We start from the raw sequence: 126,988 nt of genomic DNA on the forward strand, positions 1-126,988 counted from the left end.
CCACGGAGGCAGAAAGATGTGGCAAAGGTGCAGAGATGCAAAATGAAGAGCTTAAGATGTCTTGGGGCTAAAGTCACATATGGCTGGAGAAAGCCAACCACCATTTCGTGGCCATTAAGGTGGCCCAGAAAAGCTAGACTTGCGCTGCCCGGTACGTCACCTGCTCAGCACAAGTGGCTATCGGGCACTTGAAACGCGGTGAGAGCGGAGAAGAGCCACAGGCACGCAGTGCGCACCGGGTTGCAAAGACAAGATGTAAGGCATCTCATTAGTCATTTTTTATATTGATTACACGTCCAAATGATATTATTTTGAATATATTGGGGTAAATAAAATATATTATTAAAATGAATTTTACCTGTTTTTTTTTTTATGTTACTAATGCGGCTATTGGAAAAAACTTAATTGCCTATGCAGTTCCCATCATATTCCTATTGGACCACACTGAGCTAAAGGATCACCTGGAAGCTGTACGATGTTCACTCTGGGGGTGCCTGGGTGGCTCTGTCCGTGGAGCATCCGACTTCCACTCAGGTCATGATCTCGCAGATCGTGAGTTCGAGCCTCGCGTCCGGTTCTGTGCTTATAGCTCAGAGCCTGAAGCCTGCTTTGGATTCTGTGTCTCCCTCTCTCTCTGCCCCCCCTCCCCCGCTCATACTCTCTCTCTCTCTCTCTCTCTCTCTCTCTCTCTCAAAAATAAGTAAACATTTAAAAAAATTAAGATGTTCACTCTGGAGGGGCGCCTGGGTGGCTCAGTCAGTTAAGCATCCGACTTCAGATCAGGTCATGATTTCACAGTTCATGTGTTCAAGCCCCATGACAGGCTCTGTGCTGACAGCACAGAGCCCACTTCAGATCCTCTGTCTCCCTCTCTCTCTACCCCTCCCTGGCGCACACATGCACACTCTCTCTCTCTCTCCCAAAAATAAATAAAAACATTAAAAAAATTAGATGTTCACTCTGGAGGCACCTCTGAGGGTAGGTTAGAAAGGGGAAGCTCATCAGGAAATGGATGCAAATTGTCCAGACCAAAGTTCTGTTTTAGAGGAAGGACTCAGATTTTTTTTTTTTTTTTTTTTTTTTTTTTTTTTTTTTTTTTGTCCCAAGGCACAATCCAATAGGGATGCGATTTCTCTTCTTCCTAAACTAGGGTTCCAGATAAACCTACCATCCTGATAGGTAAAAGTTGTCAGGCACTTCATAAGCACCTTTAAATGCCTCCCCCAGTGCAATTTTCATCAAAGTTTTTGTTACATTCATTAAAAGGTCATAAGATAATTTTTGTTATCATTCCCATTTTACAGATTGGTAAACCAAGGTTTGGAAAGTTACATCACTGGCTCGGGAGCACTTGGCTTACAAGTGACAGAGGGGCGATTTGAACCCTTGACTTTGACTCGAGAAGGCTGCCATCTCTTCAGCCCAGATATATATACTCTCCCAATGCGGGCCCCTGCTTCTGCACCCAAACAGAACCTGCTGGTGCTTCACCGACAGGGACCTCGGAGGCTCTCCTGCACGGCGCTGCAGCCCTAGCCTGGTTGTAAACAGTCTGCATCATGAGGGTAAGTGAAGAAAAAGTCCCCTCCGGCCACCATCGAGGGCCCGCAGGAATTCACAGGGCCATGCCAGTGGAAGAATAGTTTGCAAGACAAACATGCTTTGCAATGGTTACGAGAGTAAACTCTGAGGCCAAAACACCTGGTGCCCAATCCTAGCTCTGCTACTCTATCCCTCCAAGCCTTGGTTTCATTAACTGTTAAATGGGGGTAATAACGTATCGCAGTCGTCAGAATTATGAGATACTAGACCAAAAGACTAAGTCTGTGCCTGGCCAACTGGCCAAGAACAATTGCCTAGCAAACATTGCTTATTACAGTTTCCTTACTTAATCCACATAATTACCCTATGGGACCCAGAGAGCCAGTTAAGACAAATAGGAAGAATGATATTCCCAGTTTACAAATGCAGAAATTGAGGCACAAAGACATTAATTTGTCTAAGTCCCTCGATTTCTAAGTATTGGAAGGAGGAATCAGACCTAGGATGGCTGGTTCCCAGGTCTGTAGTCTTAACACCATGACATCTAGCTCATGATTTTGGACAATCTGTGAAGTCTTTTTTTTTTTTTCTTGTTCTTTTTTAATTTTTTTTTTCAACGTTTATTTATTTTTGGGACAGAGAGAGACAGAGCATGAACGGGGGAGGGGCAGAGAGAGAGGGAGACACAGAATCGGAAACAGGCTCCAGGCTCCGAGCCATCAGCCCAGAGCCCGACGCGGGGCTCGAACTCACGGACCGCGAGATCGTGACCTGGCTGAAGTCGGACGCTTAACCGACTGCGCCACCCAGGCGCCCCTTCTTGTTCTTTTTTAAATGACACTATCTCAGCTTCTTGAGGTGTGAAAGGGACCTGCTCAACCTGCCCAGTGCTTTGACGGCAGCCAGTGGGACAGTCAACAGCTCGGTGTGAGTGCAGAGAGGCAGCTGCCTCTGGATGCCACAGAGCTCGGCTGATGGGTTGCCCATCAGCCCTAGGGCTCCACAGGTGCCACAGGTATCCAGTGACAATCTGCCTTTGTCAAGAAGCCATAACACAGATCCTGCGGCATCTCTCGCCCTTGTGACTGCTCAGGGACGAGGGGTGTCTGGGGAGATGGAACTAGGCACTGGATACTGATGTCACTACCAGTCCCAGAGCACAGAGCTGCCTCCCAAGGTACATCTTGGCCAGGCTGGGATCTACTGTTCTTCTGACCTGGGAGATGCTGACATCTGCTGGGGATGAGCTGGTACTCAGCCTTGACCTCCCCTGAGCCTGATTCCCAGCACTGGCTTCTGGGCCCTGCCTTGGGGGCAGAGATCCTGCAGGGTGAGTCCCCCAGGGGTTCAGGTAAGCCAGACCTCTCCTTCCTCTGGGCTCCCGTGGCATCTGGAATTGCCAACCCCAGAATCTTCCAGCTGTGGGGCTATGCTAAGAATCCTTAGAACAGGGGACTTACCCACAGTCCAATCAGCTGATGATTCTGAGGCTGAACAGATCTGAGAACCCAGCCTGGGTACCCAGTCTCCTGAAAAATCAAGCACTAGGTCCCTACACCCTGCTCAGTGTTTTGAGCTACATGTTATCTCCTGAAATGTGGTTACATTGCGCTGATATTATCCAATATCACATTATGACACTCACGTAGGAAAAGAAATGTTCTTGTCATTTTCACTTAGGGTGAAAACCAGAGACATTGAATCATCCTCAATGTTATTCATCACACTTCCTCAAGCATGTCACTCTGTAAAGACATATAAAGGGGGAAAATGTAACTCCTTTATTAAAGAAAATTATGGACTAGAAAAAGACTAAGGAAACTTTTTAAAATAAACTGACAACCGATTTAAAAAGAAAAAAAAGTTGGTCGTCGCGTCCCTGGAGGCAAGAATCTTATTTCTGAGCACCTAGCGCCACCTTGTGGTCCCACGCATAACAACGATCGCAGCCTCCCCCACGGTCACTGCCTACGTGGATCCTGAGAAACTTAACAGAAGGACATGGGGGAAGGGAAGGGGGAAAAATAGTTACAAACAGGGAGGGAGGGAGGCAAACCACAAGAGACTGTTAAATGCAGAGAACAAACGGAGGGTGGATGGGGGCGGAGAGGGGAAAATGGGTGATGAGCACCAAGGAGGGCGCTTGTTGGGATGAGCGCTGGGTGTTGTATGTAAACAAATTTGACACGAAGTCATATTCATAAAAAATTTAAAAAGTAAGTGAATAAACTGTGATACATGCAGGGGAAAAAAAGACTGAGAGTTTCTTATCTGAACCTTTTATCTCAATGAACTTTGTACTGAAATCTCTCTCGCTACACCCACAAAGTTTAGCATGGAAAACAGGTGGACCCACAGTTGAGTGGGCCCTAACAAGAAGTGTGAATACACAAACAGTCTTCATTCGTAACCCCTCCAAGCTATTGCAGTCTTAGCCCTGGGGCCCTACAGGTTACATAGAAATTTAACTCATTTTTTTTTTTTTTTTCCCTAATGTGTGTGTGCTTTTTCTCTTTTCCTCTTTCTCTTCCTGGAAATATTTTCCTGTGTCTCAGGCAGCAAATGCTCTAGGACAGGTGAACTTGGGTGCAGAGAGGAGGAATGAGCCAATCAGTGGCCGCTCCGGGCTCCTGTGACTCCCCCATGTAACGAATGAGTGTTTCGTTTCTCCTCTGTGGGGCACCTGTGCTAGGCTAGATGGTGAGCCCAAATACTACCTAGGCCTCTACCCTCAAAAAACAGAGACTAGCAGGGAAGCCCAACATCTGCTAACTAATGACAAAGAAAAAAATAAAAAATAAAAAGTTAAGCTCCAGCAGTGGAAAGCAAGGAATGCGAGTTACATCTACAGCCAGAGTTTTAAAGTCTGACTCTTAGAGGTTCTCCACAATCAATTCAAAATTTAAAGAAACAAACAATCAAAAAGGCAAGTGTAATGAAATCCCCAAAAAGTCTTGTCTTTCCCACGATGATTCCTTTGATACTATTTTTTTGAAAAATCAAACAGCATGCCAAAAACATTAGAAATGACTCGGTTTCACTAAAACCTGAAATGCAAAATACATACTTAGTCTGCCTATTGAAGAATCCAGAACTGAATACATACGTAACAGGGGTTTGACCGAGTCAGGAAAAACAAGAAATATTCTCCTGAGAAAATGATCACGGTGCTGACAGCTTCAAGATGAGAAGGCAGGTAGAAGAAAAGGATGACAAACCATTACAGCAAACATGGGGCAGCGCATATGCAAAGGTCCTGAGGCAGCCTAGAGCTTGGGAGAACGAAAGTAAGTAGGTGCAGACACTGGAGACTGAGTCCCAAGAGGAGGCTAAGGGCCGGGCCACATGGGGCTTTGTAGACCACCTTGAGGAGTTTGCCCTTATCCGCCCAGCAATGGAGAACTGTACAAAGGTTTTAATTAGCAGGGCATAGTGACAAGATCCATCTGGCATTACAGACTATGACTGTGTGTAGAGACTATGTGTGGAGAAGGAAGAAGGACAAGAGTTCATTCAGGAGACATTTGTTCTCACAAGAGACGATAGAAGCTTTGATTAAGAGTGTGGTGGTCAAAATGGAGAGAAGTGAAGAGATTTCAGAGATATTTTCGATTGGATATAGGGATAAGGAAAAGGGAGACATCAGGGTGTCTCTTATGCGTCTCACTTGCTGGAGCTAAATGAATGGGGTGTCATTCATGGAAACAGGGTGTGGCAGAAAGTGGTAAGTGAACCCCAGGATCTACTTTCTCCTTCTCTGTTGAGGGATTATACTGGAGTCTTCTCACAGGCCACTTCAGATCTTCTCAGGCTCCCCTGCCCTTGTCCCAGCTCTGCAAGGACTTCTCTTATTTCATAAAATAAGAGCACACAAGCCTCCTGCTTCAGATTCTGTCCCGGAGGGAACCCAGTCTAGACAATAAGATAACCCCCCTCCCATGTATTAACTGGGGTCACGGCTATGTGACTAGAGACTGGCATGTTCAGCCTCCCTCACGACACCTTACTCTCTAATTGTCCACAGGGTATGGAGAGAAGTGATAGGTAGTTTACCTGGGTCACATCCTTCAAAAAGGATACTGCTTCCCCTTCACTTCCTGGAACAGGGGCATGGGGTTAGTGAGTCAACGGTGACCATGTAGATGAAGACAACAGGTGGAGGAATGATAGAACAGCTGGACACCTCGTGGAGGAGAGCTGAGCCACACCTCTGCCTGTAGCTCACAGCATCGCTGTACCATAACCAACTCATAGGAAATCATGGGGAAAGGCCAGGTTTGGGGAAAACCCACGAGTCCAATTCTGAACGCTTTGTATTTGAGCAGCCTTTGAGACATCCAAGAGAAATGGTGATTGAGATGTGAGCCTAGAAGTCATAGAGGAGCCTTGGTCTGAAAACATGAGCTTATGAATCGCCTTCCTCTTCTGCATGGCTGGTAATTAATGTCTAAAAGTGTCTGAGGGGGTCTAGGGAGAAGGTGGAGTGTGAGAAGAGAAGGGAGCCTGAGGGAGGGAACATCTAAGATGGCCCCAGTCATCCTCACCTTCTGTATTTATGTCCTTGTGCAACCCCTTGGAATGTGGGCTGGACCTAGTGACTCACTTCTAAAAAGTAGAATTTGGTAAAAGTGATGGCATGTCACTTCCAGATTAAGTCACAAAAAGTCTGGCTTCCATCTTGGATGCCCTCTCTTTCAATTACTTGCTCTGAGGGAAGTCGACCACCATAAGCTTCCCTATGGATAGATCCACATGACAAGGACCTGAAGGAGGCCTCTGGCCAACAGCCAGTGAGGGACTGAGGCCCTTAATCCAACATCCTGTGAAAAAATGAATCCTGACAATAGCCATATGAGGGAGATTGAAAGCAGATTCTACAGTCCTGGTCGAGCTTTCAGAGAACTAATCAGCCCTGGCCAACACCTGAACTGCAGCTTTGGGAGATTTTACTCCAGAGACACCTGGGTAAGCCACAGACAGATTCCTGACCCAGAGAAACCATGGGATAATAAATGTTTGTTATTTAAGCTGTGAGATTTGGGGGTAATCGCTTCTGAGAAATTGGTAACTAAGACAGAACTCGTGCCAGAGCCTTAAGGATCTCTATTCCTTTAACAGCTGGCAACAGAGACCAAGCCTATAAAGGAGGCCAAGAGCAAGCAGTCATGGACATAGGAGGCAATCCAGGTGGGTGCCAAGTCACAGAACCTAGAAGAAGGTAAGGAGGGAATAGTCAGCAGTGTTGGGATGCTGCTGATAGATTAAATAAGATGAGAGACAAGTACTTGATGGACGTCAAGATGTGGAGGCACCATTGACCTTGGGCTATAAGCAGCTCTCTCAGGACCCATGGGCCTGGAAAGTCTGTTTGGAATGATTGAGGAGAAGGCTGGAAAGGAGGAAATATAGAACTTTTACTAGAACTTTGACAGTGAAACCAAAAAGAAATAGAGCAGGACAAAAAGAAGTTAGAGCAGGACAGAATTTTTTTAATGGCAAAGATTTGAGCTTCTGCAGAAGCCAGTGGAGGCCTCTGGGATGGCAGGGTGAGGAGTGCCACAGACCCACTCCCCAGGAAAGAACCATCACTGGTGACAATGATTACACTCAACCACTTAAAGTCTCTAGAAATTGTCGTAAGGGAGTATAGCACACGAATAAAGATTTATTTCAGAACTAAATCTCAGTAGGTACAGTGAGAGTTTGTGAAACTTGGGTCTCCTTCACCCACTCTTCATCTCAACAAGACAATGGAAGCTCCAATTTGGGCAGGTTGTCTGAATAAAATGGGCCTCCCTCTCCCCTAAGTTCCCAGTCAAGGGATAGAGTATTTCATGGGTAAAGGCAGACCACTAGCATTTCTCATTTCCTCAAACTCTAAGGTGCAGAGGCTAACCTCCTGGCAAAGGTGGTCAAACTATCAGGGGCTCACTCCCTCCACTTAGTCCTCACTCATAGATCAGGGGCTTAACCTCAGGCATAGCAGACTGAGAATATGGAGGCTCTGATTGCCCTTACCCCAGTTTAGTCGTAGGGTGGAGGTTCCATACAAGGAGAAGCAAGCCAAGAAAACTACAGGCTACCATCATCATTCAGTGCTCTGCTCGTTGTCACTCCTAAAGTAACACTGTACCAGCCCTCATCTCTGAAGAAATGGTTCAAAGATTTTGTCCAGGAGGGGAAGCAGTTAATACAAATGGAAACCTCCAAAGTTCTTCCCCAGAGAGACTGAATATATTTGAAATGGAATGTGGGGAATTTCAAACCTAAGAGTGTTCACAAAAACAATGAGGATTTTGGTGGTAAGTAATTAAGAAGCTAGTAGATCCATTAAAGCAACAAGCTAAACCATAGGCCAACTAGCTTACCAGAAAGAATCAGGGTAAGAGACAGCCAAGAAAGGCTCTCCTGGGTCAGAACAAACCTCAAAGGCTTGCCTTTAAACCTACCTCTGCAAAGATGCCCAAACCTAATTGGATCAGACTGGAGAGCAATGTATGCCCCAAGGCATTGTCAGCAACAATAGAGCAATCAGAAGAAAATGAGTGGAGGCTAAGAGTGGGATGTGATAATAACAGAGGCAAGCAGCTTAATAGAGATACCAGAGAAAGAGACCAGAGATGAGAATCCTGCTAAAACCAGTCATCCTAGGGCAACTATGTGCACGCCCAAAGCGATACTCTGTGAAGAGCAACATAAGAAGCTTCATGTTAAGGGTGAAATATAATTTGCTAAAATAGTTCAACCATGTCACCAAACAAACACATGAACAACAACAGAAATAAACCAGGGAGGGAGAGGGTTTCAGTCTCCAGAGTTTCTACAATATATTACCTAAAATGTCCAGATTTCAAGAAAAAATTACAAGACATGCAAAGTAACTAAAAAGTGTAGTCCATGCAATGGGGGAAGGGAAAGAAGCAGCAACAGAAACCATCTGTGAGACAGCCCAGATGTCAGATGTAACAGACTCCAAAGCAGCCATTATAAATATGTTCAAGGAAGTAAAAAGAATCGTGCTTAAAGAAGTAAAAGAGATATGATGGCAATGTTCTATCAAAAAGAGACTATCAACGGGTGCCTGGGTGGCTCAGTTGGTTAAGTGTCCGACTTCAGCTCAGGTCATGATCTCACAGTCCGTGAGTTTGAGCCCTGTGTCGGGCCTTGTGCTGACAGCTCAGAGCCTGGAGCCTGCTTCGGATTCTGTGTCTCCCTCTCTCTTGGCCTCTCCTGAGCTCGCATTCTGTCCCTCTCTTTCTCAAAAATAAATAAACATTTTTAAAAATTTTAATATTGCATAATGGAATTACTAGAAGAGGATATAAAGAAGAAAAAATGCAAGGACATAATGCCTGAAAACTTCCCAAATTTGATGAAAACCCTCCAAGAATCTCAACAAACTCCAAGTAAGGTAAATGCAAGGAGTTCTACACCCAGACACATCATAATAAAAATGTTGAAAGCCAGAGGTAAAGAGAAAAAATGAAAAACAGCAAAAGAAAAACAAATAATACTAATTCTCCATAGAAATTTCAAAAAAAAAAAAAAAAAAGAAAGAAAGAAAGAAAAGAAGAAGAAGAAAAAAGACAGTCCCAACTCTATGAGGTCATTATTACTCTGATACCAAAACCAAACAAAAATATTACAAGAAAAGAAAACTACAAGCCAGTATCTCTTACAAATACAGACAACAAAACCCTCGCAAAAAAAACAGCAAACAAAATACAACAACATACAAACATTAGCCAAAACTGGGATTTATCCCAGGAATGCAAGGTCAGTTTAGCTTCAATTAATGTAATGCACTATTTCAATAGAGTGAAGAAGCAATACTACACAATCATTCCAATATATGCAGAGAGACCATCAGACAAAATTCAACACCTCAGCATGATCAAAACATTTCAAAAACTAGTAATAGAAGGGAACTTCCTTAACCTGAACAAGCATCTACAAAATAAAATCCACAGTTAACATCATATTTAATGGTAAGACTGAATGTTTTTCCCCTAAGATCAGGAACAAGACAAAGATGTCCAGTTTTGCTATTTCTACTCCAAATTACACTATAGACTCTATACAGAGCAATTAGTCAAGAAAATGAAATTTTAAAAGAAAGAAAATGAAATAAAAAGCACCTATATTGTAAAGGTAGAATAAAACTATCCTTGTTTGCAGATGGCATGATCTTTTATTCAAAAAATCCAGTGGCTCAATCGGTTAAGCCTCTGACTTCAGCTCAGGTCATGATCTCACTGGGTTTGTGAGTTCGAGCCCCGCGTCGGGCCCTGTGCTAACAGCTCGAGCCTGGAACCTCCTTCAGATTCTGTGTCTCCTCCTCTCTCTGCCCCTTCCATGCTCATGCTCTGTCTCTCTCTGTCTCTCAATAATAAATAAACATTAAAAAAATAAATTAATTAAATAAAAAATCCTAAGGAATCCATTTTAAAACTATTAGTCCTAACAAAAGACTTTAGCAAAGTTGTGGGATACAAGATCAATATACAAAAATCAATTATATTTTCCAAATGCTAACAATTAACAATCTGAAAATAAAATTAAGAAAACCATTTACAATAGCATCAAAAGGAATAAACACTTGGGAACAAATTTAACAAAGACATACAAAACTTACACTCTGAAAATGATAACACATTGTTGAAAGAAATTAAAGAATATCTAAATAAATGGAAAAGCATCCCATGTTCATGAATTGGAAGACTTCATATTGTTAACACAGCACTACTCTCCAAACTGATCTACAGATTCACTACAATCATAATCAAAATTCCAGTTGGCTTCTTTTCAGTAATTGGCAAGATGATCCCAAAATTCTTATGGAAATTCCAGAATTATCAAAACAATCTTGAAAAAAAATAACAAAGTTGAACAACTCACACTTCTTGATTTCAAAACTTACTACCAAACCACAGTAATAAAGACTGCATGGTACTAACATAAAGACAGGATGGATATACATCTCAGTGGATTAGAATAGAGTCTTTAAAAATAAACCCTCACATTTATGGCTAATTGGTTTTTGGCAAGAGTGCTAAGACAATTCAATGGGGGAAGAAAAATCTTTTCAACAAATGCAAAGACAACTGAATATCCATATGCAAAGGAATGATGTTGAATCCCTACCTCATACCATAGAGAAAAATTAACTCACAGTGGACAAAGCTTAAATGTAAGAGCTAAAACTATGAAACTGTTCAAAGAAAACATAGGTATAAGTCTTCATGACCTTGGATTAAGCAATAGTTTCCTGAGTATGACACCAAAAACCACAAGCAGCAACAACAAAAAATAGATCATTTGGACTTCATTAAAATTGAAAACTGTGCTGCAAAGAACACCATCAAAAAAGTAAGAATACAACCCATAGAACAGGAGAAAATGTTTGCAACCATATACCTGATAAGATATTTTATCTAGAATATATAAAGATTATAACTTAATAATAAAAAGACAACCCAATTAAAAATTGGCAAAGGATCTTAATGGACATTTTTCCGAAGAAGATATACAAACGGCCAATAAGCTTGTGAAAAGATGATGATCATTAGCCATCAGGGAAATGCAAAGCAAAATCACAGTGAGATACCATTTCACACCCACAAGGAGGCCTGTAATAAAAAAGCCGATAACAAGTGTTGGTGAGGATGTGGAGAAATCAGAAAACTCACACACTGCTGGTGGGATGTAAAATGGTGCAGCCACCTTGGAAAACAGTCTGGCAATTCCTCAAAAGATTAAACATAGAATTACCATATAACCAGGCAATTCCACTGCTAGGTATATACCCAACAGAAATGGAGATGTGCCCATACAAAACACTTGCACACGAATGTTCATATAAACATTATTCCTAATAGCCAAAAAGTGGAAACAACCCAAAGTCTATCAAGTAAAATGACGTGTCGCCAGAATATTATTTGGCAATAAAAAAGAATGAAGTGCTGATATATGCTACAATCCGGATGATTCTTGAAAACACGATGCTAAATGAAAACAGTAACAAAGAATCACACATTGTATGATTCCACTTAGTTTAAACATGTAGTATAGGAAAATCCATAGAGATAGAAAGTGTATTAGGGCTGGGAGGGGAGGTGGGAAGGGGTACAATTATTGAGCAGGGGGAGTTGGTCAGAGAGTTTTAACTATGTTCTAAAATTGGGAGCACCCGGGTGGCTCAGTCCGTTGAGCGTCTGACTCTTGATTTCAGCTCAGGTCATAATCTCACAGTTCATGGGATCAAGCCCCAAGTCAGGCTCTGTGCTGACAGCAGGGAGCCTGCTTGGGATTCTCTCTCTCTCCTCGCTCTCTGCCCCTCCCCCCGCTCATGTGCACATGCTCTCTAGCTCCCTCTCAAAATAAATAAACATTTAAAGACTCTGAAAATAAGCATTTAAAAGACACAAATATATATTATGTTTTAAAACTGATTGTAGTGATGACTGCATAACTCTGGATACATTCAGAACCATTAAATTGCACACTTACGTAGGTAGGTGAATTGTATGTGTGGGATGGGATGTACATCTCAATAGAGCTGTTATTCAAAAAATAGAAGCCAACAGAAAGGATCCTGTTGAAAGAAGGAGTGAAACAGATGAAGGCAGAAAGGGATAAATGACAATGTAGGGCAAGGGAGGGATCCTAAGCAGAGGTGGGAGGACTCACTTTCTGCAGCAGGACAGCAGCCCTGTCTCCCTGGGGGGTTTGGGGTCAGTACCGGTGTTGGAAGGTCTGAAGACCTGGGTTTGGGAAGATGTATCTTCTCATCTGATGGACAAACAGGAAGACAGAGGGGAGCAGGTCGGGGGTTTGAAGGGAATGGAGAAGGTACGAAGCAGTTGCGGTGGAGAGCGAGGGTGAAGGCTGTTGGAAATGCCACAGCCCTGATGTCGCCTCACAGTCTTGCCCCTAGCTCCCCTGTTTCCTGCTTCTCCCTTTGGTCCTGCACCCAATTCATGGAGGACTTCTCAAGCATAAGCATTTATGGGGGATGGGAGGGAAATGGTCGTCAAGCCAATGAGAAATGGACGGCCTTGCACAACAGAGAAGAGAAAGGCCGAGTGAAAGGCAGAAGAGAGGGGAGCTCAAGCCAGCCGGGACTTGATGGAACCAGAGGTCACCTATATGCAGGGCCAGCTTCACGAGTGTGCAACTGGTACAGTGGCCCAGTGCCTACACTTAAAAATTCTCCACGCGTGGTTTTCTGCTTTGCTGTCACTGTCTTGAAATTCTTAATCATTTCCAAACAAGGGGCCCCACATTTTCATTTGGCACTGGGTCCCACAAATGAGGTAACCTGTCCCACCCTACAAGGAACTATCCAGAACATGGCTACGAATGGCTACACAAGCAAAAGTGGTTTCTGTACTGCTGGGGTTGGGGGCAGGATTGCAAAGCTCAGACTTAGATTAACCCAAGAATGTCTCCCCAGACCATCTCTCTCCCTACTGTCTATCTCCCCGGTCTGCTGCGTCTTACTTTACACAGAATTTCAGTAAGACACTGTGGTAGTTCTATCGTTCGAATAAATTTACTGGGAAGGGGGAATTATGCTGCCCCACCCCACTGACATCTGGCTTGGCCGTGTGATTTGCTTTAGCCAGGAAATGTGTCACTTCTAAGCAGAAGCTGTGAGTCCCAGCATGTACTTTACCAGGGTTTTTTTTTTCCCCCTCTGTTCCAAAAGCAGTCATGCCCCAGATATAGGCTGCCCTATGAGCCAGATCCTGGGGCGAAGATACCACGGGGTCATGCTACAGCCGAGCTGGGGTGGGACTGCAGTGTGAGCAACAGACAGATCTCCATTGCTTTAAGCCCCTGGAATCCGGGGCTGTTTGTGACTGCAACGTAACCTAACCTATGCCGACTAATCAGAGTGGCCTCTGCTTTCCACGACCACGTCAACTTAAAATCAGCAACTTAGGAGATCTCCCAGGGCTTTTCTCTCACCTCTAGAACTCACTTGACACATGATATGTATTTGTCGAATTCATAGTAGGGAACCCCTGTGTCCTCTGAGTGATATCCAAACTCCTCTGTGTTCAGAACTCCCCACAACCAAACTTTACTGCTTCATCTCCCACTGCCCCCCCCCCCCCCCCCCAGATAACATCTGTTTGCTCATCTTCACACACGTTTCATCTACTCATTCATTCATTCCGTTATCGCATATATACTGGTACCCACTCTGTGTTAGGTGCAGAAGTGTTTATTTACCAGACCCGGTCTCCCTGCCCCGGTGGGTCCCCAGGCCTTGGTCATGCTGTTTCTCTCTGCCAGGAGCCTCAGTCTGACCCCTCTCTACCTACTGAAGCTGCTAACCATCCTTCCAGACACAACTGAAACCCCACCTCCTTCTGCTCCACCTGCCCGTCACCCCATTCACTGGGGAAGAGCCTCTCCCTCTTCTCAAATCCTGCACTAATCGTTTTCTGATAAATAACTTGGCAATCAGTTATATCCTGCCTGACGGATATAACTGTTGTGCTTTGAAGGCCTCCCTCTCTCCTGTTGTGCTTTGAAGGGCTATTTAAATCTCATTAGGAAAACATTTATACCTTCCCCCCCCCCCCAGGTCCTTAAATAGGCGCACAGAAACAGCACATTGCTTAACGCAGACTTAATTAACTGAAGTCGAGGGAAATGGCCTTATTTATTTCGCGAGTCTTGCTTACATTCGGCCAACTTGTGACCTAGAAAAATGGCCATTTCCTCTTGTCCAAGCTGACAGTTCCAGGGAAAGTAACCTGTTATCTTTGGAGGACTTTCCTTCGCTTGGGTTCCAGGGAAGAACACGCATGGCGGGTCCTCGAAAGAGGCTTCCTCGCTGCCTCTTCGGCTCTCCTAAACCTCAAAGGCCCCAGCACCCCTGAACTCTACACCACTCAGAAGAGTCCTGGTAGGTATTAGGGGAGAGAGCTGTTTCGGGAGCATCAGCTCCTTCCAACCTCCCGACCAAGTCCTTCCCTCTCCTCCCAAACTAGGAATGTCTCCAAAGATCCAGCAGAAAGAAGAGAGAAAGCCAAAAACAGGAAAGTGCTATTTGCTCAGTGCCTGCTGTGCGCCGGGCACTTGGACGAAGCACTGTTGCACAGTGCTCATTCCGTCCTCCCGGACGACCTTCAGAGGTGGGTGGTCTCCACCTTCCAGAGAAGGAAACCGGCTTACGGACATGAAGTGCCATGCCCCAGGCCACTCAGCAGCAGGTGCCAGTGTCCCTGTCATCCACGCAGCCTGTCTGCTCTAGTTCCTTGGGAGTATTTTCCGGTTTGCAAAGCCTCTTGTTGACTCCTCGCAACCGTCTTGCTCAGGGAGTATGGTCTCCATCCCACAGATGCGGAACCAGGCCCCCCCAGAGACCTTGAACCTCATCCCTCCCATCACGCAGAGGCAGAGAGCGCCTCAACGGGGCACACTGGAGTCATCCTGCTCAGCCTGGCCAACTTGTCACGGCCGAGCTGGCAACAAGATGCTCATGCCGGGCCGCTGAATGATCAGAAGCAGCGCGGCCTGGGCTTTCCCGCTATCGTTTTAAAGATTATTATTCAGTTATTTCAGCTAATTAAGCCTTGAGTGCCAGCCAGCTGGGCTTCCAGCTCAGAGAGGAAATGCAGGAGCTTGGGCTGCGCTTCCGCCTCCAGCTTCCCCCCCCTCCCCGCCCCCTCTCTTTCTCTCTCTGGCCGGGGCAGCTCAGGGCCTGGAAAGGTGAGAGGTAAGGAGATCCAGGAAGGGTGTTCAGCCTCCCCTGCCACCACCCACCAGGGACATGGGAGGTCTGGTCTCTGTTGCAGAAAAATCCTCTGACCCTTTCTCAGGGAGGGGCAGTCTGTTCTCTACAGGACCAGCAGGGAAGAGCCAGGACTGGCTTGAAGCCTGGGTTCAAGGCCAGGAGCAGTGCATTGCAACATGGCTCAGTAGCTGTGGGGGTCTGGAGAATCCCCTGTTTACTCACTTGCATGCCACCCGAAATGTAGCGTTAGCACCTCATTCAGGAAGCAGTATAGCCTAGTGCTGCGTCCGTCTAATACGAGAGCCCGGAGCCACGTGCAGCTATCGAAATTCTCGTTTTAATTAGTTGAAAGTTCATTAGATTACAAATTCAGTTCCTCTGTCACACTAGCCACATGTAAGGGTTCTAGGGCTCTAGGTATCGGATAGGCAGCTGTGGAACATCTCCGTCACCGCAGAAGGTTCTACTGGACAGCACTGCCCTGTGGTTAAGGGGTGGGAGCACCCACGTTCGACGCACGGAGGCAAATCCCAGTTTACGGGTAGTCTTAAGCGAATTACTGAATGTCCTTCTCCTCGGTTCTCCCATCTATAAAACGGGGAATTATAGGGCCAAGTTCACAGACTTCTTCAAAGACTAAATGCGAAATATACACCAGACACGCAGAAGAATGCCAGATAATGGTAGAGCCCCAAACACTGGCTCTTATCATGTTGGCATGAGGCTTCAGTCTTACCAAGCGATTTCACACCTGCTACTTTATTTGCATTTCACCATGAGTATGAGACAGGCGGGGACATGAGTCAGCTGAGCCATTTTATAGAGAGGCAAATTGAGACCCAGACAGGACGTGACTTCTCCCGGGGTGACAGAGCCAGGACTCGAGCTGAGTGACTAAGTCAACAACTAACACTTGTGGATTCTCTCATGTCCAACATCTTGAAACATCTCGGGACGTCCTATTTCAGCCTTAGCCTAATCTCAAGAGGCCAGGAATGTTCCTCTCATTTTAAGAGTGAGGTTCTAAGAAGGGAGTAATCCCAGTGCTCTCTAGCCCTTAGTCTGTGCCCAGCACTGCGCTAAATATTCATTTAATCTTAACAACAACCCAGTGGGGTAGATATGCTTATTATTCCCATTTCAGTGATGAGAAAGATGAAGCACAGAGAGGGTCAGCAGCTTTCCCAAAGTCACACAGCCAGGAAGTAGTGGAGTCAGGACACGAGAACCCAGGACGTCTGACTCCAGCCCACTTCAAGAGATGCCCCACTTTACTGACGCACGCCCCAGCACAGGTGAACGAAGCAGGAGCAGGACAAAGCCCCTTTGTTCCCCAGGCCTCTGTCTCTCTCTCTCTCCTGCTCTATCACTGTGTCCCAGGGGAGGAGCGTGCCGGCTCCTCTCCCAGCCTCAGGTGGAAGGTGGGAGGTGAAGCATTTAGGAGGTGGCCGCTAGGTGCGCGGCCGTGACCCGTGGGCCCAGCTGCCTTTCTGTGCCTCTCCCTCCGCCTCCGTCTCAGTCTGCTCAGACAGCCGTGACAAACGGCTCAAACAACAGACGTTTCTTTTCTCAGCCTTGAAGGCTAGGAGTCGGTGGAAATCAAGGCGTCGGTTGGCTCGGCTCTTTCTGGGGCCTTTGTCCTTGGCTTGTACGCGCCTGTACGTGTCTGTGTCCCAATCCCTTCTGCTCATGAGGACAGACATCCTGGGTTAGAGCCCACCCTAGTGACCTCGTTTCAAGTTAATTACCTCTTGCAGGCCCCTGTCTCCTCACATGCAGAGGTCCGGGGCGATATGGATTTGGAAGTGAGGAGACACAGTGCAGCCTGTAACACACCCTGCCTGACCCATTTCTTGGTCCCCAAAGGGCCCCTGGGCGCAAGGGCCCCCGGGGGCAGAGCTGCAGACAGCTGGTGAATGGGGAGAAGGGCCCCCAGAAGGAAAGTAAAAACTCTGGGAACCCAAAGACCGCCTAAACCAACCTCCACCACGGTGATCTGGTCGGGCCTGAGCGGGAGGAGGACACTGGTGATCGTCCCTGTTTGGTGACAGCCTTCCCTCTGCCGGGCCCTTTAAACACTTCTCCTCAGTGAGCCCCCGCAACAAGCCTGAAAAGCGGGTGTTGTTATCCTGTGTCACAGATGAGAAAAGTGGTACTCAGCTTGATTTAAAAACCACCTGGCATGAAGGGACGCCTGGGTGGTTCAGTCGGTTAAGCGTCCGACTTCGGCCCAGGTCATGATCTCATGGTTGGCGAGTTCAAGCCCCGCATCCGGCTCTTTGCTGACAGCTTGGAGCCTGCTTCAGATTGTGTGTGTCTCTCTCTCTGCCCCTCCCCCACTTGTTCTCTCTCTCTCTCTCTCTCTCTCTCTCCCTCTCAAAAATAAATATTAAATACATTTTTAAATAAATTTAAAAAATAATAATAATAATAAAAAACTACCTGGCATGAGAAAGCCGTTGGAGTTAAGAACCACGGGTCTTAACTTCCCAGTTACACAGCCCAACAATCTGTCGTGTTTGGTTGGTGGCCTCGCCCCTTTCCCACCACAGACCTTCGCATATGTTCTTCCCTCCTGCCAAGGATGCCTCCCCCGCCCCACTTGTCCCCCTTAATTCCTGCTCCTCCTTCCTCTTCGGAGAAGCCTCCCCTACACCCCAAAGTCAAGTCTGGTTTCTTGGTTATTTGTTCTAACAGCTCCATGATCCTGCACGGTACCCACAGGTTATTCTGAGAAGTCAGGTGCCCCTGCTGTCACCAGACTGTCGGCTCTTTGAGGTCAGGCACCGTGTCCTTACATCCCCAGTGCCTGGCAGAGTATATGGCACACAGCAGATAGCCTATAAATGCCTGTTGAACAGAATGAATATTACCTCTTCTCAACAGCCTTACTTAACACGCCTCTCCCGCCAGGAGTCAGGTTTCCTTTCTCCTCTTAGTTCCCCCGACAGCACATCTTGCACTGAACCATTCTAGCTACATTTGTCACCCTCTCCTGACTATGACTCTCTGGAGATGAGGCCCAAGTCCTATTCATGTGTCAATCCCAAGAGCCCAGCTCACAAGCAGGTGCAGAGTAAGCAGTCCACTGTGAACTGAGAGTGAGAGTGGAGAGCGGAAATGCACCCTGGTGGTGAGACCCCCCCCCCCCAACATCTGACAGTGTTCAGACAGCCAGAGATGCTTTTTGGAGAACCACTGTAACAATCACGACTCTCAAATAACTGAAAAGTTCCATCAGCCTTCAGGCATGACCGGATCCGGGGGCTCACACACAATGGCATCAGGATACAGCACTTTGCTTTGCTATATTAGCCTTAGGCAGATTTTCTCCCTGGCCTGAGTAGCTTCCAAAAGGTCCAGGCCCATATCCTTCCCCACTGTGAGTCCAGTGAAAAGAGACAGTCTACTCCTCAAGAGTTCAAAAGAAAGTTCACAAATGGAATCCCACTGGACAAGTTTGGTCACATGCCCACCCCTGAACCAATCACAGCAGCCTGGAAGAATTAATATGGAGTGGGTGGTCAGGCCTAGACCACTTGCCCTGCCCTGGAGCTGGACAGGGGGGGGCGGCCCCGCTGAACCCAGGGATTTAGAGCTGGCTCCGTAACCAGAAGACAGGAAAATGGATGCTGAGCAGACAAGACCCACCATGTCCGCTGTGACCAGCCTTTCCAATACAACTCATTTCACCCGTGCTCCTACGAGGCTGCCAGAAATATGGTTGCAGACTCACGGTACTTATCCCCACCCCCTGTGGCTCTGAGATTGAACTTCAGTAAAGCACCGCCTGGTTTCCCACCACCCTGCTCTCCTGCTCACCCAGGCCTGTGGACTGCAAGCCCGAGAGCCCTGGACCAGAATTCCCCAGGGACAGAGATTCCACCACCCTCCCCACCAAGCTCCTCACACAGCAGGGAGCCAGTCCCAAGGACAGGCACTTCGCCTTGATGTAGTTTCCTGTTGCTGCCCTTCCTACCAAGATGTCACTGGCCTTGGCTCCCTTCCTGACTTTGCTATTTTTTTTCAACAAAAAAAGGAGGCAGCGGGACTAGAAAAGGGTTTCCCCAATAACCCCAGCATTTCAGGCTCTATTGTGCCGTTGGTTAGAGACTCCTTGACAGATTCAGAGAATGATGTATTTTTTTTTAATTTTTTAGTTTGTTGGAGGGACAGAACGCAGGGTGATGAATCACTTCTAGGTGCCCGCAGGACTCCCTATGTCCTTGTCTCCTACTTTTCACCATCTTAGGCTCCAGATTACTCTAAGAACAGAAAAAACACTTGTCTTTGCCCTGCAATCAGCTTCCCAGTGGTTCCTTGGCATAACAGTGACTGAGATTTACCATAGCTAATTTTTATCAGGCACTTACCCTAATTCAGGCACTGAGCTAAGCACTCACTCAATCTTCACAGCAGCCCCACGGCTGGTCTGGGTGCTGCTATTGTCTGCAATTTATAGTTAAGAAAACCACGCCTCAGTAGTAATTTGCCCAAAACACACAGCCAGTCAATGGCAGAGCCAGAACTCAAAGGCTGTGACCCTAACCGCTATGTTAGGAACCTCAACTCCATCCACACCAATGTTCTCCTTCTCCCATACACGGTATATCTTTACTCATGCTGCTCTCCCAGAATAGGGTCCTTCCTCCTCCTCTCTGTGTAGACCCATAGCAGGAAATATATTGGTGGGGGCACTGCTAGGCTACAATTAACCCCCAAATCTCAGTGGCTTTATTACAACAAGGATTCATTTCTTGTTCATGTCATGTGGGTCAAATGGCCTTCCTCTGCCTTATAGATGGCCTCCAGCAGGGGACAGGAGACACAAAAGGGGAACACTGGCTCTTAACCATCTCTTCCTAGGGGAAAACACACACACACACACACACACACACACACACACACGTCATTTCTGCCTACATTTCACTACCCCAACCAAGAGTATGTGGACATTTGGTGAACATATCCTGTCTCTGCCACAAATTGACCACACAGCTCCTGCCAAGGGACAAGCAAAAGGTAAAGAGAGCCAGCCAATACAGATGGGAGTGGGGGTGAGGGCAAAAGGGCCAAGATCCAGGCTGGGGCTTGGGAAGTGGGGACGGGTGGGTAGGATTTGGGGACTGACCAAGTACCACCAACTCCAGACTCCAGCTCGGGGTGGGCGGTGCCATATTTCTATCATCTTGAGGATTGCCCAGAAGAATTCAGCCACCACTGAACTTGGCTAAGACTCGGAACTCTCCTTATCTAGGTCTGAGGCTGCTAATTACAGGATTTGACCTGAATCAAGGGAACAATGAAATAAGAATAACAATCCCTGACTTTCTAAGCCTTAGAGTTTACAAATCATACTCATAGCCAAAATCTCATTTGACCTTCACAATAACCCTGTGACGTGGGTATTTCATCTCCATTGTCTGGTAAGGAAACACAGAGAAAAGATGATGTAATGAACCTAAGTCACACAAAGCCTGTGCGTGCTAGAGTACTTCTCACTGCCAGCTTTCTGAGCCCACGCTCAGGGCTCTTTCTTCTGCAGCTCAACTGCCTCCCATGCAAATTTCCAAGGGAACTGACCACATGGAAGTGAACATTAACAGAATTTGGACTCAAGAGCTCAGGTGCTCCGGGCGTAGAGAAATACAGGTGCTGGAGGCAGACAGCCTGGGTGTGAATCCCAGCTCTGTCACCTGCTAGCGCTGGGCTCACTGTCCTCGCCTGGAAAATGAGGATGAATGGTACCTAACCCATAAGGTTGTGGTGGAGATTTAATGAAATAAGGAATATCAAATGCTCAGCACAATGCCTCACTCAACATTAGAGCTTAATAAACATTGAATGATGCCGTCGTCCTTCTTAGAGATGAAAGGATGCCAGTATCCTTTCCTTCCTCCCTGGGGCATGATCGTGTGTCACTACATTACACTCTTGGCTTCAGCCAGAGAACAATCTGACCCCCTAACCCAGCTTCACATGTAGCTTCCTACAAAAAGAGAATATTCCTTTTAAAACAAAAAACAAAACAAAAAAACCAAACTATTTAGATATGATTGGCATACAAAATGCTGTACATATTCAAGGTATACAATGCGATGAGTGTGGGGATAAGTATATACCCATGAGACCATCGCTCCAACCTGTGTAAGCCATAAACACATCCATCACATCCAAAAGCTTTCTCCTGCCCTCGTTTTGTGTGTGTGTGTGTGTGTGTGTGTGTGTGTGTGTCCCCATGTAATGAGGACACTTAACACAAGATCTACCCTCTTAGCAAGTTTTAAGGATACAATAGTGTTACTAACTAGAGGCACTCTGACATACAATAGATCTCTAGTACCTACTAATCTCGTATCATCTTAACTCTGTACCCCTTAATTAACACTTCCCCATTTTCCCTTCTCTCCAGCCCCTGACACACACCATTCCACTCTCCACCTCCATGTGTCTGACTACTTCGGATTCCTCTTATAAGGGATATCATGTAGCATTGCCCTTCTGTGTCTAACTTGACTCACTTAGCATAATGTCTTCCAGGTTCATCCCTGCTGTTGCAAATGGCAGGATCTCCTTCTTTTGTAAGGCTGAATATTCCATTTTACATATATGCCATATTTTCCTTATCCATTCATCTATGAGTGGACATTTAAGTTGATTGCATGTCTTGGCTATGATGACTAAGGCTGCAGTGAACATAGGAGTTCTGATATCTCTTTGAGATCCTGATGTCCAGCCCTTTGGTTGCAAGCCCAGATGTAGGATTGCTGAATCAAGAAAAAGTTCTCTTTTTAACTTTTTGAGGAACCTCCATGCTGTTTTCTTTGTCTGGGGACCAGCACTGGCCATCGCCACCAACCCCCTGGGTCTTCATCTCAGTTTTGCTGCCACCCAGGGGCCATTTCACGCCATGCCAGGGCTACCGTCCAAGCGTCCCTTTTAGGACAGTGGTTCTTGAAAAGGAAGTGGGGGTGGAAGAAAGAGGAAAGCACATCTGATTCTCGGGGAGCCAGGAGACTGTAAGGGTTGCAAAAGTCCCACAGGTGATTCTGACATTTCCCTCCATGCTGTGCCGTTAGAGACCCATGGACCGAGGCAAAGCTCTAGAAACAAGAAATGAGGGGAAAAGAGAATCGGGATGATCCCATTTTCACCAACACCAGGAATGCATGTAAGCTGTTGCTTCCAAGGATTTTCTGCTCTGCCTTGTGGGTGAGCTAATATTTCGCTTCTGGAGCAATTCTGTAGCCAGTAAACAGGGAAGCTAAGAAATGACCTTTCCTAAAGATTCTTAAAAGTAAACCATGATAAGGGAATCGAATCAATTGAATCAAGAATATATAAAGAACTCTGACAATTCAAAATAAAAGACAAACCCGAAAAGGGTCTAAAGAGACATTCCTCCAAAGAGGATATTCAGGAGACCAATGTGCAAATAAAAAGATGTTCGGGGCACCTGGGTGACTCAGTTAAGCGTCCGACTTCGGCTCAGGTCATGGTCTCACAGTTCATGAGTTTGAGCCCCGCGTCGGGCTCTGGGCTGACAGCTCAGAGCCTGGAGCCTGCTTCGGATTCTGTGTCTCCCTCTTTCTCTGCCCCTCCTCCTCTCTCTTTCTCTCTCTCTCTCTCTCTCTCTCTCGCTCGCTCAAAAATAAATAAACACTAAAAAAACAAAAAAGGTGTTCAACATGGGGTGCCTGGGTGGCTCGGTCGGTTAACGCATTGACTCTTGATCTTGGCTCAGGTCCTGAACCATGACATCAAGCCCTGCATTGGGCTTTGAGCTGACAGTGTGGAGCCTGCTTGGGATTCTCTCTCTGCCTCTCTCTCTGCCTCTCTCTCTCTCAAAATAAATACACTTAAAAAAAAAAAAAAAAAAGATGTTCAACATCATTAGCCATCAGGGAAATGCCAAGGAAAACCGCAAAGATATATACCATTGCAAACCTACTAGGATGGCTAGAATCAAGAAAACAGGTGTTGGTGAGGATGCAAAGAAATCAAAACCCTCACGACACCACTGGAAAAGGGTGCGACTGCCCAGAAAACAATCTGGAAGTTTCCCAAAAGATTAAACATCGAGTCAACATATGACCCAACAATTCCATTCTTTGACATAAACACAGCAGAAATGAAACCTATGTCCACACAAAAACATCCACACGTGTTCATATAAGCATTATGGGTAAGAACCAAAAAGTGAAGGCAGTCCACGTGTCTATCTAATAAAATGTAGTAAAGCCACACAAAGAGTATTATTTGACAATAAAAAGGAATGGAGTACTGGCATATGCTATAACTTGGATGAATCTTGGAAAGATTATGCTGAGCAAAAGAAGTCAATTTCTTGGTTTGTCTTTCTCTTTTTTTTCCTTTGCTCATTTGTTTTGATTCTTAAAGTCCACATATGAGTGAAATCACATGGTATTTGTCTTTCTCTGACTGACTTATTTCACCTAGCATGATACTCTCTAGCTCCATCCATGTCATTGCAAATGGCAAGATTTCATTCTTTTTTATGGCTGGGGAATATTCCATTTCCACATAGACATATACATCTTCATTCGTTCATCTGTTAGTGAGCACCTGGGCTGCCTCCATGATTTGACTATTGTAAAAATTACTGTTATACACAGAGGATTGCATGTACCCCCTTGATTTAGTATTTTTGTATTCTTTGGGCAAATACCCAGTAGTGCAATGGTTGGATCATAGGGTAGTTCTAACTTTTTGAGAAACCCCCATACTGTTTTCCACCGTGGCTGCACCAGTTTGCATTCCCACCAACTATGCCCGAGGGTTCCTTTGTCTCCACATCCTCGGCAACATTTGTTGTTTCTTGTGTTTTTTATTTTAGCCATTCTGACGGGTGTGAGGTGGTGTATCATTGTCGTCGTGATTTGCATTTCCCTGATGACGAATGATTCTGAGTATCTTTTCACGTGTCTGTTGACCATCGGGATGTCTTCTTTGGAGAAATGTCTGTTCATGTCTCCTGCCTATTGTTTAATTGGATTATTTGTTTATGGGGTGTTGAGTTGTATCAGTTCTTTATGTATTTTGGATACTAACCTTTGATCAGATCTGTCATTTGCAAATACCGTCTCCCATGGTATAGGTTGCCTTGTAGTTTTTTGATTGTTTCCTTCACTGCGCAGAAACCCTTTATTTTGATGTCTTAATACTTTCTTTTTGCTTTTCTTTCCCTTGCCTCAGCAGACATATCTAGAAAAATGTTGCTATGGCTTATGTCAAAGAAATTCCTGCCTGTGATTTCTTCTAGGATTTTTATGGTTTCAGGTCTCACCTTTAGGTCTTTCATCATTTTTGTGGATGGTGTAAGAAAGTGGTCCAGTTTCATTCTTTTGCATGTGACTGTCCAGTTTCCCCAACACCATCGGTTGCAGAGACTGAGTGACAGCGTTTTGTTACGAACATCTCTTGAGTGTGCTGGGGGCCAGGCTATACATTTTTCTTGCACATACGAGAGACTGTACTTGAAGATAGTCCATGTGCTTCCCTCTTCGGGAGGCTCTGATAGGGAGGCAAAGATGTGTGGGAGGAATCACACCCTTACAGGAGATGCCTTTTGTTTTGGGGGCGATGCGGAAGCAGAGAATTAATTAGTTGACAACTGGCCTAAAACAGATCAGAGCAGGTCTAAAGAAAGGAGCAAGGATGAGGTCACGGCAGGGCCGAGGGGACAGCAGTGGGCTCAGGAAAGGAGATTCTCTTGCCATTTCCCAACCAGTGAGAAGGCTTAACTCTGCCTTCCCAGGTCCAGGCACTTCTCACTAGTTATTATCAGGGTAACAAACGATCCCCAAACTTAGCAGCTTGCAACAGTCATTTTATTATGCACCTGTACTCCATGGGTCAGGGATTTGGACAGGGCGCAGAGTGCACAGGTGACCCGAGGGATGACTTGTCTCTGTCCCATGATGTCGGGGCTTCAACTGGGTAGATCTGGAGGTCAGGCGTGATTGGACAGCTGGAGGCTGGAATCTTCTAGGAACCATTCCCTTGCACGTCAGGTGCCCTGCCTGGGTAGGCTCAGGATGGACTAACAACAGAGTGCCTACGTGTAGTCTCCCCACGCGGCTTGGCTTCCTCAGAACATGGCAGCCTCAGGGTAGGAAGCAGTCTTCTGAGGTGGCCCAATGCCCCAAGCCCCAGTGCTCCAGCACAGGAAGTAGAAGCAACACCACCATTTGTGTCTCAGCCTAGGAAGTCCCAAGTAGCCTCCTCGCATGCTCTATTGATCAATACAGCCACAAACCCACCCAGATTAAAGGGCACGGATGTCCTGATGGGAGGAATATCAAGGAATTTGGGCATCACGTTTTAGGGAAAAGGCAAGTTCAGGGGCATATGTGGAACAGACTCTCTGAGGAGAATCTTCCCTGTTTCCTGAAGGATCCTCTCACCCCGTGAGGTCCTCTCCTCTCCTCCTGTGGGAGAACCTCTCAGGTGTTGTTAACAGTGAGCAAAAGAAGCAAGACACGAAAGAGTGCATACTGGGACCTGAATGGACATTTCTCCAAAGAAGATATCCAGATGGCCAACAGACACATAAAAAGATGCTCAACATCACTCATCATCAGGGAAATGCAAATCAAAACCACAATGAGATATCACCTCACACCTGTCAGAAGGGCTAAAATTAACAACTCAGGCAACAACAGATGTTGGCAAGGATGCAGAGAAAGTGGAACCCTTTTGCACTGTTGGTAGGAATGCAAACTGGTGCAGCCACTCTGGAAAACAGCATGGAGATTCCTCAAAAAATAAAATCAAAAATAGAATTACCATATGATCAGTAATTCCACTTCTGGGGATTTACCTGAAGAAAACGAGAATACTAATTTGAAAAGATAACGTACCCCCTATATTTATAGCAGCATTATTTATAATAGCCAAGCTATGGAAGCAACCCAAGTGCCCATTCCTAGATGAATGGAGAAAAAGGATTTGGCGTAAGGATACCTGGCTGGCTCAGTCCGTAGAGCATGTGACTCTTGAGCTCAGGGTTGTGAGTTCAAAACCCCATGTTGGGCGTGAAACTTCCTTTTAAAAAAAGATGTGGTGTATATGTGCAAAATGGAATACTACCCACACAAAAAAAGAATGAAACCTTGCCATTCACAACATGGATGGATCTACAGGGTATTATACTAAGTGAAATAAATCCAACAGAGAAAGACAAATACCATATGATTTCACCTATAGGTGGAATCTGAAAAAACAAATGAACAAAACAACAACCAAATAGAAACTGACTCATAAGTATTGAGAACAAACAGGTGGTTACCAGAGGGGAGGGAGGGTGGGTGGAATAGGTGAAGGGGGGAGGGTCAAGAGGTACAGGCTTCCAGTTACGAAATAAATAAGTCACAGGGATGAAAAACATAGCACGAGAAATATAGTTAACAATATTGTAATACCTTTGCATGGTGACAGGTGGTTAAGTACAGTTCTCATGGGGAGCATTTCATAATGTGTATAATTGTTGAATCACTATGTTGTACCCCTGAAACTAATATAATAAGTCATACTTCAATTTAACATTTTTTTAATAAGCGCACACGGTGTGATTCTATGTACGTGACAGTCAAGGACAAAACTAATTGAGGGTCAGAATAGCGGTTGCCTGGAACTGGGGTGCGAAGGGATACAGGAAGGGAGCCTTCTGAGCTCTGGTATGTTCTATATCTTGATGTGACGGGTGGTTTCACAAATGTATTCCTACCTAAAACACCATCAAGCTACACACTTCGAATTCATGCCCCAGACACACGAGGTCCATAAAGGATTTTAAAAAGAATTATCCAGCAGGAGCAGCCTCCTCCATCGCGCCCCAGCCAGCTTTACACGCCCTAGAAAAGTAGATTCCCAGGCCTCCCCATCCAGGCTGGTGGGTGGAGCGAGGAGGCTCTCCCCAGGGGCCAGTCTGTTCCACCCCAGGCCCCAGACCTTCTGCCCCCTCTTCCTTCTCAGTTTCAGGATCCCCAAGTCAGTGCTGGAAGGGCCAGACCCTTAGGGAGTTTATTCCCCGGTATTTTATGGAGGAGGAAAGCAGGAAGCAGAAGGGTGGTGGGGCTTGCATGTGCACCCGGAGAGGCATCTAGGCCACAGACCTCTTGGACTCCAGCCGAGGGCGGCCACACAGGGAAAGGCCAGATAACAGAACTCTGCTTCCTTCCCTCCCAGTGTGGAGGGTGGGGGGTGGGGGGAGGGGTATGGTGCTGAGCTCTCCGTGGCCCATCAGACTCGGATTAGTGGGGTCTTTGTACAACCACGCCCACCCACATGGGAGTTTCTGGAAAGCAGGAAGGTTTACTACTTACTAGATATGATGCTGGAACCCACCCGGCTGGGCGGGGCTCCCACGGGGCGGGGCAGAGAGCCCCTCCTGGCCCCTCCTTGGGGCGTGGCCCCAGTGACCAGCCCTGAGGGAAGCGGGCCTGTGCAATCTCACCAATCCCAGCATTTCCTTAGGGGACAGGAAGAGGAGATGCTTTCGCTTTCCAGCTGGCCTCCGAGGCCAGAGCAGGTGCGGGCATCTTCAAGTTCTGACCTGTGAAGCCCAACCCTGACGGTCGAGGCCTTTCTTGATCTGACTCCGCCCACCCCCACCTCCCCTGCCACCCAGGCCCATTTCTCCGCGTTCCACCGCCAACTCCTGTTACCGGCTGAATTGCATTCCGCTCCAAAATTCATTTGTCCAAGTCCTAACCTCAATACCTCAAATTCAACTACCCGTGTTTGGAGACAGGGTCTCTAAAGAGGTGATTCAGATAAAATGAGGCCATATGGTGGGCCCTCACCCAGTGAGACTGCTGTCTTCATAAAGAAGAGTCAAGGACACACAGACTCTCACAGAGAGATCACGCGAAGACACCAGGAGATGGCGGCCATGTGCAAGCCAAGGCGAAAAGGCCTCAGCGGAAACCAACCAGCCAGCGCCTTGACCTCAGACCTCTAGTCTCCAGAACGGTGAGAAGTTGTTTAAGCCACCAGCGTGTTGTAATGGCGGCCTGAGCAGACGAAGACAGTGCCCATCAGCAAGACTGTCACATAATCACACGTGGCCTTTCGCCCACGCTGGCCCCCCGACCCTGCCTGGGGTGCCGTTCCTTCCCTCTTCCTCCCACGCTCGGACGGACTCCACCTTCCAGACCTCCGTAGACGGTCAGTGCATTTCATTTCCCTTCCAGAGCCCACATGTCAGCAAACTGCTCTCCGCAGCCTAGCTCTGTGCATATGTCATCATCATAATCTCTCTGACACCATATTTTGGGTTCTCCTCTGTAGTCATTGCCTTTGCCAGACTTTTACCCCGAGACAGGGCCTGTACCTGACTCATCTCCACCTGCCCAGGGTGAGTAACAGATGGCTCCATAAAATGCCTGTTGGATTGAACTGAATCAGGGAGTTTGCTGAATGTCTTAGCACAGCTCTGGCAGGGTCTCCGGCAGTCAGACCCCATGGCCTCCCCTTCAGGGCCTCTGCCCTGCTCCCTGCACAAACTCTAAGAAAGGCTTTAAGGTCAGAAGAATTAACACTTCCTTAGAGATCAGAAGACAAAAACCCCAGGCGGAGGCCGGGGGGCAATGCTTAACCCCCAGATATGGGTTGTTAGTGATGACAATACAGGCTGCCAGAGGCTGAAAATTGGAGACTTTCAGGAAGGGAAGTCCTTTGCCACCTTCCCAGCACCCCAAAACTTGAGTCTATGGCTCCTTCTCATGCTGGGTGAGACCAGCCCTAACCTGTATGTGAATCTGAAGGAGGGTGTGTGTGTGTGTGTGTGTGTGTGTGTGTGTGAGAGAGAGAGAGAGAGAGAGAGAGAGAAGAGATGGGGAACGGGGATGGTTATGTATGGATCTTGGGGTGGAAAAGTTCCCAAACCCACCTGTGCTGTGAAGCAGGGATACAGGCTTCTGGTCCTCTGAAGAGAACACAGCATTTGAAGTCCAGACAGGCCCGAGGCTCGAAGTCTAGCTCCTTTGCTGCCGGCTGATGCGGTGAGCCAAACCTTGAGATGAGAGGACCCAGCATAGCCGCTGGCTTTTGGTAGGTGCCCTTCATCCACGGGGTGCCACCCTCCTCCTGACATCCGCCTGGACCTAGTGCCGAGCCCGGAGCGCATCCTGCGTGGGGCCAGACTAGCAGGGGTTAACAAGAGAAAGGCGGGTTGCTTCTTGAACACAAAGGGCTGGGTCAATAGATCTGCAGCAGCAGCCACTGAGCTGATCGATGAGGGCAAAGGCTCCGTGGGTTCTGCCAGCCAGAGTCTCTGAAACATCTAAAACAGAGCAATTCAGGAAAGCCAGGCCGAGGCGGGAAAGGCCCTGCGGCATATCTGTCCTGGGGCCAACAGCCTCAGAGCCCAGCCCTCTCCCCACCCACCGGACCCCACGGGGGATCACACTCACACTTGTGAGAGCTGGAAGGAACCCCAGGCATCCTCCAACTCCGTTCTTAATCTGGGGTCCGTGTTAACAATTCAGCCATCTGCGAACTTGGACTGAAGGAAAAAAATGTTCACACATCTATAACTGAAATTTAGCGTTTTTTCCCTATCTTGAACGCAGGCATCAAACCACAGTAGAATGCAGAGTACCTAAGGCTTTGTCACTAAAAATGATGACAGGTTTTCTCATCGCTCATTAGTCATCGCAGCACTAATCTAGTGTGTGATGTGTGTGTGTGTGTGTGTGTGTGTGTGAACACTAGCACATCAAAATTGTAGTAGATCTTGTTTTATGTGTTACTAAATAAACACATATACCACAAATTTGTTTTAATATTTTGATAGCTTTATTTCAGTATAGTTTCCTTTGTGATCCTATGTTTTGTCTTGTTTTACCAGTTTGCCAGAAGGGTCCATAGTGGTTCAACACCCACTATAGATGGGAAACTGGGGCCCAGAGCAGGCAGGGTTTTTCCAGGATGGATGGATGGATGGATGGGTGGGCAAATGAAAAAAATACCACAGTAATAGCGATAATAATAGCCCTCACTGACTGCCTACCCTGGGCCATGCTTTTTTTTTTTTTTTTTTTTAAGTAATCTAAGCCTCACAATAGTCCCATCTGGAAGATGTTGTTGTCCCCACTGAACAGATAAGAAAACTGAGGCACGAAGAGACTTACCCAAGGCCACACAGCTAGTAAATGGAAGAGCTATGATTGAAACTCCTGAGCCTGCACCCGGAACCCCCCTTCTCTGTGACTGCCCGTAACCAGCTGTGCATGGTTTAGTGCTGAGTCCTGAGGTCACAGACCAAGGTCTGAATTCCAGCTGTGCCATTTGCAAGCCGTGTGACCCCAGGCAGCTTGCTTCACTTCCGCACGTCAGAGTTTTCTCATCCATAACATGAAGACAGTAACATCATCCCTGTCACGGGGTCATCTGCGGATTAATAAGGCGTGGAATGCATTTAGCACCGGGACTGGCACATAGGAAGTACTCAACAGTTTGGTTTTCATTGATGAAACTAAGGCACAGACACGTGCAAAATGGTCATACGTGCCTACGTCTAAGATTTCCAGAAATTACGAAAATAAAAGTGTCAAGGCTAGAACCCAGATTCCAGCTTCTGACAAGACCGATAGGGGTCAGGAATTCACAAGTGCCCGTTGGGATTTTGCTTTCATGTCGTGGGAGAGGGGAAAGGCTGAGACTGGAAGGCCATCTGTGAAAATGCCAGAGCTAGGGTCTTCCTTCCAAATACAGTATGGAAAGGGGATTGAGTAACTTTACAGCAGAGACTAACACTGCCTCAGCCAACGGACAAGGATAAAATGAACAAACACTAGGTCATGATGAGAGCGTGTATCTTCAAAAGGATGAGAATGATACTTTACCTCAACGTCCCCAAAACCTTAATCCCTGTCGAATCACAGGAAAAACATCAGACCCTCTCAAAACGAAGGACACGCTACAAAATACCAGACCAGGACTCCTTGACACCATCAAGGTCACAAAAACAAGGAAAGTCTGAGAAACTGACAGTCTAGAGGAGTCTAAGGAGACATGACAACTAAATGTAAGGTGGTGTCCTAGGTGGGATCCCGGAACAGAAAGGGGGACATTAGGCAAAAACAAAGGAATGTGAATAAAGTGTGGCTTTTCATAAACAATAATGTATACTATTGCTTTCATTGTTGGTAACAAATAGACCATACAAATGTAAACTATTAAAATTAGGATAAACTGGATGTGGATTTAGAGGAACTCTCTGTACCATTTTTGCAACTTGTCTGTAAATACAAATCTAAAATAAAAAGTATTCTTTTTAAAAAATGTCAGCAGTATATCTGGGTGGTGACATTCTAGGAAAATTTCTGAATTTTACATCTCTGTGTTTTCTAGGTGATCTACCATGAATGTTTTGCTTTTTTCCCTCAGAAGAAGATTCAATAAACTTTGTTTAAAAAAAAAAAATGAGTGGGGGCCACTTGGGTGGTTCAGTCAGTTGAGTGTCCGACTTCGGCTCAGGTCACGATCTCATAGTTCATGAGTTTGAGCCCCATATCGGGCTCTGTGCTGACAGCAGGGAGCCTGCTTCAGATCCTCTGTCTCCTCTCCCTCTGCTTCTCCCCAGCTTGCACACTCTCTCTCTCAAAAATAAATAAACATTAAAAATAAATAAATAAACGAATGGGGAGCCCTCTTGCACTACTGGTGGGAATGCAAACTGGTGTAGCCACTCTGGAAAATGGTATGAAGCCTCCTCAAAAAGTTAAAAATAGAACTACCCTATGATCCAATTGTACTACTAGGTATTTACCCAAAGGATACAAAAATACAGATTCGTGCCCTGATAGTACAAAGATAGCCAAACTATGGAAAGAAACCAAATGTCCATCAACTGATGAAGGGATAAAGATGTAGCGTGTATACACACACTGGAATATTACTCAGCCATCAGAAAGAATGAAATCCTGCCATTTGCAATGACATGGATGGAGCTAGAGTGTATTATGCTAAGCAAGTCAGTCAGAGAAAGACAAATATCATATGATTTCACTCATATGCGGAATTTAAGAAATAAAACAGATGAACATATGGGAGGGTGAGATAAGGGGGGGGGAACTAACCATAAGAGACTCTTAACGATAGAGAACTGAGTGTTGATGGAGGGAGGTGGGCAGGGAATGGGCTAGATGGGTGATGGGTACTTGTTATGATGAGCACTGGGTGTTTTAAGTGATGAATCACTGAATTCTACTCCTGAAACCAATATTGCACTGTATGTTAACCGACTAGAATTTAAATAAAAATTTGAAAAGAAAAAAAAAATGCACTACCCTAGGGTCGAGAAGTAACAACACCCCAGTGACCAGCACAGCTAGCACCCAGACCTTGGTTTCTAATACCCTTCACCAATACAAAGAACCAAGACTACTTAGAAAATGGTTGATTCTTTAACTGGAGCTGGAAATACACAGGAGGAGCCTGGAGCGTTTTACAGTGCCAACAAGTAAGGAAGTACTCAAAAAAAAACCATGATGATGAGAGCACATCAAAGAAACACAGGGGCCAGGGCGCCCGGGTTGCTCAGTCAGCTAAGCATCCAACTCTTGGCTTCAGCTCAGGTCATGTTCTCATGGTTCATGAGATGGAGCTCCACATCCGACTCTGTGCAGATAGCACAGAGCCTGCTGGGAATTCTCTCTCTCTTCCTTTCTTTCTGCCCTTCCCCTGCTCACACTCTTTCTCTTTCTCTCTCTCTCAAAATAAATAAACATTTAAAAAAAAAAATTTTTAAGGGCCGACTAAAACATCTCCCAATGGCCGAAGCTAGGATATTTGCACAATAAAATAAATACGTTGAATTATAAGCCAAAGTATAAAATAAATATCCATGAAGAGGTGGAAAATAACTCCCTACCACTGAAGTGTGGGCTGCTCATAGGGAAAAAGAGTAACTTTACATGGGAGAAACCCAACAAACACTACCAGGTGATCAAGACTAACTTCAACAGGAATGTCAGGCTGATAATATGCACATATTCTTGGCATAATGAGAATGGCACTTCACCTCTGTAGCCTTCTCAAAAAACCATAACCTCAATCTAATCATGAGAAAAACTTCACACACATCCTGACTGACATCCCACAGGACAGCTAACCAATATTCTTCAAAATGCCCCAAGTCCTCAAAAAGAAGGAAAGTCTGAGAAACTGTTACTGCTGAAGGAGCATAAGGAGAGCTAACAACTCATTGCAGTGTGGTATCTTGATGGAGTCCTGGAACAGAAAGAAAGAGTATTAGGCAGGGGCGCCTGAGTGGCTTAGTCAGTTAAGTGTCTAACTCTTGATTTGGGCTCAGGTCATGATCTCAGTTTGTAGGTTCATGGTCGCGTCGGGCTCTGCACTGGTAGTTCAGAGCCTGCTTGGGATTCTCTCTCGCTCTCTCTCTGCCCCTCCTCTGTTCTCACTCTCTCTCACAACAACAACAAAAAAAAAAACCTTAAAGAAAAAAATAGAGGACTCTCATTTTTCAACGTTTATTTATTTTTGGGACAGAGAGAGACAGAGCATGAACGGGGGAGGGGCAGAGAGAGAGGGAGACACAGAATCGGAAACAGGCTCCAGGCTCTGAGCCATCAGCCCAGAGCCCGACGCGGGGCTCGAACTCCCGGACCGCGAGATCGTGACCTGGCTGAAGTTGGACGCTTAACCGACTGCGCCACCCAGGCGCCCCTAGAGGACTCTCATTTTAAGAAAAGAAAGAAAAAGGGGCACCTGGGTGGCTCAGTCGGTTAAGCATCTGACTTTGACTTGGGTCATGATCTCAGTTTGTGAGTTCGAGCCCCGCATTGGGCTCTGTATTGACAGCTCAGAGCCTGGAGCCTGCTTCGGATTCTGTGTCTCCCTCTCTCTCTCTGCCCCTCCCCCGCTCATACTCTGTCTCTCTCTCTCAAAAATAAACACTACAAATAATAAAAGAAAAAAAGGAAGAACATTAGACAAAAACTAAGAAAATATGAATAAAGTATGGAGTCAGTCCAGAGTGTCTAATGTCTAAATAGGAGTATTCCATAAAGAGAAAAGCGGGAAAATAAAAGGGAAGATATTATCAATAATTCAACAAAATTTCCCAGAAATGAAGGGCATGAATTCCCAAAACGAAAGTGGTCAGGGCATGAATTCCCAAAACGAAAGTGGTCTCCAAAGTCCTGGCACAGTGAATGAAAATAGACTCGTACTTTAATTAATAATAATAATGTAGGGGCGCCTGGGTGGCGCAGTCGGTTAAGCGTCCGACTTCAGCCAGGTCACGATCTCCCGGTCCGGGAGTTCGAGCCCCGCGTCGGGCTCTGGGCTGATGGCTCGGAGCCTGGAGCCTGTTTCCGATTCTGTGTCTCCCTCTCTCTCTGCCCCTCCCCCGTTCATGCTCTGTCTCTCTCTGTGCCAAAAATAAATAAACGTTGAAAAAAACATAAAAAAAAATAATAATAATAATGTATCAATATTGATTCAGTCTTTGTGATGAATGCACCATATACTGTAAGATCTTACTATTAGAAGAAGCTGGGTGTGGGGGTATACATGGGAACTCCCCGTACTATCTTGACAACTTTTCTGTAAGCCTAAAACTACTCTAAAATAAAAAGTTCACTGCAAAGTTCTTAAAAACTAAAATAAAACAAAGTTTTAAAATAAATAAATAAAAAGGAATGAATGGGTGTTTGGCCCTTTGGAGGCAGAGTGCGATATAAATAAAAGTATAATTAGAGCCGTTTCTTGGGCAGCGATTAAGACCCACTTTATCACTCTGCGCCCAGGAGGCTCTAGCCGCAAGGGCCTGGCGCTCTCCCCAGGGCAGGGTGTTGTGCCTCTGAAACCTGCCAGCACTCTTCCTGTCTGTGATCAATCAGCACTTTCTGGCAGAGGAAGGGAGGGAGCCAGAGCGGCTGCTGCAGAGGCCAAAGGGCTTGTCCCAGGTGAACCGATGCTTCTGGGCGAATCAGCCCCCAGGAAGTCCTGTCCACCAGCTTCAGCCTTCTCTGAGCCATCGGCGAGGGAGTTACTGCTCCATCAGAACTGGCCTGTCTCCAACCCTCTCAGGACAGGCAGTGACCTCGGCAGAGGGCTGGACCACATTTGGAAGGAGGAAGAGCTAAGTGGGCAGCAAAACCCTTCAGAAGACCACCGCCCAATACCCACCGCTATCACCCAGATCCCAAGGACACTATGGGCAAAGGCCAGCTTGTTCTCAGGCTCAGTCCCATCCCAAACGCCAATTCCAGCTTCTGGATCATAGGGAAATGTGGGACACCTCCCTGGGCTCGGCTCCTGTTCAGTTTCCAAAGGCTTCCCCCTGTCATCTGGTATCCAATTCCATCCATCCATCTGGATGGGCTCTTGGTGAGGGTCCCGGAACCAAGGAAGAGGGGAGAGACGGTATTGAGACATTTCTACTTGTAATGGGATTGAGACAAGGTTCTCTGAGAAGAGACACCTCAGCTTTCTATTATGTAGGAATAGGGTTGAAAAAGGTTTGAGTCCTTGGTAAACACATTGAGCTGTTGCCTTCAGCCTGAAAGGCTGTACACAGATTCTAGTAACTCTTCCAGAGCTTATTCAACTCTTCAGAAAATGCCTTCAGAGCCACCTTTGATCAAAATTGATCAGCTCTCTTGATTGCCCAAAGTATTCCCCAATCCAAGCCTCCAAGTGACTTTCAGCTGTTTCCAAAAGCCAAACCCAGGTTCAAAGACCTGTCCCCCTGAGGCCACTCCCAAAGAACCCCAGGCACAGTCTGGAAACTGGCAGCAGGTCAAGAATGTTACTGCCCCTGTTGTGGTGTTTATCAGACACCTGCCTTTACGGTCAAAGCTTGCGTGGGCTGCCCTCTCTCCTGGCCTCCCAACAAAGGCCCTGAACTGTCCCCTGGACAGAGAGAGGGTGTGGGACACCCGCACCCACACACCAGATCTGGCTTGGCTTCCCTGGGAGCGGGCCCATCTCTTCTCCCGCCCAGCAGAGCCCGGGCACTGGGACAGCCCAGGCTCCATTTGTCCCACTAATGAGTCTTAAGTGTTTGGCTTGGGCTCCTGCCAGTCCTACTCCTACAGGGAAAAGAGAATAGGAGAGAACAGGACAAAGCTCATGCCAGCTCGGCTCTGCTGGGCCCTGGGAAGGCTGGCACAGGGGTTGTCCGGCATAGACCCACCCGGGGGTGCAGCCGGGCACCAACGTGAGGCCCCCTGCCTTTCTTTTCTTGTCTACTTCAGGGGTTTCTCGAAATGCAGATTCCTGGGCACAACCACTGGATTGGCAGCCTGGAGGTGGGCCCAGGAATGTGCATTTTAATAAGCACCCCAAGGAGATTGCGATGTGTGTCTCAAGGTTAAGAACCACTGCTCTGGGAGGTCTACAATGGGAATTCCGGGCTGGTGTGTGAAACTGTGTACCCAGGCATTTTTCTAGACAGTCCACAGCTTTGGTCAAATTCTCAAATTGGGTCAACAGCCCCCAGACACCTTAAAATAAAATAAAATAAAAAACTAAGGCGGTGAGTGGGATGATTTCTAAATTCAGGTGTAGCTCTGACCTCAGTGACTCAGTCCAGGCCCCATCAAGGCAAGCCTCTCCTCTCACCAAGCCAAAGAGAAAGAGGCTGGCAAGTCTGGGGAACCCAGGATGACAGAGAACTAGGCCGAGGGACAGTAGGATGCCGGTGGCCAGGGCCCAGTGGACATTCCAGAATGCATGGCCTGAAAGGGCCCTTAGGGATCACAGAAGTCAAAGCCCTGGCAAGAAGGCCGAATCTTCACCAACGTCCAGTCCTCTCTGGCCACACAGCTGAACTACACTTCCCAGTATCCCCTGCAGTTAGCGGAGGCCGTGAGCTGAATTCTGGCCATTGGTCCTGTGGTCCTGTGGGAAGGGTCTCCCACAAGACCCTCCCCGCTCCACTGTGTGCCTCAGGGAACACCGAGCCCCTATAGATAGCTGAGCCACAACAGCGAAGAAGCCTGGGCTCTAAATGACTATGGTGGCCCCCCGACCACCAGCCCACCCCAGACTGTGCCATGAATGGAAAAGAACCCTTTGAGGGTTGAGTTACTGAGATTTGGGGGTTGCCTGAATCAGCAGTCAGCCTATTGAAAGCAACCCGCCCTCCTCAGGGACACTGAGCCTACGAGCCAAGGGAAGCAAGCACCAGTATCATGGTGAGCTCCCGGTACAGGGCCGGGACCAGAACTTCCCAACTATGGCCTTGGATGGGGGACAGGGCACCATAACCACACACCACAACCTGGGCAGCACCAATTCCCAAAAAACTTTATTGTTTCAAGTGGCAAAATGTTATTGGTCTCTGGGGGGCACCTGGCAGGACGGAGGGAGACCTGGGGTGGGGCTGGGGCAGGGCTCTGCCCATTACAAAAATCAAAGGCTTTTATAAAAAATGCTATAAATTGGTATCAAAAGAAAACCCAAGGGAGGCTGGAGGAGGAAGCAGAGAGGGAGGTGTGAAGAGAGCAAGGCGGGAAGGGGGGACCAAAACCTTCAACCACTAATGCCTGAATCTGGTCAGTTGGGGAGGGGGGGTGGTGTCAGGAAGGGGATACAAAGTGCATAAATGTGCCTCCCCAGACGCTCCTCAGAGGTGGAGGGGGACAGAGGCTGCAGCCTGGGGCATGGTGGGGCTCCAGTCATCTCCTCGCCGGGGACCCCACAGGAATGGGCACTGCCTGAGACTGCCAGATGGGAAGGACCTGCAAAGGGGGAGGGGGGAGAGATCAGAGCGGGAGGGACGCAAGTGGCGGGCAGAGGGGCCTCTTCAGCCTTGGCTTCCTCTCCCCGCATCCATCCTGGCTCTCCCAGCCAATAGGCCCAGTTGTGAGGAGGGTCCCAGCTGGGGACTTTGAGCCTGGTGAGTGCCCCCAGGAGTCCCAGACCAGAAGGGCTGGCTGACCCCACTCAGGCCAGCCGCTGGGAGGAGGAAAGACTGTCCTTGGGCCCAGGGAGGAAGGCAGGATGGGCGCCCTCCTCCCAGTCCCTCCCAGGCCAGACAACACGCTGCTCTGTGGGCAAGATCTAGGGGAAGCCAAGAGGCCCACCAGGTCCTGGAGCTTGGCTCCAGCTGCCTGCTGCCAGCCTCACAGAGAAAGCCCTAGAACAAGGTACAGGGCCTCCTGAGCCATTCAGGGCAAGCCCTACTCACCCCCAGGTCCCACACAGGCCCCAAGCCTAGGAACCCGCCCTCACCTCGAGGACTTCTCAGACCTTCTTCTTCTTCAGCTTCAGGGCTTGTAACCAGTTGGGCGATGATCCTTCGGACCTAGATGGTACAGGGCAAAGGTCACAGGCAAACCTCAGGAAAGGTGAGCAGAGGGAGGAGTGGTAGGGAGAGCAATCCTCCGGAAGAGGTGGGCTGAGGCCTCACCGAGGAACCGGAACTCTCGTGCCAACTTAACAGTGAATTTAGGGCTTATCGACCCCTTCTAGAGCCTCAGCTTTCCTCTTCCATAAAGCGGGGTTTCCCTTTTCAAGCCAACCCAGTGAGGCCAGTCGAGGTCACCTACCCTGAGGATTTCTCTGGCTTGGGAGGTAACGCAAGGGGCTTCCCCAGCCCTGGGACCTTGCAGGACTTGGATCGCTGCACTGCGGACTCCTTCTGGCTCGGCTTGCTCTCCGCAGGCTCCCCCTCTTCAGCTGAGCGGTTCCGGGGGCGCAGCTTGGCCTATGAGATGAGCCCGAATGCAGAGACATCAGAGGAACAAGCAGGGGGATTCATGGAGGACAAGGCCTGCTCCCAAGCGGACGCAGTCCCCAGAAACGGGCATGGACCCCTCTGCACTGCTTTCACCCAGATCGATGGGAAATCGTTTAAAGACAAGTTTCCAAGAAGGGAGCTGTGCCTTGCGCCGAGTAGGTCCTCAAGAAGATACTGCTATACTCAATTCAGACTCACCGGGCTGGACAAAGCCAGTGGTGACTTCTCACCCCTGTGCCTTTGCTCATTCTGTTCCCTCTGCCTAGAACACCTCCCCATCACCCCACCCTCCACAACCAGCTCCTATACATGCCTTAAAGCTCAAATACTTATGTGAGGCCTTCCCCAACATACCCTCTCATCCCACACAGTGTGGCCACATGAAGTAACTCCTCTGTCTCTGAACAGGCCCAGCCCCTTATCTGTGCCTCCCCAGTCACACGTCTCCCTCTCCCTCTCCCTTCACCAGAGCTAATCAGGGCCAAGGCTTGTGTCTCCCACACCCCGGGAAGTTCTGGAACACGAATGCCCTGTGCTTCCTTCCACCACACTCAGCCCGCAGCACAGGGGCCAGCAGGGAGAGGAGGATGGCAGGAGGAACAGGAAGAAGGGGCCAGGGGAGGGATGGACGGACGGATGAAGACAGATGAAGACAGAAGACAGGCTGGACGCAAGGTGGCTAGCTGGCTGGACGTGCCGGCTGAATGATCAGATGGTACCTTCAGGGCTGACGGACTCAGGCCAGGAAAGAGGTTGACTTTCAGCCCCTTGGTGCCCAAGGACATCCGTGTCCGGCGGTTCTGTGGCTCCTCTGCCACCTCCTCGTCTGAAGATGGCACCCGAGAAGCTCGTGGCTCTGCGAGGGCCCAGAGGGGGGACTCAGCACAGACAACAAGCCCACAACACCCCTCCCTCGCACGGCTCCCGGACGGCGACACGGGCATCAGGAAACAAGACAGGGACCTACCCGTGGAGTCCTGGAACAGGCGTGCCTCCGAGTCTGCCGCCTCTGACAGGCCCAGGGTGCCCCCAGGCCGGATGGCCGGGGCCCGGTGCCCACGCTTGCGCCCCAGGTTGGCACGGCTCCGGTACATGGCGCTGTCCAGGACCTCGGTGTCCTGCTCGGGACAAGGGCAACACCACTGGCACCGCTGTCCCGTCCCCAAGACACCTCAGCAACAGCTGCCTATGAGCTGCTCCCCCCGCAGCGGCCTAGAGCCCCTGTTCACTTGATTCACCTGCTGCCCCCTTCCTGCCTCCCAGGCTGACAGCGCTCAGGGCTCTGCACGGCTCAGGCTCCAGGGACGAGGCTCCGGCTGCATCACCCACCTGCCCCCCAACAGCCCAACCACTGCCCTGGGCTCAGCCTACACTGACCTCAATGAAGGAGAAGTCCTGACTGGGAGAACGGGGAGGAGGGCCTGGGGGGGGCCGCCGAGGGGGCCGCGTCGGGCCCTGCTCGCCCTGCCCGACCCCTGAAGGGCTCCAGGTGCCGTCCACCTCTTCTGTCTGGCTGGCTTCACCGTCAGGCTGCGGCCTCCAGGAGGGCAGAGGGTCCCCACCAGGCTCCAGGGGCTCCCCTTGGTCAACACCTGCTGTGGCTCCTTCCTCCTCCAACGGGCCCCTGGGGCCCGAGGCTGCCGACTCCCTACGGGCTGCTGCCCTGGAGCTGCTGGCAGTCAGCATCCCCTCCAGCAGGCCCTGGGAGCCAGAGGGTGGGGAGCGGGCCGGGCACCTGCCAGGACTGCAAAGGAGACAGACCAGAGGACAAGGTCACCCATGAGGTCACACCTCTCTCCCCCAAAGCTCACTTCACAGTATCTGTGCCCCCTACCCGCACCTCTCTTTCTCCCTCCTTTCCACGCTTTCCCAGCCTCCTCCCAGAAGGACACGGTCAGAGCCTTGTACAGCACAGCACAGAGGGGACAAGCTGGGCAGCCTGGCAGGTTCAAATCCCGGGTCTGCCACTTACTAAGGTTTTCTTTCTTTCTTTCTTTTCACCATTTTATTTTTTGAGAGTCGGAAAGAATCAGAGCATGTGCAGGGGAGGGGCAGAGAGAGAGGGAGACACAGGATCCGAAGCAGGCTCCAGGCTCTGAGCCGTCAGCACAGAGCCCGACGCGGGGCCCGAACCCAGGAACACAAGCCAAAGTTCACGAGCCGAAGCCCGAATGAGCCACCCAGGTGCCCCACTGAGATTTCAGATGAGTCCCTCCACCCACAAAAGTCTCGGGGTCCTCTACCTCTGTAGTCGCTGGGGCGTGAAATGGGAACCACAGCACAAAGTGCAGCACCTGGCACCCAGCGTGCACCCATCAAACAAAGCCAGCCGAGGGGCGCCTGGGTGGCGCAGTCGGTTAAGCGTCCGACTTCAGCCAGGTCACAATCTCGCGGTCCGTGAGTTCGAGCCCCGCGTCGGGCTCTGGGCTGATGGCTCAGAGCCTGGAGCCTGTTTCCGATTCTGTGTCTCCCTCTCTCTCTGCCCCTCGCCCATTCATGCTCTGTCTCTCTCTGTCCCAAAAATAAATAAACGTTGAAAAAAAAAATTAAAAAAAAAAAAAAAACAAAGCCAGCCGTCGTTACTGCTGCCGCAGCTACTGTTCATGCTGTCAACGTGCTGCTCCTGGGGGCACCTGCCTGGGCAGCCAACTCTCCCTGGGATGAGCCAGGCACTGGCTGGTCTGGCTGTGCAACATCTTCAGCCCTCAGCCCCCACTTGCTCCCTTCCTGTGCCCCAGTCTCAAGGAACAGCCAGGGACTCCCAGAACACGCCGGGCCTTCCTGGACCACTGTGTGTGTGCGTGGACAAGCCGTTCCTCTGCCCGGAGAGCTCCCCCACTGCCTCTCCACTCCGTATCCCTGCAGTTCCTCTTCTGAAGCTGGCTCGCTCCCCTCCCCCACGCCTCGACCCTTCTTCAGCCCTGTGAGTCCCCCAAGCTCCCACCAGGTCTGTGACCAACTAGAGGACAAGAAGGGCCCCTCGTGGGCCCGGGCCTGGCCAGGAGGAGCAGGACAAGGCAGATGTTTGCCCAGTGATGAAGAGGCTGGGCCACCTTGCCTCTCAACTCGGCCTGTGCATCTTCCGCCTGCCGCTCCTTCAAAACACAGCAGCACCAACACACGGGCACATCACACACGCTCACCGACTCGAGGAGCTGGTGTGTGGGCCAGCCGCCACCCCCTAAAATATGGACACACCCCACGCACACAACGCCCCTCCCTCAAGGTACATCTAGGGCCCAGCCCCCATAAGCACAGCCAAGCCACACCCCAACATACACACACACACACACACACACACACACACACACACACACACTGACACCACACACACACAGGGCGGGGGGCGGGCGTGGGAAAGGCTGGCAGGGGCAGTGCCTGGAAGCCAGGCCTCGGAGAGTTCCCCAAGGGGAGGGGAGTGGGGCAGGTGAGTCAGAAGCCAGCCGGAAGAGGGGAGGGCAGGAGAGAGAACGTGTGTCAGTCTGTCTTTCCACAAGCTGCTGACAGATGGAAATTAAAGCGGTCTGGGCAGGAGGGAGGAGGCGGGGGTGGTGGCAGAACGGAGCAGCCCTGGACGGGGGCCAAAGCCAGCTCACCCTGCAGCTCCGAATCAGGGAGGCTGGAAGGGAGGGGGCAGCGGCGGCACCCCACCCAGCCTGAGGAGGCCCTGCCCAGAGCCTCTCCCTGGGGTGAGGCCGAGACAAGGCTGAGGGCAGGCCCTGAGTGAAGGGGATGTGAAACAGCGGATGGGTGGATGGAAAGATCCACATCCAGAGCAAGATCTGGCCCTAAGTCCCGTGGGCAGAGGGCAGGGGATGAGCTCAGTGGGTTCTGGGGGTGGCCACAAGGAGGGGAGGGTGGGAAGAGCACTGGGGAATGTGGTATGCCTCATCCCTGTGTAAACCCCCATCTCAGGAGAAGCTTTACCTGCCTCTGAGCACCCGGAACACCTATAACCTCAGCTCCTCCCTGGCAGGGAATCAGGGGAGAGCGGTCAGGAGCCTGTGCTGAGCGCTTACACTGGCACAGATCCGGGCTCATCCCCCACTACGCCCGCGGTTACCTGTCCACTCTGAGCCTCGGCGTCTTCATCTGCAAAATGGGGAGATTAAAAGTAGCTACACAGGGACACCTGGCGGGGGGGGGGGGGGGCTCAGTCCATTAAGCATCCGACTCTCCATCCTGGCTCAAGTCATGATCTCTCGGTTCACGAATTCGAGCCCTGAGTAGGGCTCTGCCCTGATAGCACAGAGCCTGCTTGGGATTCTCTCTCTCCCTCTCCCTCTGCCCCTCCCCAGCTCCTACTCTCTTTCCACCCCACCCCCACCCCCCACCTCTCAAAATAAATAAACTTAAAAAAAAAACATAGCTATACTTCACTGGGTCTGCAGGCAGTATATTGGAAATGTGTGCTCAATTTTGACGAATTTTTACGATAATCATCCTTCTCAACACAGGCTCCTGGTCTGAGGACTTATCTCATTTTGCACCATCTATAACCCTCACCCCATCTGGACTTAGGGTCTCCTGACTGATGCTCCAGGTGCAAACCCACGGGATGGCATGTGGTAGACGTGCACAAAATCAGCTTCCCAGGGAGCGCGTGGGGAGCGAGGTCAGTTAAGTCTCTGACTTCGGCTCAGGTCATGATCTCTTGGTTCACAGGTTCCAGCCCCACATCAGGCTCTGTGCTGACAGCTCAGAGCCTAGAGCCCATTTTGGATTCTGTGTCTCCCTCTCTCTCTCTGTCCCTCCCCCTCTTGCTCTGTCTCTCTCTCAAAAATAAATAAAACATTAGGAAATTTATTTAAAAAATAATAAAAATAAAAATTAAAAAAAAAAAATCAGCTTCCCAGTATTCAAGGCTCTAAGGCCCAAAATGAGGGAGGCTTAAGCCTGGAGCTAGAATGATGTGTCTAAATGGGCAGCAGCTGGCTTGGACCCGCGAGAGACAGGAAAAGTGCCCAGAGAGGACGACAAGGCTGGGGCCCGAGGGAATACAAGGGGCCATAATCACCAGCTGTGAACCTTGTACGTGTCATGCTGCCTCCCTGGGCCTCAGTTTCCCCACCCATGAAATGAGGGGGCTGGCCTCAATGATCTCTCAGGATCATCTCAGATTCTATGAAGACCCCAAAATGACAAAGAGGTCTCTGTACCACTTGGGGCCCCAGGGAGGGAGAGCAGATGACCAGGAGGCCACAGAGAAGAGAGGACAGTGCATGAGCTCCTGGGGGACCTAAGAGAGCCACTCCCACCAGGAAACGGTGGCCCTACACACAGAGGAGAGGCCTGGGAGCTCCCCATGACCTCTCACCCCCATGCTGGTCTTGTCACAGCTGTGCTGGACAGGACCACCTGCCATCAGGGGTACCTTTTCCCCGCACAGAGACGATGACAAAAATGTCCCCAAGGGCCTCACTTTACGGACAGCTCAAATTTACAATCCAAATTTGCACATCAGATACAATTACAAGTAGCAAGCATTTTTTTTTTCAGTGTTCACCCACATGTCAGGCAGGTTTCTATCACTTTACATGTGTCTTCAACTCTTAACCCTGAGAGTCTGCGGAGAAAAGTACTCCCAACGTACAGACAAGAAATGGGAGGCCCTGAGGAAGAGAAGGAACGTGTCCAAGGTCACAGAGGCGGTGGCACAATCAGTACCCAAGCCTGGCACATGGTGCCAAACCCAGACTACTCGGAACTGTCCTCAAGGACTTCCCAGGGGAACCTCCAAAATTGCCTTCCAAGAGCAATTTTCCAGGGTGGAGAATTTCCCTAAGTCAGATGCCCGGAACACAAGTTCTTTGGATATTAGTCAAATAAGCTTGGGAAACCTTGCACTAGAGAAAGGCGAACAGGTTTCCTTGTGGCTGTGTTTTCATGTGCTACCACGTGCCCATACACAAACACTCGAGGTCGCCGACATGGCCACAGAGTGCACAGCATTCCCCAAACATGCAACACAGACAGAAAACCAGAGCATCTTAAAGGTGTGATAGAGGCTAGGCTACCTGAGTGTTAAGGACTCCCTTCCTCCTCAGCTCCTACCTTCCTCTTCCCCAACCCAGATATTCCCGCTTTCCCCTTCTCAACAGCCACCCAACCGGAGGGGAAAGGTGGAGGGCTGTGGGTCCTGCTCCTTGGTAATCTGAGAGTCTTGAACATAACCACACCTGACAGCATTTACAATGTGCAAATCAGAAGGAAGCCCTGCTGTGCGGCCAGCCGTAAGCAGGTCAAACCCAGTTGGAGATGATAAAAATCCCTTTCCCCGTCTTAGGGCAGCTGTGAAGGTCAACGAGGTAAGATGTGCAGTTGACATTAAGCCCTGTAGAGTGGAGTCTCGGGAAGAGAAACCAGGAGCAACCACAGGGCGTAGGAATGGTAAGGTTTCCCGAAGCTAACCTTCGAAAGCCAGGTTCAGAGACGTCCAGGAACTCATCCTGGATCCCAGGGGCCTCCACACTCCCCACCCTGTGCACCTACCCCTTCCTGCAGCCTTCATCACCAACCCATGCTCTGCCCACCTTTCTCTCTCTCTCTCCTTAGCCACAATGCCTCTCTAAACCTGTCCACACCCCATGATTCCCTCTGGACCCTTCCCTGTCCCCTCCACTACCATCAGCCCCTTCCACTTACAACACAGCCCCCACCCGACTGCCCAGTGAGAAGATCCAGCTTCTTCCGAAATGTAGAACTTTCTACTCGGTCAAGAGAATAAAACCAAATCTCAATAAACAGAAATGTTAAGGAAATAGTCGCGATGGCTTTTTAGTACCCTTTCTAGGGGTGAAATCACCTCCACTGGTTTCAGAACGTAAAAATCCCTGAGACAGACTGCAGCTGGCTGGTCAACAACTACCAGTCTGTTCCTCTGGAAAGCTCCCTTTCAGGAACTCCATGCATGGAGGCCAAGATCATGGGGTCAGGAGCCAGGTCCCTACGACCTTCAGGTTCTTAAATTGTCTGCTCTTCTGGGCCTTAAGACAGGGCAGGCAAGATGCCCCTAATCTCTGCAAGAAACAAGCGCCACTGTGCACTCCAGTCCTGCCCTGCAGTGGCCCAGGCCACGGGGACACGCAGAATCCTCCTTCTGACACCCATGAAAGCATCCATATCCCCCGGCCTGGGAAAACCCGCGGCTTTGGGCCAAGAGGCCTGGGGAATAGGTGCTGTGCACAACCTGGGCACCAGAAGACAAGACACACCCCCTGTCTTCCAGGATAGTCGCAATACGAAGCACCGAGGAAGCCTAAAGCATGGGCAGCAAATGAACACCACCTCAGACATCACAATCATCATCAAAAAAAAAAAAAAAAAAGAGAGAGAGAGAGAGAGAACTCACCTGTAGGTATGTCACATTTCAATTCTTAAAAAATTTAAAACTTCACAGTCCAAACCATCTCCATTTTCCAAACCCTAAATGTCCTCAGGGGAAAGCGGTTTCTTCCCTCCTCAAAAACACTTGCAGGGTTTCATACAGCGGCTGCACCTTCCCTCCCACACAGGGATGGGGCTCCCTTACCTGGTTCCAAAGCCAGGGGTTTCTCCCATCTCCATCCCGGGTTCTTCAGGGCAGCTCTCCAGGGAAAGGGGGGAGTGGTCTTCACCCTGGGTCTCTGGCCCACTGGTCCCGCCAGGTCCCAGCTCTCGGGCCTCCAGGCCCAGGGACGAGACACCATTGTCCCTCAGCCCCAGCTCTAGGCACTGGCTGACTTCTCCTACCCCGTGCTCCCTGGCTTCACTTGGGGCCCCCGAGAGCTCCGCGTTCCGGAGTCCCAAGTCCTGGGTCCAGTCCATCCGGCCCACTCCGCACCCCCGTGAGTCCCGAGAACCTCCAGACTCTAGGTCACATGGCACCTCCAAATTCTTCAGGCCCAGACTGCTGCCCCAGTCTACCTGGCCCGCCCCAAGCTCTCTGGGGCTGCAGCCTGCCCCCGGGGCCATGCTCCTCAGCCCAAGGTCGGGGGTCCAGTCTGCCTGTCCCACCCCACGCTCCCTGGATTTAAGGAACTCTCCGGCCTCCACACCTGACCAGTCGGTCTGCCCCACGCCACTCTCTCTGGCCTGGCTGGGGCCCCCTACATCCCCGACACCAGCCAGATCCCTGCTCCTCAGGCTGACATCGGAGGTCCAGTCCTTCTCCCCGACCCCAATGCCCCTGGGCTCCTCGGATCCCCCAGCCTCCAAACGGCTGGCCAGGTCCACGTCTCTCAGGCCTAGCTCATCTGACCAGCCCATGTGTCCCACGGCTTCCTCCCTGGCCTCACTTGAGCCCCCGGAAACCACACAGCTGGACACCTCCAAGTTCCTGAGGCCCAGCTGGTCGGTCCAGTCCACAGGCCCGGTCGGGGTCTTCTCTGGAGGCACAAAGGGGCCACCTGCCATCTGGCCAGAAGGGCTCAGGCCAACACCTCCTGCCCGATCGTCACCGATGATGCCAAACTGATGGCCCCTCTCGGCAGCCTCCACGCAGAAGTCGCCTCGCCAGTCTCGCTGCCCCGGGCTGAAGGTAGCCTCCGGCTGGGGTACAACACCAAGGCTGAAGTCGCCCGCCCAGCTTCGCAGGCCCACCTCCCTGTCATTCCGGCCAGCATCGCTCGGGCTCTGGCCCCCTGCCTGCTGCGCCCCCTGCAGCCCTCCAGCATCCTGGCCAGCCCCGCCACCGTGCCAGCTGCCCTGGTCTCTCTGTCCCAGTGGCCCGTCCTGGGACTGAGGGGTGCCGGGGCTGAACAGGCCCCCTGATTCTCTCTCTTCGGGCGGGCTTGCATCCCTGCTGGTCTGGCCCGGGCCGTCTCTGCCACTCGGAACCTTCTTTTCAAACTCCTCATCCTGCTGTTGGGCTTCCTCAGGGCTGAAGCCAGCGCTCAGGGCTCTCATTCCGAAGCCTCTGTCCTGGGGGCCAGGGGCTGTGGAGCTGCCGCGGCCACTATAGTCCCTCATCCAGGCGCTCTTCCCGAAATCCTGATCTGGCTGCTCTGCAGAATCTCTCTTCCCAAACTCCTCGTCCTGCCCGTCTGCCAGGTGGTCCTTCTTCCCCAATTTCTGGTTCTGCTCGTCTATATCCCGGCTGGCATAAGCACCCAGTGAATCTCTCTTCCCAAATTCCCAGTCTTGAAGGCTTACATCCCGACTGCAGTAAGTACCCAGCGAATCTCTCTTCCCAAACTCCTGGTCTTGGAGTTCTGCATCCCGGCTGGAGTAGGTGCCCTGGGAATCCCTCTTCCTGAACTCCCAGTCCTGAACATCTGCCTCCTGGCTCTGCTGAGTGCCAAGCTGGGGTGGCTTTCCAATCACCCAGTCCTGGGCCCCGGGCCCCCCTGGGGCAGACACTCCACTCCCATCCTGGCTGGAAGCCTCGATCTCCTCCTGGCCGATGCCACACCTGCTGGCCCAATCCCTGGAACTCGCTTCCCCAGCTCCTTGCCCACGCTTGCTGGTCCAGTCCCCCTCTCCAAGGCCTGCGTCCCCTCTAGGGCTTGCACCACCAAGGCCATAGTCCTGAGAAGTGTCTTGAGACCAGCGGGAAGGACTAAAACTGCTGGGAGAGGGGTCTGCTGTAATTCCAAATTCACTCTGCAGATCTTTCTGGGCCCAGCCAAGGAGTCCCTAGGAATCAGGAAAAGAGAGAGACACAAAGAAACAATGCTTAGAGTCAATCAGGGTGGGAGTCCAGAATGAGAATCAGCATTGCCTAGTCCAGAGAGCCCCACGTTAGCAAGAGAAACCCTGGGTCTAGATCCCAGCTGTGTGACCTTGACCGAATCACTTAACTACTCTGGGCCCCAGGGTCCTCACCCTTAAATGGGAAGAATTCCTACTGCCTGGGGTGGTTTGGGAGAATTAAGCAAGATCATTTTAAGCCAAATCTCAGCACAGTGGCTGGCATGCAAGGGGCACTCAATATGGACACTCAATCAATGATCCCATGGTCATGTTTACAGGCCCTTGGGTAACACTTGGCCAAGCGCCAAGAGAAAGGCTGCCAGCAGAGTGGTCTTCACAGGGGTGTGGAAGGAGTGACGTTTCCATGAGGGGTGGTCAAGACTCAAAGCCCCTCCACAACCTGCTTTCCAGGTGGAGAGTCTGACCCTGCCCCTGCCCCTACTCGCCCCTGTAAGTTCCCAGGCCCTTCTTCCCTAAGGAAAGCGCCCTTCTGCCTGGCTCCTCCCAGGAAGACCTCACAGCCCTCGCCTTGTCCCTGGAGGAGACAGGAGGGACAGGAGCTGCCACAGGCGGAAAAAGCCGGCCCAGGGCCCCCTGCACCACCCCCCCCCCCAACCCCATACTCCCTGACTCACTCCTCCAGGCGGGTCAGCCCTGGGCTCAGGGCTGCGGAGCCGGCCCGCCTCGTCCCGCAGCGCCGCGTTGGCTAAAAGCCTCTCCAAGACAGACACGCTGGGCTCCTGGTCCCCGAGCCGGGCCATGGCCCCTGCCCCCAGCCCGCCCCGGGCTGCTGGGTGCGGCTGAGCCGAGTGCAGGGACGGGACTGGGCCGCTCCCCTCGCCTGGACCTGTCCAACGACTCTGGCTCCCGCTTGCCCTGGCCCGGCTCCCTCCACGGCAGCTGCAGCTCTGGCAGCCCCGCCCAGAAGCCAGTTGAGTCACCCAGCGCTGGACAGACACACCTACCAGGAGCCAGCCCGGTCTTAACTCCTTCCTGCTCCTCCTTCTCTACCCCTCCACCCCCTGCCCCCAGAGGCCTCCCGGCTCCTCCTTCCTTCTAGCCCCGCCCCTACCAGCCCAGGCTGGCCTCGAAAACTACGTTTCAAAAGCCACCTGGACCCCAGCCCTTAAATTCAGAGGCAGCCCGGTAGGAGAAAGGGCACTGGCCAGGGAGCTGGCGCTCTGATCAAGGCCCAGCCACCAACTTGCTGGGCAACCCTGCACAAGGCTCTGCCCTCTCTGGGCCCCGAGCTTCCTATCTGCAAGGCAAGTCTTGAGCTCAAGGGTAACAACGGTCATAAAGCCAACACTCAGTAAACACTCTTGATGAGCCAGGTGCTATTCTTAGTACTTTGCAGGTATTACAACTTATTTAATCTTTGCCATCACACCGTGAGGGAGAGTTCATCATTTTTACCCCCATTTTACAGAGGCAGAATCCAAGGCACAGGAAAGTAACTTGTTCAAGGTCACATCTGGGCCAACCGCAGAGAACGCAGGCAGTCTGGTTCCGGAGCCCAAGCTCTAAACAGCTGCACTGCGTTGCCTTCCTTGATACCGTTTGTAAGGAGGCACTTTGAACGCTCAGTATATGTCAAGCACTGCGCTCAGCACGCTTCATATTCCCTACGGTACCACCCTAAGAGGCAAATGTTCTTATGGTGAAAGGTTTCTGCAGCTTAGAGGTTAGGGTTAGCAAGACGACTCAGCCGGCGGAAGCGCGACTTGGATACGAACTCACTCTAAAGCTGAAGCATCAATCCCATACCCTCTGCTCTGTCAGCTCTGCCAGACTGTCCAGCCACGAGGAGCACATCCACAGGTGCCTTGCTCACGGCGGCATCCTGGGCTCTGGACACCGAAGCCCTGGCTTCCATCCCCTGAGGCCCCCACCCTCCCTGCGGCCCTGTCCTCACCTCGGAGCAGGCACTTGGGGCCTGCGTGTCCTTCAGCTCAGACCCGGCTCCCCGCCTTGCACTGCCGGCACTAGGTGGTGGCGAGGCCAGGAGGTCATCCAGCCAGCGGGAGCTGCTTTCAGGGCCTGCAGGCTCGGGGGACGCACTACAGGGATCTTGAGCTTCTGTCCTGGGTTGGGTGGCCTCAGCCTGGGCCAAGGTCATGGCCTCCTCCTCAGCAGGCAACGCCTGCTGGGGGTCAGGGGTGCCAGCAAAGAGGACGCAGGGCTGGTCGGGGGGTGCTGGCTGCTGCTGCCCCAGGACCGGCTCCAGGATGGGCAGAGCAGCCTCCCTGGTGGCCAGAGGGAGCAGGGACTCCTGTCCAGCCACGGGCTCCCGCTCCTCATATCTCTCCTCTGCCTGCAGCAAGGCCACTCCAGGTGGGTCCCCTGGTGTCGGTAAGGGCTTGAGAGGAACAACTGGGGACTGAGGTTGACTCTCGCCATCACCCTTCTGGGCTGGGGAGATGCCTGGATCATCCACCTGCACCCAGGAACCAGGAATTCCTGGCCCCTCTGGAGCCGACTGGGTCTCTCGCCCCTGCTGGGACACTCCTTTCTCTCTGCTGGATGCAGCCCAGTCACCAGCCTCAGCAGCCTCGGCGGCCTCGGTGGCTTCGGTGATGGGGGAGGGAGGTGGGGAGTCCAGCCGCCACACCCCAAGACCTGAAGGCCGAGTGGGGAAGGTCCATTCAAAGGACTGTGACAAGCTCCAGTTGGACTCTGTCCCACTCCCAAAGGGACGATCCAAGGCAGACTGGCTCCCCTGGGTTTGGGGCAGGGCAGCCAGCGAGCCCCCTAGCTTCTCCTGGTCTTGGCCAGGCGGCCGGAGCACACCCTCAGAAAATCGGCGCTGAGCCAGGCTGATGGGACGGAGATCTATGTCACCCTTGGCTGCCACATCCCCAGATGGAAACGTCCGAGGAAGATCCGACAACTCACCCCCCTCAGTCAGGGGCTGGGCAGAGGTAGCCGGGGGCTGCACCAGGCTGTGGTGCCCTGAGACCTTCTCAAGGTCCGGGCTGCCAGCTGCAGGGGCCTCTGGGGCTTCCTCAGCAGGGAGCCCTAAGCTCGGGGCGCAGTCGGAGCTCTGACCCTCATCGGGAAGGGCTACAGTTGGGGCTGCTGGGGTCACAGGGGGGCAGGGAGAGGGCCCAGAAACTGCAGGACTCTGGGCTTCTGGAAGCTGAGAGTGGCGGGGAGAGCTCTCATCAAGTGAGTGATGTCTGGGAGACCCCTCAGCAGGTGAGTGAAGTCGGGGAGACTCTGGGGCTAGGCCTGAGACTTCAGTGGGGAGGCTTGGGCTGGCGGAGCCTCCATTCTCTGAGGCGGAGCCTGGACTCGAGGGGCCCCAGGGCTTGGAGACCTGCAAGAGAAAGGTCAAGAGCCATTACTCCCCTCCCACAGAGACCCCAGGTCGGCTGCTTCCTCACACTCTCAACTCCACAGACCAGAGGAGGAAACAGGAATTCAGAAGGCGGCCTCTCAGGGCAGCTAAGGGAAGCCCCGAGAATTATTTTGGGGCATCTTATGCTTCTTAGGGTCTGCAGACCCCACCCCCCAGGCCCTCTCCCCAGAAAATGCACACAGCCTCACTCACAGCATCTCCAGTGGTTCAGATCTTCCCCCCCCCCCCCCCCCCAACTCCCAGAGCTCACCTAAGGATGTAAGAATCTGTGGTGCATAGGTCAAGAAGCCCGGCTTGACAAACAGAGAAGGAAAATGGGGAATCTGCCATCTGGGCAGGTCTGTAAGCCCAGGGTGGAGCCAGACCACCCACAGGAGCAGCTACAGGGGGCGCTGTGGCGCTCCCCACCCCGTTCTGTGTATCCACACATCCCAGCGCTACCCAAGGAAGCAGGCAGGTCCTGCCTCGGGATCCAGGCAAAAGGCACCAAGGGACATGAAAGCACATGGCTTGGAGTCATCGGCACTGTCTCCTATGAGCCGTATGCCCTCCCATATGGTGGTGAGGTGGTATCTCCGAGCCTCGGCTTTCCCATCTGTACACTGGGGCTAACGGCAACAACATCCATCTCAAAGTTAGGTGAGGATTAAATAAGATCTGTGCACAGGGCCTCTCGGGATAGGACTTACAGAAAAAAATAGACGCTATGGGATAGGGGTCTGGGAGAGGAGGAAGGGGCAGAGCGCCTGGCATCCTGGCATCCCACTGCAACCCTTGGCCTGTCCCCAGACACTGAAGGAAGCCTTGCTCCCCAGGGGTCACGCTTCCCCTGCCACCCCCTCCAACGGGGCGGTTTCTCCCGCATCATCGCCCACTGGGTCTGGGAGAGAGAAGGTCCCACTTGCTTCTCAAGTCCCTTTCCTTTGCCCCCATCCTCCCTCCTCTCCACACAACTCCAGTGTTCAACCGCACGCCCTAAACTACACCACCCACCACCCCTCCTGTCTGAGCCCCTACAGAGCCCTCCAGCATCCTGGTTCTCCGTTCCTTGACCCCTTCTTGCATGGTCACTTTGTGAGCCACCTCTCCCAGGTCATACTCTACTCCTTGTCCTCACTGGTAACTGCAGCCCCTCTATAATCTCCACTCCAAGTGTCCGCTCCCCACTCCCACCTCCTATGGGTCCCGCTACCTCTTTCCACCTCGCTGATCCTTCAAACGCCTCTGCCTCCAGGAAGCACAGCCTACTAACCCTCCTCCTTCTCATGGTCCCTGTTCCCCTCCTGCCCTCACTTCTTGGTGGTGTTTAAGTCGCTTCTTTCCACAATTCCCCCCACCAACCTCCATGCAACGTTTCCACCCAGCTCTCCACCTCCCCGCAGCTGTACCTGGGGCTGGACGTGGCTGCAAGACAGGAAACAAGCCAGATGCCCGATCTCCCTACCGCCTGATCAGCTCTCAAACCTCCAGGACCTCAAACGGGCTCCAAGTACCCGGCCGTCCCCTAACACTTCCCCTCACATGCCCACATTCCCAGGGGATGCTTCTGCGTCTGGTGTTCTCAAACCCCAACACCACCTGCCGCCCCCATCAGCCACCAGCCCTCACACCCTACTGCCTGCGTGTGAGCCCAAGCACCATGCTCCCCTCCTATGCTTGTGAGCGGTCCTGGCTCAGAGCTCTCTCTCTCTCCCCTGCATCATTGATTTTTCCTTCTCTACTGGCTCATTTCCACCAGCACACAAACTGCTCTTATGTCTTCTGTCTTAAAAAAAAAAAAACAAAAAAAAAAAACACTCTTGACCTCACCTCTCTCTAAAGCTTACCACCAGGTTTCTTGAATGTGTTGCCTACATTCACTCTCTATCCATGGAGTTCCTCTTGTCTCGTTCTCTCCTGAACCCCCTCCAGACAGGCTTCTCCCTTCACCCGGCCAGCTAATGCTACCGTCAAGGTCACCAATGACCTCCCTGTAGCTGAATCCCATTCCCAGGGCTCACCTGCCTTGACCTGATAGCAGCATCTGACCGTGGGTCATGCCCTCCTCAAGCCCCAAAGGTGGCTGCTAGCTCTGTGTGGCCTCTAGCACCCCAACCTCCCCAATCTCCTCCTGGTCTCCCCTGCTACACATGGGGCCTGGGCCCCCTGCCCTCCTGTGCCTCCCCGGCTCCTCTGGTGACCTTAATCCCCCTGGTGACCTGCCCGTCTTAACTGCCATGTTGTATGCTGACAACCGTCCAGCTGTGTCCTCAATATTTCCACTGGGGCATCAAAGAGACATCTCAAACTCAGCAAATCTAGAAACAAACTCCTCATATCCCCCCGATCCTGCTTCACCCTTCCAGGTGCCCACCTGAATGAATGGTAACCTCGCCACCCTTCCACTGCACAGGCCAAAGGCCCTGCTGTCATCTGTGACTCTGCACTGGCTCGCTCTCCTATCAAGCCACCTGCAAACCCTGCCCGCCCGCCTCACCTTTAAACCCTATCCAGAGTCGACCTCCAGGGTCCAGCCACCAGGCTTATGCCCCCACTGGTCCCCGCTGCCACTCTTGGCTCCTTGCAACCAAGATGACGCTTCGCGACCAGGCCAACACCAGGTCGCTGGTCTCCTCCAAACCCCTCAGTGGCTTCTTCCCCTCACTCAAGGCCAAGTGCTTCCAGTGGCCTGTGAGGCTCCACACCATCCAACCCTGCACCCGACCCACCAGCTGTCAGACCTCGCTGGCAGGCAACTCCTCCTCTCTCACTGCAATCCAGGCATCCTGGCTTCCTTGCCAGGAAGGTACTAAGTCTCCTGTACTTAGTTCTTTCTGCCCAAAACGCTGTTCCCCAAACGCCCATGCAGCTCACTCCCTCACCTTCACAGCAAGGCCTCTCTCACTGCCTTGGGCCCAGAGCTCCCTGCCTCGACGGGACTCCCGCACTTGTGACACACTGCAGTCTGCGGGCTCAAGGGATGCCTGTGCTTGTGTCTGCCTCCCTGCACCGGGTGAGCTCCCTGGGAGCAGGAGGCCGTGCGCTTTGTTCTCTGCTGTGTCCCCGGCACTCGACTCACGGTAAGTGCTCAGTGAGTATCTGTCAGATGGACGAGGGAATGTGGTCGGGTCTCCATCGATGGGGAGACAGGACAGCCCTTGGCCAGAAGGGCTCTGTGAGCTAGAAGGGGTTTCAGTTACTTGGGGGAGAGCAGGCTGACCATCCTCTGAGCACGCTGTGGGGAGCAGTGGGGAAGAAATAGGGAACACCTGCTTCTGCCCCCTTGTCCTCCAGGCTGCCTCCAGCCACTCACCTCTCCTCAGGGGTCTTGCTCTACTCTTCCTGGCACTCGTTGGGAGACATTGCTGGCCCCTCCTGGGACCATCCCCTAGAGAGGGTCCCACTGTCCTCATCTGAACCCCAAGAAGACAGCCCAACCAGGGAGAACACTGGAATCAGGCACTTCAGATCCTGCGTCAGCCCCTGGGTGCCAAACCTGGGTGAGCCGTGGCGTCCCCACACCTCACACGGGACCAGGAGGGCCCAGCAGCCAGAGTTCTCATAAGGACTAAGTTAGTCACCATTCCTGGGACGTGCCCAACACGCCGCAGATACCTGATCAGGGCTGGTTGTTATAAATATTATAATTACTGCTTGTAACGAGTAGTTTCACAGCTTGAACCACACTTAACCACCTCGAGGACTGAAAACAGTGACCTGGGAGTCAAGAAATCAGAGTCTTGGGGCCAGACCTGGGTGGGGCAAGCCACCTCCTCCACAGGCCTCAGTTTCCCCATCTACACCACAAGGAGGTCACACAAATGATCTCAGAGATGACCCCTCCAGCTCTAAAATACTACGATTCTGATTCATAACAGGAGGCTAACTCACATCGGCAGGTGGGTCCAAGCTGGCTGGCTGAGCCAGGTCCCCGTTGAAGGCCAGGTCCAAAGGGGCATTCCTGTGAGGGAACAAGAAATGGAGGCAGAGAATAGAGCAGTCTGCCACTGATGACCAGGGGGAGACTGGATGGAGAGTCTGCCGAAGTGACTTCAATAGCCCCCAAAGTCAAACCCCCCAGGCACCTACTACTGAGCCCCACCTGGAATCACTGAGGACAGAGAAACAGTGTCGTTTCCAGAGAGAAAGTGCCCCAGGAGACAGTGCCCATTCCCTACCTGCACATCAAGGGTTAAATGCCCCCCCACCCACTCCTCTAGGAGAAGCACCCTGCGTGCCCAGGCCCCTCGGTGGTTCCCAAAAAGCTAACTCCTCCTTCCCCTAGCCCATAAGGGGTTAACGTTCTCCTCCAGCCAGGAAGAGTGCAGCTGGTCCCGGCTGCCCTGCCAATACTTCTTGAAGGATTGCAGGGGGAGGAAGAGGGGGAAGAGTGATTTTCCAAAGTTGAAGTTGCTCCTCTTGAGTTCTGCTTAGAGCAAGGACGGGGAGGAAGTCTGAGAGCAGACGGGCCTGGGCAGCGTGTGACCTCCTGGACGCCTGGGACGAAGAAGGATGAACTAGGGCCCCTCCAGGCAAGTTCAGGTGAGAATGGGGCCAGGCTGGGGGGCAGGGTAGGGCAGGGGCCTTCAGCTTGGGACTCAGCCCAGACCACAGGAGCCCTGCCCTTCACAGCAGTAGGAAGGGGAGGGGAGCCTGTGCCCACCACTCCCAGGGGCACCTCCTGGCCAGCCCTCCTTTACACTGGCACCAACCCCAGACAACTGTAGCACGTCCCACAGTCTCCAACCTGGCCGTGACCTCTGTGCACGGATGCTGGCCGGCCTGGCATCGAGGTGTGCTCGTGTCATAGCTGTTCTATCAGACTCCTCCTTGTGGGCAGACTGCACCCTGCTGATCCTATCCTCGCCGCCCCACCCCCCACCCCCCGCAACACACACCAGCACCTGCACGCTGTCCCAACCTCAGTAGGAGGTAGCACTAAAGAGAACAAGCTTTGGAATCAAATAGACCTGAATTCAAATCCTAGCTCTGTCCCTTATTTGCTGAGGAACCACGGGAAGTCGTTTAGAACCTCAGTTTCTGCATCTCTAAAACACGACTAATATTCTCTCCATCAAATAGCATGGCGGTCAATCACATGAGGCAAACTCAACTCTCCGGATAAAAAGAACTAAAAATAAACTTCCATACAGTACATTTGAATTCCACCGTTAACATACATCAGCTCTGTAAAAGAACACAGCAGCACTGACACCATCTACCAGGGGAGTGTTTTGTGACTTAGACCAGGGTCCGCCTGCACTCATAGCACACTGACCCCAAACTAACCTAACCGTGAAGGTCACAGTCCCAGATAAAGCCACCCCCTTGTCCTCCAGGATGCCTCCCTCCGCTCACCTCTCCTCAGGGGTCTTGCTCTGCTCTTCCTGGCACTCGCTGGGAGACTTGGCTGGCACCTCCTGGGAGCATCCCCTGGAGAGGGTCCCGCTGTCCTCATCCCTGGGACCGGTGGCCACACCATACGTCCGGGGGCCATATCTTGAGCTGCCATCATGGTTAAAGGCGAGGCGGGAGCCCCAGAGGCGATCAGGGCTGGCAGGGACCTCCTTCCGAGGCTGCTCCATCTTGGCCAGGATCTCTTCCACTGTGGTGGCTGCAAAGCGCTCTGAGGCCGGACGGAAGGGGGCAGGGGCCTTCCGCACGCCTCCTGGGGCAGCACATCGAGCTGGGGGTGTCAAAGGTGGCATCTCTTCTTTCCCGGTCTCCTCTTTCCCAGTCTCTCGAGTGGCTTCTCCTCCAGTAGAGGTCTCAGGCGTAGGCCTTGGTGCAAAGGGAAGGGGACGCTTGCTGCCACCATAGGGCTGGGGTCCTGCGAGCATGTTCATCTTCCGGGCAGAAGGCAGCTCAGCCAGGGGGCCCCGGGGGGGCCGAGGCCCAACAGGCACCAGCAGGCTGGGCTTGGCAGGCAGGGCTGGCTTGGCAGGCAGGGCCCGAGGTTTGGGCTTGACGGGGGGTTTGGCCCGAGGGTCACCTACCGAAAGGAAAGGATTGGTTGGGGGTCTGTCAGAACATCCAGGAAGCAGAACTTCATCTCCCACCCTGTACAAACTCCGAAAGTTCACATCCTTCTAGGTATAGGGCAAATGTCACCTCTTCCATGAAGCCTTCCTTGATCATCCATACACATCTCAGAAGCACCTTCTCCCATCTCCAAATTTCAAAAACATTACTCAATCTCCCTTACAAGCTAAAGCTACTTAAGGGCCCAGCTGGCATGTAATTGCTCCTTATAGCCCCCTTTGCACCCTAGCAAATGTTCTTATCAAACGAACACACTAATGAATGAACAAAAGAGCCAATAAATGGATGCCTGCCTGCCCACATCAAGCAGTCAGGCCACCATGTCCCCAGTCCTGTCCCTTCCTCTTACATGACACTGTACTGCTCCACCACCCATAGTAAACCTAGCTCAGCTTCTCCACTCTGGCTCCCTACTCCACCCCCCTCCCAGAGTACACGCCCAGGCCACCTTCCCACTGTCATCCGGTGTGTGATCAGGAATGAAACTTACTATTGACCTAAGCCAAACAGAAGTAAACCTGCTACAGGAAAAAAACAAGACCAGAAACCTACCTTCTACATGAGGCATTCCACTGCCAAATAAAAGACTTGGAATTACTCATGGCCATGGCCCTGCTAATAGAATCCTGTATCACCCACTCATTGGACCCAGCCCAAGAAAGGAGTCTAGACACAGTGCCAGGAGGTCTGGGTTCAAACCCCCCTAGGTGCACACCATTTCTCCTCTAGGCCTCAGTTTCCTCCTCTGCAGAACACATGGTTTAACCCGCACCACACCTCGAAGGGCAGTCTGCTCTCATCTGCTGGGGACCTAGGTTCTCAAACCTGGTCTGAAAGGGCTCGACGGGAGCGAACAACCTCGCAAACTCATCCTGCGTAGCCTCAGTGTGCCTCCCACTCTCGCTCCCCCGCCCCCTCCAAGACAGAGCAGGGGTTCCGCTGCTGCGCCCCCACCCTCCTCCGGGCCACCCTGCTCCGCCCAGCACCCATGGGTACCTGGCTCCGAGCCAGCAGACACCGGCTCCTCCTGCATTTCCCGGGGCGGTGGGGAAGCCATGGCTGCACCTTCCCGGAGAGCCGACACTTTCATCACATGCGGCAGAACCTGCGTGAGAATTGGGGAGCCGAGGGGTGTGAGCGGGGTGGCCGGAGACCCAGGAAATGAGAGCAAGAGACTGAGAAGGCACAGGGGCTGCGAGCTGGCAGCAGGCTCGGCTGAGGGAAGCGTCCTTCCAGCAGGGGCAGAGTGTGGGACCGGAAGCGGGAACTTCAGAGGGGGCTGGGGGAGGTCAAGGGAGGTCCCCGGCAGCCGTATCCTCCACTCGTCCCAGACGGCTCTCTCAACTCCGGTCTCCTAACCCCGGAGTCCTGGAGCTTCAGGGACCCACCCACTGCTCCCTCTGGCAAGCTCTCCAAGACACCCCACTTACCGTTGCCAAGGCACCCCTTGGGTCCGGCAGCCCTGCCTGAGGTATCCACTCAGGGCCGGAGCAAGAGGGCCGCGAAGTCTGAGGTCTCTCCGTGAATCACCTCATGGGAGACGGGAAAAACCCGCTCCTCCCCAACCTGGGGCTCCGCCCCACCGCCTGCCTCCCCCCTTCCCGCTCACCCTGCCCCCCCCTCCTGCAGCTGGGAGTGGTTCCCTCTCCCCCCTCTTTCCCCTCCTCCTTCCACATCCCTGCCCCACGCCCGCCCGCCTGCCTCGGAGCTGTCTCATCCAAACACGGAAAAATAAGGAATAAAAAGTAAACATCTGGAATACATTTTTTTTTCTTTAATTTCTCAATCGCTTTGGCTTCAGCTTGGAATTTGATGAGGTAAAGCCAGGGCCTAGTCCTGTTGCCATAGCAATGGCCTCCCACTGGATTTCCAGAGCCTCGCCAAGAGGAAGGAGGAGCCGGCCCAGGCCTGGGCTGGGAGAATGGGACAGGACTTGAGAACATCCGGGGGGTGGGGTGGCTTGGGGGAGAAACTCCCTGGGGTTCCCCTCTGGGCAGTCAGGGCGGGATAACCAAGGCAGATGAAAAGGGGATATTGGGCATCACTCACCAGCCCAGGGTTGGCCTGAGGGGTATTAAGGGGGACAGAAGAAGAATTTTTAAACCAAGAGACACAGCCCTATGGCAGGGACCAAATGATGCCCTTCCTCTAAGCCGGTAGCAGGAGCTTGGGGGTCTGATATACCAGGATTCAGACGCTGGGTGGGTCTACCACTCTCCAGCTGTGTGACCTGGGGCACACTGCTTACTTCTCTAAGCCTGTTTCCCTCTGTAAAAACAGGAGTTAACGAGACAGGTGGGAGGCCCAGGTGAGAAGGTACATGCAAACTTAGCACAATGCCTAACCCGGAAAAAGTATCCAATAAAGGTCGGCCACTATTAGCATGATTCCATTGGGTATCACCAAGGAGGGAAGATCCTTGGTAAGTACCTCCTCCTTTCCCCAGGCCACAAGCTGCCAGCATTCCAGACCATTCTTTCACTCCCAAGGGCCCCAGTCTGGTCACCTGCTCCTCAGACACTCCACTACCTCCTCAGTTCCCATTCTGACTCCTGGAGCACCATCCCACCCACAAGAACCCACCGCCACCACCACCGGGCTCTCATTCCAAAGGAAGGAAGAGGTTTCCTATCACCTGGTATGCACATAGCCCTGAGGACCACCCAACACTCTCCCACCTGCAAGGGGCACTGCCTTCCTCAGCACCCACTCCAGCTGGCCTGGGAAGGCAGCGCCAGATACCAAGAAGGGACCTCTGTGGCCCAGCCTTTGCACAATTCACCCACCCCTCACATGTGACCCTGCCCCGGCTTGTTTCTAAGACAGGAGAGAACACGAAGAGCGTAAAGAGAAACCCAGTACCGTCCATCCTCGGTCAGCCAACTACAAGGGAGGGTTGCACACCAGGGGTGGATGAGAACCGTGCAGAGCCAGTCCCAATGTGCATGGGGGAGGGGCACACGGCAAGGAAAAAAAATTAAAAAAACACAAGATTGTTTCCTTGTCCTTGAACACTATTACAAGGGACATGGTGTGGGTGGTTAGAAATAGGGGCAAACTGACAAAGAAATGTAAAACCCTTTTACCTGGGGCCCTGATGGGCACCTCTACAGTATGAGGGGCTGCAGCAATGAAGTGGGGCCCTCGGCTTCCCCAAATGCGAGGGCCAGAGAAGCTCAGAGGCCCCGGCCAGGAAACCCAGGTGACCAAGGCCATAGCCAAAAGCTGAAGAATCACAGCGGCACTGAGCACTCCCGCCCCCAGCAGTCAGGGGAGACTAGCTGACCCCCGGGAGCAAAGGCCGCCAGAGGGGCTAGAGAGAGAGGCTGGTCAGCTCCAGCCGGATGACAAGGGCCCAGACAGCCATCGGCGCAAGCGGGGTCTCCTCTAAAGACCCTGGGATCTCCGGCCGGATCCGGGACAGAGAGGTCGACAGGGACAGCACGTAAACTGCTGGAGGAGGGAGGGCCAACGAAAAGACGGAACAGCCCGGGGCGAGGGGCCGTCTGGAGGGGCCCAGTGGGGAGCTCTGGACACAGAGGGGACGCCGGCAGCCGAAGAGGAAGGGAAGCGGGTGGAGGAGGAGGAGGAGGAGGGGGCGGCGGCAGAAGCGGAGGACCTGTGCGCTGGATATGAAGCAGCCGGCGAACAGACGAGGGACTGGGGACGCGGACCGGGTGGGGGCGGAATGGGGTGGCTGGGGGCGTGCCGAGGGAGCCGGGAGAGGGGGCGAGCACAGGCCCGGGGAGGGAGAGGCGGGGGTCCCCCCAGCAGCTCCGCCCGCCCCCGGCCCCGCCTCAAGCCCTCGCCCCCTCCCCCCTTTCTTCTAGCTCGGGCAGCACGAGCTCCAGACCGTGCACCCTCCGCCCCCGCGCACACGCGCCAGCTCCCCAGCGACCCCCGCTTCCCCTGCACCCCCGGCCCCTGCAAACTTTCCTGATGACCCCCCCCGCTTTACCTCAAACCCGAGGTCCCGGCAGGAAAGCGCCCACTCCTTCCATGCCTCTCCCCCGCCCCTATCCCGGACCCCGCCCCCTCCTTCGCCCTCCTGCCCGCCCCCGCGCACTCACGCGCTCCCCCGGGATCCGGCTCCGCTCGGCTCGGGCTCGGCGCCCCGACGCCAGTCCCCGCCGCCGCCGCCGCCGCCGCCGCCGCCGCTGCCGCCGTCACCGCGGGACCAAGCCAGAGCGAGCCCCGGCGGGGCCCCGCCCCTAGCTCCGCCCAGGCCCACGCCCCCAGAGCGCCTCATGAATATCCATGAGCCGGTGGAAACCGGGAGTGGGAAGCCCGGGCAGAAAGCACCGGGCCGTCAGCACCGGGCCGTATGCAAATAGGCGCAGCCCCGGTACCCAATTATTTATGAGTCTTGCAAATAAGGGGCCTGCCCCAGGCTCAGACCCCGGAGAAACTGACGCAACTAGGCTGCTAGGAACACTCAGGCAAAATGCAACCGAGACGGCTGCCTAGAGAGGCTGCCTGGGGAAGAACCACTGGGGCCCGGCGGCCGGCACTGATTGCAGCACCATAGAGTCACGGCGAGACAGAAGGGAACCGTTGGCGGACTGGAGAGGCTTCCTGTGGCAAACACCTGAGAACGTACCAACGTGGCCGCTCCACGTGTATCAGTTCGGAGGTAGAGCCGCGGTGAGGACGACTGCAAGCTCTATTTTCCTAGCGGGTCCTCGTTTATCTTCTGATTTGCCCCCTTCGCGGATGGAAGTTCCTCTCGACCTCAAAATCTGGTATACCCCTTGCCTCCCATAAGAACAAAAGCTTCACACATACTGCACAGCTTTCCTGCACCCCTACCCACACCCCCCTCAACACACACACGCGCACACACGCACGCACGCACCACTCTCCAGGCTCAGGTTTCCATTCTCCCCGCTGCAAGGGGGCCAGTCACTCCTGATTCCATTATCTAAAGCGCTGGAAGACCGTTGACTCCTAGGTGATTGAGGACTGCGCCAGAAGCTGCCTCCCCTCAGCTTGGCTAATGGAGTGAACTGTGAAAGTGACTTCCTAATCAGATCAGCTCTCATTTCTAGACTCTCAGGTGGCCCATCCCGGCAGAAGAGAGTGAAAACCAATGCTTGTCCAACCGGGAACAGAACAGGATGTACCTGGAGACTTGCTTCCCGGCTGGCCAGCAGAGCCTTGCCCAGTCACAACAGCATGGTAAACACCACCAAAAACAATGGGGACAATACAACAGGGCTAGAGAGGAGGCATAAGGACATGGTTTCCAAAGTCAGTTCCCTTTATTAAATGTTGAATTTTCACAGACCAGAAATACAAAATAAAAGTAGAAATAGACCCCAGTTAGGAGCTACAGGCCTGATCGCACATGACCCCTGCTGCAGCAACTTGAACAGGAGAAGCAGCGGCTACATCCCTAAGGTCGGGAGAGCAGGCCAAGTGTTTCACCCTGCACTGCCCTGCCCCCCACCCAATCTCTCCCCAAATTATAAAGAGCCATCCTCGGAAAGCAGTAGAGGGAAAACCCCTCCCCTCCTGCCCCAGTTGAAGTGCACATCCCACCAGAAGAGCTTGTCCAGATGGCACAAAATCCAAGGACTACATTTCATAGGAGAAACTGGTACCAAAACACGGGTGGAGAGACTGCAGGTGTGACAGGGCAACCTCCAGAAGAGAGAATTTCCCCCTGCTCTACTCATCAGATCCTGATGCTGAGTCTTCTGAGCTGGGGGGAGTACTGGCCAGCTCCTCCTCTTCAGAGTCCTGAAAATCAAAGGTCTCTTAAGGAGAAAAGTTGAGTCCTGGTTGCCCTCCCAGGGAGCCACTTTTCAGTGATGGAAGGACCCCTAATTCCCTACTCCCTCTCCCTGAGCTGCAGCACTGGCCTTCAGACCTCCAATCTGCACTCCCTTCCCCCCTCATCACTCTCACAGACCTACCACAGCCCCTGGCCCCCAGCCAACCACCCCTCAGGGGCCCCTCATCCCAAACTCCTGCCTCACCTCGCTCCGCCTTCTCTTCTTTTTGCTCTTGTTCTCTCCAGAAGAGCTCTCATCACTGGACACAAACTCTTTGCTCTTAAAGCTCTCACTCAGCTGCCTTGACGACGACTTGGATGATGAACCCCTCGAGGGCGTTGATTTCTTTTCCACCTTCACCTTTACTTTCTTCTTCTTCTTTGACTTGTCCCTATAACAGCAAGAGGGAGAAGGGTCTGGGCCTTCAGGCTCACCCACCAAAGCCAATCCACCCTAACTTTTAACAGAACTTTTCTCACTCACGGCCGCACTGCTATCTCACTATGAACGCGAACAGCCAGCCAGGTCAGCCCCAAGAGCCCCAAGGGAGGGCATCCTAAGCAAATAACCAGAAAAATCACAGGCCAGAGCCTGAAGCAGTTGCACTCACAGACTTATCTGGCATCTCTTGCTTTGTCTTTAAAAGTTCATCTGAATGATGTTCCATCGTAATTTTTTGTTAATTCCCCCATACCTTTGAATAAAACTGACCCTCATGAAAAGGGCCCCCTTTATCCTGTGACTTCAGCAATTCCCTAGCAAACTGCCCATACTTGGGTAATTGCCTACCCAGACTTGAGGAGCACTGCCCTATTGCAGTCAGAGCATACTTATTATCTTCAGCACCCTGATTCTCAACCTAGACCTGCAAAAATAGATGTCGAAAAAGCAATCACTGGGCCATTTTGTTCCCAACACTCACCTCTTAGAAGACTCACCCCGGCCACCTTCATATTCTTTCATGGCTTTTTCATATTCCCTCCTGGCATCCTCAGCCTTGCGATCCCACTCCTGTCTCTCACGCAAACACACACACACACACATACACACACGAAAAAAAAAAAAAGAGATAAGAATGAGGCCTCTTCCCTGACACAGGCAAAATCTATACAGAAAAGTTTCACCAAAGGCCCATCCCTGCCCCCTCTATCTCTGCTACCGCTCACCTCTTTCTTCTCTTTGGACATTCCCTTCCAGATCTCGCCTGCCTTCTTGGAAAGATCTGTGATACTGATGCCGGGATGGTCTGACTTGATCTTCTCTCGGCTGGCGTTGAGCCACAGCATGTAGGCAGACATTGGCCTCTTGGGGGCATTGGGGTCTTTGCCCTTCTTCACCTACATAAGAACCCAAATGCCTTCAACCATCTATTTCTCACAGACACCCCCATGTTCTCCGAAAGAAATTACTGACAACACCTACTTGGAGGAAAAATGGGGAGAAGGACTAAATAGGCATAGAGCTAAACTAAGGGCTCCCAATGACAGGAACCCTGTTTTCCTACCCCCAGTACCCAGTGCCTAGCTCACCAGGGGCCCCTTGCCTGGGGCTGCTGGGACAGAAGAAGCCAGTCTCCTAATTCAGATCTCCCAGAAGCTAATTATCTCAAAGGCCAGAGAGAAAACTTTCCAAGAAGATACTCCTCAAGGCCATATTCATTGGCCACAAAAAGCAGCCCCAGGCCCACCTGACAGGCCCCACTGGTGGTGGACAGAAGGCAAAGGGAACAGTGGTGGACAGAAGGCAAAGGGAACAGCTTCCCCAACACCCTCCCAACCCGAGCGTGTACCTCCACAGGCTTCTTGCGGCTCTTGCGGTCCTTGGCCATCTTGGCCTTTTTAAGCTGCTTCCGTTTCTTCTCGTCCCGGTCACTGTCACCCTCATTACTGGAGGAGCTGGCAGAGGCGTTGCTGTCAAACCTGCCAGGGGTGGGCGGGGGGGGGCTTAGACCCAGGAGTGAGGACAGCACCCCACAGCCTCAGGGCAAGAGGGAAATGAGTCTAAAGCTCCCTGCCCAGAAAAGGGGAGGTGGGACCACAGGACAGCCTCCACCATTGGTCTCCACCCTGCTTCCTCCTCTCCACTGAGGTGGCTTTGGGTCCCCTCCCCACACCGGCCCTGCCTCTTCACACCCAGCATGGCATCAGTCAACCAGTGAGACACAAAGTAACAAAGGCTTCAGCTGCTCTCTTTGCTCAAGGCCTAACCCACGACCTCCTCCACCCCCATACTCTTGGGGACAGACACTTGGTCTCATCTTGCCCGGAACATGCCCCAAGGCCTCTTCACTACCTCCTTTGAGCTACTGGTCTTAATCCACCCTAGAGTCTTTTGTGATGAAGGGACAATCATTATAGAAAAGGGAAAACTTTTTGTAAGTAAATATAACAAAATAAAATCTAGGGCCGCCCAGTGGACTCAGTCGGGAGAGCATACGACTCTTGATTTCAGGGTTGTGAGTTCAAGCCCCACACTGGATGTAGAGATTACTTTAAAAGAAAAAGAAAAGAAACAGGAAAACTAACTTCAGTCCAAGTCCATCCATACCCATATAATTAGGTTCTTTAAAATACACAGGGAGGAGCACCTGGGTGGCTCAGTTGGTTAAGCTTCCAACTTCAGCTTGGGTCATGATCTCACAGTTCATGAGTTCAAGCCCGGTGTTGGGCTCTGTGCTGACAGCTCAGAGCCTGGAGCCTGCTTCAGATTCTGTGTCTCCCTCTCTCTCTGCCCCTCCCCTGCTCATGCCCTCTCTCTCAAAAATAAATAAAACATTTTAAGAAATAAAATAAAATACACAGCTTCAGCAACCGACCCCAACACTCCCAGCTAGTGAGTGGGCAAGCACTGGCTCTTAGTGCCATTTTCTCCCCACTGCTTTTTTGGCTTTCCGACGTGCCTTGCACTTGAAAGCCCTGGACGATTTTGAAAGCATTTCCGGGTGTTACATCATTGGAGGTCACGTTCCCACCCTGGGTCAGTAGCTAATGCTGGGACACGAGAAATGTCCAGATATCTTCTGGTCCCTCAAGCTTACAGGCCTCCACCTCACCCCCATGAATGGAACCAAAACTCACTCCTCTGCTACGTCTTCCTCCTCTTCACCTGGGTTGAATGACTCATCTGAAGAAGAACACGGGATGCATCAGCATCACCCCATACGGAGACCCCAGCCCCTACCCAGACACCCAGCTCTGGCCCCAGGCAAGAGTCTGACCGCCCCCAGCCCCAGCACCGCCGAGGCTAGCCCACCGGTTTCTTCTCCTGAGTCATCGCTGCTGTCGTTGGCGTTCTCTTCCCGGATCTTGCCCTCCTCCTTCATCCGCTCCAAGTAGGCATCATGCTGGTCCTCATCAGAGTCGGCATACTCGTCGTAGCTTGGGTTCATGCCCTAGCCAGAGAAGAGAGGCGAGTGAGGGCCGGCTCACCCTGGTGCAGAAGCCCTGTACACTCAAAAGCACACCCCCATGCCTGTGAGTAAGACCAGCTCCCAGAAGACCCTGGGGCCGGACTGTCCACACACAGCCAACATGCAGGGCCGATGCCCGAGGACTTCCTGCCAACTGGGTTAGTCCCAGCCCCTCCCACTCCCGGCCCCGCTGGGGGCTCCTGAGGGGCTGCAGAGGCTGCTCTAAGGTCATGCTGAGGAAACCTGCACCAGGAGGGGGGAAGGGTCACACGCACCTCTTTTTTCTATAAGGGTAAGAAGAAAAGAGAGAGTGAAGAAGAAGCCAGGAGAATCCATCCCTGCCCACCCCCGACAGGAGAAGAGGGTCATCCTTTCCACACACACAGATACCTCTTTTAATCCTCGGTTCTTGATGTTGAGTTTTTTTGCGTTGACAAAATCAAACAGTTTCCCATACTCCTCCCTGTGTGGGGAGAGGCACCATGTTACTAGATGGAGGGGCTGACGCAGGGGTGCATCGTGTGCTGGTCCGACACCCGTCGGTCAGGGCAGACAGACCGTGGGGCCTGGAGCTGGTCCGACACCCGTCAGCCAGGGCGGACTGTGGGGCCTGCAGCTGGCGAGCACGCTGCCCAACCTAACAGCCCACAGACCCCTGGGGGCAGCAGTGAGGGAGAGTCAGACACTAGTCTTCAAAGGAACCTGCAGTGTCAAGCATCTGGGAAAGAAAAGATGGGGAAGGGTGTGTACCTAGGCACCAGATATGCCCAGGGCAGGGGTAGAACATCAGGGAAAGGGACGTTCTCATCTTTGTACTAGTCTGAATTTCGTACTTCACAGGTTGTTATGAAGACTCAGCCTGAAGATGTTTGTAAGACGCTCAGCCCACAGTGAGCACTCAATAAACATTAGCTACTCTCTTCCCGGGCACAAAGCTCATTCCGGGAAAGGGAGAGATAGCATTTCCATCATAGGGGGAGTGGAGAAGGGCTAGTACCAGACACCTAATATGGGAAACAATCTAAGTACAGAAAGTGATAGGCTTTCCTCCAAGGAGGACCAAATCCCCAGGACGCAAAAGAAAAATTCTGCTCAAGGCTTGAAAAGTTGGGGAAGAGTCACAGGCCCAGAATGCCTAGGAAGTGACTGGCGGAAGCCCTCACCTCTCAATGCTACTGAAGGTGTACTGGGTGCCCTGCTTGGTCTCAATTTCAAAGTCAAAGGAGCGAGTGGTGGTGGTGCCGCGGGCGAAGTTGACAAAGGAGATCTCATCGAAGCGGATGTGCACGGGGGGCTTGTGGACGTAGATGAAGCCCCGCTCCAGGGGGTACAGCAGTCCTGAGCTCGCCTTGTAGGAGCAGGTGATGCACTGGGCCCCTGAGTGCCTGGTGGAGGATGTGGGGAGCCCAGTCAGTGCCTACCTCAGCAACAGGTGGCACAGAGCCAAAGGCACCTCTCTCAGCAGCGACATGAGTGTCCTCAGGCCCTCGCGTGAGGAAACCTCACTAGGCTGACCCCTAAGGAGACAGCTGACACCCATCATGGTCAGACCCAACCGGACCTCCAAGAGATTAGGTTCCCAGCACGGTGCCCCCTAGGCGGGCCAGAGCCCAGACCAGCACTCTCACCCTTGGAAGTTGCCTGGGACTGTAATCTTGCGGTTGACCAGGGCTTTCATGACCCGGCTGACCATCTCGTACAGGGATCCTGACATGTTCTTAGTGAGCCGCCCCTCAAAGCGCTTCTCCACCTCTTCCCTGCAAACAGAGGAATGCGAGGTCACAAGCACTGCTGCCTTCTAACAGCACGCCGGTCTCCTGCCAGGACAGCGGGGGACAAGAGTTCAGGGACACACTCACTCGTTCATGTTGAGAGTCAAGGAGATGTCCTCATCCTTGGAGAAGAGGAGGATCAGGAAGTGGTAACGGGTTTGGCCCTGCTTGATGGGGGGATCTAGGCTGATCTGGTAAGGAAGAGCCGACAAGGTTTAGCACCCCGAGAACTGCTGACGAACCGAACACTGGCAAGATCCATCTATTAAAGACTCGGGCACAAACCAGGCCGATCCACCCCCAGGGGCTTCTGCTTACCACAAAGAACATCTGGCGCTGGTCCTTGTGGGGCAGCAGAAAGAGACGCAGCACGGTGGTATAGGGGATCTTGTAGTCGAAGGTCTTGCCGTGCAGGTGCAGAAAGGTGGGGTAGATCCTAATGTCATAACGGCCTCGGGGAGTCAGACACTGCAGCTCCCGGAAGATGCAGATGGCGTCTCCAGTGGCCTGGATCACATCCGCCTTGGACAGCACGTTCTGGGCAAAGGCCTGCAGAAGTGCACACTGGTAGTCAGGCAGCGGCGACCTGCTGCCAGGCCGGCCAGGGCCTGCTCAGCGCCATATGCTCCCAAGGCAAAGAGGGGAGGCCTCACCTCAACAGGGTCCACGCCATCCTCCTGGGTGGGAGGCACATAGAAGCGCACCTCCATGAGAGAGACCTCTGCGTCATCGTTCTGGTGGAATTCTAGTGTCACCTCATTCTTGCCTGTGGTACACTGGGACACGTTGCTCAGGGGGATCTCGAAGACCGGCTGGTCACCGATGTCAAAGGAAAGCAGCTGCCCTGAGGGGTAAGGGCTTATCAACCACAAGCTCCTTCCCTCAAGGTGTGCAGAAACAGCCTTCCCACCAGACTGCTGACCTCCTGAGGGTAGGACCTGGGGCTGTTCTGTTCACACTGTCCCCCCAAGACGAGGCACAGTGCCTCATACCCCCTTCGTCCTTGATAAATATATGATGAACTATAGGGGCACCTGGGTGGCTCAGTCGGTTAAACGTCCAGCTCTTGAATTTGGCTCATGTCATGATCTCACGGTTCGTGAGTTCAAGCCCTTAGTCGGTCTCTGTGCTGGCAGCACAGGGCCTGATGGGGATTCTTTCTCTCTCTGCCTCTGTCTCTGCCCCTCCCCTGCTCGTGCGCTCTTTGCCTCTCTCTCAAAATAAACAAACATTAAAAAAATTTTTTTTGAATATATGATTAATTACAAACTGACAAGGAACCAGAAATAGTAGCAGAAAGGAGCAAAACAACGTAAAGGCTGACATCCTTCATTGGACCTTCTTCTCCAAACCTTAGTCTTCCCAGGACTCACCACCAAACTTCACCGTTCCCCAGTTCCAGCCCTTCACACAGAGGTCCTTCTCCATAAGCTCAAGACGATAGTGAGTTTTGAAGAAATCTGAGAGTTTCTCAAACTCCTGTGGGTAGAGGGGAGAGAGCAATCCCTGTAAACCCCGGTGGCCTTAACACAAACTTAAGCATGCTGGGATTATCTGTGAGAAACTGCTTCAGTATCCTTTCTATCAGAAACCCAGGCTGTTGAAAGAAGTTGTTGCCGAGGACCAGACCCTCAGACCAGGGGAGGAGGAAAGTATATGAATAACATTTCTGGTTATAGGCCTCACAGTGCCCCCTGACTTTATAGAAGTACTGCTTTAACGAGAGAGAAAATAAAAAACGGAGTAAGACCTTTGACTCGAGCAGTTCAAAACGGAAAAAGAAAACTCAAACTAAAGCACTAAGACTCTGAATCTGGATAAAGGCAATGAGCAGAAACCACCAAAAATCTATAACGATAGAAAAGCTTCTGGAGTCAAAGCACAAGACACCCAAAGCTGAACACTGCTTAACGGCCTCGAAGGCCCTGCTCAAAGGAGCCCCAACTCTTTCTAGATAAAAAACAAACAAGACGGCATAGTAAAAAGGGTTTATGGCCACAGAACATCTCACCGATTCTCGGAAGCCGTCATACTTGTAGACATGGCCGTTCTTTGTAAGCAGTTTCAGTCCGTGGCCCAGGGCGACACGGCGCCAGATGCCTTCTGTCAACTCCCCAGCCTGGATGTTGTCCACTTTGCCCGTCTTACTATTCTTGAAGATGATACCCTGGCGGCTCAACCTCAGCCGACCATCATTCTGTTGGAAAAACAGGCCCAAATGGAAGGGTACAACGCACAGGTGCACCGGGCTCAGACAGTCCCACCCAACACCTATCCTGGGCTGGCCAGATACAGATGTGGGACCAATAGCTGCAGGGGCGAGAGTCAGAAAGAAGAGACAAATAACCAGGAAATCTGGATGCTAACACCAAACGCCGGCATCCAAAACCCTTGCGAGTCCTCAGTTGCAGCGCTCAGGACTGAGCAGGACAAGCGGTCCCTCTCAAGCTCAGATCCTGGGATTCCTATACAGTCGGTCTTTGAATTACGATGGCTCCACTTAACAATTTTTCAACTTGACGGCGGTGTGAAAATGATACACGTCCAACAGAAACCGTTATCTGAATTTTGAATTTGTGTCTTCTCCCAAGCGAGCAGCATATGGTACACTCTCTCATGATGCGGGGCAGTGGCAGCGAGGCATGGCTCCCCAGTCAGCCCCCACGATCACCAGCGTCCACAACCAACACACGCGCTCTGACTGACCGTGCTCTACCCATTGTTTCACTTTCATGACAGTATGCAATAAACCACGTGGGTGTTCAAACTTTATTATAAGGTAGGCTCTGTGTCTGAGGATTCTGCACAGCTGTACCCCCATGTAAACATTCTGAAACCCTGCGTAAGGTAGGTTAGACTAACCTAGGATATTCATCAGGTTACACGTATTAAGTGTATTTTTGACTTAAAGGGTATTTTCACTTTACGATGGGTTTGGAGGGACATAAGGGAAGTCGAGGAAGATCTATACACACTGCTTTCTGTTGGCAAAACACCGACTACGTTATATTCGGACTCCTTTTCCAAAGTAGCAACGTCAGCAAAGCAAGCTCTTGCAAATGGACAAAAAGTCTACTGTCCTTCCCTCTGTTGGCCTGTACTAAAAATCCAAGCTCTTCTTACCATGGAGCCTTTCACCTCCTGATAGATGTCGTTGAACTCCAGTGTTTCCGCCATACTGATGTGCCCCTGGTGGCCTCCACTGGGAGCTGGGCCCCAACTCCCGGCTGAGTGTGCAGATACTCAGCAGGCTGGGAATCTGAATTCAAGAGGGAGACGGAGAAACATCAAAGACAACACCTCACTCGACCCATGGACGGAGCCAGGTGGCAACCCCTGGCTGAGCCTGGGATGTCTCAGGATCTCCTCTGCCTGGGAACCTACAGGAAGGCCCTGCAGACTTCTCAAGGAGTCAGGCCCCGCAGGGGCTGGAGAACCCGGCCTGGAGGAGTGCTCACACCCGGGCCACAACCCGCTCCGGGCGCTCCGCCGGGAGCCATGGCAACGAGTAGCAGAACCCGGATCCTGCCCGGAGCTTGCACTTGGCCCGCGCCCGGACCCAGCTCCGAGCGCAAGGTTTCTCTCCCAGCGCTCCCACCGCGCCACGGCCCGGGACCCACGGTTCCCCCTCCTCCTAAAATGGATTCGCCCGCTGCCCGTGGATTCGAACGCGGAACGGTCCATCTTGAGCGTCCCGCGGGGGAGCGGGGCCCGCGCCCTCCGGGGACACGGGGCCGGAGACCACCCACCTTCTCAAGATGCAGCCTCGCTACGGCCCAGGTGCGGGCGGTGGGCGCGCTGGGGGACGCGGGAGGGGGGGCGGGGACAAGGGGGACTTGGGGGGGACGCTGGGGAAGCTTTTCCCGCGTGCGCGGCCCCGCGTCCCGCCACCGGAAGCCGTGCACTGACCATAGAGAGGACGAGCTGGCTAGAGAGACGTGAGTCCGGCCCGCCTACGAGGGTGTCGTATAGAGCGTCGGCCGCCCTGGAGGACCTGAGAGAAGGAGATCCGCGAGGAAGCAGCGCGGCGCGAACCTGACAAAAAGATGGGAGCGCTCGGGGCTCTTTCTTTAAAAATTACATCTCTCCAGTGGAGGACTAAGTTCTGGAGGGAAATTGCGTAGTTTTATCTTGTTAGACTTGCCACAGATTGCGTATGCCTGTCTGTCCCTCTGTCTTGCACAGGAGCCGTTTCTGTGGAGTAGAAAGGAGTCTCTGGGTACAAGAAGAAAAATATTTCGAGTTGCGGAGAGAGGTGACCCGCCCGGCTCCTGGTTGGCTCCTGGGTGTCGGTGTCACGGTGACTTGTACCGCTCTCCCCTGACGTCGGGGACTGGATGCTCTGAAAGGAGTTAACGGCGCCCAAAAATTTCACACCCCAGACTGCAGTATAGGGGTCGCCTGGAAGAGACTGGCACGTGGCAGTATCAAGTTCAAGTGCTCGTGTTAGATTCCCCTGAAAGGCGGCGCTGATTCGAAACCCCAGCAGCGTGGGATCTCGGAAGCCGCGTTCCCCCCCCTCCCCCAACCAATATAGTCGTAGGGCGCATCTGGTAAAATCAGAGGAGGCCTGGCCTCCTGGCAGAGATGTTTGAGTTTGACCACTATGACTTCCCTTTGCAGATGGGAAAACTGAGGCCCAAAGAGGATTTGCCCAGGGTCCCAAATCTCCTTACACCCGTCCACTTCCCTTCTCTCTTAATCACGGTGACTCTACATCCCCAATGATTGGTAATATGTGTCCTGCACGAAGACGTTAGGACACAATATTTAAATTCAAGACTTCCCCGCTAATCTGACTTAGTTATGCCAGCTTGCTAACTCAATCCTGGGATAAAAGACAGAATGCACTGTTGCTCCCTGAATTCATGACTTTAACCTCTGAGTAAAGGCCACTTCAGCACTATCTAGCGACATACATTCAGTAAATATATATTGAGCTCCAACTCAGTTCTAGGATTTGAGGAGACTAGGAAGCAAGATAGAAACAGCCCCAGCCTTCCAGGAGCATAATATGAAACAAAAGGTTCAGACAAGTAAACTCACAGTAAAACAATGCAAAACAAAACACCCCAAGGTGATAAGGTCAGGCTGCAGATAGACTGTGGGCCACTGCCAGCTTGAGTTAGGAACGTGAACCATGTAACTCTTTACTCACTCCTCCCAGAAGGTCAAGAGGAATATTCAAGAGACCCTTCCCCACTGACCCGTGCCATTGGAGGCAACTCAAGAAAGGAGTAGAGGGCTGCAAAACCGAGCGACCTTAGGAGGACACTCACAAATGAAGGGGGCACTCAGCCCAGGAAAGGCTGCTGGATGCCTGGGGGATGGGACGTTTCAAGGGGCTTTAAGAAGAACATGAAGCAGCTGGTGAGCTGGAATAAAGATGCGGCATAAGAGAACGGAACAGAAAGGGTAGACAGTGCAGATAAAACACGAGTCCCAAAGGGCCCTAGCCAGCTGCATCCCAGGCAATCAGGAGCCTGGGACTGGAGACCCCACCCCTACCGTGACATCACAGGGGAGTGGGGTGGAGACGAACTAAAAGGGGGTCCCCCCCTCCCTGGCCTTGGACTCTTGGCAGCCCAGAGTATCAAGAGCAGAGAGAGCCTGGGCACTGAGCTAGGTTGCCTGACTTAAAGGAACAGGCTCCCCACCCGTTCCTCAAGCCCCTCCAAGCTGTCCCCTCCAGGCTTTGATCTCTGTCTCCCTGTCCTGAGGACCTCTCCCTCCTGAGGCCACCATTGGGTCCCTTCTCGGTGGCCCCTGAGTGCTCTCTCAGCATGAACTGCGTGTCAGATTTCTTCACCTACGAGACCACCAAGTCAGTGGTTGTGAAAAGCTGGACCATTGGGGTCATCAACCGAGCAGTCCAGCTTTTGATCATCTCCTACTTCGTGGGGTGAGTCCTGTGGGCCTTCGGGTCCTGGCAGGGGAGGGCTGCCTGGTGTCCCCTCGGTGTTGTTGCTGTCCAGCGCCCTGGGCTTCTCTGTTGGAGGAAGCAGTCTCTTCTATGGAGCCGTGTCCCATGGACTGGACTCGGCCACTCCCATCAGGGATCTGGTCCCCAGATGAGTTCTTTTCCCCAGTAAATCCTCGGGAATCAGAGGGTGGTTTCTAGGCACACACCCCAAGGAGTGAGTTTTTGCCCTGGTACCACGCCCTCCACCAGGAGAAGTCCCAGGTGACCATCTCGCTTCTCCCTTCTATCCTGCCCCCACCAGAGAAGAGACCCCCCCCACACACATCTTCCCGTTCTCCTCAACCAGTGCTTTGGGGTCCTAAAAAGACGAGGAAGCACAGGAAAGGGGAAGGGAAGGCACTGAAATAGGAGACAGTGCTGGTTTGATCCGGTTGATGGTGGGGTGGGAAGGAGGGAACTGAACCACTTTGGAATGAGGGATTCCCTTCCTGGCTTTGGGGAGATGGTGAAAAAATGGGGCAAGGGGAGAAGCCCTTCCTCCTAGAGGGTAGGACAAAGCAGGGGGTCTGCTCTTTGGTGAGGAGGAGAGACACAGGCACAAATAACACTCAAGGGAAGAGTTGCTCGGGGGAAAGGTGGCCATTTGAACATGATACAGGGGCCCTCCTCATGAATCCAGAAACACTCCCCTTTGTCAGAAAGCGAATGTTCTCTACTGCTACCTGACTTTCTACCATATAACCCGTCCTGGGGGCTGCTTAAGAGCCAGTGGTCAGAAGACCCCCTCCCAGTGCCCATCTTTAAAGGCATGCACTCCCCCCCACACACACACACGCACACACATATATACACAAAGGGCCATGAAACAGACAATGGCTGGGGAGAAAACACAGGTTCTGTCTTTCTTGTGGTCATTTGCGCGCACCGATGGGGCACCAGAAATGACAGGCAGAAACCTCTCAAGTTTTCTTTCCTGGTGTGCCGGTCTCTAGTCTCATGGTGTTCCTTGAGACAATGGCTCTGCGTGTGAGAGACAGCTAGCCAGTGACACCTGTCATGAGTGAATTCAAGCAAGTGAAAGGGGACGTCCGGTGCATGTGTGAGCTGGAGCTGTGCGTGCGTGGGCCTCCTTGCCTGAAAGGTCAGAGCAGGGTGTGAGCGTGTGCTCGGAAAAGCAGGCAGACGTGGCTTAAGGGATTTTTTTGCTTTGCGTGCTTTGTGGGAGCCAGTAGGCTTCACTTATGTGCCTGTTTGGACCAGGGTATGCATCCAGTGCTCCTCTCCGGGATATGAGAGAAGGGGTAGGATAAGCAGTGTTGAAGTTTACTTGCAACTGGGAGGTTTTGTGAGATACAATGTTTGCCAGTGTTCCATGTGCGCATCTCCAGAGTCTGGCTGGAAGCTGGTTCTTAACTGTTCCATGTTCACATGTATATACGATGCTGTGACTGTTTATAGCCACGAGACGAGACGGTATGGTGGTCCAGGTGGATCCCAAAGCTGCCTCAGCACATTCCTGGCTCTGTTGGCTCTGGCAGAAGGTTGATGGAGGGTAGACAGCACCTCCTGGGCCAGTCTGCTCTGCTCTCCCCCTGCCCTGCCCCTGTCTCTTTCTCATCGTGATACGATCTGATGCTCTGATCCTCAGTGCTGGAGCTCAGCCTGCAGGAACAAGCAGGAGAGGCTCTTCGGCGTCTTGATATCCAGCCCCATCCATCTCCCAGCCTGACAGCTCCCCATGGAGCAGCTCTTTCCAGTTACATCCGTGCAGTCTGCAGCCCAGCCCCCTGGCCTGAGCCCCATCTCTGTGCACGTGAGCCCATGCACCATTAGGACTTCATGATCCATTGTCATTAATTTAGCAGAAATTTACTGAGCATTTCTTCATGCCAGGCATTGTGCACCAAGGACAGAAAGGTGGGCAAAAGCAGACAGGGCCCTCACCCTCATGGAGCTTACGGTGCAAGCGATGGGCATTAATCAAACTATCTCCAAGAACAAACGTAAAATTTCAACCAAGGCCCATGATTTGAAGAAGAGGCACACGGTGCTAAGAGAGCTGCCAGCATGGAGGTATTTGACCTGGTTGGGGAGCTAAGACAAGGTTTTCTGGAGGTGTGGTGCCCAAGGCAAGATCTGAAGGACAAGTAAGAACAACCCAGGGTGGGGGAAAGGGAAGGAAGAGGATTGAAGGCAGAGAAACCCAGCTCTGCAAAGGGAAAGGGCCTGGCAAATGGGGAGAAGAAAAGAAGGTCTCTATGGCTGGAGCAGAAGGAGCAAAGGTGAGTGTGGCGTGAGATAGGGGTGGGATCACAGATCCAGCCAGACCTCAGACACCCTCAGAGCTTTCATTCGTACAGAAGGACAATGGATGGGAAGTGTGTGTGTGTGTGTGTGTGTGTGTGTGTGTGTGAGAGAGAGAGAGAGAGAGAGAGAGAGAGAGACAGAGAGACAGAGAGACAGAGACAGAGAGGGAGGGAGGGAGGGAGGGAGGGAAGGAGAGGGGGAGAGAGAGAGGAGACAGACAAATGAGATCTGAATTGGGAAGATCATTCTGGCTCATGTGCCAAGGGATTGGAGTGGGTAGGAATGGACACAGGATAATCCGTTAAGGGTGGTGCAGTCATAGGGAGAGAGAGGAGGATGGCTTGGACACAGTAGCATTTGGAAGGATTTTTAATGCTGTGATAGTAACATGTAACTAACACTTGAATCTCTGCCATATCATCCCTGCGAGGTAGACCAGATGCACAACCTTACTAGGACACGTGTAACATGAGCCAACCATTCCTCTTATGCATTTGCAGTAACACACCAGCTCATTGTCTGCACGTATGCTCTCACCCCTGCTCCAACCTCGGCTGCTTGTCTGGGGTTCACAGCACTTCATCCCTGGTTTCCTTTACCCAGCCAGGTGCACAGAGAGGCCAAGACTTTCCTGGTGTTTCTCATGTGGCCTTCCTGGGCCCCGGTGGCAATCCCCTGTCTCCTCTGTGGGGTGGGACTTCCTAAGAGCCAGTTTCTTTTTGGGATCCTCTGGGGAGCTGAGGAGGAAATAGGAGATCCCTAGGGACTGAGTTTACAGAAGTGCTGGTGGTTCCATGACTGGTTTGCAGGACCTCCTTGAAGGAAGTGCCTTCCTGCAAAGTGACAGAGGGGTACCCCCTGCCCTTTGGTGCTTCATCATCAGAAGGACCTGTGGTGGCTGATGGTGCCTTGGACCCCTCACAGCTCTGCTCTCCCCGTCCCTCCCTCCCCCTGCGCGGCCCAATCCATAGACTATTTGCACAGCTGCCCCATTTGGTTCATAATATCCAGCCTCATTTTGAATCTTATAAAGAAGCTCAATACATACAGCAGTTAAAAGGGGAACTGCTCTCATTTAGAGAGAAGGGCCTGAAATTCCACCTTCTTGGCCCACCACCCCATCCTCCCCCCTGGATGCACCCTAGGCACCCCATGGGACACTAGGTGGCAAGTATGGTGGGAAGACCTTCTGGAACCTCCCACGTTACAGGTGCAGAGAGAGGAGTGGTTTTCACTCTGGTCTCCCTCTCCCCTCTCCACACCCCATGAAGGGGAGGCCATGGAATGAAGAGCCTCTGGTTAGAAGCCTCGCTCTGACACAACTATGAGTGGGGCTTGGACGGATCACCTTATGTCTCTAAGTCTCAGGCCTCATATCTGGAAAATGGGTTTAGGAATGTCCGTCCCAGGGAGGTATGGCGAGGCGAGCTGCCATGTCAAGTGCTTTGCCTGAAACGGGAGAGTCAGTGATAGATGGCAGCTATGATCATTTCATGGACTCCCCAGCACACCTTCCCCTTCCCCCCGGCTCACACATTCCTTAGAGACCCCTCTCCTCCGGACACACACACCCCCCACGCCCACTCCCCGGCCTCCTCCCTGACTCCTTGGGGGTGGACAGAAGGGGCTGGGATGCTGCTCTGGCCTCCTTCCCACACATCCCACCTGCCAAGGAGCTGACACCCGCTTTCCGCTCTATAAATAATAAACCAGGAACACAAGAAAAAAATAAGTCAGAGTAGCAGAGTAAATGCCAAGAATCGAAGGCCCAGTCCTGCCCTATCTCCTCAGCCCTGGCCTCTGGAGACAGACTCAGTCCCTCTGTTCTGGAAATTGAAGCATCCCCTTATTTTGAGCTGCCCTGATGACGTCCTTGGGCCCCAAGGGGCCACTGAAATTCTCCCACTTATTATTTAACTCAGAGAGAGAATTCTGATGTGGAGTCTCCTACCAACTGGGCACAAGAAGGAGCTTTAGAGGAGAAGGAGGAGGAAAGAGATTGGTTAATTACTCTTCCAAGCCCTAGGGGCCCTTCCTCCTGCGACTTTGCCAAGCCTAGAGTTGTTGCCCCGGTGACTGGGAGCCAGCAGCCCCAAGACCAGCCGTGCAGGGTGTGAGGTGTGAGGGGGTTCCGAGCAGTCTGTCCGGGTTGGAGCCCACCTCTCAGCTTGGCAAGTCAGTACACCTCTGTGCCTTTGGTTCCTTATGTGTGACCTAAGGGCCGCCTGGGTGGCTCAGTCGGTTGGGCTTCTGACTACGGCCCAGGTCGTGATCTCATGGTTCATGAGTTCGAGCCCCATATCGGGCTCTCTGCTGTCGGCGCGGAGCCCACTTCTGATCCTCTGTCCCCTTCTCTCTCAGCCCCTCCCCCACTCGTTCTCTCCCCCGAAAATAAACAAGCATAAAAAAATAATAGTACTGACAAAAATGTCTCTCTGGGTTGTGGTAAGGACTCAGGGAACCCCTACCGCACGGAGCACTCAGCGGGCTGTGTTGGTTAGGTGATGATCTGAACCCCGCTTCTCATCAGCAGATGTTCCTGGGCTTTATGGACAGGGCAAGGGGTCTTAGGAAACCTTGTCATTAGATCACCACTCAGAGATGTGGCCATTCCGTGGCCAGGCACACTGAGGTTCCAGATGGCGTATTGTGACTGTGGCTTCTACTTGGGGCAGTGGTGAGCTCAGCTGGGAGCAGGGAGACCTGGGCCCTTGGCCTCACTCCCTCCACTGGGCAGGGCCCCAGCCGTGAGCTGATAATACTCATTTGGACGTCAGGTGGTGGATGAGATTTGTGTGTGAGATTTCCTTACGAGACCTTGATGAAACCCCTCCCCTTGCAAAAAAAAAAGAAAAAAGAAAAAGAAAGTAAAGCATACAACACCACGGATGTCCATACAGGCAGGGTGTTCGAGCCCTGTACAAGCATATGAACTCCTAAGGCTGCATTAATCAGGATGTTGCCTGCTATAAGGCGGCAACAATAAAACAGGTGACAGGTTGGGAGCCACCCGCCAGTGCTGGCTGTGACCCCACCCCCTCTGTCCCACTCAGGAGAGCATTTGGAATTCAGACCCATGAGGGAAGCCCCATTATGGGGTAACTCCCAGCCCCCTCACTGAAAACTGCACAAAGAGTCTCTTGCAAACGTCAGCCTGTGTTCACATAAACAGGACGGGTAGGTGCCCATCCTACAAGTGACTGTGACCCCCAGCATGACCCCGGAGCTGTTCCCCGCTATGGGGACTCCAGAGGTCATCCAGTCCAATACCCCCTCTCAACTGAAAACATCTCCTTGAGTCTTCCCAGGCACGTGCAGCTCACCACCTCCCATAGCAGCCCATTCTTAGACAACCTTCTGGGGTTGGAAAACTCCCGGGCCTGAAATCCTAACTCCCTGCTTATAAAGTCCTCAGTCCAGCTTCCCAGCCTGACCCTTCCCCAGCTTTGTGCTTTCCACAACACACAGCCTCCAGTTCCTTCCTTCTGCTCATCCTCATCTGATGGGCCACCCCAACCTTGTGCCGTCCTCGGTTAGCATGCAGAAAGTGACCCTAATCCAGCTATTCCCAAAGTGCATTCCTGGATTCCACGAGATGTCACCAGTGTTTCTCCAAAACTAGGAGTGTGCAGCATTTTCCAAATGCATGTGATGACCCTTCCTCATCTGTATAATGGGGACAGTGACGGCATCTGCCTTCCCGTGTGCTGTCCGGAGCTAATACGACTGGCTACAGGCTGGGAGTTTGCTATTGAGGCCAAGAGTGGCTCGCGCCTTGAGGGGTCTCGCAGGAGTGCAGAGGGAAGAGTGGCCTGCAGGCCCTTCTTGCTGCTGGGGAAGGCTGCGAGGGTCCGGGAGTCCGGGGAGAGAGGCGGAGGTGGAAGAGTGGGAGCCCGCCCTGATCCTGGCCCAAGTAATGGCTTGAAGCGGCAAGAAGAAGGCAGTACAGGTAAACTTCCACTGGGTGGCAGCACAGTCCAAGGAATGAGGTCAGCGGCCGCCGCCTGCTAACCCAACTCCTTCTACCTGCCGGGTAGTGAGCTGCTCCTCCCCTCCTCCTCTAGCCTCATCTGGCGCTTGCACAGGTGGAGACTCTACCAAGTGTCCAGCTCCCAGATGCCTTCACTGACTTGTTTACCGCACACCTACTATGTGCCGGCACTTAGGCTCACCCACGAGCAAAGCCTGGGGTGCTCAGGGTCAGAGGTGTAGGATCCCCTGCCCCTCCTCTTTCCAGTCGCCTGCCAAAGAGGTGGCCTCTGAGTCAGCGGGAATGACGATGCGTTGGCAAAGGGACCATGTCGCCCTCAAGGGGGCGATGCTGCCCCCAAGGGGGTGAAAACCTATCCTTGAGATTTTTATGTATAAAATACAAATATACATACTGTACATAAGCTGATATCTGTAGTATTAAAATTTCACGATGGGGGGGCGGGGGAGGGGAAAAAGTCTAAAAGTGGTCCTGAAGCAGTAAACAGGAAAGATGGAAAAACTCTAAGCCAACACAGGGCGAGGTCTCTCCCCTCCAGCACAGGCCTTCCCCCTGCCACAGGGCCAGACCCTGTGCTGTCTAATATTGGGGAAGGAAGCCTCTCCTGGCCTCTGTCTGATGGGCCTAGACCCTCTTCTCTTGCTCTCCATCCCTGCTCTTCTGCCCAGGTGGGTGTTCTTACACGAGAAGGCTTACCAGGTGCGGGACACAGCCATTGAGTCCTCCGTCGTAACCAAGGTCAAGGGCTTTGGACGCTATGCCAACAGAGTCATGGACGTGTCTGATTATGTGACCCCACCCCAGGTACAGTCCCCCTACCCCCAGGGTGCTATGTGGATGCCCAGATGCTGGGGCAAGGTAGGGAGAGTGCCGACGGAATCCCCCAACCAGGGTTTGTGGCATCGGTGATCAGAGAAGCCCTTCCCCTGCAGCTGGAGGATGAAGGGGTGGGGTGGGGTGCTTGGGCCTGCCCTCCAGAGTGCAGCACTAGGCATCAGGGAAGCAGGGTCCCCTTCAGGGCCTGCCACACTCATCCTGTGATCAGCACAACACGCAGAGGGAGGCAAGAGAGGACAGGTGGATGGTTAGACCTGACTTGGACCCACCTCTGCCCTCTATTAGCCCTGTGACCTTGGCCGAATCTCTTACCCCAAGTATGGGTTTCCTCATCTGTAGAGTGGGGATAACAGTGATACCCAGCTCCTGGATTGTCATTGGTGCATTTTTTTTTCTCTCCCTTCTCCTACCAAGGGTACCTCTGTCTTTGTCATCATCACCAAGATGATAGTTACTGAAAACCAGATGCAAGGATTCTGCCCAGAGGTGAGGGGAGGAAGAGAGGTTGGATGAAGCAGGTCAAGGAAGAAAACTTTGTGGGTGGGGAGCAGTGGCAGGGAGGGGCATGGGTGTGAGCAGAGGTCCGAATTCCAGCCTTGGAGCTGTGTCCTGGGACCTCCACCTCCAAAGGCCCTCAGTTATGGGGAAGCATTGGGAGCCGAGAGGCTCATCCAGGCCCAGCACAGGGTCCTACACCCACCTGCAGCCCTGTCTCCCCACAGAGCGAGGAGAAGTACCGCTGTGTATCAGACAGCCAGTGCGGGCCTGAGCGCTTCCCGAGTGGGGGTGAGTGCATCCCTTCCCCTTGCTGCCCCCCCCCACAACCCCAGAGTGTTAGTGGGACCCTGGAGGGCAGCACATCCCCCATGGGGGAGAGTCCACCCTAGGAGAGAGCATGGGAATTGGCCTGTTTCTTGGAATTCTGCCAGCATTTATAGATGCTCACGTGAGCCAGAGCCAGTGGGGGCTGCCCCCAGAGGAGTCCACAGCCCGGGGATGGTGGTGACAAAGTGCCGTCAAGGAGGAACAGTGGGAGCTGGGGAAGGGAGAGAGATTGGCTCCAGGTAGGTGGCCCCACATGGCTTCCTAGAGGCGGTGACATTTTAGATGGGCCCTGAAGGATGGGAAGGAGTTGGCAGCATAGAAGGGTTTTGAGAAGAACATTCTAGACAGAAGGAACAACTGCAGCAAAGCCTCAGAGGCAAGGAAGAGCACACCGTGACCGGGGAGCAAGGAGACTCATCTCCCTCTGGCTTGGTCTAGGGCTCAGGAGGAGAGGAGGGAGAGAGCTCGGCAGGGCTCCTGTGCCATTGGTCCACCTCCCTTGCCCTCCCTGTGTCTCCCCTCCACCTGTGGGGTCCCTGAGTGTGGGGCGGGGGTCCCCTGATGAAAGGTGGGGTGGGGGTGAGGGAGTGGCAAAGACCCCCAGCACTCGTGGCTCCCGTTACAGGGATCCTCACCGGCCGCTGCGTGAACTACAGCTCTGTGCTCCGGACCTGTGAGATCCAGGGCTGGTGCCCCACCGAGGTGGACACGGTGGAAATGTGAGGACCCCGCCCCAGCTCTCCGTTGACAATGTGGGGAGCTCTGTCTGCACCCCTGCGCCTGCAGAGGGTGTCACGGGCACCCCCAGTGGTGTCCAGTCCAGGGCCGGGAAGTGGTCTCAGGATGGCACCTTCCCCCTGCCTCACCTGCCACCCTCCTCTCCCTCTGGCCCTCGGCCCCAGAGAGGCCAAGACCAGGTGCCCAGTGGGAAACGTCCAGCAGTAAAAGTGGTCCCTGGGCGAAAGCACCCTGTTTCCCCTGTCTCTTCCCAAGAAGCTAAGGCCCCCTTGTTCTCACCCACAGGCCTGTCATGATGGAAGCCGAGAACTTCACTATTTTCATCAAGAACAGCATCCGTTTCCCCCTCTTCAACTTTGAGAAGTGAGTCCCAACTCCCTCCCTAAAGCAGGAAGCAGTGCACCCCCGCCCCAGCTCATTTTCAGAGGGGTGGAGAAGCCCATTGCGCGTGGTTCTCCCCATGGTGTCTCCCCATCTCCCTGGGGCTCGTGTTCCCAATCTCCCAGCTGGTTTTGACCACCAAGTAGTAGGGAGGGCTCTGGGGCCAGTCTCTGTGCCAGCCTCCCGCCTCGGGGCTCAGAACCCAGATGGGAGTTCTGCTCCAGGCAGGTGAGGGACAAGGTCAGCCTGGGCCTGGAACCCAGATCCCACCAACCTTCGGGGCCTGAGGGGCCCGTTCCCACCTCTTTCCTCCCACATCAAGCCCAAGTGGGTGTGTCCCTTCCCGCTAGCTAGTTAGGAGTTGGTTGACTCCTTCACTCGGCCGGTGCTTGGCGGGCATCGGGCGTGTGCAGCACGGTGCCAGTTACCACGGAGGTGCCGAGAGAAATCAGGCGTGACTCCTGGCCCCTGGGAGCCCCAGCCTGGGTGCTGGGGGATGTTAGACATGGGCACACTCAACTCTGATGCAGAGAGAGGGGCCTCGGAGTTGCAGGGAGGATGCAGGAACAGAGGTGACGGAGCCTGCGAGTGTCCAAGATGTCAGGTCCCCGTCCCCCCTGCCTGGGCCCAGAGGGTCTCTGAGGAGGCTGTGTATGCCCATCTTCGTGTGAACCCTGGCCCTTGCTTCTCATCTCTCCTCCTCCCTCCCCAGGGGAAACCTCCTTCCCAACCTCACAGCCGCCGACATGAAGACGTGCCGTTTCCACCCTGACAAGGCCCCCTTCTGCCCCATCTTGCGGGTGGGGGACGTGGTCAAGTTCGCAGGGCAGGATTTTGCCAAACTGGCCAGCACGGTGAGCGCCTAGAGGACCCGGGGCCCTTTGGCAGGCGGAGGGTGGAGGTCCCGGGAACCCGGGGCTGTGGCCGGGCAGCGCCACCTGGTGGAGGCATGACAGGTCTGCAACTGGCTTCGTGCCTCAACGGGGTCTCCCACCCCTGTCCCGGGGGGCCTTGCCTCCCTCACCCTTCCTGCCAAGCCTCAGTCTGCCATCCTCGCCTTCACACTCCACGTTGGAGCTCTGAAAAAGCCCGCGTGGATCCTTCCTGCTGCCAAAGGGACGGAAGACAAAAACGGGATTTATGGGCTCAAAGGTCCTCACCCCTGAGTGCAGCACTTTGTTTACGAAGCAGCACGGGCCGAACCACTTTCCCTCCACCTGGAGAATGGGAAGAATCACGTGTCTGTCTGTCATGACCCCCTGTCCCCACCCAGTGGAGACAGCCCTGCCTCCTCACACCTGGCCCCCTTCTACAGGGCGGAGTCCTCGGCATTAAGATCGGCTGGGTGTGTGACCTCGACAGGGCGTGGGACCAGTGCATCCCCAAATACTCCTTCACCAGGCTCGACAGCGTTTCCGAGAAGAGCAGCGTCTCCCCAGGCTACAACTTCAGGTAATCCCGGGGCTCCTGGGACATCAGGAGGAGGAGGCAGGGGCCGTTCTAGAGTTCCACCCCCAGCAGCAACGCATGTGGAGAAGAAAGGGGCCCACGTGGTCCCCCCCCCCCCCCCCGGGCTTCAGCTCGACATCAGAGAAGGCTTTCTAAGTGCCGCCACCCGGCGACGGCGCGGCCAGGTCAGCAGTGAGACCGCACGACCAAGGCCTCCCAGAGGGTGTGGTCTGTGATTCTGAGCCCTTCTGAGCTCGGGCTCTGAAGCTGGAGTGTGCCTCAGGAACGCCCGGGCAGCCCTTGTCGGGCACCTGAGTTTTCTCAGGTTTCTCAATCCACACAGCAAGGGCAACAGCGGTGCCAGGTTACAAGATGGAAAGAAGGTATTTCCGTTCTGTCCATCTTCATCTCGGTCCCAAAGAACAACCACGGTGGCCGTTGGTTCTTTCTTGCCTTTCCAACCAAGGGCTCAAACCAGCCTTTAAGCACCATCTGGTTCATACTCCCAATGTCCTTGAGACATAAGGAACCTCTCCCTGACACCCACCACCACCACCATCACCTCCATTTTGAAGAGGGGGAAAGAGAAGAACCCAGAATTAACTATTTGGAACCAGCTGAAAGCCCCTGACGAAGCCCTTGACCTTCTCCCTACCTGATTTCCCCATCTGTGAAATGGCCGTAGTGCCATTATCTTGAGGATCCTAGTAAGCAAGGGGCGAAAAGTTTCAGCTCTCTGGTTTTTTTTTTTCCCTTAACTTTTGAAGATCCTGAGGTCTCTGGTAGGGCCTTGATTGCACACAACAGTGTCATACACTAAACGGGTTGACTAGGCAACGATCAGGGAAAATGGTACACGTCAGAATAGGTTTCAGTTACACGTCCAAAGAATGGTTACTCGAACTTTCTTTGTTATAGTGGTGTTTTCCAACATAATGGCACAGATAAGCGAAAAAGTAATCATTTCACCTTTTTCTTAACCTTTATTTGTAGTTTTGAAACTACGTCTAAAACTACATCCCGTTACCCTTTATATTTAATAGTTTAAAATATATATGTATATTCTCTGGAAAGAAGAATTTTTTAAAATTGAAAGTGCTTTCATAATCAACTCCAAACTTTAAAAAACCATAGGAAACAACACATATTTTAAAGTAGGTTAAAAATACTGTTCGGCTCCCTGGCAGAAATTGGCATATTTATTCAGTGGGTACATCACACAGAAATCAATACAAAGGATATTTGTACGGTGGCTTAAAATAGCAACGTAATTAATAAAATTCTCAGGATCTAAAATGCAAAGTTTTCATCTTCATAACTTCCCCCTGGCCAGTGGGAACACTTCAGTTTTCCTAATAACTTACACGGCAGATGAGCCGGTGAAGGATGTGTGTATTATGAAGCCCCCAACTACTGGTGCCCCCCCCCCCCCAGTTTTAGAACAAGTTGTTTCATTTAAAGAAGAAATGGTCTGGCATTCTGGATCTCCAGTTTATCGTGCTATGGCCACCCCGCCACCCGCACCCCCTTCCTGCCCGGCACAGAAGGACACAAGGTAGAACTGGTCCTGAATCAGCTTAGATTGTATTTGGGCAGACAGATCCAGGATCTCCAAGAACCCTGTGAGCCTAACCTCTGCAGGGGCCTACGGGGAGCTGTGTGAGAGGTGTGGACCCCAGGTAACTAACCGCCTCACCGAAGGCTCCTAGGCCAGAGTATGAAGGGGCAACGCTGCTCAATTCAACCCCTGTAGTTTAGAAGAGTTTCCAAGGGGGGCCCAAAGAATAGCTCTGGCGTGGGGGAATATCTGGGGACTGTGACAGACACAGGGCTCCGCCCAAGATCCCCCAAACCCCTCCTCCCGGGTGCCCACCCACTGCCCTCATGTTCCCTTCAAGCTACTGGCACCACATGGACCCCCAAGGCTAAGCTAAGCAAGCGCCCACATCGGGGGAGGCCACAGACCGCCCTCTGATAAGAGGCTAAGGGTCACAGCCCAGTTCGGCACAGGCCACACTTGGGTGTCTGACACGGGAAAGCTAAGAACCCACAAAGCTCCTCATTCCCCAGCACGATACGTTGTTTGGCACAACGCTCTGTGATGTAGGTGCCACCACTTCACAGGTGAGAAAACAAAGGCTTGCAGCCTGAAATAAGTTTCCCAAGGCCACACAACCAGGAAGCGTGGGAGCCTGGACACAACCCTATTTTCTCAGCTGATTTCCATGCATCCACGAAAGCTACGGACATTCCTATGTGTCAACCCTCCGGAAAACATGCTTGTGTGCTTGACACTTTCATCCCCACTTAAACGAAGAATCTGAGGTCCACAGAGGCTAAAGGGACTAGGGGCTGCTGGAGGCACAATTCGGGGTCTGGCCTTTTGTCCCCCAAACACATTCACCTGCTGCTCTGTCTCTAACACAGGCCAGATTTTTTTTTTCAACGTCCTACGGTTGCCATTCGCTCTGGAGGGAATGGAATCATTCAGCCAAGAGTCAGCCTTGTTTTAATCTGCAAACTCAGACGAGAGGCAGCTAGAGATTCGCATTTCCATCACTAATTACTTCTGCAGCTCCTTTCCAAATTCCCTCCCCCTCCTTCTTGCCGCTCTTCTCCTGTAGGATCAGAGATTGAGAGAATGTATAGCCAATGAGGGCCCCTGGGAGACCCCTAGACTGAGGGGGCCTTTTTACAGATGAGGAAGTGGAAATTTCAGAGGGGAAGTGACTTGCCCAAGGTTACAGGAACACCTTAAGGAGCCTGAGAGGTCATTTGTCCCAACTCCACTATCAGTCTCGCTGTAACACGGCCCCAGACGTGGGGCCGCCTCACAAGATGGCCTGTCCCTCATTGACAGCTCCAGTTATTGGAAAGGTGACCTCGTATTGAGCCAGAATGTGTCTCCCTTCGACTTCTACCCAAAGTACGTGGTGCCGTCCATCTAAATTAATCTTTGTTTGTGTGATCTCCTGAGGTTGCCATCTGTCCCTACCTGAAACTTGGTGGAACGATTTTATTTTTACTCCTCTGTCTATTCTGTATGGCTGAACACTCCAGGAGCCTCTTTAATGTGGTATTTTTATGAAGCCTCTTTCCAAGTACATTGAGAGTTGCCATTGGTGGGTCCATCCGGATTCGTAGTGGACGAAGTACAGCATTTCCAAAAATAAGAACTGGCGAGAGTCACCGGTGTAGTGGTGTGCAGGTGACAGGCACCCCAGTGACAGCGGTGTAGACAAGGGCCAGGTCCCTGCATCCCAGGTGGACCCTCGGTGCACCAGAGCAGGATTTTAACCAGAGTGCTGGGAGCAGGCAGACGGTGTCGCATGTGAATGTGAGTATTGGGTAAGGTTTTGAGGGAGTGGGTGTGTTTGTTAGGGGATGAGTGTGAGTCTGCGGGTGAGTGTGTAAGTGCACTGTGTGCCTGAGCGTGCCCGTGAGTGTGTGTGCGTGTGTGTGAACACGCTGTCAGTGAATGTACATGAGTGCGCATGAGTATATGGGCAGAGATGGTTACAAAGACGGATTAAAAATACTATAGCAGTCAGGGTCCCAGCAGGAAACAGATGGCACATGCAAACTGGGTAATTTGAGGAGAGTTTAATAAAGGGACTGTTTCAAAGGTGTGGGCAGGGTGTAGGAAAACCGCAAAGGATAGCGCAGAGCCTGGGGCCAGTACCCGGAGGCCGGTGACTGCCCGGGTCTGAAGGGGCGAGGGCAGGAAGCAGTGAGTGACACCTGGGGACACCGCTGTCAGGACAGGAGTTGTGACCCCGCCAGGCTCCACCCGAAGCCAGAATCCAAACCACGGACTGAGGATGCCCGAGGCAGGAGTGTGGATCAGGGGTGTCCTTCATGAACACAGGGAGGTCTCTAACCCTCATACGCCCCTGAGGAGCCCATGGAGCAAATGCCCCATAAGATGCACGTGTTCATAGACAGGCATTTTCTTTAAAAAAAAAAAAAAAAAGAACACCTTAATTCCACAAATAAGATAGAAATGCATCCTCAGAGTAATACATCCAAGCGATATGTAGACACTCCCTTTCACTCCTCCAGTTTTGCTCCCCTTACAGGAAGTTAATGTGCTGGACAGTTTGGTGAGCTTCCCTCCAGTGCTTTTTCTCTGCCTTTCTGTACAGAGAGATTCCAGGACTTTGAAGATCTTTAAAAAGCCCATCCCCAGACCTCAGAAGAAGAGCCCCCCAGAGTTAAGTTTGCAAAGCCTTTTCACACCTATTTTGTCAGGATTCACAGCTCACGCCCACACCCCCCCCCCACAGTAGACACTTGCCCCAGGTCACACAGCTTAAAGAAGAGGTGCATCGGGGCCCAAACCCAGGGACCTGATCTACAGCCAGTGCCCCTAGCACACCTGTCACCTTCAAATCGTTTGCAACAAGGAAGCAACCAGAAGAGAGACACCCAGCAGCGATGGCCGGGATGATGGGAGAGAAGTAAGGGCATGCATTCAGCAGTGTCTGATTCGCATTTCTCCCCCGAGCGCTGCTAAGACAGCTTTGCGACTAAAAGGCAAGGCGGTTTTGGATTTCCTCTCTTGGTGTCTGGGACAAAAAACACTTGTTCAGCTGCGAGATGTTCCTCATGCGGTAGGTGTTTCTAGTGATCGCTTCGTGTTGGAAATGTACCCACGAAGCTCGGAAATCTGGCACCTGCTCTGTTTCCACGCCGAAACGTGCGGATCAGCAAGATCTTAGGCCAATCGACAGAGACAGAATCGAAAGTGTGCCCTTGGCTTTGATCATTCTTTCTGCAATCTGGATTTTTCTCCTTCCAAAAGCCATGTGTTAAAAGCAGCCATTTCCGTCATCTCCCCAGAGACACTCGAAGGCCCCTTCGACGGGGGTGTATTTTGCTTGAATTCTCCGTGATCCATTTTCCTCTTCCCTTTGTTTAGCTGGAAGTGGGAGAGAGGCCACTGGAGCGATCCTGAATTTTTACAGCCTTGTATAACGTTCCTGTCTAGCCTATCCACACAACAACCAACTTTATTGTAGAATATAATGGCTAACCCTCACTGAGTGCTTACCCAGTGAGCCAGGGACTTAGCAAGTGCTCTTTGTGGATTATCTCATCAACTCTGAAGAATTTTGTAGCTGGAAACTGAAAGCTCAGAGGTTTCATTATCTGCCCAAGGCCACACGGCAAATACTGCTGGACTGGATTTCAAATTCTGACAGCCTCCAGAGCCCGTGCTGGTAACCACAAGTATCCCAGTAGGACCGTACGGTTACCCCCATTTGACAGATGAGGAAACTGAAGCTACAAAGATTACTCCCGGAACAGACGGCTAGCCACCCGGCTCTCGGGTAGGTACTTCTTCCAACTGTGTGTCCGTTGATCTTTCCCTGCCTCATCAAAGATGAATTAATAGTAATATGTAAAAAGATCAACAACAAACCATTGTTTAAATGTCCGCCCCTGAAGCTGATTAGGCTCCGAGAATATGAGTAAGTAAGTATGGCTTGGGGTCTTCGCTAAGGGAAGGCGTCCCAGCTCCAAGGATGTTGCCCCCCCACCCCATGCAGTGAGTCTGCCAGGAGATATTTTCCTATCAGTATAAAATCAACTGTAAAAGTGTATTTCAGCTGGCAAAACTGCTTCTCACCAGGCAAAAGCTTTGCTGGGAACACCACTTCCTTCACTTGGAAACTCACATTCCGGGCCCTAGTTTTCCCTTACAAGTCCAACCCGGATCCCGCAAGTTTGCTGCTATTTTTTCTGCGGCTGTGACAGTTACGTGTCCCTGCTTTAGGAAGGAATCTCCATCACTCCATGGGATCGTTTCTAAACAGATGTCTGAGAGCTTCCAAGGGATTTGTACATTGTGATAAAACCCTTCTCCATTCAGCAGACGGTTATTGACTGCCGACTGGCGCAAATGTCAGCCCAGCGTGGAGAAGCGTTTCTAAGAGCTGGAGCCACCCGAGGCTGGAACTGGGCTGCTTCTGAAGGCAGCGAGTTTCGCCTCTCTGGGGGGATCCCGGGAGCGGGCAGCGGTGGCCAGCCTCTTGTGGCTAACGAGGGGAGGGCTCTGAAAATCTCTTCCAATTCCAGATTATATCAGGCTTTGTGGCTCATACAAACGTGAACGAGACCAGTTCCTATGGTCAAGTGGAAATGATACAAACCTGAACCCAAATAACAAAATGTTTTATACGACAAATCTTTTGTGCCGGAGCGAGCCAAGAATAATGAAGGTGAAGCAGAGAGAGCCCCGGGGGGGGGGGGGTGAGGCAGGAGGCCTGCAGGCTATGGTTGAGGTTCCCTGCCCCCCCAGATGCTCAGTGTGATCGTCAGCAAGTCTCAGCCCCTCCGGGGGCCTCAGTTTCTTCTTCTGTGAAATGGGCTGTTCAAAGGTGATAAGGCCCCTTCAGGCTCTAGAAGTCTGAACCAGTGCCTGTGGGTGTCTGGGGAGAGGCTTTGGAAGGTCGGGCTGCTGAAGCGTGCACTGTTATTTATGGACCTGTCTCATCGGAACGTACTTTCAACCCTGCCCAGCAGAAGCACATCTGACAAATGATTTATTACGGTAATTGATGTTTGTACTTACTCATTCTTTATCTATCGCTGCTCGCGGCATGAGGGATCACGTGCGCGCGCACACACCCTCCCGACCCCGACAGCTGTAGCCCGGGCCTGGCCGCCCCCCAGGCTCCCTGCCTCTTCCGGGCGCAGTGGCCTCAGGCGTCCAGCTCCATTCTCTCCTTGCGGGCCCCAGCCGCACTCTCTCTCCCCAGCAGCTGTTTTCACAGGGCACCAGCTTAGCAAGTCCTTGCGCCACCCCGAGGCCGCCACAAAGTCTCCTTTCTGGGCCCTGTCCCGGGGGAGCGGCAAGGGGGGGCATTCGAGCTCAGATCCCGTCTGTGCCCCCGGCAGGCCCAGGAACAGGAACAGAGCGGCCGTTCTTCTCTCCAGCCCGATGATCATGGGATGATGTTCCCCGAAAGCCCTGTGCCTCACGCCCAGCAGCTCACAGAATCCTCCGTAACAAGCCCATAGCACCTGCCGGCACCTCTGCTTCACATCTGGGGAGACTGAGACACACCCAGGTGAGGGGCTTCACCTCAGCTGATGAGGGCTAACTGGGAGCCGCGGTGCCATCCCAGGACGGTGTCGTTTCAAAGCCCTTCCACCGACGGCCAGAGCACCGGGCGGCCGTGAGGTGTCGGGGAGGCAGGAAGTGTGGAAGCCTCGGGCCCAGCGCTCAGCAGGACGAAGCACTCCGCACATATGACGTCTCTGCTGTTGTCCCCGCTTCTCCTCCACAGGGGCTGGTTCCCACCGACAGCGCCTACTCTCCCACCCAGCCACCTGCCACATCTAAATGTTTTCTATTTGGGAGACAAACAGCCCGATGCTGCCACCTTCGAGCAGCTCCACCTAAAGAACGGGAACGTTCCGAGAGGCCGAGTCAGGAGGGGGAAACCAGAGGCCGACGTGGCTAAACTGAGTCTGTGGGATGTCAGGAATCTGGGGAACCAGCGACAACTGCATTTGGTAGGCCCTTGGGCAACGGCGGAGCGTGGGGTCTGCCTCCGAGTCCTAACTGTCAACCACAGTCTGGGGCAGCAGGTGCTGAGGCAGAGACCCCGGGGCCGGGCAGAGGCAAGACAGGTAGCTCGTTACAGTTACAGCCTCCGCCGCACGCTGACAAAGCAGCTCTGGAGGAAAAGGAGACACCGGATTCCCCGCGTCTGCCCATCTCTGCGGTGTAAATACGCCTCCCTTGTCAACTCGAAGCTACAAGCGTGAGGTCGCCGAGTGTGGACTCGGGAAGAGACGCACGCACGGGCCCACCCGGCTCTGTCCTCCAGTCCACCGAGCTCCTGCGGCTTCTTCAGAGACACCATGTCCTTTTCCGCGAGAGGGCTTGCGGTTCCCTCAGCCAGGACAGCTGCCTCCGCCTCTGGCCTGCTCACGTCTCACCTCTCCTTCCGGGTCGCAGCTTTAATGTCGCTTCGCACAGAGCCTTCCTTGACTCTCCAGCCTAGCTCTTCACTCGATGAGCTCTTCGAATGGTGCTCTCTCCTTTTCAGCCCCGATGTCGGGCTTTAGCTACTTATGGGAATGTGTGGCTGTTAGTATTTCTCTCCCTGTGAGGAGAGCAGAGCTGGCCAAGGTATCAGCAGTGCCTAGCGCAGTGCCTGGCAAAGGGTAGGTGTGCTCTAAATATCTGCTGGGCCCTAGTGGATGAATAGGAGTTTGCAAGGTGGGAAGGGAGGGGAGGGGAACAGCATGGGCAGAGGCAAGAAGTCCGTGTCTATGAGGTGGCTCAGGAAGGCAGGCAGGGTGGTATGGCTGTTACTTCTGGTGCCTGGCACCGAGGGAGCATCTGCCAGTAGGTGAGGAAGGCGGACTGGGCCCGGCTGGGTGTTGGTGGCGTCGCTCTCGCCAGCCGCATTTCCCAGCCGAGAAAACCAAAGCTGCAGAGGCAGGAATCGGAGAATTTGGGAGAAATCAGGGCCGGGCACGGTGTAGCTCAGCCCATCCCCTTTACAGACAAGGAAGCTAGGCATCCCTCTCCCAACACTGCATGGCCGGCGTGTGCTTCCTGTTCTGCTCCCAGCCAGTGACTCTGGGTCATTGGCTCTGGGTCGAGAGACCCACCTTCCCAACACAGAAGGTCCCCTGCTGGAGAACTGAAAGCAATTGGCCAGGATCTCACAGAAGTCGGGCAGCAAAAAGAACAGTCTAGAATGCTGGCTACGAGTGTGGGCTGTGGCACTGAACTGCCTGAGTTTGAATCCCAGGTTCGCTCACCGACTGGTGGTTTGGGGACCTTACACAAATTGCTCAACCTGTGTGATCCTGGTTCCTCATCTGTAAAATGGGAAGAGCAGCAGTGCACGATTCCATGGGGTTGAGTATTCAATGCGCTAGTAAGTGTCATGCACTTGGCACAGTGCCGGGCACGTAGTAAGCACTGAGCACGTGCCGGCCGTTCTTCCCGCTAGTAGGACTCTCTCCAGGATACATAGTGTTTCATGTATCATGATCCTAGGATATGAAAGGAAAGGGACAAGCTTTAGGCACTTTTCCGTCCTCCCCGTGGCTCTTTCTGTTCTCACCGCTCGGTTGAGGAAGAAAGCTCAGAGAGGTTTCCGCTTGTCCAGGGTGGAAAAATTAGTCGAAGGCCGCAGAACCACGCCCAGACCTCCAAGACTCTTGGAGGGGAAAATCCTAGCCATGTGGCATCATTGGAATTTGCTCTCTCCCTGGCTACTCTTGAAAACCTCCCCCATTTTTTTAATGTTTATTTATTTGGGGGTGGGGAGGGAGACAGGATCTGAAGCAGACTCAGCCCTGAGAGCGGAGAGCCCCATGTGGGGCTCGAACTCACCAACCGTGAGATCATGATCCGAGTCGAAGTCAGATGCTTAACTGACTGAGCCACCCAGGCACCCCCAAAACTCCCCAATTTTAACTCACTCTTCATTCTTTGGTGGGTAACTTCTCCTCCCTGAACCCCAGGTCTCTCAGATAGAAAATTATGGATGTTTGTAACAGTCAGGGTAAATATTGCTAACTGCTGTAACAAACACCCCCTCAGCTCGGAGGCTTCACACAAATGTTTGTTTACTGCCCATGGCACAGTTCACACTGGGTCAGCGCAGTCGTTCGGGCAGCTGGGCTCCCGTCACCTCTTGAATCAGTCTCCCCTAGGGCCTGAGTTCACCCCTAGCTCCCCAGTGGCCGGCCATGAGGAAAGAGAGGATAAACAAGGTACGATGTTCCAACACACCTCAGCCCACATTTGGCAGACTTCACTTCCATTCACGTTCCATTGGCAAGAAGTAGCCAAGGCCCCCGCCTTAGTTCGATGCAAGAGGGCGGGCAGTATGGTCCAGCCACGTGCCAAGAGAGAAGACACCCCAGACCCTGGTGCCACAGGGCTGGGCCAGATGCCGTGACGCTCACCGGCCACTCGAGAGCAGAAGTCAGGACTCCCGGGCCCTTCCCTGCTTTTAGCCTGGGCCCTCCCTCCCTGAGCACCGTGCTTCCTCCCTCCTACCCAGGAAGAGAACCAGTCCCTGCCAACCCGCCTCCGAGGGTGGGTGGTTGGTGAGATAATGATCTTATCATACGTATTGCCTCTTGGAAGGCAGGTGCTGGAGAAAAACCAAGTCCGCTTTGGTTTTTCTCCCTGTTCCTTCACATTCCTTCCCAAGATAAATTTAGCCAGCCCTCGCTTTGAACGCAGTGCCCAGGATGCTGACTTTTTGTTCTCCGAGTCAATATGAGAGCATTTTTCATGACGGTAGCCTCAGGCCGGGAATGCAGACTTCGGGAGCGCAGTGCCAGCCTCTGCCCTGCCCCAAACACCTGTGACCCACAGTCCCACCCCAGCCCGGTCCCCGTGGACAGCAGGTGCCTGAGCTCTCCAGGGATGTGAGCAGAACACAGAATACAGACGGGTTTTGAGATCTGGCTCCAGGTCTGCTTCTGTCCTTACTGGCCACCTGGAGCTCGGAGGCAGCACATTCAGGATTAAGGGCAGAGATTGGAATCCCGGCTCAGGCAGGTCACCTCCTCCTCTGTCTCCCCATCTACAAAATGGGTCCTCGCCCCTTCTTCATGAGATTAACTGCGTGAGATACTTGTCTTAAGAGATTTGCATATTTTCTGGTATTCAGTTAACAGGAGTGGAGAAGGTGATGGTCTACACTTTTTCTCAGGCCAACCTGAAAGCCACAGTGAGGACTTCCTGGAGCCTCTGTCCATTCCAGATGCTTCTTTTCTGGACTTCTTTAAAATCTCCTGAGAGGCCTCCTTGGACCACTTGGAAGAGTGACTTCCTTTCTGGGGTCTATTTTGCATCCCCCCTCCTGCTGGTGCGGCCTGGTCCACTCCCTTCTGCCTGGTCTGTGAAGCCCTCCGCCGCCACCCAGACCATATCTTATCATATCTTAGAGGTGGGTCCAGCCCCTCCCCTCTGTCCCCATCCTCCAAGACTTTGCTTCTTAGGGTTAGGTCTTTGGGTTCCTCTCAGCCTCCTTCCTGGGGCCACTCCCATTTTTACCCTGGGTCTCCGTCTCCAGAAGATCATCCTGCCCTCCCCTGCCTCCCCTTTTGGCTGTGGAGTCCACAGGACACTCGTTCCCAGGTCAGGCTCCATGCGGGGGGGGGGGGGGGGGGACACACACACACACACACACACACACACACACTGGCTGTTTCTCCATGGGAAATGTGGGGCCCAGACTCCTTCCGGACCCAGTTCACCCCTTCTTCCTCTGATGGCCTGTGGATGCCTCTCACGGCTGCACCCACCTGGAATCAGAGGGTAGGGAGCTTGGCCGAGGCAGGCTCTGCAGACCAGGTTCCCAGGCCCTGCAGAGAAGGGCAGAGTGTCCAACCCAGAGATGGCGACAAGTGTCGCGACAGTGCCTGTCCCAAAGGATGGGTCTCCGTGTTTACCCCCGTCACTAACAGATCTGCAGGGGGGACATGAGCACCCCCTCTTCCTAGACATGAAAAGTGAAACCCTGAGGGCTGGGTCACATAAAAGGCCAAGCTGCCAACATGGAGTGGAACTTCGGACCCCTTTCTGCCTAACTCCAAAATTCCTCACAGCCAGAGCAGACAGTGGCTGACATTTTATAAGTTTAGATGACTCTTCCCCAAGATGATCTTGTTCCCAAACCCGTGATCCCTCTGTTGTCTCAGCACTTGGCTGAGCATTTTACTCTCCCCGCTGTACAGATTCAAATGCAAACAGCCGTGGGAGGGGCGGCACAGCAGTCCGGGGAAACCCCTTTGAGGAGGGAGTTTCTCAAGACTCCTCTTTCTGCTGGGAGAGGCCTGGGAACCTGTGGGGATCAGAAACACTGAAGGGGAGGGGTGCCGGGGTGGCTCAGTCTGCTGGGCTTCCCACTTGGGCTCAGGTCATGATCTCGTGGTTCGTGGGTTCAAGCCCCGCGTCGGGCTCTGTGCTGACAGCTCAGAGCCTGGAGGCTGCTTTGGGTTCTGTGTCTCCCTCCCTCTCTGCCCCCTCCCCTGCTCATGCTCTGTCTCTCTCTCTCTCTCTCTCTCTCTCAAAAATAAAATAAAAATATTAAAAGATTAAAGAAGGAAAGAAACAAAGAAAGAAACAAAGAAAGAAAGAAAAAGAAACACTGACGGGGACACAGCCGCGGCACCAAATCAGACCCGTGTCAGGCCCACACACCTGTGGGGTTTTCTGAGTCCCTTCACTCCATCATCTCACTTGACCCTCACCGTTTTCCTGGGACACTGGCATCAGGAGCCCATTTTACTGCCGTGGGTTAAGAGATTACACTTTGCTGACACTAGGGTTTTGCCTAGCATGGGCAGGGCGTGGGGAGGGGGGCGGGGGGAGGATCGACCGGCTTTAAACAAATGCAGTTCACCTGCTTACTGACTGTGAAGCCACAGGCAGTCCCTTCACCTCCCGGGGCATCTTCACAGTGAGGTGCTCGGGGGCCCCCGTTTTGAAGGTGATCATTCTTACCTGTCCCCAGCAAGGTTCCTGGCACCCGGCAGCCCGGGCAGAGAAGGTGTAGAGGATATAGTCCTGAACTTGGGCTACTTCACCCCCCTCAGAGCCTCACTTGAGAAACAGAGCAGTCACGTCCCTACCCAGCAGGTCTGTGACGAGGGTAGAAGGAGACAAGGTGTCTAAAAGGGCTTTTTAAAGCCTCTCTATAAATGCGAATGTAATTCTCACAGCACCCCTGGGAAGCAGGACTTCTATATTATGACCAATAATAATGGAGGAACTTGAGTCTCAGAGGGGTTAAGGAACCGGCCCCAGGTTGCACAGCCGATAAGTGGCAGAGCCAGGCTTTGAGCCCAAGGAGGCTGACAAGCCTATGGGAGGGGAGCATCTGCTGCGAGCTGGGCCCTGAGATACCCAAACAAATAAACTGAAGATGCGTGGAGTCCAGCACAGCTCAGACTTTCATACACATCAGAATCATCTCTGGATATTATTTAAAAAGGCAGAGTCCCGGGCCCCACCCACAGAGATGCTGATTCCACAGGTTTGGGGGAGGGCTGGGAATCTGCCTTTGTAACAAGCCCCGAAGATGACGTCTGTGCAGAGGGCCAGCTAACCACACAGGGAGGACGGTGGCAGGCGTCCAGCAAAACCATCGATAAGAGTCGCTCAGTAAGCACGGATTGTAGGCTCCAGGGGACTCTGAAGGTTCAGGTAGGAGTCCCCAGGGCGACCCACCTGCCGCCTCTGGCCTCCAGGTTCGCCAAGTACTACAAGCTGGAGAATGGCAGCGAATACCGCACACTCCTGAAGGCTTTTGGCATCCGCTTTGACGTGCTGGTGTACGGGAATGTGAGTCCTCGGGCTGGGGTGACGGCGGGGCTCAGGGGAGGAAACCCAGACCTGTCTTGGGCCCCGAAGAGCCTCCTCTGCTGGGGGCGGGGCGGGGGGGGCAAGGTCCTGCCGCTGACCAGCTCTGAGAGCCTCAGCTAGTCACATGTGTAGTCTCTTTGCCTGGGCTGGGGCGTGAAGGGCTGGGGCCTGCTGGTCCTCCAAGAACCCTCCACCCATGGGCTCTCTCTGGCTGCGAGTGCACGTTCGGTCTCAGGCCTCAGGACCTCGTACCTGACCCTCTGCCCACTCGCCTGGATCTTTGTGCATGCAGGCTGGCAAGTTCAACATCATCCCCACCATCATCAGCTCTGTGGCAGCCTTCACCTCCGTGGGAGTGGTGAGTTTAGCCCCTCCAGGCTCAGACAGGAGGCCAGTCAAGGTGGGGCTCCAGCTGGGGGTGGCGGGGGGGGGGGGTGGTGGCCCAGGTAAGCCCTGCTTCTGCCTAGAATGTAAAGCCTGACCTCTTGCCAGATGCTTCAGTCTGGCAAGGGGACTGTCCCCCACCCCCAGACTGGGTCAGCCCTGAGTGAACATGTCCAGTCACGGAGAGCTCATTACCTCCCCGTTTGCGGGAGGGACAGACTTGGTTCAGAGCTCCTGTTCCCCACCGTGAAGGTGAGGGAGGAGACTCCAGGAGTCCACAGACCTAAGGAACAGAGCCCTGCTCCCAGGGACTCCTACCCCCTCACCCTCCGCTTCTCCCATCAAGTCCTCTCCCTGCATTTTGGTCTGGGGTCACTGCCAGGAGCTGGAGATTCGGGTGATGAAGACATTCTGCCAAACCCCTGGACATCTTTCCAAGTGGAAACATCAGTCAGGTGTCTTTGGAGGACTCCTCCCGGCCCCTGGCCTGCTTTCTGCCTGAGGGCAATCGTGCCCGCTGCTGCTTCCTGCCAGCCCGCTCCTCTCCTCGCAGGGCAGCCCCACTGAGTCCGCCCTGCCTCTTCCTCCAGGGGACCGTCCTCTGTGACATCATCCTGCTGAACTTCCTCAAGGGGGCCGACCAGTACAAAGCCAAGAAGTTTGAGGAGGTGAGCTGGGGAGGGTGGGGGCAGGCGCATGAGAGGTGGAGGGACAGGGCAGGGAGTGGCACTAGGCCCCAGGGACTCTCAATCGCTCCCCCTTTTGGGGACTTCTTCAGGGGAGCTCACTGGGCCTCGGTGCAAGTTGGGGGTCCAGAAAAGAGGGATTTAGCCAAGAATGGGCTCTGTGGAGACCCTTGGGGGCTCTGTGGGTCATCACCGCCGACACCCCCATCTACTCATTGCCCCTCTCCGTTTCTGGTTAGCTCAGGTTCCTGTCTGCCCTTGGGGTGCACGGAAAGACTGTTGGGATCACGCAGACTTGCTCGAGCTCCTGGATAAGGAGGCCGTGAGCCCCACCTGCTGTGTCTGCCAAGTGGGGTCCCCACAGGAGGACCTTCCCCGTAGTTAGAGCACGATAACGCCAGCCTTTCTATCTGCAGGTGGACGAGACGACGCTGAAGGTCACCGCCTCGGCCAACACAGTGTACCCCAGCGACCAGACCACCGAGGAGAAGCGGTCCACAGATTCGGGGGCCTACTCCATCGGCCACTAGGGCCCCTTCCCGGGGCTCCATCTGCTCACCCTTGGGCTCCAGGCCTCCCACTAGGGCACCCACCTAGGCAAGGGGGGGAGGCAGAGAGGGGGGCCTTCGTTTCTACTGTTCATCCCAGGAAGCCACACTGGACCCAGGTGTCTGGGCCTCGCAGCGCTCTGGCAGACAGGTAGCCCTCCCTGCTAAGACCTCACTCTCCCCTTCACCCCTTGCCTCGCCCCTGTCTGCTTCCCTGGACCCCTAGGGCAGTAGCACCTGAGCTGCCCCCCTTCCCAAGAGTAGAGAGAACAACAGTGATAACGAGTGGCCACAAGGCACTACTAAGTGCCCGCCAGTGTCACGCACATTATCTCATTTAACCCGTAGAATAATCCTATGAAGTAGATATTAGTTTCCCTGTTTCGAAGATAAACTGAGGCTCAGAAAGACTGAGTCATTTGCCCAAGGCCACACAGCCAGGAAGCATGAGAGCTGGGATTTAAACCCACATCTAACCCCATCACCCACAACCCCACAAGGGAAGTGTGAACTCCCCGGGGACATCTGCCCCCCCCCCCCCCCCCCCCCCCCCACAAGCTGCTTCAGCCTTCCCCACAACTACCAGGGTCAGGTTCAGCTTAATAAAGAGTAAGCCCCATGCTTTCATTAGGAACTCGGGACCCATTTTAGGGGAGATCAGTTAGACAAGGATGTGGGGGGTCTCTTTCTCTGCCTTGAGTGGATCCCCAATTCAGAGGGAAAGAGGAAGCATGACTGTCAACGAAGTTTTCCGTTGCTCCATCCCCAACCAGGAGAGGACCATCCTCTTCTCTCTCTGGGACCCCCACATACTCACACGCATCGGCCCCCCTCACTCCAGGAGTGGAACTAGCCCCCCACCCCCTTAGGCTGGGGTGTGATTCCCAGACCCCGGGGCCCTTTTCTAGCTGGGTGGTGCTTCTTTGCAACACCAGTGAACAGGCTCCAGTGAGGCCCAGTGCCCCGTGAGCTGCTGGCCAGCCAGGCCACCCCCACATGGCCCTAATCAGTGGTCAGTCTTCTACTGCTAGAAACCCTCTCATCCCACTCTCCCGTGTACAGATGAGCCAACTGAGGCCAGAGAGGGGAAATGACTTGTGTCACACAGTCAGTGACCAAGGGAGAACCCAGCTGTCCGGGCGCTGAGGGAAGGAAGCAAGAGCAAGGAGCCAGAGAGGTCGCTGGAGAAGCATCTGGTCCCCCCACACCTCCATCAGCCTGACACCCCCTCCCCCGCTCTGGGCTCGCCTCCCGTGAGACGCCCGGGCATCTCCCCAGGGCAGAGTTCCGGAGCAGATTTAGGTCTTTAGGAAGCCTGAAGGATATACAATTTGGGGTATCTTTTTAAAATAATACTAAATTAGGTAACAGAAGGGGCTCCTGCAAGAGGGAGGCCCCAAAGTAATCAGTTTCATTACCTCCCAGTAAAACCACGTCTGGAAAAACTGGAGCAGAGACATGACTCTGTGGTCTCAGCTGCAGTGAGCTTGCCTAGGGATGGAGGGCTCGCCCCTCTACAGAAGGCGCAGGGAGACGGGGAGGGGGCAGCTTTGGGGGTCACTCGGGAGGGACCAGTGTGGGTGCAGCGGGCACTCGCAAAGGCCTGAATCCAGTGATTCCCCCCCTCCCCCACCAGGGGAGAAGGCATCAGGCCCATCACCCCCCACACACCTCATCCTCAAGCTGGTGGGGTAACACCTCCCCGGGGGTGCCCTCCGGCGTCGGGCCACGTCCAGAGATCTGACCAGCAGAGACGGCGGTGGAGGCAGCGGTTCTTGAGCGGGGAGACTCACAGGCATCCCCAGCAGGGCTCACAGGGGGGCTCCCTGCAGAGCAGCCTGAAGCAACCTTGTCCTCCCTTTCCTCGGTGTGGCAGCCACCCCTGGGCCCACCCGCAAGCGTGTGAACTCGCGAGGGTGAGCCGGACGGGCGAGCCACGCTGCGCTAAGTCACGGCTTCGGTGCGCCAGGCCGAAGGCTGCTGTCTGTAGTGATAATGCTGCTGGCTGGGCTCTGCCGCATCGTGGCGAGATCCATCCACCCTGGAGGGGTCGCCGTGGCTGTCGGATGGAGAAAGAAATCTGGGATCCGTGGAAGTTTGAACTGGAGCCCACGCTCCCTCCTAGCGGGTCCCTTGCGTCTTGAATGACTCCGCGTAGAAGCTAACTGCCCAACGGGCCCAGGGCACGACACATGTGTTCTACTGCAACCCTCATCGTACAGAAGGGGGGCTGAGGCTAGTAAGGAGGAGGGACTAGACTGGCAGAGCCAGGCCTCGAAGCCCGAGCGTTAGGACTCCAGGGTCTGCAAGGTTGACTTCGTGCCACAGCTGAGAAAACCCAGGAAATCTGTTGGCGCCTTCTATGTGTCAGGCTAAACTAGGCGTCTAGGCCGCAGGAACCAGAAAACCTCAAAACCTCATGATTTAATAGAACCGAGTGGGTCAGACAGCCCCCTCCCTCCACCTGGTGGGTGTGCCCAGACACATGGGCGCCCAGGTCAAGAGCGGCAGGGAAGGGGGACCTGGAGGCTCACGGACCATCGAAAGGCCAGGCCCGGAAGAGGCTTATGTCACTTCCAACCACACTGCCTTGGCCAGGCTGACTAGCATGACTAAGACCCCAACTTCACCGCAAGGAATACTGGGGAACAGCCTTCCTGGGTCCTCAGGAAGAGGAAACAGTGAAGACACCACCCTCTGCCTCATTATCCCCACTTTTAATGGCCTCTCTTCTCCACAACCCTCCCAGCCCATGGCCGCTGACAGTTACGCACCTCCTTCCCTTCTGTGTTCCTTCTCACAAAACCTTGTTTTCTGCAAGCTACCCATCAACCTCCCAGACGGATTAATAGATAACACTCTCGGGAGTTTCTTCTCCCGAGAGTATTTGCTTTTTCAATCAAGGGCTTTTCAAGTTGGAAAGGCCTTAAACATCCAAAGATATGAATATATAATTGTTGAAGCTAAGGCCCACTAACTGACAGTGTTGGACCTTTGAGGGGTAGCTTATCTACCCTATCATGCCTCAAGCAAGCTTCAGTCTGCAAGGATCTGAGCTCCTCTCCATTCCCCTCCCTCCCTCTATCTCTCGTATTGCCTGGCAACATGTTGGGCAACTGGCATTGGCTACAGCTCATTCCCCATCAAGGAGAGAAGTGGAGGCTGATAAGAGGGAGCTTGCCATTCAGCCTAAATAGCGGACCCAGAGCTCCCTATGCAAAGCTCCCCTTGCTGACCATTCTTCCCACCACCCACAGCCAGATTCCACGGTTCTTTTAGAAGCCGAGCATCAAGAATTAGCTTGTTGAAGTATGCAAGGCAGGGATTTGGGTGGGGATCTGGCCCCCAAGCAGCCCCCTTTCTCTGCCCTTGGGAAGACCAACAATGCTGTGATTAGGAGCTTCCTACCTGATGTCCATCTAAGGCAGACGGGTACCTACAGGTAGTCCCTGGGTCCAGCATCGGTGACGCTCATCGCAATGCCCAGGCTCATTATCCGGTTGCCAGGGCCCTGCTGATATTCAGGGGACCCACCTTCTGCTTTTCCACTCCTCCTGTGGTTCTCCATTCCTGTCCTATGCCATTAACTCCAGCACCTTCAGAACCAAAGCACATCTGAGAATACTGTGCTTTTGGTTCCTGAAGCTCTGCATCCCATCACGTGCCTAAACAGATACACACGGACACACACAAACGTAGACTTGTACACGGGTATGGCAGACATGCACATACATACACACTCACAAACATATGGGTCGAAGACGTACAAGTACCCACATACACATGCACGCACAGAATCGGGCATGTAAGGGTGCAAAGCTATACAGAGATACACAGACATCCAGGCATATCCATAAATATACAGAGAAGTTGAAAATATACCCACATTCCACACACAAATATACATCGACTCATACAGATTTATGCATATATTTACAAATACAGATTCATGTATACACAGATAAAGACAGATATACAAAGACTGCCTCGTGTACACACCAAGATACATATACACACGTGTAGCTGGGCACTTACAAAAATACTTGTACATTCTCCCTGCACCCCATGTAGAGCTATACCCCAAGAAGCATATAAGTGGATCCTCTATCTATCTGCCTCAATCTCTTTCTCTCTGTCTCCATTCTCTCCTCTCCCTCTCTCTCTCTCTCTCTCTCTCTCTCTCTCTGTCTCTCTCTACCACACCCCTCCAACAACCCTGGGCTCTCTGCCCTCTTAATGCCCAGTCCCAGGTCGAGCTTCCTGCTTCTCAAGCCCAGATCCTTCCCGCAGCCCAGCATCATGCCTGGAGATGCAACATGTTCTGGCTAGGTGTCCCCAGGGGCTGAGGAAGTGAGGTGAGGGAAAGAAGCTGGGCCCCCGGGCTGTGCAATCAGGATGGGAGCCGCATGGCCACCAGACTCTCTAACTTTTGCCCCCAAGGCCCTCCTGGTGGAAGCAGCTCCCTCCTAAGCACGTGTTCCCTCTCCAGAGGTAAGCTGGGAATGGGGAGGAGGGAGAGGGAATTGCAGTGGGGGAGGGGACACACCTGGGAATAGAGAGGAGAACACATCTCAGAAGTTGGGGACTGTGAACTCACACGCTGGTGGCTGGGAGAATACAAAGTAGGGGCCAGTATCTGAGGCCAGGAAGATCCGGGTCTAGAGGAGCAGGGGGCCTAGGTGAGACTTCCTCCCTCTCACGTGGTTACCCCGGTGGACTCTCACCACACCCCACGTACACCTCAATTCTTCAATGGGCGACATCACCTCCACCTTGGAAAGCCACCCCCCTCCCACCCCACCCTGCTCCCCATCCCGGATCCAAACAAAGCAGGAGGGCCTGTCTCCCACCGCACCAATGAGGCCAACCCCCAGCGCCTGGGGGAGCGGGGGAGTGGGGGGGGAATCCGGGCCGGCCGAGAAGGGTGGTGGAAAGCCCACCGCCCAGTCAGGGCTCGGCCACCGGCCACCACCACCCACCCCCACCGGCGCCCGGCCGCCCTTCCTCCTGGCCACCCCGCGCCCACCCGGGGCCCTCCAGCGTGGGCAATAAAGAGACGGAGTCAGGAGATGCTGTGGGAAGTCTGGGTTTATGGCCAGAAGAGGCTGGGGGACAGAGCTGGGGCGCAGGGGCCGGGCGGGGGGTGCGAAGGGCGGGGGATCCGAGGCAGGGGCTCCGCAGCCACGGGCTCAGTAGGAGCAGACAAAGGGCAGACGCCTTTGGCATGAAGCGCGCCGCCAGTGACCACCTAGCAACGGAGAGCGCGGTGACGTCAGCCGCTCGTGGCCGTCCTCCCCTCCTCAGGCACCACATACGGGTCCGGATCCAGGTTCCCGCCGGGGTTATGATCTGGCCGCTGTGGTTCCCACGCGTCCCCACCAGCTAACGTGATTCTTCTCCCCCGGGGCGGGGAGAGTGCTGCTAACGGCTTTATTCCGTTTCATCTTCACGGTGACGCCAGCAGGTGGGTGCTACCCTCACCCCCATTTCACAGATCGGGAAGCTGAGGCTTAGTGGGGGTCATAACCTGCCTGGGTCTCAGAGCTGGAGGCGGATGGCTACCGTCTTACTCCAGCGCATGCGGTCTCAGCCGTGGTGCCAGCTCCCTCACATCTGGCATCCGTGCTGTTCCGAGCTGGCGAATTATCTGTCAGCCAGCCCTCGTTCCCACATCTCTCTTTGGTCCCTCGTCCGTATCTTACATTCACATCTGCTACTCTCATCTGTCACATTAGTCACTCCGCCTATCAGAGCAAGGAAAGCAGTCCCCGGGCCCTGAGCCTAGCTCTGTCAGTGAGGGTGGAAAGCCTCCAGCTAGCTCCCAGACAGGGCTCCCCATCACCTGGGTTTGCTCTGAGGAATCCCTACATTCCGGCCCTTCTCACAGAGGACATGTCCCCCCAGCCGGGGGAAGGTGTGAGTTTGGGGAGGTGTGTTGGGGTAACTCAAAGGGACAGTATGTAAGAGTCTACCTCTCCACCCCCACCCCTTCCCCTTCCCCTTCCCCTTCCCGTGGCCCCAGTCCCCCTCACCTGTGGTGCACAGGGTCACACAGTTGCCTTGCCCTTGGAAAGGCTGCCCTGAGGCCCAGTATCCAAAATTCCAGCAGCTCCCATCGGTCCATTGAAAGCTCTGGCTCATGAACTAAAGTGATAGACTGGGTAAGAGTACAGATGTCCAGAGAGACAGACCCAGGGGCTCCAGAAAATGCTGAGTATTCCTTTCTCCTCTCACTGCCCACCCAGCGGGGAGCCAGATACCCTAGAGACCCATCCTTGAGGGTTTGCAGGCCATGACAAGGCAAGAGCAACCAGGACTCCCAACTGTCGCACAGAGCAGGCTTGTCAAGCCTTACTGTGCATACGAATCTCCCGGGAATCTTGTTAAAATGCCAATTCTGATCCAGGAGGTCTGGGGTAGGGCCCAAGATTGGGCATTTTTAACAAGCTACCTGGTTTGCTGCCCCTGCTGGTCCACGGACCACACCTGAGCAGCGAGCATCATGGTACTCATTTATCCACGACCCCCAGACCCGCCTTGAGAGAAGAAGGACCCCATTCTAGAGATAAAGAAACTGAGGCCCCGAGGAAGTCATTCAGCTAGTAAGTGACTAAGCCGAGCATGGAGCCTGTCTCCTGACTCCAGTGATGCGCTGGTAAATGTTCAACAGCCAGCTCTGGGGGAAGGTGAGAACACAGAGGGAGGGAGGAACCCCGATTTACAACAACTGCCAAGTTCTTTGGTGTATATATGTCCACTGGGGGCACGTTTCAGGCTACAAGCACACAGTCACTGAGCAAGGAGCTGAGACCAGATGCCCACCATCATCGGTTCTCGCTTCACGGCCTGCTGCCTCAAGGTCATCTCAGCTGCTGAGGTGAGGCTAGACGCCAGCAGAGGCTCCTTTGAGGCAATCAGAAAGAAGTTCCTGTCCCCCGAAGTTGGTGCCCCACTTACCCAGCCCCGGTTGATGGCTCCAATCCAGACCTCATTTTCGTTGAGTCCTCTGGCTGAGCAGAAGATGCGATAATCTAAGTTGTAGCTGTGTATGGAGATGAGGTTGCCTTGGTAGCACCTCCTGCAGATACTCTGCAGAAAGAAGAAAATGGAGGGTAGAGAATTCGCTGGCTTTTCTCAAGTCTCTGGGTCTCCAGGACAGAGCCTCTCATCCCTTTTCAGGTCAGAAATCAGAGACCTGTCTGCCCCTCTCAATCCCATGTTTGGCTCCCTTTTGTGTTGTCAGGAACTTTTTGCAACGACTACGAATATTCAGAATAGTCACAGCTACCGTTTGTGGAGAGTTTTAGTGACCCCGAGACTATTCCCAATACTCCCCACGTATTATCTCATTTAATCCCCACCACAACCCCAATGGGTTGGTACTGTTTATCTCCATTTTACAAATGAAGGTTCTGAAGCTCTGAAAGGTGGAGTGGCTCGCCCAGTAACACGGCCCATGAGAGTCAGAGCCAGGCTCGAACACAGGCGTCTCTGATACCAAAGCCTTCCTTCCAGATCGGTGGTTCTCAAAGTGCCGCCCCCCAGACAAACAATACCATCATTACCTGGGAATTTGTTATAAATGCAAACTCTCAAGCCCCGCCCTAGACTTGCTCACCCAGAAGTGTGCTTTAACAAGACCTCTAGGGGATTCTGACGCACACTAGGTTTTGAGAACCACTCATCTAAAAGGGAACAGAAGGTTGAATCGAGTCTCTCCTCCCCCCACCCCTACCCCAGTCCTCCACAGTAGCTTCCCTGCCACTTACCTGAGCACATTGAAATTCCTGGGCCTGCCGCACCATCAGGAAGTTGCAGGTTTTGCACCCGGGACTGCTCGGAATTCGAATTACGTCTTCTTCCTTGGGGCACTGAAAGTCCTTGTCTAGGGCAGCTAGGTTCGAATCCATGGCCTCCCTGTCCTCAGATGTGACCTGACAGCTGGAAGCCTTGGCCTCCTCTCCCTCTGACTGAATCATCTCATCAGTCAGAGCCAGGTCTCCTCCCTGCTCCCCTGAACCTTCCAGATTCTGACTCAGATCCACTTGTATCTCATGGCTGTCCGGACTGCGGGCAGAATTCTCTGGGAAGGAGAGGTAACCTGCTGTCAGTTCTGGGTCTCCTTTCTTCCAGGACCATGGACAATGCCAAAGGCCCTACTTGAACCTTCCTAGAGCCATCTGGAGCTAATCCTGGATCTCCTTGGTGTTGGGTGAGGAGAGAACATTTGGGTCATAGGCACAAATGGATGAGATGCTAACTTCTGGCTGGCACCAAGATGCGTATTGTGGGGGTGGGTGGAGGCACCTGTGAAAAGCCCTTCATCTTCACAGGTGGGTGGATTTTAAGTTGAGGAGATGGCTAATCAGAGATGGGCTGGGTCAAGTGGAGAGGGGTGACTGTGGCCCTGGCCCCATGAGGCAAAAAAAAAAAAAAAACAAAAACAAAAACAAAAACAAAAACATACAGGAAATAGGAGAAAAGAGAAAGATTGGTAAGACAAGAAGGAGATGCTTACCCAGATGGAAAGCAGCAACTGTCCCCAGCAGGAGAAGGGGCAGGAGCAGTGGGCCTTTCATATCCACTCAGGTTTGGGATGGGGACACAACTCCAACCTCCTTCCTTGTGGGTGTCCTGTGTGTCTGCACAGCTCTTGGCACTTAGAAGAGACAAAATTCTTGTTAACTGGCTGATTAAGGGACAAACTAGAGCATTCCTTCCCTTCCCCCAACCCCTGGGGAACAGACCCTGAGCTGGAGAATTAGGAAAAGTACATGGGGTGTCAGCTCAAGTACAAAAGTCCCTTTTTCTGAAAGTGCCATCACCGCTTCCTTGGAACGGCCCTTAGCTCAGACCCTTGCCCCTGCAGGAATAAGCCTGCTCAGAGTCAGGGCCACTGTCATTCATGCTGGGGAATGAGGGGAGAGGATGGTGGCCTGAGGACAGGCTTCCGAGGTGCATGCCATATTGGGTCAAGTACTCACCTCCAGGAGTCTGAGGCTTCCACTCTCAGTGCTCCTAGCTGCTGGGACCCAGAGGCAGCTCTTATACTGGGCATCTGGGGAAGTGGGAAGAGGCCAGGATGATTGCTTCAGGCTGGGGTGGGGAGCAGTGTAGCTGATAAGACTAAGTCTTGCTCAGTCCTCTCACCCTTGAGCCCTGATGCCTGCTGGGACTCCAGAGACCTATCTCCCAAGGCCTGCGCCATATGTGGGCACCCAGATGCCCCAGTGTGTTCCAAAAGACCCCAGCTGACTACTGTCCAGGCATTATTACCACCCCTAAAGTGCCCCAGTCTGAACAATACCCCTTAATCCCAGGAGCAGCCTTCCTCTGGTGAATATCCCAGCTAATGAGCTAGGGAATCCCAGGAATCTGGGGGAGCATGTGGGGAAGAGGTGGTTGGCCAAGGGAGCCTCCGCCCTCCTGATCACTTATCTGGACCAGGTACTTTAAATGCATCACATCCATGAATCCTCACCTTCACCTTATGTATGGTTATCCTTACTTCACAGATGTGAAAAATGAGATTCAGAGAGAGAAAGCAACTTGTCGAGGTTGCACACGTAACAGGAGAACTGGGATTTGCAAGTCTTTTTTGGCTCAAAACCTTTCTCTGTCTCTCTGTCTCTCCATCCCTGTGTCTCTGTCTTTGTCGCTTTCTGTCTGTGTCTCTCCTTCTCTTTCTTTCTTTCTCCCCCCCTCTTTCTCTCTCTCTTTCCATCTTTAATGTGTGAAAAATTTATGCTCATTCTTTTATGCTGTGGATCTAGATCAAGGTTCTCAACCTTTGCTCTATCACTATATAGAGCCAAATCTTTGTTGTGGGGGGCTGTCCTGTGCATCATAATAAGTTTAACAGCATCCCTGGCTTCTACCTACTAGATGTCAGTAGCACCTTCCCCAGTCATGATGATCAAAAATGTCTCCCCATATTCCCAGATGTCCTCTGGGGAACTAACTTGCCCCAGTTGAGGTTCATTGATCTAAAACATGCCATGTTGTCCAATCTCAAGGCTCATCTTCCAGCAAGGGGGCAGCAGTTGGAATGGAAAGTTTCATGCAGAGTCATTCAGACGCCCTGGGCCACCCTCCTCCCCACCCCCACTCCCCATCTCCCACCAGCTCTCTATCACCACTAGGGTCTCGACTAGGGGAAGTGAACAAGGCACTTGCCTCAGATGTGGAATTTAAGAGGGCACTAAAGAATTCAATGGCCAAGAGAAACAATATTTTAATATAATCTTTTGTGAACATCAAAATAAATGCCAAAAAATCCATGAAGAACAAAATGTCAAATTTTTAATCAATCAAGCTCCAGCTAAATTCAGTGCAACACAGGGAAAGGCCAACAAGTGCTGAGCCCTGACTTAGCTGGATATCACTGCCAAGAGCTAGAAGACATGTCAGGGTGGGTGTCTCAACTCTGTGACATCCTAGCTGGGCCATGCATATTGTTTCTTGGATTCCATTCCAGCCTTCCAGTACTCAAAGCACTAGGGACAGGTAACCCAGAAGGTGAAGAGGCCTGGGTCCTTCTCCTCCTCCACTCCCTCAGGGTACCTACAAATGGAGAAGTATCTGAAAGCTCATTTCTGCACCCAATTGCAGAGTAACGGTCTTGGCCATTATCTCCCCGGCCCAACGGACTTGACTCTCAGCTTCTCTTCCTGTCTTGGAGGCTGGGGGATGGACCAATTCCAGGCCCCCAAAAACCTGGTCTCCAGATTTTGAGCTTGAGGCCTCCCTAGTAGGAGGGCTAGACCCTCTCTCCATTTTTCTTACTCATCCGGGGCCCAGGCCAGGGATATCATTTCATTTGTGTTTGGGATGACCACTAAAGTCGGCTAGTTCCATGAGCCAGCACCATGATAAGCTTTATGTGTGTCATTTAATTTGAACATCCATTTCATAGATGAGGAAACGGCATCTCAGAGAGCTTAAGACACAGCAAGTCAGAGACAGGCCTAAACCCAGGCCTTCCAGCCTCTTAGCCACCCCAAAGCTGCCTTCCTTCTGCCTCCTCTCACTGACCTCCCTTCTCTTTGACTTACCCCTCTCCCTGTTGACCCTATTTTCTTTGCATACAAACCCTGGGCAAAGACATTCCATTGACTTCAATGACCTCCTTCCTCACTGACCACAGTGAAGCTTGTCTGATTTAAAACTGGAAATAATATTTTTGAAGGTCTACCAACGGACCAAAGACTACGTTTCATTAAGGATTTTATATCTATGGTCCTACTTAACTAATTTTACAATCATCCTGCAAATTAAGTATTGCCTTCTCTAGTCTACATATCTACTGCACCAGCTCAGAGAGGTTAAATTACTCGCCCAAATTCACACAACTATTAAGAAGTGACCCTCATCTGTTTGACTCCCACATCCTCGCTTTCTTTGATATGCCCAACTGTGTTAGCCCCAGACAGTGTGGCCAACATGTTCATCATCCATGAGACTCCAATGCTCTGGCTTGCTGTTTGCATTTATATTCATAGGGATTTCAAACTCTGTCTCTTTTTTTTTTCAAAAAATTTTTTTCAACGTTTATTTATTTTTTGGGGGACAGAGAGAGACAGAGCATGAACGGGGGAGGGGCAGAGAGAGAGGGAGACACAGAATCGGAAACAGGCTCCAGGCTCTGAGCCATCAGCCCAGAGCCCGACGTGGGGCTCAAACTCACGGACCGCGAGATCGTGACCTTAAACTCTGTCTCAAGATTCAGCCCAGCCCCACACTGCGCAGAGGGTGGGTCTCTCTATCTTGAGGGGCAGTGTAGTGTGACGTGTCTTAGAATCATGAGTTAATGTCAGCTTCTCTGTGGCTTGGTCTTCTCATCCTCATGAGTGGAGGCTCATGACAGGACGCTACATCTAATAAGACCGCCTCTAATAAAGCTCCCAGAACATTGCCTGGCACGTGGGGTTGGGAGGTGGCCCTTGTCAGGAAACCAGGACTAGAAATGTGACCCTAATCAACAAATAAGCACTGAGTGTTGATTGAGCCCCTGCCCCGTGCTTTACATGGTGTAAGGAACTCCAGGGATTCTGTTGTAAGCAAGTTGGCTTTACAGAAGTTAGTCAACATCCTGTTGGAGATGAGAAACGACACACAAACCCATATTTGGGGATGTAAGCCCTCTTATTTCATTAAGTTTGCTTTTTAAAAAATGTTTCTTGTGGACATATAGCATGCATCTTATAAAGTATACTGTATGGTGGGCAGCTCAGGGGATTTTTACAGTGAATGCACCCTCAGAACCATGCCCAGATCAAGAACAGAATGTTACCCGGTACCCAAATGCCTCCTTCGTGGCTTCCTCTTGACATTAATCCCACACAGAGGATCTCCATAGGCTGGAGGGCCCATTTCTTCCACAACACACGGTTCCAACAGACTTACGAAGAATAAGACAAAGTCCACTTATCACTTAGCATTGAACCTGGTACCTAGTAAATGCTTAATAAATGGGAAATAGTGTTACTCTTTATTATTCATATTGGAATAAAGGGAAGCCGTGTCTTCCCACGGCAGAATACAGTCTGGGAGGGCAAAGAGTGAAAGTTCTTCTTCAGTGGCATCCTCCCCAGCACCCAGCCCAAGGCTGAACCCGGAATAGCGTTCCAGAGTTCCACCATCTTTGAATTCAGCAGACTGTCCTAGAACGGCAGCTACAATGGACCTCGGTTTGATTTCCATCTTTCTCAACTAACTGTGCGAACTTGAGCAAGTGGCTTCCCCAATCTGGGCCACACTCAAAAAATTAAAGCTCTTGATTCACCTCTAAGACTCTGGAGCCATCTGTAATTGTATGTGTTTGAGGAGTCCAGGAAGAAAGGGGCTTCAGGGCATTGACTCCTTACTGTCTGTTCACTTCCCTGGCGGAGCGAGGATTCCTTCCCCACCTCTGATTGAGATTCCCTCCTGTCCAGCTGGGCTGGAGTCCTATGGCCCCAAGATGAACCCAAGAGTAAGGGACTGTGTCCTGCCTCTCCACTGTGCCCCATCCCTACATGACCATGTCCTGGAAGCGGCCACAGGATCCTAAGGGTAGAAAAAACATGCTGTGGAGCAGACAGCCGAATCGCAACATTGGCCACATTTAGATGGTCTGCCTTGGGCAAGTCTTTGAACAGGGCCTTAACTTCTCTGAGCCTGGTTTTATAAAATGGGGTAATAATTACTGCTCACACAAGGTCATCTTTGTAAGGTGCTTGCCACAGTAAGGGGTACATTGTGGCTGTGTAATAGGCAGCAACAATTGGTAGAGATTGTGCTTCTGTTGTAAACAACCATATGTTCCAGAATGGGAGGAGGCTAGGTCTTGTATTCCCAGGCCTTATATAGAGTTGGACATATAGCATGTTGTCCTATATTGGGTTTCCCCAGAAACAGGCCCTGAGACAGGATTTGAGTGCACGTAGCTTATTTGGGAGGTGCAAGGACATTTGTAGGGAAAAGAGAATTCAGATGGACAAGAGACGGCAGTCAATAACATGTGTGCTACAAAGCCAGCTGCCTCAGTGGATAATGGGAAGTTAATCCCATTGGAAAACCCTGGGAGACAGTGCCCAGTACATGCCTTAGAATTAGTCCACTTGAAGGGCAAGGGACTAGGACACTCATACTCCCACTCCTATGAGTTACTGACTGTTCCCAGGGACATGTTAATTTCCTGGCACATTAAGACAACCACACTCTTGGGCATGCGGATGCAGGCACAGGACATGGAGAGTTCACCTGGAATGGTTGAAGACACAGGGGGGTTCTGACAGCATCTGCTCTGCTGGGGCTAGGAATCGGGTGTTGTGCGAAAAGAGCTACTGAACCCATTCTTCTGTCTCCAGGGAGAGTCCACAGTCCCCAGCCCATACTCCAGCCTCCCTGAAAGTGATCACTTCTGGCTTCTTTTATGAGAGACAGTGGAGTGGGGAGGGGCCGTCATTGTAGGGCAGAAAGTTCCTTAGGCGGGGCTAAGCAGAGAGGATCAATGATCAGAGGGGAAAAGTCAGTTTCAGGAAAGCAATTTTATTGTTGGGATCTGGAAGCAGGGGCAGCAGGCAGGGAGGGGAGGCAGCTATGGGGGCGGTGCTCTGGACTCCTGGCTGGGTCCAGCTCAGTAGGAACAGATGAAGGAGAGGCACCCGCAGCAATGAGATCGACACCAGTGGCCTCCTGGGAAGGCAGAACAGAAAGAGGCCTTCAGCCTCTAGTGCCCCCTGACTCAGCCCCAGACAGGCCTTTCCTCCCCTCCGTTCCACGTCTCCATGGCCACGGAGTCTCAAGACCCAGAAGGCGCCGCCCAGCATCTCCTCCGGGAGGCCCTCCTACTCCCCTAGGCCCTCCCATCTGTCATCCCCACTCCCCGGGCACCTCAGGTACACATGAAAACACATCCGCCACCACAGGCCCGCAGCCCAGTATGTAAAGTTCCAGCAACTGCCCATCAACCCAGCGAAAGCGTTTGCAGCAATCCTAGAGGAGTCAGGAAGAGAAGATGTGGGCGGGGGGCAAAGAGAAAGCAGATAGGCAGAGCTCAAACTGTCCCACCAGGCATTTGCCCTTGATTGCTGGACCATGACGGACACTGTCCTGGTCAACTGAAATGCTGATCCGCAGTGATCACCATCAGCACATTCTATGCATCATAGTGATACGCTCATCCTCTGGCCCCAGCGAGAGGTAAGCAGGAGTTGCAAGCCCATCGCAGAGAGGAGGAACCAGGCTCACAGTCTCGCCCACATCCTACATGCAGACTGTGGCCCCAAACCTCCTTGCTCTGAATTCTTGGCTCTTCCCAGGACCTAGGCAGCCTCCTCGGTGTCCCACCAAAGTCGTCTATCTGTCCCCAGTTCTTTCGAGGATTGGAGGGGAAGCACAGACAGATCTGCAGCATTGTGAGGCACTGGCCGGGGTCAGGAGTGCACCCCACTTAGAGCTGGGACCCCGCTTACCCTGTCTACAACCTTGCCTCCGATCCAGACCTGGCCCTGGTTGAGCCCGCTGACTGAACACTGGATCTCGTCATTGAAACTGAAGCTGAGGACAGAGGCGAGGTTGTCCTGGCAGCACCTCTGGCAAACTGACTGCAGGACAGGATAAAAGAGGAAGAGTGGAGTGCCCCCCCCCAAGGAATTCATGTCACCTTAGTCTTGGGTCTCTAAATCTCCAAAATTCATCTTCCTCACCCCCATGCTCACCTCCACAGCCATCTGAAGGTTGGAGATCAAACTGCAGTTCCTGTTTCCACATGACCCTCACCTCTCACCCTGGCACCTCAGCAGGCCCCAGCCCCTGCTGACACCCCAGGGTCTTCAATGAGGAAAATAATTAACGATGCAGAGGCTGCAGACATCTATCCCCATCCCCCACTCCAGGTCTCAGTCTCAGCTCCAGGCCACTCACCCGAGCTTGGTTCAATTTCCTGGCCTTCTTTACCGGCCAGAAGCGGGGGCAGGTCTTGCATCCAGGAATGCCCTCCAGTTTCACTGTGCCCTCTTCCTTAGGGCACTGAAAGCCCTTGTCCACCTCATCCAGGGCAGAGGCCAACTCTACAGCACCCTCCTCCTCAGGGGCATCTTCACCTCCAGAGCACTCCCCCTCTTCCTCCAGCAGTGTCAGCTGCCCCATAGGGGCCTCCACGGCCTCATTTTCTGGTATCTCCCCAAGCCTAGGCAGGGTCTCACCTCCATAAAGCTCTCAGAGTTAGACATTACAGTCCCTGGCAGGGAGAAAGGCCAAGGGCCCCCTTCTTCACATCTACGCCTGCTCCTTCCCAGCACCATGGACAGCGCCCACCTCGCCCCAGGCATCCGAGAGGGTTCAGTCCTGGAAAGAGAGGTACCTGGAACCAAATCAACACAAGGAGAACCCAACCTCCCATAAGAGGTCGTGGTGTTAAGAGCGAGGACTTAGATTCAGGCAGTTGTGGGTTTGGGTACTGGTGCCATCACCTACCAGCTTTATTTTCTTGTTTGTGATATGGGTACGCAATACTATGTATCTTGTGGGGATGCTCTGATGTTTAAAAGAGATAATGCAGGGGCACCTGGGTGGCTCAGTCGGTTAAGCGTCTGACTCTTGATTTCAGCTCAGGTCATGGTCTCACAGTTGGTGAGTTACAGCCCCACATTGGGCTCTGTGCTGACAGCACGGAGCCTGCTTGGGGTCTTCTCTCTCCTTCTCTCTCTGCCCCTCCCCTGCTTGTGCTCTCTCTCTCTCTCTCTCTCTCTCTCTCTCACACACACACACACACCCCTTGGGAGTGGGGTGGAGAAAGAGAAGGCATGACAGTAAGTCCCTGAGGCTCCAAGAAGCTGGGGCCCTTTCTAAATAGAAGTGAAAACCATGACAGGCAGCCGAGGCTGGCTCTCCTGTGGGGCTGCAAGTGAAGAAGGGAACATTTACCAGTATTGGTTTATACTTAATGGGCCCCTCAGAGTCTGTGGAACGAGAGAGAACTGAGAATCAATGATTGCTGGCCTTCCCAGGAATGCACAGCACTTAGGTAGTGGGGTCTCTCCTCAAAGCTCTGGAAACCACACACACACCCAGGTCCTCCGGGCTCTGCCTCCCCCGGCCAAGGAGAGCCTTCACATGCCTCAGGAGCATGAAAGGCAGGAATGAGAAGTCTCGCCCTTACTGACCCCTGAAAGACACCCACAGTCCCAGCCAGCCCTCAGAACCTCCCAGCCTGGGTCAGACACCTCCCCAGAGACTGAACATTTACCTGAAATCCACTCCACCACGACAGGGAAAGCGCTTACCTGCCCAGAAGTCTTCCTGGGTCCTGAGGAATTCACAAAGCTCAGGTTCTCCTGCGCTCCATCCGGCAACAACGCTTTACAGTGGGGTCTTGGAGGAAGTGCCCCAGAGAAAGGAGGATTTGCCCCAACTTGAGGGACATGGGAGGGCTGATAAAAACCATTTTCTCAGAGTGCATAGGTGGCTCAGTGGGTTGAGTATCTGACTTCAGTTGGTGAGTCTGAGCTCCACGTCGGGCTCTCTGCTGTCAGCACAGAGCCTGCTTCCGATCCTCTGTCCCCCTTTCTCTGTCCCTCCCCTGCTTGCTCTCTCTCTCTCTCTTTCAAAAGTAAACATTAAAAAAAAGTTTCCTCACTTCCCTGGGGAGCCCAGTCATTGCTTCCAGATTGTCTCCTGACACCCCTTTCAGGAACCGAGGGGCCATTCTGGGACTGCCCTGAACCACTGGTTCCTCTCCCGGGCTGCACTTTAGAATCTCCCAGGGAGTCTTTCCAAAACACACAGCTCTCTGCTTCTCTAGTGGGAATGTAAACTGCCACAGATATTTTGGAAACAAATCTGTCAATATCTATTAAGATTAAAGGTGCACATAGCGCTTGATCAATTTCGCTCTTTGGAGACTATCCTTTGGAAATAAAAGCACCTATAAGCAAGAACACTTTTACAAAGTTGTGTATCGCTTTACCGTGTGTAAAACGAAATTCTCCATGAAAACAAGGAGCTGACTCTCCTGTGGATGGTTAGGTGGTGAACAGAAGGAAAAGGAACAGGGCGTTCCAGGCATGAGCAAACGTGTGGTGGTGACGTGACCTTGGCATAAGCACAGGACAGACAGTGTCTTTTCTTGCAAAACTAAAGTTAAGAGTATACACATCGGAGGGGCGCCTGGGTGGGTGAGTTGGTTGAGCGTCTGACTCTTGATTTCGGCTCAGGTCATGATCTCACGGTTGGTGAGTTCGAGCCCCACATCAGACTCTGCACTGACAGCACGGAGCCCGCTTGGGAGTCTCTGTCTCCCTCTCTCTCCCCCCCCCACACCCACTCTCAAAATAAGTAAATAAACTTTAAAATAAAACAGCACACACATTGGAAAGGGGTGGAGAAAACAAGGAAGAGTACATCCCATCCTGAGTCGAGGAATGGAGACAGCCTTCCCTGGCATCCACTGACTTAAGGAGACAGAACGCAGGAATCAAAGAAATGACTCCAAACCAGCCTGCACAAGAAGCAGAATGCAGCTCGTCTCCACCCCCAGCCCCCCTGCAGGGCCACTTTGCATGTTCCACGAAACTGTCACAGCCAGACAGTGACAGGATACAGCCGTTTCTTGAAGGTCTGTTGCTGCTCAGGGACCCCAACCCCCAAGGGAAGGCTTTTCCTTTAGGCCACACATTCCAGGGTCTGAAATCCACAGCTTAAAGACCCTAGAAATTCCATTTTGTCAACGTCCAGTGGGGGGGCTCGAGCAGGGGCTGAGAATGTGGGTTCGGGAGTCACACGGTCCAAGTTCGAATCGAGGGCTACCACCTCACAGCTGTGTGACCCTGGACCACGTTCCTTAACCTCTCTGTACTTCATTATCATTGTTTAAAAAGTGGGGATAATTATACAGACCTCCCTGGGTGATCAAAAGGAACGAATGAGATGACGTGTGTGAGCTGCGCAGCCCCCTGGCTGCCTTCGGGTTTTCAGAATTCCACTTCCCGTGGACCTTGGGAGAGGGCAGGCCTCTCCTTCTTGACAAGAAAGTGCCAAATAGATTCTCAGCCTCTCTTGCAGCTAAGGCATGTGACTAGGCTCTCTCAAATGGGAGCGTCCAGGCAAGACTTTGAAGCTGGAGCTAGGGACCAAGAAGTGGGGGCCACGAAGTCCTCTCCCTGGCAGTGCAATGGTGACATCCAGTTCCTGGGGCAGAAGTGTCCACAGCGCTAGAGAAGGGATCCAGGGCCCAGGCCCCACACTGCTGGCCACAGGGTCTGAATCACAGCAGCAGCAGCAACTGGGCCCCCCCCCCCCTCCACACACACACACACGCCCCTTCTGTGGCCTGGTTTTGGCTCCCTGGTTCTCTAGTCCTTCCTGCAATTTTACGAGCTACCTCATTTCCTTTTAATAAATTCGTTTTCCTACTCAGATCCGCCAGGGAGAGGTTCATCTGCCTGGCGCTAAGAGCCCTGACTGATGCAGCATTTAGCACAGGAACTGGCATTTAGTTACTGCTCAATAAATGACAGCTTCTCGTGTTAATAGGCCTAGAAGTGATCAAGGTCTTGGGGACTGACCCACATTAATCAAACTCTCAAGAGACTGATGTCTACATCTGGTGCCAATGACATACTTTAGGTTGACCTGTACCCACATAGGGCCCACTTAGGGCCTTCAGACCAGCACATTCCCTCCCTGCATCACAAGCTACAAATGTTGCTAAATTTGTGTCAATTTGTCACACAGCACAGAAGACTAATAAGATGTTACAGAGCTCCGAGGCCTATTCCTTCCCAGGACGAAGTTTATCGTAGGGGATTGGCACAGGGGAGTGTCCGAAAGGAATGGTCTCGAGGACCTCCTGGAGAAGAATCCTGGGCCAGCAATCAGGAAATATGGACAAAGAAAGAGAGGAGCCAGAGGTCCCCCACCCCACCCCTCAGACCATAGCAGGCTGGGGAAGTCCCTTCTGGTCTCAAGCTCTGCCCTCAGAGGAGTGATGCCCCCCCCCCCCCAGGAGCTAGACCTCTGGGACTGACCAACTGCCTGATAACTGGGCTTGGCCAACACCCCTGTGGGGCAGATAAAAGGTGGTGAAAGGGCTAACATCATCCCAGAGCTGAGCAACCAGGAGATGGGGCCCCGGGCCATTGCTCTGTGAAATCGGCCTCAACAGCAGCTGCTGTGACACTTCCCTGTTTGGATGCCCCAGTGACTGACCTTGACCAAGAATGCTAGAGCTGAAAGTGACCTTGGAGATGAACCAGTCCAGTCTCCGTGTCTCAGCCACGGAAAGCACCCCAGACGGGACTCAGAAGTCCCCATTCCCAGATCCATTGTTCTTTCTGCTCTCACTGTGAGATTACCCTTGGTCCCCTCCAGGCACCTCCCCTCCCGGACACTGTGGACTCACAGCAGAGTGAGCAACATTAAGCCTCCACAGTCCGTGCCTCCCCTGCCCACATGCCGCCTTCACAATCTCCCTGGTCCGTCTATTTCTGTCCGTGTCTGCTGCCACCTCTCCAGCCCAGGCCACCGTGTTTGATGATGTACGTCAGAACCTGCCATCCCCATGCTCCTCGTTCAGTGTCTTCCTTCTGCACTCACAACTAATCCAAACTCATTCCCACTGCCTACAACTGGTAGTCTGGCTCTTGTCTGCTTGTCCAACCTCACTGGTATGAGTGACCCTTGTCATACTGGTTTTAGCTCCATCGGCCAAGCTGAAGCCTTCATGCCGGCTCCTTCAATCAGATCTTGGCTCAAAGGTCACCTCCCCAGAGAAGCCTTCTCAAGAACTCTTTCTAAAGAAATCTCCTCCTGGGACGCCTGGGTGGCTCAGTCAGTTGAGCATCTGACTTCAGGTCAGGTCATGATCTCACAGTTTATGGGTTCGAGCCCCACATCAGGCTCGGGGCCAACAGCTCGAAGCCTGGAGCCTGTTTTGGATTCTGTGTATCCTTCTCTCTCTGCCCCTCCCCTGCTTGCACTGTCTCTCAAAATAAATAAATAAACATTTAAAAATTAAAAATAAAGAAAACTTCTCTCTTCCCATTTTGATATCAAGTTACTTTGTTTCACATTGTTCCATTTATTTCCATCTGAGCATTTACCAAAATCATACATCTTACTTATTTATTGGTTTCTTGTTTATGGTCTGTCTCCCCCAGTAGGAAGTAAGAACAGGGACTTTGCCTTTCTCATTTACTGCCTAGAACTCTACCCAGATCATAGAAGGAGTTTTCCAATTATATGATGAGTTAATTAATCAACTTGAACTCTGCACCTGGAGAAAGTCCAGCTGAGTTTAGGTCAAGGTATAAATTCATTAATGTTCTGAGCTCTACCTACCACGGACACAATCCTGAGCCAGGCTCTGTGTTCTGCAACATTCATTCGTTCGTTCGTTCACTCATTCATTCATTCGCCTAAAATACTCATAGATAGTCTCCGGCTTGATATAGCTAAAACAGCAAGACAAAGAGAATGAACTTAGTAAAACAAGGAGGTTTTGCTTTAAATGGGCTTTAAAGGATGGAGAGGAGAGGAGAGGAGAGGAGAGGAGAGGAGAGGCAGGGGAGAAGTGGGAGGCGCTTCCAGAGACCAAGCCATGGCATGATGCTGCTGGAATTTGAGTCAGGATATGAACAATTTGGTGTTTCCTAGAGGTTAAGTCAAATCACGAGGGGCTTCTCTGCTCTGCCCTGAAGCCCAGGTCCTCCCACAAGCAGTGTAGACCGGGGGGGGGGGCTGGTTCCTCAACCCCCTCTTACTCCTCACACCACAGTGATCTGGTTTCTGCCCGCCCACTGCTCCACAGAAACTACTCTTGCCAAACTCCCCACCCAACTGCCAACGTTGCAAACCTCAGCCCTTCTTCAGTTCTTAGCAGACTTGACCTCTGCATTGCATGACACCCCCTCACGTCCTCCTTCTTAAAAACTGTCTTGGCAACCTTTGTAATCATCCCTGCTGGTGGGCTCCTTTTCCTCCTCCAGAAAGTTAAACATTGGCAATCACCTGGCTTTCTGGTGCCTTCTTTCCTAACGCTGCACACTTACCATGGATTATCTCATCTACATCCCTGTCTCAAGCTACCAAATACATGCCGAGCACTCCAGCCCCAGCCCTGCTCATCAGGTCTGGCTGCCACTGCAGACTCACATATACGGCCACCTAGTAAGTTCCCGACTTGAATGTCCCACAAGCATTGAGAATTCAACACATGCCAGGCTGAATTCACCCTTACACACACACACACACACACACACACACACCCCTGCTCCTCTCCTCGTGGCCACTTTCTCAGGAGGAAGCATCCCCTTGCACCCTAACCCCCATGCCAGGACCCTGAGGCCATCTCTTTCTTGAGCATCTCGTCAACCCCCGGAGCCACCCCTTTGCTGCTCTCCCAATCAACTGCTGGCCATCTTCCACTTGGATCATTTCAATGGCTCCCAAATTTCTTTCCCTGCCCCCGGCCTTACCACCTCTCCCCGCCTCTGATACATTGTCCAGAGGCTGCCAAAATGAGCTGTCTAAAACCCTGCTGTTTCCCGGTCGCACACGATCTCTCTAGCCTCGTGCTTTTGCATCCAAGAACGCCCTTTCCTCCCTAACTGCTGTGCTACCCCTCCTCTTTGTCTACCTTTCAACCAAGGATTGCCTCCTCCAGGAAGCCTGCCCTGATTCTCCAAGGGAGCGGTAGAAAGGGGCCTAATCGGGGCTCATCTCTCTCTATCCCAGCCCCACCCCATCTCCTTGCCATGGGCTACCCACGTGTGCTACATGCTCCCTGTCACGCAATGTTCCAAACAACCCGGTGAGGCAGGCACCACTGTCGTCCATAAATTACAGACCAAAAGCCTGAGGCTCAGAATGGGTACTTGTCGGGTAAGCGTCAAAACGGGGACTTGAATCCAGAGCCTGCACTCTGCCCTCCATACCTCAGCCCCCCACGGCGGTCAACCGCTAACACAAAGCGCTCCCCACTTGTTTCCCAATATGCAAGGCATGCACAGCAACCCTGTAAATTCGTGTGCGGGGCAGGTGACGCAACGAGAAGCAGGAAATGTGCTCCCTGGAACTGAAGAGACCCTGGCCCACTCAGCAGGTTCCTTATCCCCCAGTCTCCATTTGCTCATCCATGAGTTGAGTTAGAGATGCCACCCTCACGGGGTTTGGGGACGCCTAACAGGAAGGTGGTTATGGGAGAATCCAGGAAGTGCCCGGCCCCTGCTAGGTCCCCGACAAACACCAATCCTGAATAGTAGCCCCATCTTAGGAATAGAGAGAGCGCGGCTCGGAAAGGTGACGTGACGGTCCGAATTTCACGTAGCAGCAACCAATGGCGCTTGAAAAAGAACTGACTCTTCTGCCTTCCGCGAGGAGAGGTGCCCCAGCATCTTTCACGTACTCATCACTGAGCGGGACAAAGTCACAGTCCACCAGGAGGGGCCAAGTCAGGAGCACCTGGAGCCCTGAGCAGTCGCTGCGCTGTCCCCACCTGGGGGCTCAGAAGCGAGACAGAGATCACGATGGGAAGTTCAGTCGGTGGGAGATGCTGGGGGTGGGAGGCGGGTGCCTTCCCAGACACAACAAGGGAGGGAGGTTTGTGCCCAGAGCGCCCACCCGGCAGGTGGACACTGAATGGCAAAGGCAGGCTGGCCGTGGTCACTGATGTGTCTTGTGGACTTTCAGGTTTGCTGGTCCCAGCCCCAGGCCGGCCACGCACACACCACCCCGGCAGCCAGCTCCTGTCCATCAACTCTCCTTCCCTCCCCCGACATGACAGCCCCAGAAACACCCCACCCTTCTCCAAGGCCTCCTGGCTCAAGTTACCCTGCGGCTTCTGCAACCAAGTCCCTGCGAGCGGGGACAGAATCCCAGAGTGGTGGAAGATTGAAACTGCCCTTTCCATCCTTCCTCCCTTCCCTCCTTCCTTTCTTCTTGCTCTCCCTGTGTGTGAGTGTGTGCATATGTGTATGTGTGCCTTTCTATCTCTGTCTTGTGTGTATGTCTCTGTCTGTCTGACTTTCCCTGTCTCTGTCTCTCTATATCTGTCTCTCTTTGTCTCTCTCTCCATCTGCCTGTCTCTCTCGCTCGCTCTCTCATACATATCCAGTGTTTCTTGAGCCTCCGTCCTATGCCAGGCAGGGCGCAAAGCCCTGGAGATACAGTGAGTCGTACAAGATACAGTTACTGTATCCTCTGACCTGGGACACAGGCTGGAGAGGAAGGAAGGCAGAGCTGAACTGAGAGCTGACGGAGCTACCGTTAGCTATGGAGATAACGATGGCTGGGTGGGACTGGTTCCAAACAAAGAAAACTAAACCGTTTCACTTTTAAATAGTGTACTTGGCTTTTAACATGACTTTGCATTTATACTAAAAATTAGTAGCTGCTGCCTGGGTGGCTCAGTTGGTTGAGCGTCCAACTTCGGCTCAGGTCACGGTCTCATAGGTCGTGAGTTCGAGCCCCCACACTGGGCTCTCTGCAGAACCTGTTTTGGATCTCCTGTCCCCCCTCTTTCTGACTCTGCCCTGCTTGCGCTCTCCCCAAAATATATAAACATTAAAAAAAAATTAATAGCTGCTGTTGAGAAAGACCCACTGTGTGCTGAGGCCAAGGACTTTTAATCTGCAGCCTCACTGGTCCTCACTGCTCTCTGGGGTAGGCACCAGACCCCCATTTCCGGTGAGGACACAGGCACCGCAAGGCTGTGGCTGGTTCAGGGGCGCCCAGCCTGAGAGCAGGTGGGAAGGAGCTGTCTGTCCGGGCTCCCCGCTGGCCCCGAGCACCGCCCCTGGTGGTTGACATTCTTGGGCTCCCCGGTCCCCCGCACGGACCGCTGGAGAAACAAAGAGGAGCACAAAAGTTGAACATGAAGACTGATATTTTTCATTGACTTTGGCTTAAGATTTAAGGTGATTAGAAAGTCACTGTTTTGTCTTTGAAGTTTTCCCCTTCTACACAATACAAGGGAATCGGTGTTGCTTTGTTAGGCAGAAACAAGCCGGGGCAGACGCTTGCAAGGTGTTTTCATCCCGAACCAAGGCAGTGACATGCGGACCCCACCGGGAATAAATTGTGGACACTCGTCATTCTGCCCTCCCCGCTCCCCACCCCCACCAGCAACCACAGGTGTTACTGACGACCCCCGCAGCCATCACCCCTGCAGCCAGCACGGCAACCTGCTGCATGCCAGGGGAGGGTTGCATTCATGAACTCACATAATCCTTACGACCCCAGCATGTATTCCTACTGTTACCCCATTTTTCAGATGAAGAAACAAAGGCTTCATGAGTCTAAGTCCCAGAGCTTGTGTGGGGAGAAGCTGGAAGCTGGTTGTGGACAGTCCAAACAGCAGAGCTCAAGCTGCCTTTGCTGTTTATCCCTTGTGGCCCCCCCCCAGCTCCCCCCACAAGCCCCCCAGTACTTATCATCTCCTCCACAGGTGAGGAACCGAGGGTACCCGTGATTTAGGGCCTCTTCAAGGTCACAGGGCTGGCCAGTGCCTGGAAGGCCCAGAGCCTTTCCCATATGCCTCCTACATGAGTCCACCTGGGACCCGAGAGGGCCCCTGGACCCAGGAAACAGATCACTGAGGGGCCCAGGAGCACATGTTTGGAGTTAGGGAAAAAATCTAAGCCAGGGAGATGGGCTGGTGTCACTAAAAGCTTCCATCCTGGGTTTAATCACCCTGCGCAGCCAGCCCTGCAGTGACTCCTGGTGGCCAGTGCGACTCAGGCAGCAGCGTGTCCAGGAGCAACCAGACGTGTCCCCCCCCTTTGGAACTCCTCATCGCCCAACGAGGCCTGAAGCCTGTGCCTCGAAACCCAGATGCAGGTGTCCTCCCACAGGTGTTTGAGGAAGGACTCTGTCTGTCCCCCGGTGTCACGCCCAGTGCCTTTGGGAATCATCTCTCCCTTGGGGGCTGGCAGGAAAAGGCGCTCCGGGAATAACCGCTGGGCTCACCGCTCCAAGCTTCGAACTCAGAGGAGAGGGTCCACCGGCGGCCAACGCCTTTAGCTGGGGAAGAGTTGGCACCGGGTCAAGGGACAATGATTAATGGACGCGATCTCACTCCTTAGAAAGTCCCAAGGTGGCTCTTTTGGTTCTATTATTACCTACTTCTCCATCTGCTGACCTAGGCTGCTATTGTGGTTCACCATCATCTGGGACGCCCTTGCTCAGGCTGCAGAGGGGGACAGAAAGAGAGTGGGGTACAACATACCAAGATGTGCCCGAGGGGACACCCCAGAACAGGGTGGGGGGGGTAACTAAGGTGGGGCTGACATTTTTGACAACTATTTGATGGCAAAGAAGAGCTTATTTTAGTGATCGCACATACACAGTCACATGCCGGGGAGGAAACATGCCGGCAGGTTAACCGTGGCCATTTCTGAGGGGTGCAATTAACAAGGATACCCCTTTCTCACGCCCTTTGTGCTCTGACCGGTTTCACAACCACCATACGTTTCCTACGTAACAGCGAATGCAAAGAAAAGGCAACGTCTAAAATGCACGTGACCTTAGGAGTCAGGTCTGGATTGAAATACCCACGCCACAACGTGCCGCGTGCCCGTCTGAATGAGCTGGGACATGACTCGCCACGCGGAGCCTGACGTACCTGGTTCTTCATTTGTCAGATGGGGCCGATGGAAGGGGACTGACATGGTCACACTCTTCCTGAGGCCGTGGGCCATTCCTTACACTCTGTGTAAGGAGAACACTCTGGGTGTTCTCTGCCCCAGGCACACGCGACCTGACCTAAGGGTGGTGAGGACGGATTTGCCCCCGCCCCTCTCCCCCGAGGCTGGAGGCCAGACAGGTTGCACTGGGAGCCTGTCGCTGAGCAAAATCAAAACTTGTGAAACCCCTGAGTTGCTCACTTTGTTTGAAAGAGCCGTTGGGTCCGTGTGAGGAGGAAGTTGCAGGAAGAGGGCCCTCGTGACAGAAACAGGAGTCTGCGCCCATGGGCTGCTTCTCTTAGCTTACTCATCGTCCCCAGAAATCATCTCTACTCTCTCCGGAA

General features: G+C 52.7%; 4 protein-coding genes across 7 annotated transcripts; 1 reads left to right on the top strand and 3 right to left on the bottom strand.

The window, feature by feature from the left end:
- Positions 1-37,586: 37,586 nt before the first annotated feature.
- Positions 37,587-62,239, bottom strand: TNKS1BP1 (tankyrase 1 binding protein 1). Of its 3 annotated transcripts, none has more exons than XM_030332256.1 (12): positions 62,163-62,239; positions 59,089-59,197; positions 57,409-58,042; positions 55,942-56,011; positions 50,626-52,029; positions 46,570-48,653; positions 40,416-40,782; positions 40,006-40,156; positions 39,758-39,894; positions 38,848-39,005; positions 38,531-38,603; positions 37,587-38,037 (listed from the first exon to the last, which is right to left on the bottom strand). In XM_030332256.1, the coding sequence occupies exons 2-11, from the start codon at positions 59,180-59,182 to the stop codon at positions 38,543-38,545; spliced, it is 5,160 nt and encodes a 1,719-aa protein (XP_030188116.1). In that variant the 5' UTR covers positions 59,183-59,197; positions 62,163-62,239; the 3' UTR covers positions 37,587-38,037; positions 38,531-38,542. The 3 variants fall into 3 exon arrangements, with proteins under 3 accessions (XP_030188116.1, XP_030188118.1, XP_030188117.1); XM_030332258.1 differs by lacking the exon at positions 62,163-62,239 and adding an exon at positions 62,051-62,100; XM_030332257.1 differs by lacking the exon at positions 62,163-62,239 and adding an exon at positions 59,523-59,649.
- Positions 62,240-63,331: 1,092 nt separating this feature from the next.
- On the bottom strand, positions 63,332-72,960 carry SSRP1 (structure specific recognition protein 1). 2 transcript variants are annotated; one of them, XM_030332473.2, is made up of 17 exons: positions 72,800-72,960; positions 72,174-72,309; positions 71,062-71,247; positions 70,424-70,529; positions 69,704-69,894; positions 69,369-69,599; positions 69,138-69,241; positions 68,907-69,035; positions 68,442-68,663; positions 67,669-67,741; positions 67,122-67,260; positions 66,947-66,992; positions 65,659-65,788; positions 65,036-65,206; positions 64,792-64,880; positions 64,074-64,260; positions 63,332-63,834 (listed from the first exon to the last, which is right to left on the bottom strand). In XM_030332473.2, exons 2-17 carry the CDS (start codon positions 72,225-72,227, stop codon positions 63,763-63,765), a joined length of 2,130 nt encoding a protein of 709 aa, XP_030188333.1. In that variant the 5' UTR covers positions 72,228-72,309; positions 72,800-72,960; the 3' UTR covers positions 63,332-63,762. The 2 variants fall into 2 exon arrangements, with proteins under 2 accessions (XP_030188333.1, XP_030188334.1); XM_030332474.2 differs by lacking the exon at positions 72,800-72,960 and adding an exon at positions 72,435-72,663.
- A 1,873-nt stretch (positions 72,961-74,833) lies between these two features.
- Positions 74,834-100,461, top strand: P2RX3 (purinergic receptor P2X 3). The gene is made up of 12 exons (XM_030332475.1): positions 74,834-74,952; positions 81,940-82,075; positions 82,523-82,594; positions 82,831-82,894; positions 83,559-83,652; positions 83,957-84,034; positions 84,765-84,906; positions 85,368-85,504; positions 98,747-98,840; positions 99,154-99,219; positions 99,836-99,913; positions 100,348-100,461. The coding sequence occupies exons 1-12, from the start codon at positions 74,834-74,836 to the stop codon at positions 100,459-100,461; spliced, it is 1,194 nt and encodes a 397-aa protein (XP_030188335.1).
- Positions 100,462-105,549: 5,088 nt separating this feature from the next.
- LOC115525885 (proteoglycan 3-like) lies at positions 105,550-109,542 on the bottom strand. The gene is made up of 6 exons (XM_030333293.1): positions 109,464-109,542; positions 108,998-109,138; positions 108,249-108,562; positions 107,437-107,568; positions 106,512-106,623; positions 105,550-105,727 (listed from the first exon to the last, which is right to left on the bottom strand). Exons 2-6 carry the CDS (start codon positions 109,056-109,058, stop codon positions 105,669-105,671), a joined length of 678 nt encoding a protein of 225 aa, XP_030189153.1. The 5' UTR covers positions 109,059-109,138; positions 109,464-109,542; the 3' UTR covers positions 105,550-105,668.
- Positions 109,543-126,988: the final 17,446 nt, after the last annotated feature.

Source organism: Lynx canadensis, chromosome D1, assembly GCF_007474595.2.
Source record: "Lynx canadensis isolate LIC74 chromosome D1, mLynCan4.pri.v2, whole genome shotgun sequence".
Lineage (NCBI taxonomy): Eukaryota > Metazoa > Chordata > Mammalia > Carnivora > Felidae > Lynx > Lynx canadensis.

Coding starts and splice junctions, on each gene's coding strand:
- TNKS1BP1 (XM_030332256.1), bottom strand. CDS start 59,182: ATGAAAGTGTCGGCTCTCCGGGAAGGTGCAGCCATGGCTTCCCCACCG. Junction 52,030..55,941: donor GCTTGGACCCACCTGCCGAT/GTGAGTTAGCCT, acceptor TTTCTCTTGCAG/GTCTCCAAGCCCTGGGGCCC. Junction 48,654..50,625: donor CCCCAAGTGCCTGCTCCGAG/GTGAGGACAGGG, acceptor CCTGATTCCTAG/GGACTCCTTGGCTGGGCCCA.
- LOC115525885 (XM_030333293.1), bottom strand. CDS start 109,058: ATGAAAGGCCCACTGCTCCTGCCCCTTCTCCTGCTGGGGACAGTTGCT. Junction 108,563..108,997: donor AGTTGCTGCTTTCCATCTGG/GTAAGCATCTCC, acceptor TCTCCTTCCCAG/AGAATTCTGCCCGCAGTCCG. Junction 106,624..107,436: donor GAGCCATCAACCGGGGCTGG/GTAAGTGGGGCA, acceptor CTATCACTTTAG/TTCATGAGCCAGAGCTTTCA.
- SSRP1 (XM_030332473.2), bottom strand. CDS start 72,227: ATGGCGGAAACACTGGAGTTCAACGACATCTATCAGGAGGTGAAAGGC. Junction 65,207..65,658: donor GCCGCAAGAAGCCTGTGGAG/GTACACGCTCGG, acceptor GTTCTTATGTAG/GTGAAGAAGGGCAAAGACCC. Junction 64,261..64,791: donor CGGGGTGAGTCTTCTAAGAG/GTGAGTGTTGGG, acceptor TTGCTGTTATAG/GGACAAGTCAAAGAAGAAGA.
- P2RX3 (XM_030332475.1), top strand. CDS start 74,834: ATGAACTGCGTGTCAGATTTCTTCACCTACGAGACCACCAAGTCAGTG. Junction 83,653..83,956: donor GAGGTGGACACGGTGGAAAT/GTGAGGACCCCG, acceptor TCTCACCCACAG/GCCTGTCATGATGGAAGCCG. Junction 84,035..84,764: donor CCCCTCTTCAACTTTGAGAA/GTGAGTCCCAAC, acceptor CTCCCTCCCCAG/GGGAAACCTCCTTCCCAACC.